We start from the raw sequence: 144,179 nt of genomic DNA, 5'->3' as shown, positions 1-144,179 counted from the left end.
TTGGAAAAGAAATACAAGACAGAAGACGCGGGCATCAAGAAGTTCGTAGTTGGCAAATTTCTGGACTTCAAAATGGTCGACGCCAAATCCGTAATAAGTCAGGTACAACAAATTCAAATTATAATTCATGACTTGTTGGCAGAAGGAATGGAAATCAATGAACCATTTCAAGTGGCGGCCATCATAGAGAAGTTGCCACCAGTGTGGAAAGACTTCAAGAACTACCTTAAGCACAAGCGCAAGGAGTTGAAACTTGAAGATCTGATTGTGAGGCTTCGGATTGAGGAAGACAGTCGTACTTCTGAAGCCAAGTCATACAAGAGAACAATGGAGGCCGAGGCCAAGGCCAACCTGACAGAGTCTAGCACCAGTCACAAGAGAAAGCGCCCTCAAAATGAGAAGCGAGGGCAGGCCAAGAAATTCAAAGGAACTTGCTAACAACTGTGGCAAGCCAAATCATATGGCCAAGGATTGTCGTCTTCCAAGGAAAGACAACAAAAATCAGAATCCAAGACAAGCCAATGTCATCGAAGAAAGGCATGTACCAATAGACCTATCAAGACTTGATCTATCCGTAGTTGTCTTTGAAACCAACTTGGTGGATAATCGAAGGGAATGGTGGGTAGATACCGGATCCACTAGCCACATATGTGCTGAAAAAGAAATGTTCTCATCCTACACTACTGTAAGTGATAGGAAATTGTTTATGTGAAACTCCACGACGTCTGAAGTCGTAGGAATTGGCAAAGTGGTGTTGAAGATGACTTCCGGCAAAGAGATGACATTGTTGAATGTGCTGCATGTGCCAGACATTCGAAAGAACTTGGTTTCTAGATCGTTGTTGAGTAAGGCGGGTTTTAAACTTGTATTTGAATCGGACAAGTTTGTCTTAACTAAGGCTGGTGTATTTGTAGGCAAAGGGTACCAAGATAGTGGTCTCTTTAAGTTGAATGTAATGAATGTTATCCGCCAAGAGGCGAATAATAAAGTGAATGATTCTGTTTACTTGGTTGAATGTTCTAATTTATGGCATGAAAGATTAGGACATGTTAACTTCAACACATTAAAAAGACTTGAAAATTTAAATGTAATACCTGCATTTAAAAGAAATCCACAAGAAAAGTGTGAGATTTGTGTTGAAGCAAAGATGGCCAAAGCTCCATTCCATTCTGTGACAAGAAGTACTAATCCACTTGATTTAATTCACACTGACGTATGTGATTTAAAGTTTGTGCAAACTCGAGGTGGGAATAAGTACTTCATAACATTCATTGATGATTGCACAAGGTTCTGTTACGTCTACTTATTGAAAAGTAAAGATGAAGCTAGAGAAGCTTTCAAAAATTATAAGAATGAGGTTGAGAATCAATTGAGTTCAAAGATCAAAATGATTCGAAGTGATAGAGGTGGAGAGTATGTCGCTCCATTTGAAGAATTGTGTACAAACTTTGGCATAATTCATCAAACAACAGCACCATACTCACCTCAATCAAATGGAGTTGCAGAACGTAAAAAATCGTACTCTTAAGGAGATGATGAATGCGTTGTTGATAAATTCGGGCTTACCTCAAAACTTGTGGGGGGAAGCAATACTATCTGCAAACCACATTCTTAATAAAATACCACACAAAGGGAAAGATAAAACTCCATATGAGTTATGGAAGGGTCGCAAACCATCTTATAAATACCTAAAAGTGTGGGGATGTTTGGCTAAAGTAGAGATACCAAAGCAAAAACAAGTTAAAATTGGACCCAAAACTGTTGACTGCATTTTTATTGGATATGCCTATAATAGTAGTGCATATAGATTTTTAGTGCATAAGTCAACGATTCCTGATATTAATGAAGGAACGATTATGGAATCAAGGAATGCTATATTCTTTGAAAACAACTTTCCTTGTAAGGAAGAAAAGAAGGTTCATCTAAACGGTCTTATGAATCTACTGTTGATTCTAAAGAAGTCAATGAAGAACCAAGACGTGGAAAGAGAGTAAGAATTGAAAAGTCCTTTGGTCCTGACTTTATGACTTACATGTTAGATGATGAACCAAGAACTATTCAAGAAGCTCTATCCAATCCTGAAGCTCCTTTTTGGAAAGAAGCTTTAAATGATGAAATAGAATCCATCATGCATAATCATATGTGGGAATTGACTGATCTCCCTCCGGGTTGTAAGCCTTTAGGATGCAAGTGGATCCTTAAAAGGAAATACAAAGAAGATGGATCTATAGACAAATATAAAGCCCGTTTGGTGGCTAAAGGGTTCAAACAAAAAGAAGGATATGACTTTTTTGACACATACTCTCCAGTCACTAGGATTACATCCATTCGTGTTCTCATAGCTATTGCTGCATTGCATAACCTAGAGATTCACCAAATGGATGTAAAGACAGCCTTCTTGAATGGAGAATTGGAAGAGGAAATATACATGGAACAACCCGAGGGGTTTGTCGTTCTCGGACAAGAAAAGAATGTGTGTAAACTTGTCAAGTCACTATACGGACTCAAACAAGCACCTAAACAATGGCATGAAAAATTTGACACTACAATGAAGTCAAATGGTTTCAAAATCAACGAATGTGATAAATGCGTTTATATTAAAGGTAGTGCAAGTGCTTATGTCATTGTATGCCTTTATGTAGACGACATGTTGATCATGGGAAGTAATCATGAGTTGATTATAAATGCAAAGGATATGTTGAAAAGGTCTTTTGATATGAAAGACTTGGGGTTGTGTGATATCATATTAGGGATTAAAATCTCTAGAATACCTGAAGGAATAGTTTTATCACAAACTCACTATGTTGAAAAGGTGCTTGAAAGATTCAGTACCTTAAACATTCGACCTGCTAGAACTCCTATAGATTTAGGTGTTCATTTGGCAAAGAATAGAGGAGAACCCATCTCACAACTGGAATATGCAAGGATAATTGGTAGTCTAATGTACTTGACTAACTGCACTCGTCCAGATCTTGCATATTCAGTGAATAAGTTAAGTAGGTTCACAAGTAATCCAAGTAAGGATCATTGAAAAGCCTTAACGAGAGTGCTTGGATATTTGAAATATACATTGAACTATGGTTTGATATATTCAAAATATCCTGCAGTTCTAGAAGGATACTGTGATGCCAATTGGATATCTGACACAAAATACTCCAAGTCCACTAGTGGGTATGTATTCACAATAGGTGGAGGAGCGGTGTCATGGAAATCGTCTAAGCAAACATGTATAGCTCGATCGACTATGGAATCCGAGTTCATAGCATTAGACAAAGCTGGAGAAGAAGCCGAATGGCTAAGAAACTTCCTAGAGGATATTCCTTGTTGAAATAAGCCAGCGCCTTCCATTAACATCCATTGTGATAGTCAATCAGCAATAGGAAGAGCACAAAGCAGTATGTACAATAGTAAGTCTCGTCACATTAGACGGAGACATAATACCATAAGACAATTGATCTCGAATGGGGTTATTTCTGTTGAATATGTGAAATCAAAGGAAAACCTAGCGGATCCGTTTACTAAAGGAATAAATAGAGATCAAATGTACAAATTGTTGAGAGGAATGGGCTTAAAACTCACAAAATAAAATATTTATAGCGGTAACCCAACCTTGTGAAGTGGAGATCCCATGACCTTGGTTCAATGGGACAACTAAGTTATAAATATTAGTTTGAGTACTTGGAATAAATTAAGGCTCATTCCTACGAAATCCAAGTAGAAAAGACCTGCAACATGTGGTGAGGTTAAGTTTTCTTTTAATGATTCCTATACCTATGAGGTAGAGTATGGCAGGATACTCTAGATAGGAGATCACCTATATAAGTGAGAAGTAATGGCCGCTTCAATGAAAAACACTTATGAATCTAAGATAAGGTCCAGGGCCGAAACGGACACAACGTGAGAACAAGAATATGTTAAAGTTATTATTGTGTAAATACTATTGACTTGGTTTACATGAACGGTTGACTAGTTCAAGACATCGTGTCACTACTCAACTAGTAAATCCTATAGTATATTACTAAGGAAGGTTCAAAGTCAAAAACTACCTATCCCAATGCAATAATAATTCATAAGAGCTTTCAAGTAAATCTGCATACATGCATTAAGTTCATTTATGTGGGGGATTGTTGGATAAATGAATAATGAAGAGGTGTTGAGTTGTAAAGGGAAGTGGGATGTCTCAAATGTGGCTTGTCCCACATTGAGAAAATCACCAAATGAAGTTTCCCTAATAAGCTCCAAGTTGAGACAAGGGTTTGGGCCCCAAGGGGTACCAGAAGTTTTTAGAAGGGGGAAGACACTAATAGGCTGTGTCTCGGTGAAATACACACGCGCGCGCTCGTCTCGTCTCGTCTCGGGTCGGTGCGGTGCGGTCTTTGACCAAAGTTAATCTTTTTAGACCAAATTTAATTGGAAATTAGACTTTAGCTCAACAAGAATGCACAACAGTGTGCATCGTGCATGCACTCGGGCAGAACTGGGCGCGCCGTGGCGCCACATCCCGCGCGGATGCGCGCATGTCACTGGAATTCGAGCATCTGGCCAGAGAATCTGCGCGGCCGCGCGCGCCCTACTGTGCGTATGCTGCACATTTACAGTGTGTCGCGCGCAGCGTGTTTCTGAGAATCATGCGCGACCCTTGGTTTCAAAGCACCTGTTCGTGGCTTCCTTTGAGTCAAACAATGTGTTCTTTGGCTAGAATGGTGGATCCTCAATGCACCCAGTCTGGAGAGACATGTCTCCTCAACACATCCAATGATCACCTATAAATGATCCATCCCACCATTGTCCAAGGCTGCTGAATTTTTGCATCTTCTCTTCTCATATTGTTGCACTATTTTCGAAAAATACTTGAGAGCTCTTGCATATAATTGTTTGCTGATTTCGAGATTTGAAGTGCTGCAAATTCTCGACGTGAAGTCGTTGTATCTTGGGGACGATTGCCTGCGAAGTATAGCACTATATACGGGCAATTTCGTCTTGCGGAGAAATGATCATCCTTGCCTCGACTTGATCTTTTTGCTGCTATCTGTTCGTGATTCAAGACCAGTTTCAGATTCGACGAGAAGAGGTAATAACATAAAGGTCCATGGCATACCCCTTTTGGGTCCTGTAATTACAGCCCTCATGATAGTCCATGAAGCTCTTACTCAGAGAACCCTCCATTCCTAGTAGTAGAGTACGTGTCTTCCTGTGTCCCGAACCCAAAACCTCTAGGAAAAGTACTTGGTTTAAAGAGACTGGTACCAATTGAGCTAGTTGTGATTGCAGAACCCAAAAAGAGTAGTCTTATGGGCCTTATAGGAAAAGATTGATAGGCTCGACCGGAAAGGCGGTGAAGGATGTTGAATCTTTGTTGCTCGATTCTTCGAAGGCGGGTCAACCTCAGGAATCCCGTGTAGATTGAAATTTGAAAGTTCAGTGATAATGTTAATGCTTTGATTGGTTTTGTAGACTCTGGTTATGCTGGCTGCATTGAAGTTAGAAAATCTTTTGACCGGGTAAATATTTGCAATGTATGGAACTGCTTAAGCTGGAAGGATATGCTTCAACCTGTTGTGGCTTTATCAACCACAAAAGCAGAATAGATTTTAACTATTGAGGTTGTCAAAGAGGCCATGTGGATGAAGGGCTTCATAAATGTAACGTTCAAAATCTGTTTACATAAATCACATGCATGAAAATTATTAAATTATTTTAATTAAATGATTTTGAATGTATGAATGATATATTTTAATGTCTATGTGATTAATGGTGTAGTTTTGCTTGATTTCATAATTAAAGATTTTCAGACGAATATCGTTTGTTGGCCGAGGACAGAGGACCGAAGATGATTAAGATGTTAAAGATTTAAAAGTTGAATTTTATTTTTAGCTAATAAATTATTTATTTTAAATGATTGAAGAATTTTAGTATATTTGGAGTCAAATTTAAATTAATTAGTTGAAGCAAAGAATTTATGTAATTATATGTGATTTTAGAAATAGGTGTTTTAAATATTATAATTTGAGGTATAATGATTTTATTAATTTTATGTGCCTAATTAATTATTTAAAAACTAGGGTTAATTTAGTCTATTAATTAATTATTTGGAAAGCCTTTTTTATCTTTTAAAACCCCAAACTAAGCATGCAAGCACGCACACACCTAAAACACCTTCCACACACACACAAGTTACGTACAGCGGCCTCACGTCTTGTTCTTCCTAAGGGGTTCTTTGATTTTTTTTTCTCCCTTGTTCTTTCTTGTTATTCTTTCCAGAAATGGACACTCGACTTCCTTGCATCCTAATGTATATTTCTAGTCGGTTTTGTCGAGAAAAACTCTGTTCGTCACCGACGCTTCACCACACCGGTATTCGTGTTTCGAGCGTTTTAAACGCAATAAAACATTTTAAATCTTCTTTTTGCACCATTCAAACTATATTATGCATGTTTAATGTTTTATTGCATGAATAACGTCTATGGTTTCGGTTTTATAAAGTTACAACGCATTATACATCGTATCGATGTTTTAATGAATGTTTTGGACGGTTATTGATGCAAAGGAATATTGCTGCCATAAGACACGCTTGAGGTGGATGTTTAGATGTTATATGCATGGTTTTAAAGGGTCTTAGTCGTTTGGAAGTCGAACCAAAAGGCTGGGAGTCATACCACAGTAGATGCATGCATGCGTGTTGTCTAGAGGCTACACAGATTCCGTTCTTTCGAGCTTCTTCTTCGGGTCATGATTCGGCCAATGTTTCGTGCTCGAGAAGGGCTAAATGGGGGCTTGGTATAGGGTTTGAGGAGTGCCTAAGGTAGCAGTTAAGGGCTGGAGTCGTGAGGGGCTACGTGAGGCGCAAGGGATTCTGAGCAAAGGCTTGGGGGCGCAGGTGCTTGTTTCGGGGCTTGGCAGCATCTTAGACTAGTGGGTAGAGACTTCCATCAGATAGTGAGAGGTTGGTGGTCTCGTTCCAGGGGCTAGTATGTGTTTTAGGAAGGTGTTAAGGGCTTGGTTGTGTATGGGTTTGAGTCGGGAAGAGTTAGAACTTAGAGCTAAGGATATATGCGTACGGGTCAAAACGAAGCTTGAGTGGAGTCCCTCGTCGTCGAGTCGTGGACTGTTGCAGCAAGTTTAGTCGCGTTATAGGCTGTAAATAAATTTATGGGATGCCTTAGAGAGGATTTGGCTAGAGGTCGAAAGTATAACATCGATGAATTTAAAGTTTATAGGTTTTTGGCAACGTTCCGAGAAAATTCAATAACCCGAAAATACATTTTTGAGTCGTATGTAAAGTTTATGAATTTATAACATATTTTCGATGTATGAAAGGTTTATGAGGAGAAAATGTTTTTAATTATGTTTAAAATGTCGAGGCATGCTTATTTTATGATTTTCGGGGAAATGGTATTTTATATAATGAATGAAAAAAAGATATTTTGAAGGATGTGATTTTAATGTGGCACAAATGATGTGTGAGGGATTTGTCGTAAAAGGGCAGTAAAATTACTTTATTTTATAGGTCACAGCCCAGTGACGAGAGTTGCTGATGCCCTGCTACCAGGTACCATGGTTTAGAGATTGATTAATCGAACATATGATAAAAGGATAAAAGATAGTAGATAGTGCTTTTAATTATCAAACTTCACCCAAAAAATGATTTTAGGATATAGCTAGAGAAAAATGATAGACGATGTTGAGGATTTTACATGATGCGTGAAATTGTCTATGTTGTGATTTTAAAGTCAAGTGCATTCTAGTAAAATTATTTTTTTTATAAGTGTTTGTGACTGTATATTTATTATTTGCTATCATGATTTGGACGTGATGATTTATTAGACTCATTAAGTTTGAATGGTTGCAGGTGAGGATAATGATGAGGTTGGAGGCTTCGGTTCTTGAACGGACTAGGCTGGAATATACACACACGACCTCTTGTTTTTAATTGTTTTAAAGGACTGAACGAAAGTTGATTTCTATTTGGAGGAGTTTTAAATCTTGTTTAATGGTTGTTTGAGTAAATTTTTTTTTTGAAGACTTTGAAATTTATTTGTATATGGTATCAAACTAACATTTTATTTAGAATTTTACCAAATTGAAGTTTTAATTAAATATTTTCGGTGAATAGCGGCTACATGAATAATAATTTTCGTGAATAGTAAAAAAATTCTAGTATAATTTAATTAAAGTAAAAGTTAGGGATGTTTCGGTTGATATCAGAGCAAGGATCTTGTAAGGGTTTGTGTCTGCTGTCGGTTCCGGGAGGCTCAAGAAGTCAAGCCCACGTCTGTGAGTTTTACTGCTTTAAATTTTACATGCTAAATTTAAATACTTTGATGATATAGAAATTAGGACGGTAGATGTCTTTTTAAAAATGTGAATGCATGTTGGTTACATGATTTGGACAGTGTGTACAGTTATGCCTCCAAGACGTGTTGTTCCCATGCATGGGGAAAAAGAGAGACGTGAGGAGATACCTCAATCACCCTAGATTCTGCTACTAGGGTATTAGAAGGGATGGCTGGTTATTGGAGCATCACACTAGTAATGCTAACATGGAACGACATGAGGATGTACATGTGCAGTTTAGGAGGATGGACCCTAAAGACTTTGTTGGTTCTACAAAATCCATTTATTGCTGAGGGATGAATCTGATCTTTAGTGGTAATCTTTCGATATAAGAATATGGATGACGCTGACAGGGTTCGATGTGCCATATATCTGCTGAAAGATGGTGCTTCCTTATGGTGGGAAAGAGGGGTTAATCTGAATACCCTGACTTGGGAATAGTTCAAGAGGATTTTATATCAGAAGTACTTCACCGTAGATGTCAGGTCGAGGCTGAAGAGGGAGTTTATGAGTCTCCGACATGGAGACTTTCATGTGGCTGAATTTGTCAAGAATTTTTATAGGGGAAGTCATTTTGTGCCCCTAATCACCAATGATGCTGTTGAAAAATTGAGACATTTCTTGGATGGTCTCAGGCCTACCATCCATCGTGACGTACTATTAGCATATCCAACTAATTATAATGATGTCGTCACTAGAGCCTACAGAGCATAACAATCCTTGAAAGACATTGAGTGGGAGATGCAGAGGAAGATGCCCCCTCCACAGCAACAACATCAATAGAATAAGAAGCCTTATGGAAGGCCCTAGACACGACAGGGACAATAGAAGCCTCAGGGGAAACCGCAACAGCAACCACAGAGAGCAGCAATCCCAAAGACTTAAAAAAAGCCACTATGCAAGGAATGTAATCGCCAACACTATGGGAACTGCATGTGGGGTACCTACAAGTGATTTAAATATAAAGGAGATGGGCAAAAATCTGGTGATTGCCCAAAGCTGAAACAACCTGTGACTGGTCGATCATACGTGATGCATGCTGAGCAGGCAGAGCCAGACACTACCTTTATCACAGGTGCCCCCAGCTATTTCAGCATTTTATGTCACTCTATTGCTTGAATTGCTAATTATGGATGCTAGAATTAATATGAGGTGTATTGGACTTGATGATTTAACATTGCATGTCTCGAATTTTGCACGATTTAGGAAAGACTTTTCGAAAAAAGCTTATGGTATGGATTATAGGAAATCGAGAGAACACTTTAAGGATTTAATTGCATAATTCGGAAATTTTAAGAAATAATGGGTGATAAATTTGAGATTTTTAGGCTTAATTGGAATAATCAGGGAACTATAGGGCATAAATTTCAAATTTAAGAGAATTGAGGGGTTGTACCGCAATTTTCAGAACTTATTGGGTTATTTTGTAAATTTTCAAAAATGAAGGCGGCTAGTTTTGTAATAATTCAAAATTTTGAGGGCTTAAATGATAGGAAATTTTCGTAAGGTTTGGCCTTAACTGGTTATGATTTGATTGTTCACACAGGCAGGATATTCATAGCTGGCGTAAGATCTACGCTTTTCTAGATTCTGGAACTACAGACTCGTTCATATCTGAATCTTTTGTGAAACGATTGAGAATCTTATCGGAGAACAAGGAATCAGGATTTATAGTTGCATTGCCTTTTGGCGAGCAGATGTTGTCTACCAGCATCGTGAAGGTTGTGAAGCTAAGATTGCAGAAGAATATTGTTCGATATCTTATTGTGTAGCTGATGCCTGAGTTCAATATTATTTTGGGGATGGACTGGTTAACACTGAATGAAGCTTTGATTAATTTTCGGTAGAGGTCGGTGTCTATCAGACCGCCTAATGAGAAATCATTTATCTTAGAGATAGTAAAGAATAGACAAATGCTGCACATCATTTCTTTTATTTGTGCAAGGATTCTTATGTGAAGAGGCTGCTAGGGTTTTCTTGCTAGTATCATTTATGTGCCTGATGCTGTAAGCCAGTCGATCGAAGATGTAGAGATTGTCAGGGACTTTCCGCACGTATTTCTTGATAATATTGGAATCCCACTGAGAGAAAGGTGGAATTCTCCATCGAGTTGTAGCCAGGTACAATGCCAATCTCTAAGGCACCATAGCGTTTAGCACCTGCAGAGATGAAAAAGCTGAAAGATCAGATTCAGGAGTTGCTAGATAAGGGATTTATTTGACTTGGTTTCTCCCCATGGGCGCACTAGTAATGTTTTTGAAGAAAAAAGGATGAGAGTAATAGAATCTGCATTAATTATTGATAGATGAATAGGGTGACAATGAAGAAAAATATCCCTTGCCAAGAATTGAAGATCTATTCGATCAGTTGTAAGGAGCTTCATTATTCTCGAAGATAGATCTCGGACCAAGGTACCATCAGTTGATGGTGAAAGAAGCAGATGTGCATAAGACAATTTTCAGGACTCGTTACAGATAATATGAATTCTAGTGATGTCCTTTGGATTGACGAATTCCCCAAAGATCTTCATGGATATCATGAATCGCGTATTTCAGTCGAATTTTGATCAGTTCATTATCATATTTATAGACGATATTTTGATCTATTCGAGGAGCAGAGAGAGGAGCATAGTCAACACCTGAAAATAGCATTACAGATACTACCAGATCAAAAATTGTATGCAAAGTTCAGCAAGTGCGAGTTCTTGTTGGAAATGGTGGCGTTCTTAGGCCATATTATCTATAGTGATGGAGTGGAGGTCAACCCAACTAAAGTCGAGGCAGTCAAGGAATGGTCAGTGCCTAGAAATGCAACCGAGATACGCAGTTTCTTAAGCTTAGCTGGCTATTATCACAAATTCATCAAGGGATTTTCTTCTATTGCAGTGCCCTTGACAACGCTGATAAAGAAGAATTCCAAGTTCATAAGGGGAGCTGATTGTCAGGAGATCATTTATCAGTTGAAGCAAGCTCTTACTACGTCACCAGTTTTAGCTATGCCATCAGGGCAAGGAGAGTATGTGTTGTATACAGATGATTCGAAGCTAGGTTTGGGCGCAGTCCTTATTCAGGCAGCATGATCGAGTTATTGCATATGCGTCAAGACAATTTAAAGTGCATGAGAAGAGTTACCTGACTAATGAACTTGAACTAGCAGCAGTTGTTTTTGCTCTGAAGATTTGGAGACATTACTTGTATGGCGAGAAGTGAAATTTTTTTACTGATCACAAGAGTCTTAAGTATTTCTTCATCCAGAAGGAGCTGAATATAAGACAAAGGAGATGGTTAGAGCTTGTGAAGGATTACGACTGTGATATTAGCTACCATCCCGGGAAAGCTGATGTAGTGACAAATTCTTTGAGCAGAAAAACAACAGTCATGGCCCAACTATCAGTACAGAAACCTCTTCAGAATGAGATTCGGAGGTTCAATCTTGAGATGTATACCAAGTACAAGGCCCCTAATATATTTTCTCTGACATTGCAATCTACCTTGAGAGATAGAATTCGAGCCGGGAAAACTACAGATGAGCAGTTATAGAAATGAAGGCAGAGTGATGAGTCTAAGGGCCGGATGTTATATTCAGCTGAGGATGGTATTTTTAGATCCAGAGACGGACTTTGGATTCCTAGTGTGGATTCTCTTAGAGTTGAAATCTTGACAGAAGCCCATAATACAACATATTCTATACATTCACTGAGTACAAAGATGTATAAGGACTTGCAGTTACTGTGTTGGTGACCAGGTATGAAACAAGACATCATAAGTTTTGTATCTGAATGCCTAACTTTTCAACAAATAAACGCAGAACATCAAAAGCCGACAGGGATGCTCAGACCACTTCCTATTCCTGAGTAGAACTGAGAAAATATTACTATAGATTTGTAGTGGTCATACCGAAAATAGTGAAGGGCTTTAATGCTATTTGGGTGATAGTGGACCATCTCACTAAATCAGCACATTTTATGCCAGTAAAAATGACTTTCTCCATGATGCAGTATGCAGAGTTGTATATTGATAGATAGTCATACTACATGGAATCCCAGTTTTAATAGTGTCTGACAGAGATACGAGATTTACTTCATCTTTCTGGAAGAGTCTGCATTCTGCTATGGGAATTAAGCTAATGTTCAGTACAACATTTCATCCTCATACATATGGTCAGTTACCCTAGATACATATTTTAGAGGATTTACTCCGAGCTTTTGTGATTATTTTCCAGGGAAGTTGGGAGCCAAAGCTACCTCGAGTGGAGTTCACATATAACAACAGTTTTCAGTCATCTGTAGGAATGTCTCCATATGAGGCACTATATGGAAGGAAATGTAGTTTCACTTATTCATTTGGATGAGGTAGGAGAGAGAGCTGCGATGGGACTAGAAATTGTTTAGCATGTAGCAAATTTAGTAGTCAGAATACGGGACAGGATGGAGACTGCATAGAGTCGACAGAAAAGTAATGCTGACAAAAGAAAAAAGGATCTCGAGTTTGTAGTTGGAGATCATGTGTTTGTGAAAATAGCACCTATGAAGGGTGTTATGAGGTTTGGCAAGAAAGGAAATCTTAGTCCGAGATTCATTGGGCCGTTCGAGATCTTAGAAGAGTGGAAGCATTAGCTTATAGATTAGCGTTGCCACCTAATCATATGCTAGAATTCACAATGTTTTCCACGTGTCTATGCTCCACAAGTACAAGTCAAATCCTTTACATGTGCTGAATTTAGAGTCACTGCAGGTTACACCGTACCTGTTTTATGAGGAGATGCCTACTCAAATCTGGAGCATACAGGAGAGGAGGCTGCAGAATAAGGTGATAAAGATGGTCAAAGTCAACTGACTGAATCACTAGGAGGAAGAAGCTACTTGGAGACCGAGAATGATATGAGAAGTCGCTATTCAGAGTTTTCGGTGAGTCAGAACTTCGAAGACAAAATTTTATTTAAGGGGGGAGAAGTTGTAATGTCCAAAAATCTGTTTATGTAAACTGCATTCATGAAAATTATTAAATTGCTAAATTATTTTGATTAAATGATTTTGAATGAATGAATAATATATTTTGAATGTATATATGATTAATTGTGTACTTTTGCTAAACATTTTGTTTATCGAGGATAAGCGAATTTCGGGGATGAAAATCAATTTAAGGGGAGTAGATTGTAACGTCCAGAAAATTTGATGGTCAACGTTAACCACATGCATGCAAGTTATTAAATTTCGTTGGTATTTTATTAAATTGTGTTAAAGCATTAAATGCATGTTTATTTCATTAATTTGTGTTTTAATCATGAGTTATTTAAAGTTCATGCATAATTATTGCATAATAGAATTTATTTCATGAAATTTTAAAGCTTCATTCATTAAAGATTTTTAAGTTGCATTTCGCGCCCGAACGATGAACGTAGACATGAAAATTATCAGAAAAATTATTTTTATTATGTGATTAATTTTTATTAATTAATATAAGATGTGTTTAAATGTGTTTTTCAAGAAATAGGCTTTTTTGGATATTTTTAAGCACCAGAGCATATTTTGCAGCGGTACGTAAATTTATCAAATCGGGGGACTTTTTGAGGGTTCGGCTAATATTTTCAAAAACTTTCCAACATGAAATGTTTTACGGGTGTGTGTTTGGATTTAATGGGCCTAATTTTAAGCTTATTGGGCTTAAATATATTTCTAAACTCTTAAATGACAATTTAGGGCCCATTATCTATTAATTAACTATTTAAAAAATACCCTAAACTAAACCTACACCTACCCTACCCATAGCAGTCGACACTCCTCTCCAACCACTCAATTCTCTCAGTTTTCCAGCATCCCTCAGTTCCTTTTCCTTTCGGTTTTCTCATCAGCAACCTCAAGGTGCTCGATTTTCATTTGTTCTTGCAAAGGAAATCCTCCCAGTGTCTCCCTCGTCTCGTTTTTGTTCATCAAATCATCAAGGCACGCACGTAATTTCGTTTTCTCTTCATACACACCATTAATATGCTGTTATTCAGGTGTTTTTCCGAAAATTTCATGATCTACCATGTGTTAACATTTTTAAACAAGTTTGACACGAGTATTGCATTCTCTCATGTATTGGTCACGTTTTTTTTTTCTGATATGATGTAAAGGTACTGTCGTTTTGGTGTGTACTAAGAGCTTCTCACGGTGTTAAGCTGGTGTCTTGGTGCTGGTGTCGAAGCTTAGTGGAGAGAAGAGGTTGCCGCGGGTTTTGTGGGATGTGCGTTGGAGTTGGAGAGCTCGGGAAGGAGCGTGTGGCTGGTGGCGTGGAGAACCCTTCCAGGCACTTGACTACACCCTGGTGGGTCTGAGTCGTGGTCCTGTGTGGTCGCACGCTGCTGGTAGGGCTTTAAGATGGGTTGGGACCTTTGAAATCATAGGGGTCGCGAGGTGCTTCGTTTGGAACCTAGCGAAGGGTTCTGTTTGTGCCTTGCATGAGGCTTCGTTCTTGGGGTGGTTCGGTTCAGAGGGGGTCCTAGGGTGGTCCAAGGGAGGTAGGTCAGCAGATGATCCCGTCGGTGGTTGTCTAGGGGCTATTTATGGGAGGGGTTGCACGTAGGGCCTTGGTAGGTGAACGGCAAGAAGAAAAAAATTTGTTCCAGCAACTTTCCGGGTATGGCCGAGGAGTCTAGGAGTCGCGTTTTGTTGGTTTTAAGGTCTTTTAGATGTTTATTAAGTGTGGTAGAAATTTAGGAAAAGATATTTAGCGCACCTCAAAAAAATAAAAAATATTTTCTTTTGCACGTCGAACATACTTACTTGGCGTTGAGGGATTCATTGGATCTCAGCTTGGGACCACTGCTGCACATACTAACATGAGTTCAAGCCCTTAAATTTCATAACTTAGACGTGTTAGTCATGCTCACACCCAAAGTGACAGATTTCCTTATGACATTCCAAATCTCTTGGGACTCGACCTCGTTTAATCATCGTACTAAAACATGACATCGAACCCCAAAACAATCCCTATATAAAGTGTGAACATTTCCCAAATATGGAAGACACGGACCCCGTGTACACATCCGGGTTTGAGTCCCTGTAGCCTCGGCGAACTCATCCTACGGAATTAATAGAGGCACATACCCTGTGTCAGGGTCTGGCTCCGGGTCCGTGTACCTACGAAAACTGTAAACCAACAAAAATCACTACACTTGTGGCTTAATCCTCCTAACTCGATCATGCGGACCATGAACCAACACCTCGAGACCCATCCTAGGATCCTATGTCAATGATTCAAACTCCCATGATGCCTCAAAACAACGATGAAAATCATACAACGCAATTCAAACCGTGAACACGACATTTTGACACCAAAATTTTTCCTGCGACTTCTAATACAACACAGTGCCTATCGACACGAAATGAAGCATCAAAAATCATCCCAACATCATACTCACAATACTTAAATGCAGCAGCGATCACTCAATGGTTCCCAACGAAACTTGCAACAAATAAACTTCAAGAACACGTCAAGAACACAATTTTAGAAAATTACAGTTTGAGCAATCTCATGAAAACAAGCATAACTCACTCGTTTCTTGTCAAAAAATTTCGAATTTACCGTCAAATCGAAGGTATCAAAACGAATGTTATATGATGAAGATTTTCCAAAAAGCGACCGAATTTTCTCAGAAATCAAAATTACAGCAGAATTTGGGTTTTCAGATCTAAAATCATTTCAAAATCGATCTAACCAATTTTTGCTCAAACTTTGCACAACACACATGAATTTTTACACATAATAAGCATGAGAACATGTACTATAATGAGATCGATGCATAAACGAAATAATATACATGCCTTGATCTTTAAAATTACCGAAATGACGATACCGAAGTGGGAAGGATGCGAGGGTTGATTCGGGACGAGCGTGGCACGATTTTCTTGAAGAAAAGTGACAAAAACTTTCTGGAAAATTACAGAGGAGGGGCGGCTGCTGAAATCTCCAAGAACCCTAGCCTCTTACCGAAAGAAATGAAGTGGAATGGAAATGAATTGTGGGTGTGTGTGCATAGGCGTGTATGTGTGTGTGTTACTAGTGTGTGTGCATGAGTTTGAAAGTAATTAAGGGAAAGAAAAATTGCTTAAATGATAATTAGCATGCTAATTAAAATACTAACCCACTATTAACTTTACTAAAATCTCATAATTTAAAATAAAATACACAAGTGATAAACTTTAAAAGTCTTAAAATCACTTAATAAATTAAATTGAGCTTCAAAAATGCTGAACAAAAACTTAATAAATCATTAAAATGCCCCAATCCTAACTTAAAATAAAATACTACATTTTAAAATAGCCAAAATCGTTGGCGGTCTCATTTCCTCGATCCCGCATCGAATAATCGCCCGAGACATGAAACTCAAGAAACATTTTAACGTGCATCACATAAACATAAATAATTAAAATAATGCAAAGAAATAAATCATGCCTGCTATAAATCATTTTAAACTTAAATAAATAATTTAGAAATGTAAATAAATGCATGTGTTTTACGTGTAATGATTTTGGGCTCTACATTAAGTCCTCACTCAGAGCTTTGTAGTTAGGATTGTGTCTTCACTGCAAGTCAAATATAATTCACTTATTGACCCTTGCCACGAGTTTTAGCAAAAATCAGCGCCCATCTGTGTGGACAGGGATGAGAATTCTTCGTGCCTTTTTGCATGAGAGGCAGGGTCATTCTGGATCAATCACTTTAACCATCCCCACCAGATTTGTGTTGAGAAATTTGTTTTCATCTTCACCCACTAATCACATTAAAGTGTAGAATTGCCTATCTATCAACGACACTTCTAATGTACATCACTTCAGGATATCGTATCTGCATTTCAAGCAATCCCCGGAGAGCTTCACCCATGTGCTAAATTCAATAGAAGAATATGTTTTCAAAGTTTAAAAATAGGTAACATACAAATATACACGAGTTGTAAATGCTTACAGAGATAGTGACAGGAAATTTCGGGTTGACCATGGGCCTGTAGAACGACTTGTCATAGTCGTCATAAAACCCTTTAATCCTACTTGACGAACGGACGAGCATCGATGCCCTAACTCGCGCCAGCGAGTTGTTAACCTTGGAAGTCGCGCTCTCTGCAAATGGCCTCACACTGTCATCTATAATTGCCCCAAATTGACGGTTCCCTACGTAAAATGATAAATTATAAAAAGTTTAATGCAAATAAGAATAGATAAGATGTGGTGTATTAACCTCTCGACATGGTCGCCTCACCACCTGACATCGCATCAGGAGTCACCTGAATATTAAAGCATAAAGTTTTTGGTTTATTATATTATACATAAATATATAATCAAAAAACTGCATTAACTCACGTTTGGTAGATTCCTCTATTATGGGTGGAAGGCTAGGCTCAAATACAGGTTGTGGGTGTGCTTAGCTACTACTGGGAAACAATTCCTTGGTCATATTATCATCCACATCTAACAACATACATCAAAAAAAATTAAAATCAGAATGAAAATTCTAATAAATCAATCTCTTGCGTAAACATAAATATAATTAATAAAATTAAATCACCAACGTCTGCCTAAAGTACGAATGATTTCCTCTTCTGCCCTCTGCTATATGTTATGCTATAATCTTTCTGCTCATGCACAGGCGTCGGAAACCTGATCTCAGCAAAACATGCCGCTGAGACCTGATCTCAGCAAAACCCGCTCTAATGTATTCGGCCAAACTCGATCTTAGCTCATTGAAACCCAATTTCATATCCCTGATACACGCTCTGGTCTCAATAAATCCTGCTCTCATCTCAAGATGTAATGATCTAATGGTATCCTCCAATGCAGTCAACCGCCTCTCGAAACTTACAGTTATAGCTGAAACGTCCACTACTCGTTTGGCTTAAAAAGTACAAAAATTTTTTTCCCTTGATACTCGGCCGAAACACATCTATATATTTATAAAATATTTTGCACCATTTTTCTTTTAAAATAAAACCACAAACTAACATTTGAAAAACAAAGGAATAATTTAAATCATAAAATCATCCAACATCTTAGCAAACCTAAAATAAGCAATATTTGAAAAGTTTAACCCATAATATCAACCTCTCACAAACCTTTCAAAGCATAAATAAAAGTCGTAAAAATATCTTTAACATAAATCATAAACGTAAATCATAAGTGCGGAAAAATAGAAACGCTTGTCATCGGGTCATGTGCACCGTCAGTCCAACAAAGTCAACCATACTCATCTGCATCAATCACACCTAGTGAGTCTAAAGACTCAATACATCATAATCTTGATAACAACATAATACGTATATATATCACGTACAAGAGTGAAAAATACTTGTACTTAAAATATCATTTTCATTATCATGCATAAACATTAAACATAAATATTTTCATATCAACATATTGATATTCATATTCATAAAAAACACATTCGTATTCATATTCATGTTCATTGAATTCAGATCGTTGATTGTGACTCATATTCTTATTGGGGCGATGGATCCATCTACATGAAACCATAATACTGGGCGGCGGAGACATCAGCGACACTCTCAACCGTCAACTGCGCCTTAGCCAACATATTAACATATCAACATATTTGTATCATCGTATCAGTCACAATCCCTTCACATCCTTCAACATTTCGTATTTCCATCACTTGATAAAAAGCATACAAAATAATACCGTTTTTCTTTAAACCAAACATGCAATATATCTTTTAAATGTCCATATTAAATCATAAAAATCCATAAACATTTAAAATAAACATATTAACATATAAAACAACAATCAGAGCACTGCCATGACATTTACTAATTTTCGGATGTAAAATTATCGTTTACCCCTAGACTGTAAACTTTCACGTTTTTGACTTTTTCTTAATTCCTTTGACTCTAACATGTCCCAAATAATTATTTAAGTTTAAATTAATTTTCCCATAATTTTATTTAGCTTAAATTCTAGACTTTTCAATTAATCCTTAATTATTAATTTTTAATGCATTTTAATCCCGAATTAATTCAAACTTTAATATAACATTCCCAAATTAGCAAATTAGTCTTTTTATATTATTTTATCCCTCGTGAACCATGACCTCCGTGAGCCATGTTTCGAATTATTTCCTAAGAAAAAAAACCCTAGTCCCTTGAACAAAGCCCTTCGAGCCATCTTGTTTTTTTCTCGAGCCAAGCTCAGACCACCCCAAGCCGAACCCTGACCAGCCCCTACAAGAACCCTTCTGGACACTTAGTACCAAAGGAATCTGACCCTAGCCCCAAAAACAAAGCACAACACAAGCACATGAAGTGGCCGAGAACTCCTTTAGTTCCTAGGACTCTGTGCGCGCCTAGGACCTAGCCAACCGAGCCAGCCCCTGGACCAACCCCTTGTGCACACTTTTAGGACCCTAGTGAGTCACCCTAGCCCAGTCCGAAGCCCTCTGGGCGAGCCACTTAACCCTGCGTGCTGCATGCGCTGCTCTCGGGTTGGCTAGGACTCTCTTTTTAACGCCCCAGATTCGACGACTGTCCTCACTGTACCAAGACGGGTCTTTCCAGCGTGCTTATGTCCTCACTCACACGCACCCTGGGAAACTTCCCAGAGTGTCACCCATCCCAAAATTACCCCAGTCAGGCACGCTTAACTTTGGAGTTCTTATGTGATGAGTTACCAAAAAGAAGATGCACCTTCGTCGTATGAGTAGTACATATCAAATCTTTTAAGCCCTCTTCAACTGTACAGTCCATTACATTGAACAGTATCGGAATCCATCTCCTTCAGGTGTAATATCGGTTCATTCATGTTCCCTCCGCCTAAAAGCCTGTCAGGAGCCGCTCATTGTCCGTGCAACCTCATGGCAACGGCGATCACCCCCCGCCCTCTTCGGCCCCGGTCCTCACATGAGTTGAGTTGTAGAACCCGTTAAACCAGACTACATATAAGCCATGCATAATTACTATTATTTAAATTAAAATGATCTTTTTATGCATGAGGATTTGTATTCATTCTTATAAAATTGGTTGAGTTATGATTATTTATTTTACGAAGTAGTTTAGTTATTGTCTTTTCAGTTAAATAAGCGAGGTCGGACTGGAGTCGGAGTATGGAGATAAAATTTAATAATAAGAAAATATTCCTAGACACAATTTAAGATAAAGAATAAATTATTTTAATGTAAAAGAATGTTTAAGGATTTATTTAATTAATTAGAGATAAGTAGTAAATAAGTTCCTTTATGCCCAATAATTTAATTAAAAGCCTAAATTAAAGTGTGTGACCAATTGAGATAAGTTAATCTAGGCTTATTTTATTTAAGAAATTGTAACTTAACATTTAGTAACTTATTTTAAAGAATTAGCCATGCATGGAAGATAATTACTATCCTAAATTAATTTATTATTTCATTAAAATACATAATAAGTGTTTAAAACTTTAAAGAGTTAAAAATTCAATATTTAAGCAATATTTCCCACCATTTTACTTCAAGAATTCGGCCATCACCTTGTAGGATTTAATTATGGATCGACAACTCACCATTTTGATATCATTCCTTAATCCTTTTCTTGATATGATTAATTCCTTCAATTTAATTCAACAAAAATTATGAATTTAACAATATTTCTACCATATTTATCTTGCAATTTTCGGCCATCACCTTTGTATAATTCAAAAAGTTTGACAACTCATTTTATTTGATTCTTTCCTTATCCATTCTTGGTAGATAATCCCCTCACATTTAATCCTCAACAATTAATAATTAAGCAATTTTTCTACCACATTTTTGAATGATAAAATCGGCCCTCACACTCCCTAAATCAAATCAAATCAAATCACACCTCATTCCTTATCTATCAAACACTAGGATAGAAAGATTGGTTGGCCATTTCAAATCTCCATTTATCTTGCAAACATTCCCTTCATTTCCCTAGCCATTTAACTCTCCATATTCTCGAAAATTTCAGAGTTCTTTAGCAAGAAAAATCAAGAGAAGCTCAAGAGAATTAAGAGAGAAAACAAGAAAAGTAAGAAAGAACTCCGTCTCCGCTGCGCCGTGTCGTCGTATCATTTTTTTGTTCTCTTTTCAAACGAATTTCAGGCATGTCTATATCCTTCTTTTCTCTTCAACCAAGTTATATAAATACTTTAAAACATTATATGTACATGATTCATAGAGCAAAAAACCGACTTTTGGACAGCAACTTTCGAAAATGGTGTGTATATTTTTTCGGTTTCCTCATATGCTTCACGTTTGGTATTGATATTTTGGTTTCAGGGTTTGGCTCGGTTCCACGCGTGCAAGGCTGCATCTAGACATGTACTAGGGCATGTTAGAGTCATTGTAGTCCATTGGTTCCAGCCCCTACACGCTGACGGAAGAGATTTGACAGCAACTCTCATAGTTGCAATTGTTGAGTCTCTATTTCTCTTCTTGTTTGTCTAAGGCGAGGGTTCGGATCTTGGTTGGCTTAGGACCTATAACCATGGTTTGAACACTTCCTTAGCATTTCTAAGACGTGACCAAGATGACCCTTCATGGCTTGGTTCATGGCCCCGTCGAATTTTTAAAACAAACAAGACAGCCCCTCGGTTTTCATTTTTCTTCGAGTTGTGTGAGTAGTTTTCGGTTTTGAGGTTGGTGTGGATCTTGGTTGGCTTTTTAGCCCTTAGCCATGGTTCACACAATGCCTCATGATGTCTAGATCATGCATGGTCTGTCACATGGCCAACTGGAATGATCCATGACTGCAAAACAAGCAACACCCCCACGCGTGCCATGTGTGTTCTCAGGTGAAGCTTGGGATCATCGTAGGTGTTGGCTTGTATTGTGTTTGGCCTACGAACATTAGCCATAGTTCAAACCATACCTTAGGATGTTGGTAAGAGGCTCTGGTCAGTGGTTCGAGCCCCAATGGCCGATAGTCTCGAAAACGAAGCACAGAAGCGCAACAGCTGCTGCTGTAATTTTTTTGACAGTTTCGAGTTCTTGGCTGGCTTTTAGCCTATGGCCTTGGACTGGACAATATATCATTGAGTTAGGAAGGTCATGTTTTTGGCCGTTTGTGATTCGGTTAAGTTTAGAGGTCGTACGAGAATTTACGGTGCGATGTGCCAAAGTGACCCTCGAAAGAGCGTTTCACGATTTTGGCCTCCATTCACCAAATTTCGAGTTTTACAATTCTTAGGAGCATTATTTCATCATGTTAGGCGTATTTTTACCATGGCTAAACGATGGTTCGATGTTAGTTCGGGTTGGTACGGAGTCATGGTTAGAAGTTAAGTTGTGGGTCTAGTTGGCCCCGTTTTTGGGTTCCATTACGAAGTTATTCTAGAGTTGAGTTATTTGCATGTTTCTCATGTTAGAATTAGGTCGCAGTGAGCCTAGGAACGATCCAACTGAATTGGTAAAATAACACAGGAATTTAATTATATTACGTGCATAAAAAAAGAAAAAAAGTTTATTTTTGAGATATATGCGATATGTCTTGTGGCCACCTCACGCTTATGGGATTGCAGCTTATGAGATTATTATTTCACCGGTGACTTACGACCGGTTCATGTTCATCTATGGGTACGGATATCCAGTCCAAGGGCTATGATGATCTCTACCGCCCTGTATACTGTGGTTTAGTCTGATCAGACGATTCATGTTATGTTATGGGCCACTCGCGTAGAACATTACCTCAACAGAAAAATTATGATATGCTATTTTATGACAGGGCTCTATCGAGCAAACATTTTACGTATGATTTTTAGTTATCCGCGTACTTATAATTATTCATCACACGATTTTCACGTTACACTTTACGATATGATATCTTTACACGACATGAAATTTTATGATATATTTACTTGTTATCTATTATATATGCATGCTGAGTCTTTAGACTCACTAGACTTGATTGTTGTAGGTACTGATGAGGTCGGGACCGAGGGCGGGGACCAGTGAGCCATCTTGGGTCGGCAGTAGTAGGAACCCGAGGACCTGATGTTTCAGTTTATTTATCATTTTATGCTCAAACTTATTTTGTTACGATGAGTTATTTTAAGTTGTTGTTTTGAAAAACAGTATTTACTTCCGCTGCTACTTTAAACATTTAAAATTTTTATCAGTTTATTTTATGAATGAGGCAAGTTATTTACTTTTAAAGAAAATTTTTAAATAATTCCGCAAATTTACAAATACGAAATACGGGCCTTTAAAGTTGGTATCAGAGCCTATGTTCTTGTAAAGGATTGTACTACTACTGATCTCGTGAAGGTCACGAAGTCATGTCTTCGGTCTGTAAGTTTACGTTTACGTATTTCGTTTAAAGCATGAAATATTTTAACAGCATGTTTTCATGAAATATTTTATGTCAAGATTATGATTATGCAGTATTTATTTAAATTTAAAGAAATAATGAAATTATGCATGTTGGTTATGTATGGGTTGTATATATGGAACAGTATGCCTCCTAGACGCATTCTTGAGCGCACGAGAGATGATGAGCCTCGCCAAGAGGACTGCGAGAACCAGAGGCAGGAGAGGAATGTAACTCCACCCCATCCACCGGACATGAACACACAGACGTTAGCTGGGATGACTCAATTCTTCGCACAGTTTGCGGGGAATAACGCTGTGGCAGCCAGGCCGAGGGGCTGAGGCGACCTATGAGCGATTCATGAAGATGAGACCTAAGGAGTTCTCAGGGACGACAGATCCTATGATTGCCGAGGGATGGATTAAGTCCCTCGAGGTTATTTTTGAATTCATGGAGCTCGGAGATGAAGATAGGGTTCGTTGTGCAACCTATCTGTTTGGAGGAGACGCCCGCTTATGATGGGAAGGTGCATTCGTAGCCTTGAACTTGGCTACTCTGAGCCGGACGAGCTTCACTGAGGTATTCTACTCTAAATATTTTACTTATGAGTTGCGTTCCAGGTTGACCAGGGAGTTCATGACCCTGAGGCAGGGAGATATGACTGTTACGGAGTTCATCCATAAGTTTGAGAGGGGTTGTCATTTCGTGCCCCTGATTGCAAGTGATGTTGGAGCCAAGTTGAGGCATTTTCTAGATGGTCTACGGTCGATCTTGCGCCATGATGTTAGGGTGGCAGGCCCTACTACTTATGACGTCGCTGTCTCTAGATCTCTAGCTGCAGAGCAAGACCAGAATGATATAGAGAGAGACCGCCAGGGCAAGCGACCAGTCCAAGTGCCACACTGCCCTCCTCCTCAGCAGCAGAATCAGAGTAAGAGGCCTTTTCACAGCCCACCCAGAAACAGAGGACAACAGCAGCAGGGACGTGCAGTCTCGAGGACTTTAGAGCATCCAGTCTGTCCTAGGTGCACACGTCGCCATGCTGGATCGTGTATGTATGGCTCAGGGAAGTGCTACAAGTGTGGTATTCCAGACCACTTGCTGAAGCAGTGCCCGCAGGGTAGTCTGCCTACCCAAGGCTGAGTTTTTGCTCTCCATGCAGCGGAGACGAACCCAGAGACCATGCTCATGACAGGTACCTTTAAGATGTAAGTTTGTATTTGGGAATTAATGTTCTGGGTTGAGATTTTGAACTTAGAATTGTGATAGGATTGCTTGCTCTAATCAATGTTATTTTCGGGAATTTAGTTTAGAAGAACTCTAGCCTTCGCATGTCTATTAATTTAGTTCTTGTAACTATTGGGTTCAGCTTAGTGTTCCAATCTTTCAGGGAGAATTTTTATAGCTGATTCACCTACGAAAGCCTTGATAGATTCAGGGGCTACTCATTCGTTCAGTTCAGAGACCTTTGCTAATTTTCTCAAGGTCAAGACCATTGGGCTAGATATAGCCTATTCAGTAGAACTGCCTTCTGGAGAGGAGCTGACAGCTACTAATGTGATCCGAGACATAGACCTCGAGCTTCATGGCAATCTTTTTTATGCGGATCTTATCGTGTTGCCGATGCCAGAGTTTGATATCATTCTGGGTATGGACTGGCTACTAAGGAACATATTTTTAATCGACTTTCAACGGAGATCCGTTCTAGTCCGACCGCCTGGGATGGAGCAGTTCTTATTCGAACCAAACAGGTACTTTCATTTACTGCGTTTGATATCTTGTTTCCAGGCTAGGAAGCTCATGCATAGAGGGTGTCGAGCGTTTTTGGCAACTTTTATATCCGTTCCCGAGGCACCCAGTCAGTCATCCTCCGATATCCCAATTGTTCGGTATTTTCTAGACATTTTTCCTGACGACGTCTCTGGTATGCCACCCGAGCGAGAGGTGGAGTTTTCTATTGAGCTTATGCCAGGTACGACTCCGATCTCCAAAGCGCCGTACCGATTAGCACCGAGAGAGATGACAGAACTTAAGAAGCAGATTTAGGAACTTATTGACAAGGAGTTCATTCGCCCGAGTTTTTCACCATGAGTCACGCCAGTCTTGTTTGTGAAGAAGAAGGATGGTACGATGAGGCTCTGTCTTGATTACCGGGAGTTGAACAGGTTACAGTGAAGAACAAATACCCACTTCCGCGGATTGAAGATTTATTTGATCAGTTACAGGAGCTTCAGTATTCTCGAAGATCGATATGCTTTCTGGCTTTCACCAGTTGAGGGTGAAAGACGCCGATGTTCTCAAGACTGATTTTAGGACTCGTTATGGCCACTTCGAGTTCCTTGTGATGCCATTCGATTTGACAAATGCGCCATCGATCTTCATGGATCTCATGAATCGCGTATTTCAGCCGTATCTTGATCAGTTTGTGATATTATTCATGAACGACATTCTCGTCTACTCAAAGAATCAAGAGGATTACAGCAGACATCTGACCGTAGTTTTGCAGACCTTGCTGAAGCATAAGCTATTCGCGAAGTTCAGTAAGTGCGAATTATGGTTAGAGAAGGTGGCGTTCTTAGGCCACATCGTTTCTAGCAGCAGTATTGAGGTAGACCCAGCGAAAGTTGCAGCAGTCAGAGATTGGGTTGTGCGGCAGAATGCATCAGAGATCCGTAGTATCCTTGGGCTAACAGGATACTATCGGAAGTTTATTCAGGGATTCTCCTCTATCGCAGTTCCACTCACGTCTTTGACAAAAAAAAATGTTAAATTTGTGTGGAGCGATGAGTGTCAGAAGAGCTTCGATACTTTGAAGCAAGACCTTTTATCAGCGCCAGTTTTGGCCATGCTGTTAGGGCCCGGAGACTTTGTTTTGTATACCGAAGCTTCGAAGCTCGGTTTAGGCGCAATTTTGATGCAGCATGGGAAGGTGATAACGTATGCTTCTCGGTAGTTGATGATCCATGAGAAGAATTACCCTACCCATGATCTAGAGTTGGTAGCCATAGTATTTGCTTTGAAGATTTGGATGCATTATTTGTACGGAGAGAAGTGCCAGATCTTTACCGACCATAAGAGCCTCAAGTACTTCTTTACGCAGAAAGAGCTGAATATGCGTCAAAGGCATTGGTTGGAGCTAGTGAAGGACTATGACTGTGACATTAGCTACCACCCTGGAAAAGTTAATGTAGTTGTGGATGCGTTGAGCAGGAAAGTCGCAGTGATGGCTCATCTCACAATTTCGAGGCCTCTTCAGTCTGAGATGCAGAGGTTTGATCTAGAGACTTATCCTCGAGGTAGAGTTCCCCATCTATCTACTTTGACGATTCAGTCTTCCATTCTAGACCATATTGGCAGTGGTCAGTCAGCAAATGAGAAGTTGGCAAAGTGGAAGCAGAGAGATGAGGCCAAGGACAGTATCTCGTGTAGAGTTAGCGACGGTATAGTGAGATATCGAGACAGAATGTGGGTTCCTAGCAGTGATTCTATTCGAGAAGATATTTTATCCGAGGCCCACATGTCACCGTACTCTATTCACCCTAGGAGTACGAAGATGTACAAAGATCTACAGTTGTTGTATTGGTGGCCAGGAATGAAGAAGGATATCAGACGTTTTGTATCCGTGTGGGGACCCGGACGCTAATCATCTTCTTACTCATTATTGGGATTTAATTATCAGTTCTGATAAACAGGGTCTAAAAATTTTTCTTTTTAAAATGTAACTGCGGAAGGTAATGGAATCTAAACAATATACATCTCTGTATAAAAACTACAGTTCAGTAGAAAAGTACAATACTGTACAACCTAAGGCTAAGGTTGAATTACTAAATTCAAGTAATAAACCAAGTCTGCTACAAGTCCGGAATCACCACGCTAACTCGTCTTCTCTCATCGTCATCTCGACCCTGATCCAGCCCCACCTGTTGTCATGCACACATACAAAACAAGACAACAGTCGGATAACTCCGGTGAGAATAAATCCCAGTATAAAACATGGTAAGCATGTATATAAACAAACTAATTCATAAAACATGCGATCATGTATAAACACAATATATTTCATAATCTATGAAATTAAGCATGCAACTCAAATCAGATAAACATGCATATAAACAATCTAAATCATAAAAACATGCTAGCACAACTGAAAGCAATAACGATGGGTCCCATGATCTAGGAGCCACATCCATATAATCATGAAGTCCTAATCAAATCATGTCTAGACTTGACTCGATCTATAACTCTAGGGATCCCGGGGTGAATAAGACGATCTATCACCTACCCGACCACTCGGGGTGATTGTACGTCTTATTCCTAGACTTCGTTCTGATCTGTATCCACATCTACAATAGTAGAGGTGATCTTCTCCTAAGCTGTGATATCACCGAATGTCTAGCAGTCTGGCTGATCTCCAAACTGTCCTATCTTAAATGCATGAATACAATCAGTAAACAAAGCATAATCATATAAAACATAAACAAGAATATAGTATGTGATTTATTGGGCAACTCAAGTGGTGATCTCAATTGAGTTGTTTCTTCCCGAATATCACATGAATTATACCTTTGTCGTCCCCGTCTGAGGAAGACGAAGTCTCGAAGTTCAGTCTGTCCATATCCGATCTGAAATGACAAAATAAAATACACTGTATCAATGTGTAGTTCAATTCACAATCTGTTCTGATCAATACTCAATTCAGTATACAATCTCATCAATGTCTGAACAAGATACAATCTGAGTCATATCAATAATATCCCAATCTAATCGACATCATATCTGAATCTGATCAATCTAAATCAACTGATGTTTAAACGGCATAACAACACAGTCTCGATACCCCGTCAGTCTAAACATCATAAATATAATATCAGACTTCATAATCAATAAAAATACTAGTCATAATCTCAATAACAATACAATTCTGATATGAAATCTCAGTCAAATCAACTCTGAAAAACATAACAATTACAGAAACAGTCTGTTCTTTAATCTGTCTTCAATTCTACATTGTCTACGGTAGTAGAAACACCATATCTGAATCACATGCAATTCTAGCAACATCGTATTCTCAAAACATCTCAAAACGTAACGAAACTTACGTCCTTGTGTAGCTCGTAGCTAGAGGAACTCAGAACTGAAGTCGGATCTGAATTCTGATACACGAATTCTTCGAAATCACGAATTCTAGGCTTGAAGACAAACTGAATGAACAGCAACTAAAAAAGCAGCAATAAAACTAATTAAGATAAATCAATTAAACCAAGTATATTGCGAAAGTGAGAAAACTTAGTCTCTGCCAATGGTTTTGTGAAGATATCAGCAGCTTGTTGTTCAGTTGATCTCTGATGAAGTGATCTCGAACATCAATGTGCTTGGTCCTTGAGTGAAGAACTAGATTATAAGTTATTGAAATCGTGCTCGTATTGTCACAAAATATGGGAGATTCTATAGAATCAACTCCATAATCTTTCAGTTGTTGCTGAATCCAGAGCAATTGGGCACAGCAGCTTCCAGCAGCAAGGTATTCTGTTTCAGTTGTGGAAGTAGCTATGGAATGTTTGCTTCTTGCTGAACCAAGAGAACAGTCTGTCTCCTAGAAACTGACATGATCCACGGGTGCTTTTATGATCTAGCTTACATCCTGCACAATCTGCATCTGAATATCCAACTAAATTGAAAGAAAAGTCTTTAGCGTACCATAATCCCACATTTTGAGTGCCTTTTAAATATTTTAAAATTCTTTTGGGAACAGTAAAATGCGATTGCTTAGGATTTGTTGAAATCTAGCACACATGCAAACAACAAACACAATATCAGGACGACTAGCAGTTAGGTACAATAATGAACCTATTAAACCTCTGTAGAGTGACGTCTCAACTGATATTCCCCTTTGATCATTGTCCAGTTTAACTGATGAACTCATGGGAGTGCTTTCAGTTGAACATGTTTCCATGCCAAATTTCTTGAGCAATTTCTTCGTGTATTTGGTCTGACTGATAAAGATACCAGTTTCCAATTGTTTCATTTTGAAACACACGAAAAATGTCAGTTCACCCATCATGCTCATCTCGAATTTGTCCTGCATTAACTTGGAAAACTTCTCACACAATTTGGGGTTAGTTGACCTAAATATAATATCATCAACATAAATTTGCACAAGTAAAATATGTTCCTTCTTAGAAAATTTGAACAAGGTCTTGTCAACTGATCCAACAGTAAAATCATGATCAGTTAAGAATTTTGAAAGTGTCTCATACCAAGCTCTTGGAGCTTTTTTAAGACCATATAAATCTTTGTTCAAATGATAGACATGATAAGGAAAAGAGTTATTGATAAAACATGGAAGTTGTTCAACATAAACTTCTTCTTGCAACTGACCATTCAAAAATCCAATTTTTACATCCATTTGATAGACCTTGAAATTCTTGAATGATGCATAGGAAAAGAAAAATTTGATTGCTTTCAGTCTTGCAACTGGTGCATATTTTTGAAAACTAAGTTTCGGCGTTTGACAAATTGCAAATCAATTGATTATGCAAATAACTGAACATGAAAAAACTGAACTACGCATTTGAATGTGCAGCTGACTATCACTAGTTGTATTCCTTACCAGCTATTGCCCACCAGCTGATCCCTCAGTTGTACACGTCATCAGTTGAGAACGACAACCGACAAATAGTACAACAGACTGCAACTAATAGTGGGACGCCGAATTTCAGAGTTTGCAGTGTACGATTGTCAGAGAAAATCGACGTGGAAATCAACGGATATAAAGGTTCAAATGTTATTTAATATTACCGTTGAGAGGGAAGCCTATAAATAGGTGAAGAGGGCAGCTGGGAAAACAACACGCGAACTACTATTCTATTCAAGCTTGCTGTGACTCTGCTAAAATCATCACCCTTATTTGAATATCAAAAGCTCATTCGTGTCAGATTTATCAGTACCAATCAAGTCTATTTTTACGAGCTTGCTAGCACTTTGAAATCTTTGTTATATTCCGTCACGTACTGTAAAGGTTATTGTGAACTAAGAGTTTCAGTTTGGCAGTGTTAATTCCAAACTGAAGCAGGTCAGTACAACGTGTATATTCGATCAAAGTCTTTTAGGGAAAATCCTATCTTCGTGATAGAAGGGGTGACATAGGAGTTATTTTATTCTCCGAACATCCAGAAACATATCGTGTGCTTTTTATTTCAGTTACTATCAGTTATTCTATCTTTCAGTCAGTTTACTTCTGCAACTGTTTATAAGTTAAATTGATTGTTATCAACTGACGAGATACCGAGTGTCAGTTTGTCCTTAAACTGAACCCATTATTCGAAAATAATTTATTATCAGTGAGTGTTTATTCAACCCCCCCTTCTAAACACTTATCACCTACTAACCCATCTTTCAAGTGGTATCAGAGCGATTGTATCTTATCTAATAATATTTCTACTCAAACTATTCATCATATCTTCATTCAACAAGATCCCAATGTTTTACAGAGAAGACTTCGATGATTGGAAAATCAGGATGCAGGCTCACTTAGCTGCACAAGACGATGATATGTGGTACGTCATCACTGACGGACCAATGAAGATTCTGAAAGCCAACACAGCAGTTGCAATCACCGATGGGGCACCTCATAGAATTGAAAAGCCCAGAGATGAGTGGACTGCTGAGGACAAAAGAAAAGCAAATTTGGATAATGTGGCAAAGGATATACTGTACAAAACGTTGGATAAAATAACTTTTAGCAAGATCAAAATGTGTAATACAGCCAAAGAAATTTGGGAAAAGCTGATCCAGCTTTGTGAAGGAAATGAACAAAACAAAGAGAATAAACTTTCTGTTGCTGTTCAGAAGTTTGATAATATCAAAATGAGAACTGGAGAATCGATGCATGAGTATGATGAAAGAGTCAGCTGTATCATCAACGAACTAAATGTACTTGGAAAAGTGTATACCAACAAAGAAGTTGCATTAAAAGTTATCAGAGGTCTTCCCAAGGAGTGGGACGTTAAGACAATGGCAATGAGGGAGTCCAAGGATCTAAACAAGGTTGAGCTTCATGACCTATTTGCTGATCTGAATGCCTATGAGTTTGAGCTGAAAACTCGAGAAGGACAACCCTCTACTCCAGCAGTCACAACTGCCTTAGCTGCTGTTAGAACAGAACCAACTGGTTCAGTCGAGAAGGTTGCTGATCAACTAAGCAATGATGCCATATCATTGTTCATCAAAAAATTCGGAAGATTTATGATGAAAAATCAATGGAACTTCCAAAAGCATTATCAGAGAAACAATTCTCAAGAGGAATCAAACGCTTGCTACAACTGTGGCAAACCCGATCACTTCATTGCTGACTGTCCCAAACCTAAGAAGGAAAGTCAAGGCTCGACTGAAAGAAAGAAGAAGTCATATGAGCACAAGAGGAGACCCAAAGATGATAAGAAATCTATCAGGAAGAAGCATGAGGTACTCTTAGCTGAAGAGAATAAATCAAAATGGGCAGAAACTGACAGCGAAGAGTTAGAGCCAGAAACCTCATGCAGTTCCAGTGATGGTGAAGAGGAAGTGAAGTGTCTAAAGGCTGGTGATACAGAAATGGAGTCAAGAAGTCAACATGTATTTGACTTTAGCTCAACTGATTTCACTAGAGAAGAACTCATTTCAACTCTTCATGACATGGTTAGTGAGTACCACAAGCTTGCCTTATTTTTTCAAAAGGCCAGAACAAAGCAAAATGATCTCATAGACAATAAAATTAAAACTGATGAATCAGTTGATGTGTTGAATCTAAAAGGGGAAATTGCTGAGCTCAATGATGAAAGAAGCAGGAATCAATCAATGATTCAGAAGTTAATGCTTGAAAATTCAAAGCAAACTGAGCTTATTTAGGCTTGGAACATATCATCTGATGCATTAACTGATATACAGAACTCATAGAAATCAGTTACTGATAAAACTGGTTTAGGGTTCATTAACCAAGATGAAATGCCTTCCAATGATACTCGACAAAAACTGAATATGGATAAAGGGAAATACATTCACTTTGTCAAATCAGTTGTGGTACAAGAACAAACTGAGCCAAGTAAACTGGTTGAAAACCCTACTGAAAGTACGAGCAAGGCTAAAAGATATGGTATTGGTTATATCTCAAAAGTTTTAACTGACTCACGTAGTCAGTCGTCAAAAAGATTCAGCATGAATTATTCAAATGGCTACTCCAATTACTATAACAACAAGCCAGTTCAGAAAAGATATTGGCTGAACAATCAGTTGAACAGAGCCAAATCACATGTTATCTCATCTGCACACTACACACCAAGCACACACAAATCGAGAAAGACCATCTGGAATACAGCAACTGGACAGTCTGTGAGACTGATCCAAGTCTTGATTCCTAAAAGACTAATCAATTTTGGACCCAAATAGAAAAGGGTACCAATATTATATTTTGTGCGTGATTTCAGGTAACAGGTACAAGCAAGGAATCAATCTGGTACTTGGATAGTGGATGCTCACGACACATGACAGGAGATGCAAATTTGTTATCTCAACGGATCAAGTACACTGGACCAAACATGTGGGGACCCTGGCTCTAATTCTTTTTTTTGGGATTAAAACAGATCATTAATATAAAAAGTGGGTCAAATTTTTGCTTTTACATTAACTCAAATGAAAGCTAACATTAGAAGTCTCTATGTTATTCAACACATAATATACAAATATGTCTGGTTCCAAACCAGATTCGACAACTAGTAATTAAATACAGTACATGCCAAAAGTACAACTACTAGTTCTTCTGCTATGCCCGAGATCACCACGCTATGTCCATCTCTCATCCTCTGCGTGACCCAGATCCTGTCCCACCTGTTGTTATGCACACATACAGACATAACAACAGCCGGAAAACCGGTGAGAATAAATCCCAGTATAAACATGTATACATACATACAATCAATTAAACATGAAACATGCTATCATGAATGACATCATATGCACATGCAATGAAATGCGAATCAAGCCATGTCTGGACTCGACTCGACTAGAACTCTACGGATCCCGGTGTGAATAAGACGTCACTACCTACCCTCCAATCGGGGTAATGAACGTCTCATTCCTAGACTTCGATCTGAGCTGTATCAACGGCGGCAATAAGAGTAATACATACTCTTATGCTGAGATACACCGAAACGTCTAGCTGTTTGACAATGCCTATCAAAGACTCTCCTATCTTAGATGCAATGAATATCAATATGTAAACAAAGTATAATCATATTCATATCTGAATATCACACTGATCATACATGCTTGAATACAATTCTGAAATCAAAGCATAAACATGTTAAAAGATTGAATATAATGCTATACACAATTCATAAACATGTTACAATATATCTAATAATACTAGTATGTGATTTTGGTTGGGAAACTCAAATAATATCTTATTTGAGTTACATCTCCCCAAACAAAACATGACTTATACCTTTCTTGTCGTCGAAGTCTCGAAGTTGATATCAAGTCTGTCAATCAAATCTGAAAGAGATACATTGATACACTTTCTATCAATCTCTATTCTCAATCAACACATATCCAATTAAATACTTGATTTCGGTATCATTTCAACTGTACAATCTCCATATTAAACAATCTACATCAATTCCCCTAATTTATAACTGATAATGGTATAAATCTGGTACCAACACCCAGTCAATTCAACTCTAAAATTCATAACAATTCTATACGGTGTCCGTTCTTAAATCCGTTTGTAATTATACGATGTCTAATATGTCAGAAACAACGTATATGAATCCTATCTGATTCTTTCAACATCATAATTTCAAGACATGCCAAAACATAGTAAAACTTACGTCCACGCGTAGCCTACAACGATAGGAACACGGTACCGAAGTCGGATTTCGAATCTGACGGACGGATTGAAAGATGCGAGCGTAAGGATTTCAAAAACCTCTCGGAGCTTTTTCCTTTCTGATTCTTATCAGATTTCTGAGGGAAAATCGTTTATATATTACCACTTGCATGCATCCGAAATGTGGCTTCCCTTGGCCAAATCTTGCTGGCGCTCGGGCGGTCGAAACTTACCGCCCGGGCGCGAGCTCGGCGCTCGGGCGGTAAAGATCTACCACCCGGGCGCGGAAGGTTCTGCCCACCATGCGAGATTCTGGCGCTCGGGCGGTCATAAATTACCGCCCGGACGCCACACCTTCTGCCCGAACGTACTCCCCTTGAGCATTGGCGCTCGGGCGGTCACTTTCTACCGCTCGGGCGCCACTAGTTCTGCCCGAAATTGGTGAAATTTATATTCTTTATCCAATCTGGTCTCGTAGTGGTCCGTTTACAGTTATATCTATTTAATTCACTAATCTCATAGCAAATTACGATAATCAAATCCTCGGGCATTACATTTCTCCCCCTCTTAGATAAGAGTTCGTCCTCGAACTCATACATCATTTTATCATTGAAAGCATCAAAGTAATGACATCAAAGCTAGATTAATACTTACATCATATAAATAACTCAGGGTGTTTCTGTCTCATGCTTGCCTCTGTCTCCCAAGTCGCTTCCTCAATGCCATGTCGACTCCACTGAACTTTCACAATTGGAATATTCTTCGTTCTGAGTTTCTTTTCTTTCCGATCAAGAATCTGTATCGGTTGCTCAACATAGCTCAAGGTCTGATCAAGCTCCGCTTCGTCAGGCTGAATGACATGAGAAACATCTGGCATATATTTTCGCAACATCGATACATGAAAGACGTCATGTATCCCAGATAGAGAAGGAGGAAGTGCAAGTCGATAAGCTCGATCGCCAATCTTTTCAAGAATCTCGTAAGGACCAATGTATCGAGGAGATAATTTCCCGCGTTTGCCAAAACGAACAACGCCTCTGAAAGGAGAAATCTTCAAAAACACTCTATCTCCCGCCTCAAATACTAACGGTCTACGTCTGATATTGGCGTACTTTGCTTGTCGATCTTGTGCTGTCTTCATCCTCTTCTGAATGAGTTTCACCTTCTCTGTCATGTCACAAATCATATCTGGCCCAAGTTCTGGTACTTCTGATACGTCATCCCAATATAACGGAGATCTGCACTTCTTGCCATACAAAGCTTCAAACGGTGCCATCTCGATACTCGTCTGATAGCTATTGTTGTAAGAGAATTCACAAAGAGGTAGGGAATCTTGCCAACCAATGCTAAAATCTAGCACGATGGCTCTCAACATATCCTCTAATGTTTGGATAGTCCGTTCTGACTGTCCGTCTGTCTGAGGATGGTAAGCAGTACTCAGGTGTAATGTCGTACCTAAGGCCTGCTATAAACTGTGCCAGAAGTGTGAAGTGAATCGTGGATCACGATCTGATACGATAGACTTCGGCACTCCATGTAATCTGACTACCTCTCGAATATAAATCTCCGCCATCTGATCCTGTCTATACGTCATTCTGTATGGGATGAAACATGCAGATTTGGTCAATCTGTCAATAATAACCCAAATCGCATCACAGCCCTTGGATGATCGAGGTAACTTCGTCACGAAATCCATGGAAATGTGGTCCCATTTCCATTCAGGAATGGCTAAGCTCTGAAGTAAACCTCCGGGCTTCTTCCTTTCGGCTTTTACCTGTTGTCAGTTCAAACACTTAGACACAAATTCGGCAATGTCTGACTTCATTTGTTTCCACCAGAACTGTGTCTTCAAGTCATTGTACATTTTCCTGCCACCCGGATGAATGCTGAACCGACTACAATGTGCCTCTGTCAAAATCTGCTGTCTCAAATCTGCAACATCTGGCACAACTAGACGGTTATTTACGTACAACACATGATCTCGTACCTGATATTCTGATACATGCCCTGATCTGACCATTTGGATTGATTTCTGCACATTCTGATCGGTTCTTTGTGCTTCCTTGATCCTCATAATCAAATTGGGCTCAACTTGGATCATAAAAAGTCGCAGTGGCTTACTATCTGTATCAAAATCTAATCCAGATGTACAGCAATTTTCAACTAACTTGTTAACACCTATCGTCGATAAGGACAAGGAACATACCTTACGACTCAAGGCATCTGCTGCTGCATTTGACTTCCCTGGATAATATTTGATTTCACAGTCAAAGTCTTTCAGAAGATCTAGCCATCTACGCTGCCTCATATTCAGTTCTGATTGAGAGAATAGGTACTTTAGACTCTTGTGATCGGAAAATATCTCAAATTTTTCGCCGTAGAGATAATGATGCCAAATTTTTAATGCAAATACGATAGCCGCCAATTCCAGATCATGAATGGGGTATCGGATCTCGTGTGGCTTCAATTGTCTCGAGGCGTATGCGATCACATGGCCTCGCTGCATAAGAACACATCCCAAACCTCTATGAGAAGCATCACAATATACAACGAAATCAGCCGTACCTGAAGGTATCGTCAGTACTGGAGCACTGGTCAGCCTTCTCTTCAACTCTAGAAAGCTAGACTCGCACTCCTCTGACCAAACAAATGGTGCATTCTTTTGCGTCAATTGAGTTATTGGCTTTGCAATACTGGAGAAATCTTTGATAAATCTTCTGTATTATCCGGCTAAGCCCATGAAACTGCGTATTTCTGGTACAGAAGTCGGTCTCGACCAACTGATCACCGCTTCCACTTTACTCGGATCAACAGAAATACCATCTCCAGATATGATATGCCCCAAGAATACAACTCGATTCAACCAAAACTCACACTTGGACAATTTAGCATACAGTCGCTCGTTTCTCAACGTCTGCAAAACAATTCTGAGATGCTCTGCTTGCTCATTTCTGTTCTTCGAATACACCAAAATATCATCGATGAAGACAATAACAAATTCATCCAAATACCTCTGAAACACTTGGTTCATCAAGCCCATAAATACCGCAGGAGCATTGGTTAAACCAAAAGGCATGACACTAAATTCGTAATGTCCATACCTGGTTCGAAATGCTGTCTTTGGTATGTCTATATCTCGAACTCTGAGCTGATGGTACCCAGAACGCAAATCAATCTTAGAATACACGGAGGATCCCTGCAACTGATCAAATAAATCATCAATCCTAGGCAAAGGATATTTATTCTTGATCGTTGCCTTGTTCAGTTGCCTGTAATCAATACATAAACGCATCGAACCATCTTTCTTTCGCACAAATAGAACCGGAGCGCCCCAAGGAGACACACTAGGTCTGATATATCCCTTGGCTAGAAGATCTTCTAATTGTGCTTTCAATTCTTTTAGTTCAATAGGTGCCATCCTATACGGAGCTCTCGAAATAGGAACGGTACCTGGTACAAGTTCAATGCTAAAATCTACCTCTCGAACCGGAGGTAATCCTGGGATTTCATCTGGAAAAATATCTGGAAATTCCCGTACTACTGGCAAATCTGCCAACGCTGGGCTCGACTTCTGCATATCTACAGCATAAATAAAGAAACCATCTGCTCCTTTTTGCAACAATCTGTTCATAGTAAGAGCCGAAATCAAGGGAATCCGAGATCTGGAACCCTTCCCGTAGAATTTCTACTCGTCTGTCATCTCGGGTCTGAATCTGACAATCTTATGGAAACAATCTACAGTGGCTCTGTACTTGGTTAGCATGTCAATACCGACTATACAATCAAAATCAGCTAGACCCAACACTATACAATCTAGGTCAATCTCATGCCCCTCAAACTGTAGAAGGCAATGTCTAACCGTAGTTACAGAAATCAACCCACTTCCCAACGGAGAAGTAATAGATACAACATCTAACAAAGACTCAACAGGCAATGAATGCAACAATGCAAATCGCTCTGAAATGAATGTATGCGATGCACCTGTATCTATCAAGATATAAGCAGGATAACCATAAAGAGAACAGTTACCTGCTATAACATCATCTGGGGCATCATGTGCTTGCTCTTCAGTCAAGGCAAACACCTGAGCCTGTTGTCTCTGAGGCTGACTCCCTGGCTGGCCGCCTCTGGCTCGAGGCTGGGTCTGTGCTGGTGGCGGCTGAAATGAGTGAACAGATGAAGCTTGCCTCTCAGGCTGAGTCACGGAGAGAGACGATCCTGCAGCCTGGAATCTCGATGCACCACTCCTCTGAGGACAGACCTTGGCATAATGCCCCTGTTGTTTGCATACGTTACACCTGCCCACTACACCTTGACATTGTTCTGTGGCATGCTTACCTCCACAAGTACTGCAATATCCACTTGCCACCTCTAGACTCTGGCCAAAGCCTCTCTGTCTGGACCCGCTGGAGCTTGAAGAACTGCTCCCTGCCCTCTTAAACTGTTTACCCTTTGCTTTCAACTGATCTTTGCGTCCGCTGCTGCTACCACCACTTTCGAATCGAGAAGGAGGTTGTACTGGAGGTAATGGCGGTCTTAGACTCGGAGCCACATACGGAACACTCCGTTGTCTCAGTAACCCTGCTTCAGCTCCTTTGGCCCGATTCAATGCATCCGAGAAGTTGTTGGGTCTCCCCGTATTTACCAACGTAAAGATATCTGGATTCAGGCCATTTATAAACTGATCCGCCATGGCCTCATCACTACCTGAAACGTGAGGTGCAAAGCGAAGCAAGGAAGAAAATTTAGCAACGTACTCCTCAATGTTCAATTGCCCTTGCCTTAGGTTTGCAAATTCAGCGCCTTTATCTTTACGGTAGGATACAGGAAAGAATCGCTGATAGAACTCCGTCTTGAATGCGTTCCATGTAACCTCGGTGCCACGCTGTTCTAGTGCTCTCCTTATATTCACCCACCAATACTTAGCCACATCTTGCAATTGATGGCCAATGAGTTTCACTCGCTTCTCATCACTATATTCCAGAGACTCGAATAACATCTCGATATCCTCCAATCAGCTTTCACATTCAATTGCATTTTCTGTACCCTTTAAAGTCGGTGGTCGGAATGACTGGAATCGCTTTAATAGAGTTTCCATGGGCGTAGCAGTGACATCAAACACAACCAACATGTAATAGGAAAGCAATAATCATGCTAGCACATCATAAGCAAGGAAGAAGACTCGATCTACCCCGCTCATTCTATCCTATCTCAGTCTAAAGGAACTCTCTGCTCTGATACCACCTGTTGTGGGGACCCGGGCTCTAATTCTTTTCTTTGGGATTAAAACGGATCATTAATATAAAAAGTGGGTCAAATTTTTGCTTTTACATTAACTCAAATGAAAGCTAACATTAGAAGTCTCTATGTTATTCAACACATAATATACAAATATGTCTGGTTCCAAACCATATTCGACAACTAGTAATTAAATACAGTACATGCCAAAAGTACAACTACTAGTTCTTCTGCTATGCCCGAGATCACCACGCTATGTCCATCTCTCATCCTCTGCGTGACCCAGATCCTGTCCCACCTGTTGTTATGCACACATACAGACATAACAACAGCCGGAAAACCGGTGAGAATAAATCCAGTATAAACATGTATACATACATACAATCAATTAAACATGAAACATGCTATCATGAATGACATCATATGCACATGCAATGAAATGCGAATCAAACCATGTCTGGACTCGACTCGACTAGAACTCTAGGGATCCCGGTGTGAATAAGACGTCACTACCTACCCTCCAATCGGGGTAATGAACGTCTCATTCCTAGACTTCGGTCTGAGCTGTATCAACGGCGGCAATAAGAGTAATACCTACTCTTATGCTGAGATACACCGAAACGTCTAGCTGTTTGACAATGCCTGTCAAAGACTCTCCTATCTTAGATGCAATGAATATCAATATGTAAACAAAGTATAATCATATTCATATCTGAATATCACACTGATCATACATGCTTGAATACAATTCTGAAATCAAAGCATAAACATGTTAAAAGATTGAATATAATGCTATACACAATTCATAAACAAGTTACAATATATCTAATAATACTAGTATGTGATTTTGGTTGGGAAACTCAAATAATATCTTATTTGAGTTACATCTCCCCAAACAAAACATGACTTATACCTTTCTTGTCGTCGAAGTCTCGAAGTTGATATCAAGTCTGTCAATCAAATCTGAAAGAGATACATTGATACATTTTCTATCAATCTCTATTCTCAATCAACACATATCCAATTAAATACTTGATTTCGGTATCATTTCAACTGTACAATCTCCATATTAAACAATCTACATCAATTCCCCTAATTTATAACTGATAATGGTATAAATCTGGTACCAACACCCAGTCAATTCAACTCTAAAATTCATAACAATTCTATACGGTGTCCGTTCTTAAATCCGTTTGTAATTATACGATGTCTAATATGTCAGAAACAACGTATATGAATCCTATCTGATTCCTTCAACATCATAATTTCAAGACATGCCAAAACATAGTTTACGTCCACGCGTAGCCTACAACGATAGGAACACGGTACCGAAGTCGGATTTCGAATCTGACGGACGGATTGAAAGATGCGAGCGTAAGGATTTCAAAAACCTCTCGGAGCTTTTTCCTTTCTGATTCTTATCAGATTTCTGAGGGAAAATCGTTTATATATTACCACTTGCATGCATCCGAAACGTGGCTTCCCTTGGCCAAATCTTGCTGGCGCTCGAGCGGTCGAAACTTACCGCCCGGGCGCGAGCTCGGCGCTCGGGCGGTAAAGATCTACCGCCCGGGCGCGGAAGGTTCTGCCCGCCATGCGAGATTCTGGCGCTCGGGCGGTCATAAATTACCGCCCGGGCGCCACACCTTCTGCCCAAACGTACTCCCCTTGAGCATTGGCGCTCGGGCGGTCACTTTCTACCGCTCGGGCGCCACTAGTTCTGCCCGAAATTGTTGAAATTTATATTCTTTATCCAATCTGGTCTCGTAGTGGTCCGTTTACAGTTATATCTATTTAATTCACTAATCTCATAGCAAATTACGATAATCAAATCCTCGGGCATTACAAAACATCAGTTTCGGAGATAATTTCAAAGGTAAAACTGTGGGTAAGGATAATCTTATCCATGGTAACTTTATCATTAATGATGTTTTATTAGTTGAGAATCTCAAGTATAATCTGATTAGCATTAGTCATTTATGCGATAATAGATTCTCAGTTCAGTTTGACAAACATTCTTGTTCAGTCAAAGATGCAACTGATGAGGTCATACTAACTGGCAAACGGTGTGGAAACACTTACAAAGTCAGTTGCAATGATCAACCTTATGCACCAGTATGTTTTATTGCTTCAAAATCTTCTAAAAACTGGTTATGGCATAAGAGATTAAACTACCTGAACTTTAAATCTATTGCATATCTGAGTAATCACGATCTTGTCACTGGTTTGCTCAAAATGGATTTTACCAAAGATAAAATTTGCTCAGCATGTCAGTTTGGTAAATAAGTTAAATATTCTTTTAAAAACATGGGTCGTAAATCTTCTTTCCGATGCTTAGAGCTGTTACATATGGATTTATTTGGTCCAATACCAGTCATGAGCTTAGGGGAAATGAAATACACCTTGGTGGTTGTAGATGATTTTTCAAGATTTACTTGGGTTATATTTATCAAATCCAAAGACCAAACTGCTGCACAACTGATCAAGCTTTTCAAAAGAATATTAAACGAGAAATCAGTTGGAATTGATAGAATCAGATCCGATCGAGGAACTGAATTCATCAATAAAATTCTTTCAAAGTTTTTAGAAAATGCTGGAATTAGACATGAGCTATCAGCAGCTAGAACGCCTCAGCAAAATGGTGTAGCTGAGAGGAGAAATTGGACCCTTAAAGAAGTTGCTAGAACAATGCTTGCTGATTCTAGTATTTCTCAAAGGTTTTGGGGAGAGGCAGTAAACACTGCGTGTTATACTTAGAACACATCGATGATTAATAAAAATCATTTGAAAACACTTTATGAGATCTGGCATGGACAAAAAAGTGTGGTTTTTTACTTCAAAATATTCGGCTACAGATGTTTTATTCTTGATAATGGATCAAATCATTTAAAAGCCTTTGATGCTAAATCTGCACAGGGAATATTTTTAGGATATTCGTCAGTTAGCAAAGCTTATAGAGTCTTTAACAAGAGCACATGTGGGGACCCGGGTGCTAACTCATCTTCTTCAATCATTGGGACTAATTGGATCAATTAAGTATACTAATTTGATAAAAAAAAGTACTTATAATATCAAAGCATTACTAACCAAAAATATATACAAGCATACAACAAATTCAGTTTCTTTATAATACAATATCAAAGGTAAATTCTACAGCACATGATCAACGTACAAATTTATTCCAATTACAAATCAGATAACTAGTGTTTGTTTCCCATTACTACAAGTTTAGGAATAAACCACCAGTTTAATATCTAAGTCTGGATCACCACGCTAATCATCACTCGTTCAAGCTCTTCTCGGTACTGATCATGTCCCATCTATTGACATGCACAGATACAAATACGACAACAGCCGGAAACTCCGGTGAGAATAAATCCCAGTATAAAACATGTATACATGCAATGCATAAAATCATATACAAAAGCATAAACCATGTATCAAAGAACATGAATCATAATTTATGACACATTAGTGAATACAGATAAAACTCTTTGACTCGACTCATATCTAAGTCTAGGGATCCCGGTGTGAATAAGACGTAACAAATCTCCCACCTACTCTGCCAATCAAGGTGGTGGTACGTCTTATTCCCAGACTTCGGTCCCCTCTGTATCGAATATCTACAATAGGAGTCGATCTCCTCCTATGTACATCCATACCACCAAACATCCAGTAACTTCGCATCTCTGCCAATGACTCATCTATATCAAGTGCATTTCTATAACTCAATAAACAAGGTATAAACATATCAAAGCATAAACAATCTAGTATGTGGTTTTGAGAAACTCAAATCAGATCTAATTCGAGTTCTTATTCCCAGTTCAACATTGGTTTATACCTTTCTTTGTTCGATTGGATTCTTTGTTCGTTCTTCTTCCGATGGTAAAGTCGGATTCTCGACGTAGAAGCTGTCAATACCAATCTGAAATGACAATTGATAGGCATGAAAAAACATACAACTCAATGTGCTTACGTGGTAGGCTTAATATTCGGTCTAGATTTATTTAGCGGCATAACTGTAATGCCCGAGAATTTAATTAACGTAATCTGAGATGATTTGTTGATTATGACTTGATGTAATTATAGCCGGGCCAGTTCGAGATCAAATTGGAAAAAAATTATGAGGGACACAAGATTTGGGCCGAATGTCATTCGCCCGGGCGGGAGTTTATGACCGCCCGAGCGAGAGGGTTTAATGGTAGAAAGCCGAGAGTCCTTCGCCCGGGCGGCACTTTTTGTCCGCCCGAGCGCGCATGTAGAATTGTGAGGGCCGAGAGTGCTTCGCCCTAGCGAGCAGGTTTTGACCGCCCTAGCGAGCAACGTGCTGCGTGAAGAAGTATGCCACTTGCCATGCATGCGAGATGGATATATATATGTGTGCAAAACTCGATGCTCCTCCATTCTTTCAGCCTGGAAGTCGAGAGTTTAGAGGAGAGATTTTATATTCTTGAGGGTATAATTCAATTTACGAGCAAACCGTATATCTGAATTGAAATCCGACTTCGGTACTGGGTTCCTATCAACGCAGGCTACGCAAGGACGTAAGTTTTATTACGTTTAGACAAGATTTGAATTTATGATGTTGTTAGAATTGAATATGATTCAGATATGGTGTTTATACTACCGTAGATATTGTAGAAGCGAAGTCAGATTTAGAAATAGACTGGTTATGGCATTGTTATGAATTTTAGAGTTGATTTGATTGAGATTGCTATCAGAATTATGCTGTTATTCATTTTAAAGTGTACAGATACTGAAGTTATAGATTGTACTGAGATTTATTAGGAATTCTGGTAGTGTAATCGTGATGTTAAGACTGACGGGGTTACAAGACTGTAGTGTTATGCCGTCTAAACATCAGTTGGTACAGATTGATCAGATTCAGTATTGGTTTCTGTTATCTCGTGATATTGTTGATGTGATCAGATTTTGTACTGAATTGGGTATTGATCAGAACAGATTGTGTTTTGAGCTACACATTGATACAGTGTATTTATTCTTGTCATTTCAGAGTGAAGATGGACAGATTGGACTTCGAGACTTCGTCTTCCTCAGACGGGGAAGATAAAGGTATAATTCATGTGATATTCGGGACGCATAACTCAAATTAGATTAATTTGAGTTTCCCAATAAAATCACATACTAGATTATTGTTTATATTGTTATCTGATTATGCTTTGATTATAGAATCTGTATTCAAGCAGGTAAGATAATTGTGATATTCAGTTATGAATATGATTATGCTTTGTTTACAGATTGTTATTCATTGCAGTTAAGATAGGAAAGTCTTTGACAGGCATTGTCAAATATCTAGACGTTTCGGTGTATCTCAGCATAGGAGTAGGTATTACTCTTATTGCCGCCGTTGATACAGCTCAGACCGAAGTCTAGGAATGAGACGTTCATTACCCCGATTGGAGGGTAGGTAGTGACGTCTTATTCACACCGGGATCCCTAGAGTTCTAGTCGAGTCAAGTCTAGACGTGATTTGATTAGGACTGCATGCTTATATGGATGTGGTTCCTAGATCATAGGACCCATCATTATTGCTTCCAATTGTGCTAGCATGTTTTTATGATTTAGATTGGTTATATGCATGGTTGGTTGATTTGAAGTGCATGCTTGTTGTGTGATTAGATTTCATAGCTTATGAAATCTAATGTTTCGATTTTATTCGTAACATCATGTTTCATGAATGATTTTATGTATATACATGTTTACCATGTTTTATACTGGGATTTATTCTCATCGGAGTTATCCGGCTGTTGTCTTGTTTTGTATGTGTGCATGACAACAGGTGGGATAGGATCGGGGTCAAGAAGACGACGAGAGAAGACGAGTTAGCGTGGTGATTCCGGACTTGGATATAGACTTGGTTTTATTACTTGAATTTAGTAGTTGAACCTTAGACTAGATTATTGTATTTTAATACTGAAATGTATTTTATACAGATATGTATATTATTAGATGCCATTACCTTCCGCGTTTATATTTTAAAAAAAGAAAAAATTTTAGACCCTGTTTATCAGAACTGATTATTTAAATCCCAACGATGATTAAGAAAATGATTAGCGTCCGGGTCCCCACAACAGGTGGTATCAGAGCCGATAGTTCCTTTAGCGATAGTTCCTTTAGCGATAGTTCCTTTATAGATAGATCTTTTAGATTGAGATAGTAAGAACTGATAGATCTTTTAGACTGACTCAGAGTAAGATAGAAGAGAATGAGCGGGGTAGATGAATTTTCTTTCCTTGCATGTCTGTGCTAGCATGAGATTGATTTTCATGTTGATTGACATTGTGTGCTAGCATGAGACTATGTGTTATTGCTTTAAGATACATGCTACCTGATTATATGATTTGAATTGGGATTATGTATTCTTGAATATGAATCGGATCGGATTCATGATCAGCAGTAAGATGATCATGATCAGCAAAAATTGGCACATATTTGTATTATTGGGTTACTAATGTGTGTGGTAATCAGATGTACCTCCCAGAAGGATTGTGGAAACAGGCCGTACTTCGTATGATCCGCCATACATACCAGAACCGCAGATAGATGTGTCAGCGACTCCGATGGAAACTAAGTTGGCAGAATTTCAGTTATTTGAGCCGCCGATTCTGAATGGTACAGAGACGGCTGAAACGTGTCAGCACTGGGTTGAGGACATAGAGATATTGTTTGATCTACTGGATTGTACAGATGACCAAAGAGTTAAATTTGTATTTCACCAATTACAAGAGGTTGCCAGAAGTTGGTGGATTACAATCAAAAGAGTATTAGCGTGATCACGTGGGAAGTCTTCAAGACTGAATTCTATCAAAGGTTTTTCTCCGCCTCGTACCGAGAAGACAAGAAAGCAGAATTTGAGAATTTAAGTCAAGGTCAATTGAATATTGATGATTATGCTGCTAAATTTTCTACTCTGTTGCGTTTTGCTCCTCATATGGCTAGGGATGATGAAGCTGTAGTGAATCAATTCATTAGAGGATTGAATTCGGAGATAGTTGCATTCATGAATCTATAGCGACCCTATCACTTTGCTGATGTTTTGAGTAAAGCAAAGAGAGCAGAAGAGAGTCTGATTCGGCAATTAGCAAGGTTGTGTGTGAAGCAACCCCAGACACCACAATTCCCTTCGAGATTCGAACGTGGCAGCACGAGTGGAAAGCAAGATTTGCTGAAAGCTCGGAAGAAACAGTTCAAGAAGTTAGGCAGTGGTTCCTCCAGTTCCAGTGGTTCCAGTCCGAGTTATACTGGAGTTTATTGCGCTAGGTGTGGAGGGAGACATCCCACCGAACAATGCCAGGGAGTGACTGGTAGATGCAATGTCTGCGGACAACATGGGCATTTTGCTAGAGTGTGTCCTCAGAAGGGTTCCCAAAGATTTTGGGGAGCAGGACCATCGGGTGGCAATGCGTGAGAAACAAACCCAGAAACTACCACAGGTACTATTCTTTATGATTATACTGCAGATGTATTGATATATACTAATGCATTCGCCATGAGTATCTGTGATTGAGTAGCATGATGATATGCTATATTTATGGGGTCTGTTTGTGCTGTAGTATTGATTTCCTTACTGTTTGGAAGAATATGTTGATATCAGAGATTTCTGTGACATGTTATATACTACAGTAGAATGAAACCGGGATTGGGCTAGATATGATGTACTGGTGTTATATGATTTCGATCTCAGTATGGATATGTACTGCTAAACAAGTACAGAAATATTGTAGCATGTGTTCTGGAAATAGTTGATAAATGAGGATTCTAGATCTAGAATTCCTTAGATCATTGTACTGTTCTTGACTCGATTAGTACAGAAAGGAATATATAGTATCCTTATGTATTCAGTAGATCCACTGAAATCGAGTCTAGCAGTAACACATGGGCTAGTAATCTAATAGTTGACTGGTGTTGGCCTAGATAGGATGTCAGATGTGTTTTATATCAGAATGAACAGGAAGAAGTGACAGATTAAAGTATGGGCTAAGGAATCCAGTTGATTGTGTATTTCTCTGGAAGACATTTTAGTTGGTTTCTAAATTGACAGATTATGTGTTCAGGGGTATTTTGAAGAATTATGCTTGTTATATCTATGATTCCGGGATATATCCATAGCATCTGATTGTTTATATTGAATATTTGAAGACTGGGTTAAATATTCCGAGAACTGTGATTATTGTATACAGCAATGGGTCAGGTATGGATCCGAATGCAGTTATTGATACAGGTTTATATTCAGACTATGTGGTATCAGGAATGTCAGAATTAGCAGAATGTCAGATATGTCAGAACTTCCTTATCTGATTTGGACAGATTATCTTATTCTGATTATCTTTTTCTTGTATTACTTTACATCTGCTGAGTATTGTTATGATTCTAAATCAGTATTTGAGACATCTTATATTGGTTGGGAGTATATTCTATTTGCAGATGAAATATAGCAGTTGATCTGGACAGTATGAAGATTGGTCAGCCAGCCAGAATCTATTATGTTATGAGTTTTCTTAAACTCACTAGATCAGCATAGGATATTTATATTCTGAGTTTGATTTGGTGTTATTGTAATTATTATTCAGTGTGTGATACTATGCAGTTCCAATTGTATCAGAGTTGTTTGTGGAAAATACAGTAGTCCCGAACAGTGATCCGAATTTTCAGACCTGTATTTTGTTGATCAGATCAATTTAACAGCTATATGAATTTGCATTTTATATGGGTTTGGTTATCGTGTGTTATCAGAATTGTTTACAGCTTTTGGTATTGATAGTCAGAGCCGAATACCAGGTAGGTATTTCTTCGTTCTTTTATGTTATTAACTGATCTTGTACAGCATTAGTTCGAATCTGAAGTCACAGGTAGTGTCAGAACTGCACTGGGGTGGATTCAGGTTTCATTCAGCTATTTCAGAATGTAAGATATTCGAACAGATAATGTGGCATAGATAGATGAGATCAGTTAGGACAGCAAATTATGTTGTAAGATTGGTAGAAATGGTACTGATATGTTTGAATTGAGAACAAAAGAAGCCAGAAAGATATGAATCAGAAGATGATTACCGATTTAGTATATTTCTGAATAAGAAAATGTGAGTATGGCTTTCGGGATAAAAGTACCGTCAATTCTACAGCTTATGATATGATATGATTATGATTGACAGAATATTCAATCTATATCTATCAGTTTGTACCAGATTACGTACAAACAGAACCAGATGACATAGATCAATGTCAAAGGAATTGTCAGATTTACTAGAATGCTGCATTAGATGATATCAGATTGTGATTTGGATGGAGCGGTACTTGTGACGGAAATATCATGAGTTCTCCCTCGCAGAGTTGTTACAGATGGACAGGTAGTCAGCGTGTAGTAACCAGATATTGGCGGATATGGGTAGAACTTTAGTACTAGATGTTAGTACTAGCTGTTATGAATGGTTGTCAGGGTATGACTTACGGTATGACCATAACTATCCAGCTAGATTAGAATGAATAGATGTAAGAAACCAATGTCGGATGATGACGATTGGTATTGGGAGCCGAAGATGGAATAGCAACTACAGGTGGTATTGCTTTGTTATAAATTGCAATTGGCGTATACAGGTGTTATATAGCCAGTAATATGGGATTGATTCGGCTAGTGAAATGAGTTTGGATGTTAAACTCTGTCATATATTTCTTCTGACAGATTTGGTTTGATGATTGGTGAGTTCGAGGACGAACTCAGATCTAAGAGGGGGAGAAATGTAATGCCCGAGAATTTAATTAACGTAATCTGAGATGATTTGTTGATTATGACTTGATGTAATTATAGCCGGGCCAGTTCGAGATCAAATTGGAAAAAAATTATGAGGGACACAAGATTTGGGCCGAATGTCATTCGCCCGGGCGGGAGTTTATGACCGCCCGAGCGAGAGGGTTTAATGGTAGAAAGCCAAGAGTCCTTCGCCCGGGCGGCACTTTTTGTCCGCCCGAGCGCGCATGTAGAATTGTGAGGGCCGAGAGTGCTTCGCCCTAGCGAGCAGGTTTTGACCGCCCTAGCGAGCAACGTGCTGCGTGAAGAAGTATGCCACTTGCCATGCATGCGAGATGGATATATATATGTGTGCAAAACTCGATGCTCCTCCATTCTTTCAGCCTGGAAGTCGAGAGTTTAGAGGAGAGATTTTATATTCTTGAGGGTATAATTCAATTTACGAGCAAACCGTATATCTGAATTGAAATCCGACTTCGGTACTGGGTTCCTATCAACGCAGGCTACGCAAGGACGTAAGTTTTATTACGTTTAGACAAGATTTGAATTTATGATGTTGTTAGAATTGAATATGATTCAGATATGGTGTTTATACTACCGTAGATATTGTAGAAGCGAAGTCAGATTTAGAAATAGACTGGTTATGGCATTGTTATGAATTTTAGAGTTGATTTGATTGAGATTGCTATCAGAATTATGCTGTTATTCATTTTAAAGTGTACAGATACTGAAGTTATAGATTGTACTGAGATTTATTAGGAATTCTGGTAGTGTAATCGTGATGTTAAGACTGACGGGGTTACAAGACTGTAGTGTTATGCCGTCTAAACATCAGTTGGTACAGATTGATCAGATTCAGTATTGGTTTCTGTTATCTCGTGATATTGTTGATGTGATCAGATTTTGTACTGAATTGGGTATTGATCAGAACAGATTGTGTTTTGAGCTACACATTGATACAGTGTATTTATTCTTGTCATTTCAGAGTGAAGATGGACAGATTGGACTTCGAGACTTCGTCTTCCTCAGACGGGGAAGATAAAGGTATAATTCATGTGATATTCGGGACGCATAACTCAAATTAGATTAATTTGAGTTTCCCAATAAAATCACATACTAGATTATTGTTTATATTGTTATCTGATTATGCTTTGATTATAGAATCTGTATTCAAGCAGGTAAGATAATTGTGATATTCAGTTATGAATATGATTATGCTTTGTTTACAGATTGTTATTCATTGCAGTTAAGATAGGAAAGTCTTTGACAGGCATTGTCAAATATCTAGACGTTTCGGTGTATCTCAGCATAGGAGTAGGTATTACTCTTATTGCCGCCGTTGATACAGCTCAGACCGAAGTCTAGGAATGAGACGTTCATTACCCCGATTGGAGGGTAGGTAGTGACGTCTTATTCACACCGGGATCCCTAGAGTTCTAGTCGAGTCAAGTCTAGACGTGATTTGATTAGGACTGCATGCTTATATGGATGTGGTTCCTAGATCATAGGACCCATCATTATTGCTTCCAATTGTGCTAGCATGTTTTTATGATTTAGATTGGTTATATGCATGGTTGGTTGATTTGAAGTGCATGCTTGTTGTGTGATTAGATTTCATAGCTTATGAAATCTAATGTTTCGATTTTATTCGTAACATCATGTTTCATGAATGATTTTATGTATATACATGTTTACCATGTTTTATACTGGGATTTATTCTCATCGGAGTTATCCGGCTGTTGTCTTGTTTTGTATGTGTGCATGACAACAGGTGGGATAGGATCGGGGTCAAGAAGACGACGAGAGAAGACGAGTTAGCGTGGTGATTCCGGACTTGGATATAGACTTGGTTTTATTACTTGAATTTAGTAGTTGAACCTTAGACTAGATTATTGTATTTTAATACTGAAATGTATTTTATACAGATATGTATATTATTAGATGCCATTACCTTCCGCGTTTATATTTTAAAAAAAGAAAAAATTTTAGACCCTGTTTATCAGAACTGATTATTTAAATCCCAACGATGATTAAGAAAATGATTAGCGTCCGGGTCCCCACAATAACAGCGTCATTTCAATATACCGACAACTCAATCATCAATAGATTCAATATCACAACTCATCATCATCAACCAATATCATATACAAGTCACAAAATCTGTATAATCCCACTCACATATATGCTGAAAATTCATAACAATTGTATATGATATATGTTCTTCAATCCAGTCTCGATTATACAATGTCTGCTATGTCAAGAACACCATATATCAATCATATCTGATTCTGGCAATATCATAATTTCAAATAACAATAGAAATCAATAAAACTTACATCCGTGTGAACCCGCTAACACGAGGATCACAGTACCAAAGTCGGATTGAAAATCAGATGGGCGGATTTTGAAAAAACCGATTTCTAGTCTTCGAAGGAACTCAATTCTTCTCTGGAGCCTCTCGGTTGTTTCTTCCTTGCCATTACTGAAGAATGAATGAATTATACTTATATCTTGCATGTCTAAGGACAAATGGCTCATCCTTTAAGCTGCACGTCTCGCGCATATGCGCGACCTCCTTCGGCGCATATGCGCGAGACACTATGTCTCGACGCATAACATCACCGCAGCTCGCGCATATGTGCGCCCCTCTTCCACGCATGTGCGCGACATCCTCTGGAATTACATCGTGGCTACTGGACTCCTCGCGCAGATGCGCGCCCCTCTCGGTGCACATGCGCCAACCTCTCTGGAATTGCATTTGGCTTCCCGCAGAGCTCGTGCATATGTGCGCACACCCTTCGCGCATATGCGCGAGGTCCTCTGCCCATCTCGCGCATGTGCGCGCATTATGTCACGCATGTTCGCGAGAGGTACTGTCCTCGCACATAATTCTTCTCATGCTATACAAAATAGTGTCTCGGTGGCCTTTCTTAATCATATCGATTCATCAATCAATAATCGCAGATTAATAGCAAAATAAATCTCGGGCATTACAGCACATTAAATGTTGAAGAGTCTATATATGTTGTTTTTGATGAAACTGTACTAACTGATAAGCCAACTGATCCAGTTGAGCTAGTTGATCGATTCACAGATATCAGTTTGGAGGATGATCATGAAGAAGAAAATCATATCAATCGAAACATCCTTCAAACACCTGAACCTGAAATTGTGGATCAATCAGTTGAACAGGATGTAGTCCCTGAAAATCAGTTGGAAGAGCAAAGAAATGATATTAAGTTACCAACTGAAACAGCTCCAACTGAAATTGAAAACATTCAGTTGCTTATTGAAGAAATTACTGATACAGAAGCAACGAACGCTGAACTCAGATGGAAGAAATCACATCCTCCAGAATTGGTGATAGGTAATCCATCTGACCCGGTAAGAACAAGGAATCAAATGATGAATCTATTTATTCATTCAGCTTTTGTATCGCAATTGAAACAGAAGAAAATTGATGAAGCTCTTTCTGATCCAAATTGGACAAATGCAATGCAAGAGGAGCTGAATCAGTTTACCCATAACAATGTCTGGAACCTAGTTCCAAGACAAATTTCAAAAACTATTATAGGTACAAAATGTGTGTAAAAGAATAAACTGAACGAAGATGGTTCAGTTGTGCGCAACAAGGCGAGACTGGTAGCCCAAGGATATAGGCAAGAAGAAAGAATTGATTACGATGAAACATATGCACCAATTGCAAGACTGGAAGCTATCAGAATATTCCTTGCCTATGCATCATTCAAAAACTTAAAAGTCTACCAGATGGATGTAAAAAGTGAATTCTTGAATGGCCAGTTGCAAGAGGAAGTCTACGTTGAACAACCTCCAGGTTTTGTCCATCATCATTTTCCTGATCATGTATACCATTTGAACAAAGCCTTATATGGTCTTAAACAAGCTCCAATAGCTTGGTATGAAACTCTGTTTGATAATTCCTAACTAATCGTGATTTTTCTGTTGGATCAGTTGATAAGACATTGTTCAAATTTTCTAAGAATGTTCACATTTTACTTGTTCAAATTTATGTTGATAACATCACATTTGGGTCAACTAACCCCAAATTATACGAGAAATTTGCTAAGTTGATGCTGGAGAAATTTGAAATGAGCATGATGGGTGAACTGACATTCTTTCTTGGACTACAAGTGAAGCAACTGGAGACAGGCACCTCTATTAGTCAAACCAAATACACGAAGGAGTTGCTGAAGAAATTTGGCATGGAATCGTGTCAGCTGCAAGTACTCCCATGAGCTCATCAGTAAAACTGGACACTGATCAAGGGGGGATATCAGTCGAGACGACAATTTACAGAGGTTTAATAGGTTCATTATTGTACCTAACTGCTAGTCGTCCTGATATTGTATTTGCTGTTTGTATTTGTTCTAGATTTCAGGCAAACCCTAAGCAATCACATTTTTAAACTGCCAAGCGTATTTTAAAATATCTTAAGGGCACACAAAATGTTGGGTTATGGTATTCTAAAGACTCAGCTTTCAGTTTAGTTGGATATTCATATGAAGATTATGCAGGATGTAAGCTCGATCTTAAAAGTACAAGTGGATCATGTCAGTTTCTAGGAGACAGACTGATCTCTTGGTTCAGCAAGAAGAAAACATCTATAGCAACTTCCACAATTGAAGCAGAATACCTTGCTGCTGGAAGCTTCTGTGCTCAACTGCTCTGGGTTCAGCAAAAACTGAGAGATTATGGATTTGACGCTAAAGAATCGCCCATATTTAGTGACAATACAAGCACTATTGTGATTACCTACAATCTAGTTATTCACTCGAAGACCAAGCATATAGATGTCAGGCATCAATTCATCAGAGATCATGCCTTGAAGAGGGACATACGACTGGAATATGTCTCAACTGAGCAGCAAGCAGCTGATATCTTCACCAAACCATTGGCCGAGACTAAGTTTTCTCACTTTTGCAATATACTTGGATTAATTGATTTATCCTAATCAGTTTTACTATTGATATATCAGTTGTTAATTATTTTGTGACATCTATCAGTTCTATTGTCATTTACTATTCATTCAGTTCGTTCTTTTATCCATTTGAATTTCAACTGATGTCCGTTAATCATTTGTCAGTTATTATGTCAATTATTATGTTCAGTTTATGAATTACTTCTCAACTGGTGAGATTAACTATTGTAGGAAAATAAAAGACAAAGATAAACCAAAATATCATTTCATTCAAATAAATTGGTGCGAATTACATCGTACAACTCTTCCTGAACAAAAGATCTCCACTTGTTCAACCAACGGTTTGAATCACCGTTGGAAGTCTTAAAGAAGCTATTGGAGTCAGCTATACGCTCTAGGATCCTCCTTTCCATGTAGAGCATCAGCTGGTAGACATTATCTTCGTCGAAGATGTCCACCGTGTTAGCAACGTGCAAGGGTTCCTGATATTTCTCCAGTTTTGCCATCAGTCTGGGAGTGGTAGCCTTCCCACACTCCTGGAGCAACCGGAGTCCTTTCAGCTGCTCCCAGTAGCGAAGGATTTTATGGAAGACTTCATCTTCCATCTCAACTTTTCGCTTTTCCAGAGCTGAGCTCATAAAGTCTTCAGCCATGTCTGTAGTCTTTGAGCTACCTGCACCTGCCATTCTAGCTGCTGAATATTATTTGCTAATATGCTTGCGACTAACTGAGCTACTCTTATTTATAGCCCAGGGTCAAGGAAGATGAAAGGACAAAGTCATTACGGAAGACGATTAACCTTCTAAGCATAAGATTTTATTTAATTCGTCTTGCTTAAATTCTCGTAATCTTTATATGCATTTATTAAAGGGGAATATTGGTTTAAAAGGTTAACTAAGAAGACAGCAGTTAGTAAATCTTCAACTGAAAAGACACTGTTTTACAACTGATCGTTCAGATGATTATTTCACTAATATTCTCACATAAGTTAACAAATTAACCATTTTTATTCCAAATTTAGTGACGTGACTGAATATCAAGCATTAAATGCTACCTTTCAACAAATGATAGGTTGAAACGTGGACCCTTTTTAATCCATGTATTTTCAAACGCTTTTACCACACGTACCCACGTCTTTTATTCAAAATTTCTTGGACTGACACGTGTCCAATAATTTGAACAGTTACGTACATTAGTACTTTACCCGCTTCATTTCAGTTATTCTTCCTTACGCTTACATAAAATTCTCAGAACAAAAGCAAATTCAAACTTTCTTTTTCGTAGGAAATTATTCAGTTCTAATGGCAAATCAAATTCCAGCTCACATGTCGAATGCTATGGCTATCAATTTTGGATCATTTCTATCAGTCGGAGAAGCCGATGTCAAAAATGTATTTCTGAAGCTCGAATCAGCTGGGCTAAGGACATTTTTGGGGCACTTTTTGCAGGAGATTTATCCAAAAGAACTTCTTGACTTCTACTCTAATGGGAATATCAATTCTGATGGAAGCATCATCTCTACTGTCAATGGTCAGTTGTTGACCATCTCTGAATATTCTTTTGGAGAATTGTTCTTGTTGCCTTCTGATGGGCTGGCACTCCTTGCTGAAGTCAAAGCATCTGATGTCGAAGAGATGCAAACTCTCCTGTCTGCTGATGGACGAAAAATCAAGGTTTCCGATCCAAGGAAGGAATTGAAGCATGAAGTTCAGTTGCTGACTGATATAGTAGCCAAGGGGTTATTGGCGAAGGCAGGATCATTTGCTGCCCTTACCTTTGAGAAATTTCAAGCCATCACTGTTATCATGGCTGGACGAAGACTTAATTGGAAGCACCTTATCTTCAATATCTTGAAGAATATGTTTCAATCCACCAAGCAGTCCAAAGGATTTGCAGTTCAGCGGAGTTATTTGATGAAAATCAAAGGGTTGGTGGCTGATGATTCAGAGAAATCATCAAAATTCAAAGTTTTCAATGCAAAAAATGTTCAGCAACCAAAGACCTAACTGGACATCTCTTCTGATCAGTTTGTTAAGATCAAGAAGGAGATTAGGACTCAACATGCTGCTCCCAAGTCAGTTTAAAAGGCCAAGACTCTGGCACAACTGAAGACTACCAAGAGAAAACTGATCGTCAGTGGATCAGATTCTGAGGAAACACCCTTTCAGTTGATTACAAAGAAGCAAAGGATTCAGAAGACAAAGCTAATGGCTAAGTTGGCATCTATCCCAGATGAGAGATTGAAGCCATCAGATGCTCAACAACCTATTCAGGCTATTCCTTTGAAAGCTATTCTACCTGATAAGAAGAAGGAATCAGCAAAAGATTCAGCTCATTTGATCCAAATCAAACGACCTACAATTCCTGCTTCTGCTCGTCCAAAAGGAATCATAATTCAGGAACGAGTGGACACTACTCACTCAGGACTGAATATACCAAATATTCTTTCTGATGAGAAAGGAAAAGGCAAGTTGATCGAAGAGCCCTGTCCATCAAATGCTATTCATACTCACATTGACCTCATATGGGAACATGTCAATGCATTTGCTGAGTTCAAACTGAAAGTTTATGATGCGTGGACGAGGTTCAGAACACACACTTTTGCCAAACAGTTGAAAAAGAAGTCAAAGCTGAATACATTCATCAAACTGGAGGCAACTGTTCTCAGAATGGTCAAGGCTGCTACAATAGTTCAGGAATTGGGGAGAAAGAACTATTACTTGATCAAATCAGAGGCAAGAAGTTGGGTCAACTGATTGAGAAGCTAAAAAGCAACTACATTCCCACAAGTCCAACTGCTTACAATGATCGAGCTGTGCTCACTCAGCTGGACAATGATCTTATTGCTCTGCAATCGCAGATAAAATTTTGGGACATGGATCAAGAACTAATCAATCATGAAGGCACTTCAAAAGATGAAGAAGATGAATCGCCATATCAGCATAAAGAGCCATCCCCGGTACATGCTGCGATTACAACTGAAGAGCCAGTCCAGGATGTGCCTCATTCTTCTGCTGCTGATCATCAAATATATTCAGAAGCTGACTTGACACTCGCAAATATTGATGAAATCATTCAGTCAGTAGTTCAAGAATCTCAAACAGATGAACCTATTTCTGAATCAGTTGATCACTCAACTGACCAAGTAGCTCAAGAGGCTCCTATCTTAATTGAAGAGCCGGCTCAGCATGTTGTCTCTGCTGAACCCGATGATCAAACTGATGTGCCAGCTCAGTCACCAGATCGAGAAATTGCTGACACTGTGGAGGCTCAGTCGCTCATTTTTGAAAATTTACCAACTGACGAGCCAGCACGAGTCTCAGCTGATTATCAAATAGTAGCACCAGTTCATGATCCTCCAGTTGAAAATCCCGCAGACTCTCATATTAAGCAAGATAATTCATTTGCTGCTCATGATCAGTCTTCACCTCCTCAAGTTCAAGAATAAGTCACTGAAACAGATGTTCCAGTACAAACTATTGCTGAAATGATCGTATCTGACAGTACCTTGCTGGACTTTGATCAAGTTTCAAAGGAACGGGAACCTGGAACGTCGGGATAGTCACCTCCTCATTCATCCACATATTTTGATTTCGTTCTTGAAGAAATTCAGGATCTTCAGAATAACAAGAATCAGATTATTACTGCCATCAACAAGATTCAGAATACTCAACTGGCTCACACTCTGAAGCTAGAACATTCTAAAGTATTCAACTCAGTGAAACTAAAGGCAATTCAAGCTGCTGTAACCTGTCTCTCTCTTATAGTGGATGAAATTCAAAAGAACAGAGGTTTATCTAAGAGTCTCACCGCAACTCAAGACTCTATTAGCAAACGAGTTGAAGGTCTGGAGACATCTGTATCAAGAAAAATAGACTTGCTGCAAACCACAATGCTTTCTGATGTCTGCAGCATGTCCACTACTATCAACATCCTGTCAATTGATGTTCAAAGATTATCTCTTAAAATGGATACGTTTGACAAAAAAGGGGAAGAGATTAAAGAGATTCTAGAACAACAAAAGAAGTCTTCTAGTTGAAGAGCAGTCAGTTTCGAGTAGCAGTTCTTCTTGTATTTTTGAAGAATATTTTTTTATCAGTTCAATTGATCAAATCCTTATGATATCTACAATGAGTTCAGTTGTTCAGTTATTATCTATTAGTTTTGTCAAACACCATAAATGGGGAAATTGTTGAAAACTAAGTTTCGGCGTTTGACAAATTTTTTTCCTTCTCATTTGGATCTTTCTCCAGTTCTTAAGGAATATATGTATGTTGGATTCTCTGCTTCAACAGGTTGACTAACAAGTTCCAATTATCTCTTGGGTTGGAGCTTCAAAATAAATGGGGAAGCAAAAATTTTGGATTTGGCTTCTTTCCCTTCGCTTCCAGCAACCACAAATAAACCAATAGGCCAAATTGTAGCATTCACCATGGTGGCAGCTGCCATTTTTATAGTGGCTTCAATCTTTATGGCTAATTTCTTAATGGTAAATATATTTTTTTCTTTTCTTCTTCGCAAATCATATTTAGTCTTTGCTCATTTTTCTCCTCCTGTGCTTGAATGCATTCCATTTGTTTCATTTTTCGTGTTTTTTGACTTTTTTAATTTCATCGTCCATGGAGGATTAAAGCCGAAGAAACAGCGATTCATTGGCCCCTTTCTCACCACATGGTAATTTCATCTTAAAATTTTGCACTTTGTTTACTTCACACAAATAATTATAAGCCCTCGCTTGATACCATGTGTTTGTATATTTCATTGCTACTGATGGACCCATTGAGAAAGAGACACGGTTTTGTACAGATGTTTGTCTTTGTTTTACTTCTTAAACACATCACTCGAAATTACTCATTTCAATATCTATCAGTGGCCCAATGTCAAATATCTAAACTTGTAATGTCCGAGATTTTTATTTGATAATTTGCAATTATTGAGTTATGATTTGCTGTAATTATGGACGGAAAGGATTGGACTGGGAACGAAGAGAAAATACATGAGATATGTGCGAGGAACAGTACCCCTCGCGCATATGCGCGGCACTGATGCTCACATATGCGCGAGATGGGCAGAAGACCTCGCGCATATGCGCCAGTATGTGTAGTGATATTATGCCATGTCAAGAGCACCTCGGGCATATACGCGGCGAGGGTGTGCGCATATGCGCGAGCTGCCGAGAAGTTTATTGCGGAGACCAGTAGGTCTCGCGCATATGCACCGAGGAGGGTCGCGCATATGCGCGAGATGTGCTGCGTGAAGATTTAGCCACTTGCCCTTGACATGCATGATATATATATATATATATATATATATATATATATATATATATATATATAAATATATATATATATATAAACTTTCCTCAATTTCCGGCACTAAGAAAGAAACGAGAAAGCTCTTGGAGAAACTTCAAGTTCTTGAATCTAGAAATTGATTTACGCAAATTCCGACTGTCCGATTTTCAATCCGACTTCGGTACTGTGTTCTTATTGACGAGAGATTCAACTGGACGTAAGTTTCTAATACTTTTGATATGAATTGAAATTATGGTATTGCCAAAATCGGATATGATTCATATATGGTGTTTCTGATATGTTAAACATCATATTATTGAAACCGGATTGAAGAACGGTTATCGTATGAAATTGTTATGATTTTCAGAATGGATTTGATTGAGATTCGATATCAGATTTGTACTGTTATTGATTATGAGATGTTGGGATTGATATTGTATTACTGGGTATATTGAGTTTGTGCCGTTATGCCGTTGAAACAAAATTTGATTGAGTTCTGATTATATCCAGTATTGATTGAGTGGTATATTGATATTATACTCCTTGATATTGTCATTGCCAGATTAAGTATTGACAAATTTGAATCAGAGACTTCGACAGAGCCAGATTGACAGAACGAAAGGTATAAATCAATGTTAACCAGGAGATCGACTTGAGTCAGATTGGACTCAAGTTTCCCAAAAATCAAATACTTGATTTATTGCATTGATGTTTACGATTCATAATATTGATATGCTTAGTCTATTGAGTTATAGCAAAACATGTACTGATTCATAGGCGGATATGCCTAGTCATTGGCGGATATGCCTAGTCATTGGTGGATATGCCAAGTCTTTGGCGGATATGCCAAGACACTGGATATTTGGTTTATATCGATGTTTGCTTAGGAGTAGATCGGCTCCTATCGCTGAGATTCGATATATGAGACAATGTACAGGAAACCGGGATCTCTAGATCAGAGATGAGTCGAGTCTGAGTTGACGAGTCACGAGTTTATTTACAGTCTTATATCAATTCATGTTTTCGGAATTGATACATGCTATTGATGACCGTTTATGCTTTTATATATGTTTTTATATGATTGTATGTATATTTGATTTATACTGGGATTATATTCTCACCAGAGTTATCCGATTGTTGTCTTGTTTGTATGTGTGCATGACAATAGGTGGGACAGGACCACGGTCAAGAAGAGGATGAGAGAAGACAAGTTAGCGTGGAGATCCGGAGCAGCAGTAGATTAGGATTCATCACTTGAGATATAGTTGTTGAACCCTAGTTTGGTTATATTATCATTGTACAAGACTTGTACTTTATGTTGATATTTATATCAGACAGATTCCATTACATTCCGTATTTTTTAAAAAAAATTAGTCCCTGTTTATCTTAATTGATTAACTTGTTCCAAAGATGATTAAGAAATGAATTAGTGTCCGGATCCCCACAAAACTACTGTAATTTCAAGGAATAAAATTCATATCAAAACCCTATATTTTTTGAGCTTCTCATACTGGAATCGAACTCTTTTTTATTAATTTTTTCTGTTTTACACTCCATCTATGTTTGAGAATCAATACAAGTTTCTGCAAATTATAATTTACTGAAAAAAAATTTTGGTTACGAACTAGGAAAACAACATTACAAGTAATCTACTTGCATATTTTACATCATATTTGGTTTCATAATTCTGCAAACATTGCTAAATTTATCAAGTTTTCATTGAATTCTTTCATATCATCATATGGTTTACAGTAAATGAAATTTTAGTTATTATTATAAAAAATAACAGGATCATTACTTCATGATTGTTGATTAGGTTTTATACTATTTTTTTATATGTTTAACGTTTATGAAATAAAAACTACCCTAATTGCTACCTAAACAATAGGAATCAAATATGTTTTACAATTCTTACTTTTTTTTTTTGCAAACTCTGCCACCCACTTCAACCAACCGGTTCTTACTAAAATCAATAAATCATTATGGAATTACTATTTATTTTTAAAATGTTCTTTAAGGTCTCATTTTATTATCCAAAAAATAAAAAGAAACAAAACATCACGCACCCAAACTTTAATTAACTTAATGGTGAAACCACGTAATTATTGTTTCGCGTACTTGAAAAATATATATAATAAAAACTACTCATTGATTTAGTCATTTGGTTTCATCTTGAGCCTTTCATGGTAATTATTATTTTTTTTTAAAATATTATTTAATGGAGAAATTATTTTATAAAAAAAACTGACGCACCCAAACTTTAATTAACTTAATGGTAAAACCACGTAATTACTCTTTTGTGTGCTTGAAAAATATATATAATAAAAAATTCTTATTGATTTGGTCATTTGGTTTCATCTTGAGCCTTTCATGGCAAAGTTGGGGTCTTCACAAGGATGACATGTTTATTTCTTTTGGGTTTCATGTCCTTTTAGGTATAGTTTGGTACACATGATAGGATAAACATGTGATATATAATATAAGGATAAGTTAAGGATAAATAAGGTGTAGGATATTATATTTAATGTTTGGTATGATTTTAATAAGAGTGATTAAATTTATATATTAGATTGTAATGACAAAATTAACCTTATCATAATAAATTTTATAATTTCAAAGTTGTTGCTAAAGTTCATATTTTTTATTTGTTTATGTGCCGATAGTACTTGCATGATTTATTTATTTTTACATAATTTTATATATTATATAATATGATAATTGAACCCTTGATTTTGTGAGTCAAGTCAAATATCAATTTTTAAGGATAATCGAATGATAATAATAATTTTATTGAGATTTATAAAAATTATTTATATAATTATCTCGAAATCATTTATATAATTATCATATTATATAATATATAAAAAATAAATAAAATATTTATTTGATTTTAATTTCTACCTACTAGCATATATTTATAAAAAATCATTTATAAATTGAGGGTAATTAAGTCATTTGTAGTGTATTTTATCATTTGATTAAAATTATCACACCTTCTATTAGGGATATTTTATCCTTCTAAAAAATTATTTATCAAAGGCCCGTGATATTATCATGAGCTTTTTAAAAAGGTACCAAACATGGGATAAGAAGGATTATTTATCAATCCCTCTCTTATCCCATGTACCAAACTATGCCTTAGATGATTACTTATATGTCCGAAAGTCCTTTATTTGCATGTTTCGAAGACCGTTCAATAATTATCGAGCTACTATTTTTGTACCTTTTTTTTCTACCTAATTTACCTTTTACATACTCTTCATTTTTTAAATTTTTAAGTCATTAATGTTCTCCTGCCTTTCAATTTACAACTATGTTACACATAGTTATATGAGATAATAAGGTATGGTCAGAACTCATATATTGATTGTTAATTATTTCGTTTGATTATTGTTTACTCAACTTCGCTCGCTATTTATGCTGGGTTGCATGAAATAGTAAATTATGGTCATTAAAGATGGCCAATAGTTGATTTTAATGGTTCATGCCTCTGATATGTCATACACTTCTTTGATAATCAAATTTCAATACGTGATATGTTTGTTATAGTTTGGAGCCCTTTTGACTACTGGAAACTTGGAATCTTCCGGGGTGGTAAGCTCTGTCAATTTACTCACATCCAATTAGCTGTATTTCACGACGCTCAAAACTTGAACCGAACTTGAAACACGGCTCAAACCAATCAAAGTTGACAAGGTTATGCATCTCTTTCTATGTTTTGTTATGATTTTTTTTCCAATTTTCTTTGTTCATTGTTTAACTATATCTAACTAATAATTGTCAAAACACATCTTTGATGAAAAAAAAAAAAATAAGTGGAAAATGTTTGTACATATGGTAGCTATTATTTTTTTCATCTCAGTTTTGCATGGATTCTTTGTAGAACTTCACATAGGCGTAGCTTCAAACATAAGACTATTTCTCAGTTTCTACATTTCAACCTCTTCATTTTCATGTTTTAGAATTCAAGAAGACTAACAAGTAAAAAATGAAAATCGACTAATATTTTAAAAAATGGAATAAAGTCACCCAAAATTCTTTCATTGAAGTATATTTTAAACAAGAAACTTTGATCGTGCTTGCAAAAAAAATTTCCATTTCCTTGACATGCATCATCTCTTCTATCTTCCATAAGAATTGATTAGCAAATTCAAAATATAACATTTTCACCAAGCTTCGATGAACAAACAATTCAATTTCTAATCAATTTATGATGCATTTAAACTATCTACCTATTTCTGTTTCTCGGTGCATTCAAACGTGAAGCAAAACTCGATACAATCTTCTAAAATTTTAACCCGAATATTAAACCATTTTTCATTATTCCGCATTGCATATGTCTTTCACATCTTTATTTCAGTATGTTAGTTTATGTTTTAGATTGAGTTTGATGGAATGATAATATATTTCTCTTGTAGATATCTAAATATTGAAAAATGAATGCCACAAGTTCGGGAGAAAATAGACCAGACAACAATGTCAATAACATGTTTTCTATACAGAATGACATTGCAAATCAATAACAAATGTCTCCACAGGTATGCTATTTTTTTTCTTTAAATACTTAAGGTAAACATTTTGGTACTATATTGTTGAAAATTATAAAAAAAAATATAAATATTTCTATTATAAGAATCAAGTTCATTCATGATCAATCAACATAATAATACAATTGCATTAAAATATATAATTTTTTATGTCTTTCATATTTATAAAATAACTATGATATATAGGTAAAATATAGGCTCAAATAGTTGACGACAATGACATGTACGTACATGCAAAAATAAACATTTAAGCTTTTGTGAAATGTATTCCACCATTATTTTCTTATTTTCATATTCTCATTAAATGTGGTCTATAATTCTATGTAGGACATGACAAATTCAAACTCTAGCTCTTACATCATCGAAAGGCGACAGATGCAAACGCATAACGAACATGAAAGAATACATTCTATGACCCAACAACGACGACAATATTACCTTGCTCGACGTCGATCAAATTACCAAATTAGAAGAATGAATTTTACTTCCTCAAATTCTACTTCACACCAGCATGGTATAATACGTAGTTCAAAGAAAATTTTACATGATCCATAAATCATACTTTTATTCTATGCCAGATGCACAACACACTTACAATATGCATATATTGTTCAACAGATCAACAAATAAATTAGAGGTTGGCCCAGCGTAACATATGACGATCAATGAATGAGGATGCAAGGAATATGGAATTGGCTCGCTGTCGTGGAAATTATTGAAGGAGACAAGATGAGATATCATCAATTCCAGATGAGTCTAATCTTGGTAATAATGATTTTATTGCAACAACTACAATGATTCAAGAATCAACACATAACATCGGTGAAAATCGTAAGTATATTCTACAATATTTGGAATTATATCCACAATGTAATGTTAAACATTACTTTCTTGGCAAAACAATCATATATTTAATTTGATCATTTCTACAAAACATCCTAAATAATTCTCATTCTGAAATATTATTATTGAGTTAAAGAAGGCTTCACATCTATTGTTTATGACAGTTGTTGATGTGGTTATAGTGCGACAAACATGTCGCTCAGAGCCGATATCTTTGCAGACTTTGACATCAAATTTCGAGCGTGGAAGTACTAGCACACGTCTATCATCGCCAAATTCTATTCATCAAGGTATTTTACTATATCCAAATAAATAGTCAATGCAATATATATGTATCGCACCTTTATGCATTATCAATGTATTTAAATAAAAATAAATAATTGAATCAATTTTTCTATTTGTGACACACAAGTGTATTTTTTTGTTAAAAAAACTTTTTATTGCTTCTGCCATCGATTTGCCATTCAATCTCCGTCAATTTTATGCACAAATATATAATAATTTAAAAGTTTTCAAAAGTTGATTTAAAATTAACTAGGAAACATCTTATATGAAATATATTTTAAGCATGAAAAAAAATAATTTGAACACATTGTACATTTTTTAATGTCTAATTTTCACAGTTTAGCGCAAAAATTTTAATTTATTTAAAATAATTATTCTCATTTTTCAAAAATTCATATAAAAATAAATTATTTTAAAATATGAAATATATGACCTTTTCATTAGCAATTATCTGCATTTCACAATTTCGATTAAGATATAGTACATGAAAAATGTATTTTGAAATTTTTGCAATACACAGTATACATCGTCTAAACATTTTGAAAATATGTTATTTTAAAAACAAATATTACAAATAGATTATAATAATAAAATTCCACTATATAAAATATTTGATCAATCTTCCAGGAACATTTTTTTTTAAAATTGTTTAATTTGAAGATTAATTTTAATTTCTTGCAGGAATTAACTTCAGTGAAAACAATGTCATTTCCAACATACAACGATATCCATGTCCACGTCGATATCGTAACCTAGCAAGAAATTTCGGTGAAAGTGAGATAAATTATCGGTGGCAATTGTCTAACCCAAGAATTTGTATGCATTGCCAAGCTTTATTGTTTCATGGTGAAACATCACAATTCTGCTGTAGAAATGGAAGTACAAATCTGGATCGCATACCTTCTCTTATTGAATTGCAAGAGTTGTATGATGTGAATAATGAGGAAGGCAGGCATTTTCGACAGTTCATAAGGGCATACAATTATGTTTTCTCTTTTTATATCGATGGGAGTCAACTTAGATGAGTCCTTAACTACCGGTAGGCATGGAATCTACACATTTCGTGCCCATGGATCAATATATCACTCGATTGGAAGTCTTCTACCAAATGAGAATTGTAGGCCAAGGTACATGCAGATGTGGATTGTAGACACAGAACATGATATAGATAATAGACTTCATGAAAATCCAGAACTAAGGCGAGAATTGCTGCTTAAGATACAAAACATTCTTGATCAACACAATCCATGTGTGCACGTGATTCGAAAAATTGAAAAATTTCAAGACATACCTAATTGTAGGCTCATCATCAGGCAAAAAAAACCTAATGAACATCAATATAGTTTACCAACCACATCTCAAGTTGCAGCTGTAATTGTTGACAACGAATTTCAAGAAATTTCGAGTAGTCGAGATATTACTATACAAGGAATCGGTGGAAATCTTATCAGCATTATTATGATCCTTTGCAATATCCACTTCTTCCGCCATATGGTACATATGGTAGGGACATAAATAGCCGAAATACCAATGGTACACGGTTAATGTAATGTCCAAGATTTTAGATCGTGTTAAATTACGATTATTAATTTTTAATCGAGACGATTACGAAAGGGCTAATCGAGACACGAATTAAAAGTTTGTAAGTGAAGTTGTTGGTGCGAGAGCCGAAAGTCTCGTGCATATGCGCGAAGAGTAGGCGCGCATATGCGCGAGTAGGGCAGAAACCCATGGTGCGGAACAGAACCATAGGCGCACCGACTTGGATTTGCGACCATGCGCGAGGGTGGCAGAGACATGGCAATTTTGAGCAAAGGCCTCGCGCATATGCGCCAAGATGTGTCGCGCATATGCGCGAGTCTCCGTGAAGCTACGCGCCGAGACAGAATGTCTCGCGCATATGCGCGGAAGGTGGTCGCGCATATGCGCGAGACGTGTGCTACAAAGATGGAGCCACTCGTCCATCTGCATGCAACGTATATATATATATTTATATATATATATACAAAATATATATATATATATACAAACGAAATTCTTCAGAAAAATGAAAGGAAGAAAAAGGCTCCGAGGAAGAAATTGAATCTGATTTAGAATTTGATTTACGATCAATCCGTCCATCTAAATTTTAATCCGAGTACGGCAGCGTGTTCCTAGCAACGACAGCTACAACAGGACGTAAGTTTTGTTACGTTTTGTTAAGATTTGAAATTATGCTATTTCCAGAATCAGATACGATTCCTATATAGTGTTCTTGACATAGTAGAAATCATAGAATCGAAGTCAGATTAAGAAACAGATTGATTATGGAATTGTTATTAATTTCAGAGTTAAATTGACTGAGATGTGATGTCAGATTTGTACGGTGGTTGATTATAAGTTAATAGAACTGGTATAGACTGATATGGTATTACCAATATCACAAGATTGTACTGTTGTATCGTCAAAATCTGATAAAATAGAGATGTCGTTATTTGATTAGAATATTGATACAGTATATTGATATTGTCATTGCCAGATTTGAACAGTGACAGACTTTGAATCAAGACTTCGATTGTATCAGAGCGACAACAAGAAAGGTATAAATAAATGTTGATTCGGGATTGCACAACTCGAGTTAGGTTGACTTGAGTTTCCCAAAATCACATACTTTATGTTATTCCATTGATATTTGCAGATTATCATATTGATATGTTCAGTCTATTGAATTATAGCAGAGCTAGAGTTTGAGTCTAGGGCAGATCAGCCTAGCTAGGGCAGAACCGCCGAGTCTTTATCAGAACCGCGAAGACTCTAGACTTACTGTGGGGACCTGGACGCTAATCATCTTCTTAATCATCTTTGGGGCTTAATTATCAGTTAAGATAAACAGGGTATAAAAATTTTTCTTTTAAAATGCGGAAGGTAATGGAATCAATCTATTATACAAACTAGTATCATAATACAAATCTTGTATAACATGCCTCTAATGTAAAATTAGGTTCAACTACTACATTCAAGTAATAAAACCTATCTACATCCAAGTCCGTGATCACAAATCTAATCTCGATTTCTCCTCATCTTCTGGACCCTGATCCTGCCCCACCTGTTGTCATGCACACATACAAAACAAGACAACAGCCGGATAACTCCGGTGAGAATAAATCCCAGTATAAGACATGGTAAGCATGTATATACACAAAGTAAATCATGAGACGTTCTATCATGAATAAAATTAAATATAATAGATTTCATAATCTATGAAATCAAATCAAAATAAGCATGCAGCTCCAATCAGGTAAACATGCAATTCAAATCACATCATATAAACATGCTATCATACTGAAAGCAATAAACGTGGGTTTCATAGTCTATGAAACCACATCTCTAAACACATGCAGTTCTAGTCAAATCATGTCTAGACTCGACTCAACTATAACTCTAGGGATCCCGGTGTGAATAAGACGTCAATGGCTGTCAGCTATCCTCCCAATCGGGGTGACTGTACGTCTTATTCCTAGACTTCGGTCTGAGCTGTATCGAGTAATCTACAATAGGAGGGTGTCTGCTCCTACGTAACGATACACCGAACGTCTAGAAGTCTGACTATCTGTCAAACTTTCCTATCTCAAATGCAATGTATAACAATCTGTAAACAAAGCATGCTCATTTCAAAAGATTTGAATATAAAGTCTATAAACAAATCATAATCATATCAGAAGATAAACAATAATCAAGTATGAGATTTTATTGGGAAACTCAAATGAAATCTGATTTGAGTTGTATCTTCCCAGATATCACATGAATTATACCTTTGTCGTCCCTGTCTGACGAAGACGAAGTCTGGTATTCAACTCTGTCCATATCAAATCTGAAATGACAATATCGAATACGCTGTGTCAGTGAATAACTCAATACACAATCTGTTCTGATCAGTACTCAACTCAGTACCTAATCTGATCAATATCTGAACTAGATACAATTCAATCCATGTCATCGATATCACAATACAATCTGAATCATATCTGAATCTAATTAATCTAAATCAATACTGAATCCGATTACTCTAAATCAACTGATGTTTCGACGGCATAATAATACAATCTCAATAACCCCGTCAATCTGAACATCACAAATATAATACTGGAACTCATAATCTGTGTCAACATAATTCATACTCTGAATATTAACACAATTCTGATATAGAATCTCAGTCAATATCTTTCAAAAATCATAACAATTACAGAAACAGTCTGTTCTTTAATCTGACTTCAATTCTATAAGGTCTACGGTAGCAGAAACACCATATCTGGTTCGTATTCAATTCTGACAATATCATAAATTCAAATCTTGTCTAAAAGTAACAACACTTACGTCCAATTGTAGCTGTCGTTGCTAGAAACACGATACCGAAGTCGGTTTCAAAATCAGACGAACGGATCGTTCACAATTTCCAAATCTTCCCTCGGTTTCCTTTTTCTTTTCCTTTCTCTTCCTTATTTCTGAAGGAAGGAATCGGTTGTATATATATATATATATATATATATATATATATATACATATATATATACATACATATATATATATATATACACATGTTGCGTGATACAAGGGCAAGTGGCGTTGTGCATGTTCTGCACGTTTCGCGCATATGCGCGCACAAAGTCGCGCATATGCGCCAGTTGCTCAAACCAGCGTTTTTGTCTTCTCGCGCATATGCGCCATCATTTCCGCGCATATGCGCCAACCTTCTGCCTCTACCGTGCATGTGCGCCATCTCCGTCGCGCATATGCGCCGATGCCTCTGGACGTTACGCGCATGTGCGCGCAGTGGAGTCGCGCATGTGCGCGCAAGCTTCTGTCCTCCTCGCGCATGTGTGCCGCTACATATCGCGCATGTGCGCGGGGCTCCTTTCTTGGCACATTGTCAACTCGTTTTACGAATCTCCCGGTCTAATCTGTTCCATCTATAATCATCTCGATTAATCAATAAATCATTCCAGATTAATCTCAGATTACGGTAATAAAATCTCGGGCATTACATTTCTCCCCCTCTTAGATCTGAGTTCGTCCTCGAACTCACAAATACTCAATTCAGATATATCAGAAGAAATGTATACAAAGTTCAAAGCAGAACTCATCTCACTGAATCTGTTCTGAAATCTCAATCTTGCAATACTGGCTATACAACATCTGTATAAACCAAACTAGAGCTCATAACAAATTAACATCATCAGCTGTTATCACTTCTGTCTATCCCATTCCCGGATATATTCAATCTTTGTCTTCAAATACCAATCGGCACCATCCGACGTTGGCATAATAATTCTGTCAAATCTGATCTATATTCATTCTTTTCTGCCTTCTCTGCAAAAGAATTCTATAGTATTTACCGTATACTGTCTTGTCTATAACTATCTCATTACCCATCTGATAAGCTGATAGTTATAATTATACAATAATTCACACACTGACAATATGTCATATCGTCTAGTGCCAACATCAAGCATTACAGTTCTCTGGATATTTTCCAATATCTGGATAATACACTCTGACTGTCTGTCAATCTGTCATTAATCTGCAAAATCACTTATGGTATGATCTACTATAATTGCAAACTTGATCAAAATCACAATCTGATATAGTCTACTTCTACATTCTAGTCACTCTGACTATGTTCTGACATCAATCTGTGTCATTTGGTTCTGTTTGTACATCATCTTGTACAAACTAATAGATATAGATTGAACAATCTGTCAATCATAATCATATTATATCACAATCTGGAAAATATTGGGATAATCTCATTACGAAATTCATCGAAATATACTCCCCATGTCGAATCAGAATTATACTAAGTCTGTAATAACTCTTCTGATTTCTCTCTTTCTGTCTTTTCTGTTAGCGATTCAGACATATCAGTACAATTTCTGCCAACATTTCTGTACAAATTCTGTTATAACTGATTTAATCTATCTATATCATACCTGTCTGTTCGAATCTCATACATTCTCAGTCAGCAAAATGAACACTGAATCCACTACGATGCATTTCTGACACTGTCTGTAATTTCAGATTCAAACTATTCGGTATAAACAAATCAGTTAATAATAAAATTTAAAGAAAAATACCTACCTGGTATTTGGCTCTGATTATAAATATCAATTCTGTTATACAACTCTGAAACCTTCTGATATCATAACACAATCAGTCTAATACAAAACACACAATCACATATCTGTTTCTCTAACCGATACTCTGCTCTGATTATCGAAATACTGTTCTGACCACTGTGATCACGTTTCTGAACGGCTGAAATTCTTGAATTCATTTCTGATACAAGCTGAACTGTATATACTCTCAACGGTTCATAAAATCTGTATCAATACTTATTCAGAATAACAATAATCTATACTAATCTAGTAAATATATAGGATTGTAAATTCTAACAATAATATCAATTCTGACAAATCAATCAGATCTTCATGCCATTCTGATCCACTGCTATATATATCATTTGCAAATACAATATGCTCCCCAACCAATACAATCTGTATAAAATACTGATCTAGAAGCAATCATTCTCAAGCAGTTCAAAACACAATCATATCAGATAATCTGTCAACTCATATAATATCAATCTCTGACAATTCTGACATTTCTGACTTTCTGATCTTTCTGATATCGGTATCTGATCAGTCACTGATCACAATATCAACTGTCTCAAAATCAATCAGTATACTAACATCAGATATCATTTATTCTGAATACAATCTGTTTCAACAAAATACATATCTGAACAATTTCTGTATACAAGAATCATAATTCTCAGAATATTTAATATGATCTTTCAATTCGGTATGTATTATTCTGTATATTCAATATCATTCTGTACTGAATCTAGCATACAATCAATGTCTGATCTCCATTCAATTTCTGAAATTTATCTTTCTGATATAACTCAATTCTGAAATCTTATCTAGGCAAACATCAGCCAACTTGTATAATACTGACCAATCTGTCAATACTAAACTCGATTTCAGTGGATCTACTGAATACATAAGGATGCAATCTGCTCCCTTCTGTAATAATCGAGGCATATACAATACAGATATCAAAGGAATTCCAAATCTAGAATCCTTATCGTGGTATCTCCACTGATCAGTCATCTCTGGTCTGACTCTTACCATTTCTGGAAAAATTCTACAATGTGTCTGTACTTGTTCAGCATATACATATCAATAATGCGTTCAAATCAAAAAAACACAAGTACATCATAATCTATCTCTATTTCATTCTCATCTTACTGCGGTAGATATACAGAAATCTCTGATATCAACATTTCCTCAACAAGGAAGAACATCAATACTACAGTACATATAAATCCAACAGATACAGCATATTTCCATGCAACTCAGTCAAAGGTATTCTTAACAAATGCATTAGTATATATCAATACATATGCAATAGATCATAAAGAATAGTACCTGTTGTGAGTTCTGGATTTGTGTTTTCAGTTGAACTCTGTTCCCTACAATATTCGGGAACGCTTCTGGGGACAGACTTTAGCAAAGTGTCCCGGATGTCCACAAATATTACATCTACCAGTCACTCCCTGGCATTGCTCGGTGAAATGTCTCCCTCCGCAACTCCTGCAATACACTCCAGTATAGCTCGGACTAGAACTACTGGAACTCGAGGAACCACTTCCTAACTTCTTGAATGGCTTCTTCCGAGCTTTCAGCAAATCTTGCTTCCCACTCGTACTGCCGTGATCATATCGAAGAGGGGATTGCTGTGCCTGAAGTGGCTTCACACACAACCTTGTCAATTGTCTAATCAAACTCGCCTCAGCTCTCTTTGCTCTACTCAGGATGTCAGCAAAATGGTAAGGTCGCTGCAAATTAATCAATGCAACTACCTCTGAATTCAATCCTCTGATGAACTGATTCACTACAGCTTCATCATTCCAAGCTAAATGAGGAACAAAACGCAATAAAGTAGAGAATTTTGCAGAATATTCATCAATATTCAATTGGCCTTGTCTCAAATTCTCAAATTCTGCTCTTTTGTACTCCCGGTATGAAACTGGGAAAAATATTTAATAGAATTCAGCTTTGAAGACTTCCCATGTGATCACAATACCACGTTGTGCTAATACTTCGTTAATTGTAATCCACCAACTTCTGGCAACCTCTCGTAACTGGTGGAATACAAGTTTAACTTTCTGTTCATCTGTACAATCAAGGAAATCAAACAATATTTCTATGTCATCCAACCAGTTCTGACAGTCTTCAGATGTCTCGATACCACTCAAAATCGGCGGCTGGAATAACTGTAATTCTACCAACTTTATTTCTATCTGAGTTTCTGATGCATCTATCTGTTCAGACGAAGTACTACTCCTTTCTGGAAATCTCCGAGGCGGTATATCTGAATTTCAAACAGATTAGTACACAATCTATACAATCTGACTCAGCCCTCCTATGATCATATACCTCTGATTCAGACTCGGTTCTGATCCAGGCTTAATAATTACATGCTGCAATCAACTCAGATAACAAACAACATGTAATAGAGAAAGCAATAAATCATGCTAGCACACACAATGTAGGTCAACATTGAAATAATTCTCATGCTAGCAATCACATGCAAGGAAAGAAAATTCAATCTACCCCGCTCATTCTCTTCTACCCCAATCTACATCAGTCTAAATAATCTATCTGTTCTAACTATCTCAATCTAAAGGATCTATCGCTCTGATACCACCTGTTGTGGGGACCCGGATGCTAATCATCTTCTTAATCATCTTTGGGGCTTAATTATCAGTTAAGATAAACAGGGTATAAAAATTTTTCTTTTAAAATGCGGAAGGTAATGGAATCAATCTATTATACAAACTAGTATCATAATACAAATCTTGTATAACATGCCTCTAATGTAAAATTATGTTCAACTACTACATTCAAGTAATAAAACCTATCTACATCCTAGTCCGTGATCACCACTCTAATCTCGATCTCTCCTCATCTTCTGGACCCTAATCCTGCCCCACCTGTTGTCATGCACACATACAAAACAAGACAACAGCCGGATAACTCCGGTGAGAATAAATCCCAGTATAAGACATGGTAAGCATGTATATACACAAAGTAATTCATGAGACGTTCTATCATGAATAAAATTAAATATAATAGATTTCATAATCTATGAAATCAAATCAAAATAAGCATGCAGCTCCAATCAGGTAAACATGCAATTCAAATCACATCATATAAACATGCTATCATACTGAAAGCAATAAACGTGGGTTTCATAGTCTATGAAACCACATCTCTAAACACATGCAGTTCTAGTCAAATCATGTCTAGACTCGACTCAACTATAACTCTAGGGATCCCGGTGTGAATAAGACGTCAATGGCTGTCACCTACCCTCCCAATCGGGGTGACTGTACGTATTATTCCTAGACTTCGGTCTGAGCTGTATCGAGTAATCTACAATAAGAGGGTGTCTGCTCCTACGTAACGATACACCGAACGTCTAGAAGTCTGACTATCTGTCAAACTTTCCTATCTCAAATGCAATGTATAACAATCTGTAAACAAAGCATGCTCATTTCAAAAGATTTGAATATAAAGTCTATAAACAAATCATAATCATATCAGAAGATAAACAATAATCAAGTATGTGATATTATTGGGAAACTCAAATGAAATCTGATTTTAGTTGTATCTTCCCAGATATCACATGAATTATACCTTTGTCATCCCTGTCTGACGAAGACAAAGCCTGGTATTCAACTCTGTCCATATCAAATCTGAAATGACAATATCGAATACGCTGTGTCAGTGAATAACTCAATACACAACCTGTTCTGATCAGTACTCAACTCAGTACCTAATCTGATCAATATCTGAACTAGATATAATTCAATCCATGTCATCGATATCACAATACAATCTGAATCATATCTGAATCTAATTAATCTAAATCAATACTGAATCCGATTACTCTAAATCAACTGATGTTTCGACGGCATAATAACACAATCTCAATAACCCGTCAATCTGAACATCACAAATATAATACTGGAACTCATAATCTGTGTCAACATAATTCATACTCTGAATATTAACACAATTCTGATATAGAATCTCAGTCAATATCTTTCAAAAATCATAACAATTACAGAAACAGTCTGTTCTTTAATCTGACTTCAATTCTATAAGGTCTACGGTAGCAGAAACACCATATCTGATTCGTATTCAATTCTGACAATATCATAAATTCAAATCTTGTCTAAACGTAACAACACTTACGTCCAATTGTAGCTGTCGTTGCTAGAAACACGATACCGAAGTCGGATTCAAAATCAGACGAACGGATCGTTCACAATTTCCAAATCTTCCCTCGGTTTCCTTTTTCTTTTCCTTTCTCTTCCTTATTTCTGAAGGAAGGAATCGGTTGTATATATATATATATATATATATATATATATATATATATATATATATATATATATATATATATATATACACATGTTGCATGATACAAGGGCAAGTGGCGTTGTGCATGTTCTGCACGTTTCGCGCATATGCGCGCACAAAGTCGCGCATATGCGCCAGTTGCTCAAACCAGCGTTTTTGTCTTCTCGCGCATATGCGCCATCATTTCCGCGCATATGCGCCAACCTTCTGCCTCTACCGCGCATGTGCGCCATCTCCGTCGCGCATATGCGCCGATGCCTCTGGACGTTACGCGCATGTGCGCAGTGGAGTCGTGCATGTGCGCGCAAGCTTCTGTCCTCCTCGCTCATGTGCGCCGCTACATATCGTGCATGTGCGCGGGGCTCCTTTCTTGGCACATTGTCAATTCGTTTCACGACTCTCCCGGTCTAATCTGTTCCATCTATAATCATCTCGATTAATCAATAAATCATTCCAGATTAATCTCAGATTACGGTAATAAAATCTCGGGCATTACATTTCTCCCCCTCTTAGATCTGAGTTCGTCCTCGAACTCACAAATACTCAATTCAGATATATCAGAAGAAATGTATACAAAGTTCAAAGCAGAAGTCATCTCATTGAATCTGTTCTGAAATCTCAATCTTGCAATACTGGCTATACAACATCTGTATAAACCAAACTAGAGCTCATAACAAATTAACATCATCAGCTGTTATCACTTCTGTCTATCCCATTCCCGGATATATTCAATCTTTGTCTTCATATACCAATCGGCACCATCAGACGTTGGCTTAATAATTCTGTCAAATCTGATCTATATTCATTCTTTTCTGCCTTCTCTGCAAAAGAATTCTATAGTATTTACCGTATACTGTCTTGTCTATAACTATCTCATTACCCATCTGATAAGCTGATATTTATAATTTTACAATAACTCACACACTGACAATATGTCATATCGTCTAGTGCTAACATCCAGCATTACAGTTCTCTGGATATTTTCCAATATCTGGATAATACACTCTGACTGTCTGTCAATCTGTAATTAATCTGCAAAATCACTTATGGTATGATCTGCTATAATTTCAAAATTGATCAAAATCACAATCTGATATAGTCTACTTCTACATTCTAGTCACTCTGACTATGTTTTGACATCAATCTGTGTCATTTGGTTCTGTTTGTACATCATCTTGTACAAACTAATAGATATAGGTTGAACAATCTGTCAATCATAATCATATTATATCACAATCTGGAAAATATTGGGATAATCTCATTACGAAATTCATCGAAATATACTCCCCATGTCGAATCATAATTATACTAAGTCTGTAATAACTCTTCTGATTTATCTCTTTCTGTCTTTTCTGTTAGCGATTCAGACATATCAGTACAATTTCTGCCAACATTTCTGTACAAATTCTGTTATAACTGATTTAATCTATCTATATCATACCTGTCTGTTCGAATCTCATACATTCTCAGTCAGCAAAATGAACACTGAATCCACTACGATGCATTTCTGACACTGTCTGTAATTTCAGATTCAAACTATTCGGTATAAACAAATCAGTTAATAATAAAATTTAAAGAAAAATACCTACCTGGTATTTGGCTCTGATTATAAATATCAATTCTGTTATACAACTCTGAAACCTTCTGATATCATAACACAATCAGTCTAATACAAAACACACAATCACATATCTGTTTCTCTAACCGATACTCTGCTCTGATTATCGAAATACTGTTCTGACCACTGTGATCACGTTTCTGAACGGCTGAAATTCTTGAATTCATTTCTGATACAAGCTGAACTGTATATACTCTCAACGGTTCATAAAATCTGTATCAATACTTATTCAGAATAACAATAATCTATACTAATCTAGTAAATATATAGGATTGTAAATTCTAACAATACTATCAATTCTGACAAATCAATCAGATCTTCATGCCATTCTGATCCACTGCTATATATATCATTTGCGAATACAATATGCTCCCCAACCAATACAATCTGTATAAAATACTGATCTAGAAGCAATCATTCTCAAGCAGTTCAAAACACAATCATATCAGATAATCTGTCAACTCATATAATATCAATCTCTGACAATTCTGACATTTCTGACTTTCTGATCTTTCTGATATCGGTATCTGATCAGTCACTGATCAAAAATCAACTGTCTCAAAATCAATCAGTATACTAACATCAGATATCATTTATTCTGAATACAATCTGTTTCAACAAAATACATATCTGAACAATTTCTGTATACAAGAATCATAATTCTCAGAATATTTAATATGATCTTTCAATTCGGTATGTATTATTCTGTATATTCAATATCATTCTGTACTGAATCTAGCATACAATCAATGTCTGATCTCCATTCAATTTCTGAAATTTATCTTTCTGATATAACTCAATTCTGAAATCTTATCTAGGCAAACATCAGCCAACTTGTATAATACTGACCAATCTGTCAATACTAAACTCGATTTCAGTGGATCTACTGAATACATAAGGATGCAATCTGCTCCCTTCTGTAATAATCGAGGCATATACAATACAGATATCAAAGGAATTCCAAATCTAGAATCCTTATCGTGGTATCTCCACTGATCAGTCATCTCTGGTCTGACTCTTACCATTTCTGGAAAAATTCTACAATGTGTCTGTACTTGTTCAGCATATACATATCAATAATGCGTTCAAATCAAAAAAACACAAGTACATCATAATCTATCTCTATTTCATTCTCATCTTACTGCGGTAGATATACAGAAATCTCTGATATCAACATTTCCTCAACAAGGAAGGACATCAATACTACAGTACATATAAATCCAACAGATACAGCATATTTCCATGCAACTCAGTCAAAGGTATTCTTAACAAATGCATTAGTATATATCAATACATATGCAATAGATCATAAAGAATAGTACCTGTTGTGAATTCTGGATTTGTGTTTTCAGTTGAACTCTGTTCCCTACAATATTCGGGAACGCTTCTGGGGACAGACTTTAGCAAAGTGTCCCGGATATCCACAAATATTACATCTACCAGTCACTCCCTGGCATTGCTCGGTGAAATGTCTCCCTCTGCAACTCCTGCAATACACTCCAGTATAGCTCGGACTAGAACTACTGGAACTCGAGGAACCACTTCCTAACTTCTTGAATGGCTTCTTCCGAGCTTTCAGCAAATCTTGCTTCCCACTCGTACTGTCGTGATCATATTGAAGAGGGGATTGCTGTGCCTGAAGTGGCTTCACACACAACCTTTTCAATTGTCTAATCAGACTCGCCTCAGCTCTCTTTGCTCTACTCAGGATGTCAGCAAAATGGTAAGGTCGCTGCAAATTCATCAATGCAACTACCTCTGAATTCAATCCTCTGATGAACTGATTCACTACAGCTTCATCATTCCAAGCTAAATGAGGAACAAAACGCAATAAAGTAGAGAATTTTGCAGAATATTCATCAATATTCAATTGGCCTTGTCTCAAATTCTCAAATTCTGCTCTTTTGTCCTCCCGGTATGAAACTGGGAAAAATCTTTGATAGAATTCAGCTTTGAAGACTTCCCATGTGATCACAATACCACGTTGTGCTAATACTCTGTTAATTGTAATCCACCAACTTCTGGCAACCTCTCGTAACTGGTGGAATACCAGTTTAACTTTCTGTCCATCTGTACAATCAAGGAAATCAAACAATATTTCTATGTCATCCAACCAGTTCTGACAGTCTTCAGATGTCTCGATACCACTCAAAATCGGCGGCTGGAATAACTGTAACTCTACCAACTTTATTTCTATCTGAGTTTCTGATGCATATATCTGTTCAGACGAAGTACTACCCCTTTCTGGAAATCTCCAAGGCGGTATATCTGAATTTCAAACAGATTAGTACACAATCTATACAATCTGTCTCAGCCCTCCTCTGATCATATACCACTGATTCAGACTCGGTTCTGATCCAGGCTTAATAATTACATGCTGCAATCAACTCAGATAACAAACAACATGTAATAGAGAAAGCAATAAATCATGCTAGCACACACAATGTAGGTCAACATTGAAATAATTCTCATGCTAGCAATCACATGCAAGGAAAGAAAATTCAATCTACCCCGCTCATTCTCTTCTACCTCAATCTATCTCAGTCTAAATAATCTATCAGTTCTAACTATCTCAATCTAAAGGATCTATCGCTCTGATACCACCTGTTGTGGTGATCCGGACGCTAATCATCTTCTTAATCATCTTTGGGGCTTAATTATCAGTTAAGATAAACAGGGTATAAAAATTTTTCTTTTAAAATGCGGAAGGTAATGGAATCAATCTATTATACAAACTAGTATCATAATACAAATCTTGTATAACATGCCTCTAATGTAAAATTAGGTTCAACTACTACATTCAAGTAATAAAACCTATCTACATCCAAGTCCGTGATCACCACTCTAATCTCGATCTCTCCTTATCTTCTGGACCCTGATCCTGCCCCACCTGTTGTCATGCACACATACAAAACAAGACAACAGCCGGATAACTCCGGTGAGAATAAATCCCAGTATAAGACATGGTAAGCATGTATATACACAAAGTAAATCATGAGACGTTCTATCATGAATAAAATTAAATATAATAGATTTCATAATCTATGAAATCAAATCAAAATAAGCATGCAGCTCCAATCAGGTAAACATGCAATTCAAATCACATCATATAAACATGCTATCATACTGAAAGCAATAAACGTGGGTTTCATAGTCTATGAAACCACATCTCTAAACACATGCAGTTCTAGTCAAATCATGTCTAGACTCGACTCAACTATAACTCTAGGGATCCCGGTGTGAATAAGACGTCAATGGCTGTCACCTACCCTCCCAATCGGGGTGACTGTACGTCTTATTCCTAGACTTCGGTCTGAGCTGTATCGAGTAATCTACAATAGGAGGGTGTCTGCTCCTACGTAACGATACACCGAACGTCTAGAAGTCTGACTATCTGTCAAACTTTCCTATCTCAAATGCAATATATAACAATCTGTAAACAAAGCATGCTCATTTCAAAAGATTTGAATATAAAGTCTATAAACAAATCATAATCATATCAGAAGATAAACAATAATCAAGTATGTGATTTTATTGGGAAACTCAAATGAAATCTGATTTGAGTTGTATCTTCCCAGATATCACATGAATTATACCTTTGTCGTCCCTGTCTGACGAAGACGAAGTCTGGTATTCAACTCTGTCCATATCAAATCTGAAATGACAATATCGAATACGCTGTCTCAGTGAATAACTCAATACACAACCTGTTCTGATCAGTACTCAACTCAGTACCTAATCTGATCAATATCTGAACTAGATACAATTCAATCCATGTCATCGATATCACAATACAATCTGAATCATATCTGAATCTAATTAATCTAAATCAATACTGAATCCGATTACTCTAAATCAACTGATGTTTCGACGGCATAATAATACAATCTCAATAACCCCGTCAATCTGAACATCACAAATATAATACTGGAACTCATAATCTGTGTCAACATAATTCATACTCTGAATATTAAAACAATTCTGATATAGAATCTCAGTCAATATCTTTCAAAAATCATTACAATTACAGAAACAGTCTGTTCTTTAATCTGACTTCAATTCTATAAGGTCTACGGTAGCAGAAACACCATATCTGATTCGTATTCAATTCTGACAATATCATAAATTCAAATCTTGTCTAAACGTAACAACACTTACGTCCAATTGTATCTGTCGTTGCTAGAAACACGATACCGAAGTCGGATTCAAAATCAGACGAACGGTTCGTTCACAATTTCCAAATCTTCCCTCGGTTTCCTTTTTCTTTTCCTTTCTCTTCCTTATTTCTGAAGGAAGGAATCGGTTGTATATATATATATATATATATATATATATATATATATATATATATATATATATATATATATATATATATATATATACACATGTTGCATGATACAAGGGCAAGTGGCGTTGTGCATGTTCTGCACGTTTCGCGCATATGCGCGCACAAAGTCGCGCATATTCGCCAGTTGCTCAAACCAGCGTTTTTGTCTTCTCGCGCATATGCGCCATCATTTCCGCGCATATGCGCCAACCTTCTGCCTCTACCGCGCATGTGCGCCATCTCCGTCGCGCATATGCGCCGATGCCTCTGGACGTTACTCGCATGTGCGCGCCAGCTTCTGTCCTCCTCGCGCATGTGCGCCCCTACATATCGCGCATGTGCGCGGGGCTCCTTTCTTGGCACATTGTCAATTCGTTTCACGACTCTCCCGGTCTAATCTGTTCCATCTATAATCATCTCGATTAATCAATAAATCATTCCAGATTAATCTCAGATTACGGTAATAAAATCTCGGGCATTACACTTACGGTGTATCGATGAGCTTAGATGTAGATCGACGTCTATTGTGACATTCGATACAGCATACCAAAGTCTAAATTAGATTGGGATCCCTAGGTTAGAAATAAGATAAGATAAGATAACAAGTCATTGACTTAAATACAGATTCGTATTGGTTCGTGTAGTCAGATTGAATACATGTTTTAATGATTGTTTATGCTTTTATATATGTTTTATATGATTGCATTGATACATTGTTTATACTGGGATATTTATATCTCACTGGAGTTATCCGGCTGTTGTCTTGTCTGTATGTGTGCATGGCAACAGGTGGGACAGGTTCAGGGTCACAGAGGTGAAGAACGATCGAGATTAGAGTGGTGATTCCGGACTTGCATATAGATAGGTTTTATTACTTGATTGCAGTGGTGAACCTACTTTTGAACTAGATTCATGTTATACAGGATTTGTATTATTATACTGGTTTGTATAATAGAATGATTCCATTACCTTCCGCATTTTAAAAAGAAATTTAGACCCTGTTTATTCTAATTGATTAAATTAGTCCCAATGACGATTAAGAAGATGATTAGCGTCCGGGTCCCCACAACAGGTGGTATCAGAGCGATAGATCCTTTAGATTAAGATAGAAGAGGCTAGTGAGCGGGGTAGATTGAGGTTTTATTTCTTGCTTTTGAATGCTAGCATGTCTTACTGCTTTAATACATGTTGCTTCTTTATCTGATTTGATATAGTAATATGTTTTATTAAGACTGGATCAGCACCGATTCTAGATCAGCAGTTAGATGATCAGATGATGATTGAAACAGAATTGTGGTAATTGTTACTAATCTAGTTGGTTATCAGATATGCCTCCGCGACGAGTACCAGAACAGAGAAGTACATCAAATATTCCAATGGATGTCACCCCGACTCCAATGGAAACATTACTGAAACGATTTCAGTCATTTCATCCGCCAACTTTGAAAGGAACAGAGAACGCTGTGGAGTGCGAGAGTTGGCTTGATGATATTGAAATGTTGTTCGAATCCTCGGAGTATACAGACGAGAGGAGACTAAAATTGATTGGACACCAGTTACACGATGTTGCAAAGGACTGGTGGATTACAAGAAATAGGGCATTGGAGCATAGATGTACGACTATTACCTGAGATATTTTTATAACTGAATTTTACCAACGATTCTTTCCAGTGTCATATCGAAAGGACAAGGGGGCGGAGTTTGCCAATCTAAGGCAAGGACAGATGAACATAGAAGAGTATGTGTCCAAGTTCTCCTCCTTGCTGAAATTTGCTCCACATGTGGCTGACAGCGAGGAAGCTACTTCCGACCAGTTCATCAATGGCCTGAACCCCGATATTTTCACATTGGTGAACACGGGGCGACCGAATAATTTTACTGATGCCCTGAACAGAGCTAAGGGAGCAGAAGCCGGTCTGATGAGACAGAAGGGGGCTTCATTTGTGCCTCCAGCACCGAGACTACATCAACCACCTTCCAGATTTGAGGGTGGCAGCAGCAGTGGAGGGAAGAAAGAATTTTTGAAAGCCAGGGGAAAGCAATTCAAGAAATCTGGCAGCAGTTCTTCCAGCTCCGATGGTTCCAGACAGAGCCAGAGTTACACTGGAGTTTATTGCAATACTTGTGGAGGAAGGCATGCAACTGAACAATGCCAAGGAGTGACTGGTAGTTGCAACATCTGTAAACAGCCGGGACACTTTGCTAAAGTGTGTCCACAGAGAGGTTCTCAGAGATCTCAGGGAGCCGAGTCATCGGGATCAGCAGCACAGACTGAGAGACGATCAGCTACTGTTCACACATTCCAGCCAGCGCCATCTCAGTCACAGCAGAGGCCATGAGGTAGCCAGACCATTAGCCAGCCTCCTAGACAGCAAGCCAGAGTATTCGCTTTGACGGAGGAGCAGGCTCAGGAAGCACCAGATGACGTTGTGGCAGGTAACTATTCTTTATGTGGTTACTCTGCTTACGTATTGATTGATACCGGTGCTTCATATACATTTATTTCCGAGCGATTTGCATTAAGTCATGCATTTCCTGTAGAGTCTTTAGCTACTGTAGTGTCTGTCTCTTCGCCTTTGGGGATAGGTTTGATATCCGTAAACTCTGTTAAGCATTGTGTACTACAATATGACGGGCATGAGATTGAATTAGATTGCATCGTACTTGGGTTGTCTGATTTTGACTGTATTATCGGTATTGATATGCTAACCAAGTACAGAGCTACCGTTGATTGTTTCCACAAGATAGTGAGATTCAGACCAGATATGGGTGAAGAGTGGAAATTTTACGGTAAAGGTTCTAGATCGAGAATTCCTTTAGTATCCGTATTATCTATGACTCGATTGTTACAGAAAGGAGCAGAGGGGTTCCTTGTATACTCAGTAGATTTACTGAAGTCGAGTCCATCATTGGCTGATTTGCAAGTGGTACGTGAGTTTGCTGACGTCTTCCCAGAAGAGATCCCGGGATTACCACCAGTCCGGGAAACAGACTTCAGCATTGAATTGATGCCAGGTACAGTGCCGATCTCTAGAGCTCCATACAGAATGGCACCAGTTGAATTGAAAGAATTGAAGGATCAGCTGGAAGATTTTCTGGCCAAGGGGTACATCAGACCGAGTGTTTCTCCTTGGGGTGCTCTAGTACTGTTTGTAAGAAAGAAAGACGGTTCGATGAGACTCTGCATCGACTATCGGCAACTAAACAAGGCAACGATAAAGAATAAATATCATTTGCCTCGTATTGATGATTTATTCGATTAGTTGCAGGGTTCTTCCGTATATTCTAAAATTGATTTAAGATCAGGATATCATCAGCTGAGAGTCAGAGATTATGATATCTCAAAGACAGCATTCAGAACCAGTATGGACACTATGAATTTATTGTCATGCCATTTGGTTTAACGAATGCTCCAGCTGTGTTTATGGGATTGATGAACCGTATATTCCAGAAATATCTCGATGATTTTGTGATTATTTTCATCGATGATATTTTGATTTATTCAAAGAATATGAGTGAGCATGCTGAGCATCTAAGAACTGTATTGCGAATTTTAAGGGCTGAGAAGTTATATGCTAAACTATCGAAATGTGAGTTTTGGTTAAGACAGGTAGTATTTCTGGGTCATATTATATCTGGAGATGGGATATCAGTGGATCCCAGTAAAGTGGAAGCCGTGATTTCTTGGCCAAGACCAACGTCCGTGCCCGAAATTCGCAGTTTTATGGGTTTAGCGGGATATTACCGTCGTTTTATTAAAGATTTCTCGAGTATAGCTAAACCAATTACTCAGCTTACGCAGAAGAATGCTCCATTTGTTTGGTCTGAAGAATGCGAGACCAGTTTTCTGGAGTTGAAGAAGAGGTTGACCAGTGCACCGATGTTGACTATTCCATCCGGTACTGGTGATTTTGTGGTTTATTGCGACGCTTCTCACAGAGGTTTGGGATGTGTGCTGATGCAGCGAGGGCATGTTATTGCTTATGCCTCAAGACAGCTTAAACCACATGAGACCCGTTATCCAATTCATGACCTTGAATTGGCAGCCATTGTCTTTGCATTAAAGATATGGCGACACTACCTTTACGGTGAAAAGTTTGAAATTTATTCTGATCATAAGAGTTTGAAATATCTGTTTTCACAATCTGAATGGGATATGAGACAGCGAAGATGGCTTGATTTGCTTAAAGACTATGATTGTGAAATCAAATACTATCCACGAAAGTCTAATGCAGCAGCTGATGCACTAAGTCGAAAGGTATGTTCTTTATCCTTGTCGACGATCGGTGTTTCAAATTTGATAGAAGACTGTTGTTTGTCTGGATTAGCATTTGAAACAGATTATAGACCGTTGAGACTTTATACGGTGAAAGTAGAACCTGAATTGATTATGAAGATTAAGGCAGCTCAGAAATTTGATCAGAATATACAGAGATCAGTATCGATGGTCAGAACAGGGCATCGATCGGAGTATCAGGTACGTGATGACGTCTTGTATGTGAATAATCATCTGGTTGTACCGAATGTTTCAGATCTGAGACGACAGATATTGTCAGAAGCACACAACAGTCGATTTAGTATACATCCTAGTGGCAGAAAGATGTATAACGATTTGAAAAGACAGTTCTGGTGGAAACAAATGAAGACTGACATTGCCGAATTTGTTTCCAAATGTCTAAATTGCCAGCAGGTGAAAGCAGAAAGAAAGAAACCAGGAGGTTTATTACAGAGTTTGTATATTCCTGAATGGAAATGGGATCACATTTCCATGGATTTTGTGACGCAGCAACCGCGTTCCTCCAGAGGTTGTGATGAAATTTGGGTCGTTATTGACAGATTGACCAAATCCGCATGTTTTATTCCGTACAAGATGACGTACAGATTTGACCAAATTGCAGAGATCTATGTCAAAGAAGTGGTCAGATTGCACGGAGTGCCGAAGTCAATTGTATCAGATCGTGATCCTCGATTTACTTCGCACTTCTTGCAGAGTTTGCAGCAGGCTCTCGGTACAAAATTACATCTGAGTACCGCATATCATCCACAGACCGACGGACAGTCAGAGCGGACTATCCAGACACTGGAAGATATGCTGAGAACAGTAGTGCTTGATTTTAGCGCTAATTGGCAAGATGCGTTGCCACTTTGTGAGTTTTCGTACAACCACAGCTATCAAATGAGTATTGAGATGGCACCATTCGAAGTGTTGTACAGAAAGAAATGTTGATCCTCTCTCTATTGGTATGATATCTCTGAAGTGTCTGAGATTGGACCTGATATGATCAGAGATATGACAGAAAACGTGAAGCTAATTCGAAAGAAAATGAAGGCAGCACAAGACAGACAGGCCAAATATGCCAATGTTTGACGTAGACCGTTGGTATTTGAGGTAGGAGACCGAGTATTTCTAAAGATTTCACCTTTCAGAGGAGTTGTCAGACTTGGCAAGAAAGGAAAACTGTCTCCACGATACATTGGGCCTTATGAGATTCTCGAGAAGATAAGAGATCGTGCCTATCGACTCGCTTTACCGCCTTCATTATCTGGGATACATGATGTCTTTCATGTATCGTTATTAAGGAAATACCTTCCTGATGCTTTACATGCAATTCAACCAGACGAGGCCGAACTGGATGAGACGTTGAGCTATTTTGAAAAACCGATTCAGATTATTGATCGTAAAGAAAAACAGCTCAGAACGAAGACTATTCCACTTGTAAAAGTTCAATGGACTCGTCATGGCACTGAAGAAGCCACCTGGGAAACTGAATCAGACATGAGACAAGAGTTCCCAGAGTTATTTAGATGATGCAAATTTCTTGTACAGTTTTGTATATATACTCCTTATTGATACGATTAATGGGTTGTGATTTCGAGGACGAAATCGTATCTTAGGGGGGAGAAATGTAATGCACAAGATTTTATATCGTGTTAAATTACAATTATTAATTTTTAATCGAGAAGATTACGAAAGGACTAATCGAGACATGAATTAAAAGTTTGTATGTGAAGTTGTTGGTGCGAGAGCCGAAGGTCTCGCGCATATGCGCGAAGAGTAGCCGCGCATGTGCGCGAGTAGGGCAGAAACCAATGGTGCGTAACAGAACCATAGGCGCACATGCGCGACTATATGCGCGCACATGCGCGAGAGGTCTAGAGAGGTTCGCGCACATGCGCGACTTGGATTCGCGCACATGCGCGAGGGTGGCAGAGACTTGGCAATTTTGAGCAAAGGCCTCGTGCATATGCGCCAAGATGTGTCCCCCATATGCGCGAGTCTCCGTGAAGCTACGCGCCGAGACAGAATGTCTCGCGCTTATGCGCGGAAGGTGGTCGCGCATATGCGCGAGACGTGTGCTAAAAAGATGGAGCCACTCGTCCATCTGCATGCAACGTATATATATATATATATATATATATATATATATATATATATATATATATATATATATATATATATATACAAACGAAATTCTTCAGAAAAATGAAAGGAAGAAAAAGGCTCCGAGGAAGAAATTGAATTTTGATTTAGAATTTGATTTACGATCAATCCGTCCATCCAAATTTGAATCTGAGTACAGCAGCTGTGGGGACCCGGACGCTCATCTTCTTAATCGTCATTGGACTAATTTAATCAATTAGAATAAACAGGGTCTAATTTTTTTTTTAAATGCGGAAGGTAATGGAATCAAACTCCTATACATATCAGTACAAAAGTATAAATCTGATACAATATACAATCATACACATCTCAGGTTCAACCACTAACTATCAAGTGTTTAAACCCTATCTCTAGTCCATGTCCGTAGTCTCCACTCTACTCAATCTTTCTTCACCTCTGTGACCCTGAACATGTCCCACCTGTTGCCATCACACATACAGACAAGACAACAGCCGGATAACTCCGGTGAGATATAAATATCCCAGTATAAACAATGTATACATGCAATCATATAAAACATATATAAAAGCATAAACAAACATCAAAACATGTATCTAATCTGACTACATGAATCAATGACTCGTGATCTGATCTTATCTTATCTCTAATCTAGGGATCCCGATCTAATTTAGACTTGGGTATGTTGTATCGAATGTCTACAATAGACGTCGATCTATATCTAAGCTCATCGATACACCGTAAGTCTAGAGTCTTCGCGGTTCTGACAAAGACTCAGCGGTTCTGCCCTAGCTAGGATGATCTGCCCTAGACTCAAACTCTGGCTCTGCTATCATTCAATAGACTAAACATATCAATCTGATAATTTGCAAATATCAATGCAATAAAATAAAGTATGTGATTTTGGGAAACTCAAGTAACCCTAACTCGAGTTGTGCAATCTCGAATCAACATTTATTTATACCTTTCTTGATGTCGTTCTAATACAATCGAAGTCTTGATTCAAAGTCTGTCACTGTTCAATCTGGCAATGGTAATATCAATATACTGTATCAATATTCTAATAAAATTACGATATCTCTGTTTTATCAAATTCTGACAGTACAACAGTACAATCTTGCGATACTGGTAATACCATATCAGTCTATACCAATTCCAATAATTTACAATCAACCACCGTACAAATCTGTCATCACATCTCAGTCAATTTAACTCTGAAATTCATAACAATTCCATAATCAATCTGTTTCTTAATCTGACTTCGATTCTATGATGTCTACTATGTCAAGAACACTATATATGAAGCGTATCTGATTCTGGACATAGCATAATTTCAAATCTTAACAAAACGTAACAAAACTTACGTCCTGTAGTAGCTGTTGTTGCTAGGAACACGATGTCAAAGTCGAATTCACAATCGGACGAGCGGATTGAAATATAAAGCGTAAGGATTTTCTGGAGAATTCCTCGTTCCTTTTCTTTGTTTTTCCCTGTTTCTGAAGGCAAGACGTTATATATATATATCCGATTGCATGTAGAGATACGTGGCTTATTTTTCTTGAACTTGGGTTGGCACCGCTCGAGCGCCGCATTCTCTGTCCCAGTTCTTTTGGATTACACATTGGCGCTCGGGCGGTCGTAAACTACTGCTCGAGCGCGCACCTTCTGCCCGAAACGTATCTTTAATGAACACTGCCGCTCGGGCGGTCAAAAACTGCCGCTCGAGCGCCAGACTCTCTGTCCACAAATTGTGTAATTCATATGCTTAGCCCAATTTGGTCTCGTAATGGCCCGACCATAATCACATTAGCTCAACTTCAATAATCTCAAGTTAATATAATCAAAATCACATATTAACAAAATCAAGATCTTGGCCCTTACAGCAGCGTGTTCCTAGCAACGACAGCTACAACAGGACGTAAGTTTTGTTACGTTTTGTTAAGATTTGAAATTATGCTATGTCCAGAATCAGATACGATTCATATATAGTGTTCTTGACATAGTAGACATCATAGAATCGAAGTCATATTAAGAAACAGATTGATTATGGAATTGTTATGAATTTCAGAGTTAAATTGACTGAGATGTGATGTCAGATTTGTACGATGGTTGATTATAAGTTAATAGAACTGGTATAGACTGATATGGTATTACCAGTATCGCAAGATTGTACTGTTGTATCGTCAAAATCTGATAAAACAGAGATGTCGTGATTTGATTAGAATATTGATACAGTATATTGATATTGTCATTGCCAGATTGAACAGTGACAGACTTTGAATCAAGACTTCGATTGTATCAGAGCGACAGCAAGAAAGGTATAAATAAATGTTGATTCGGGATTGCACAACTCGAGTTAGGTCGACTTGAGTTTCCCAAAATCATATACTTTATGTTATTGCATTGATATTTGTAGATTATCAGATTGATATGTTCAGTCTATTGAATTATAGCAGAGCTAGAGTTTGAGTCTAGGGCAGATCAGCCTAGCTAGGGCAGAACCGCCGAGTCTTTATCAAAACCGCGAAGACTCTAGACTTACAGTGTATCGATGAGCTTAGATGTAGATCGACGTCTATTGTAGACATTCGATACAGCATACCAAAGTCTAAATTAGATTGGGATCCCTAGGTTAGAAATAAGATAAGATAAGATATGATAACAAGTCATTGACTTAAATACAGATTCGTATTGTTTCATGTAGTCAGATTGAATACATGTTTTAATGATTGTTTATGCTTTTATATATGTTTTATATGATTGCATTGATACATTGTTTATACTGGGATATTTATATCTCACCGGAGTTATCCGGCTGTTGTCTTGTCTGTATGTGTGTATGGCAACAGGTGGGACAGGTTCAGGGTCACAGAGGTGAAGAACGATCGAAATTAGAGTGGTGATTTCGGACTTGGACATAGATAGGTTTTATTACTTGATTGTAGTGGTGAAACTACTTTTGAACTAGATGCATGTTATACAGGATTTGTATTATTATACTGATTTGTATAATAGAATGATTCCATTACCTTCCGCATTTGAAAAAAAAATTTAGACCCTGTTTATTCTAATTGATTAAATTAGTCCCAATGACGATTAAGAAGATGATTAGCGTCCGGGTCCCCATAGTTAACATGCTTAAATTACTATGCATATATGCTACAGGTTCGTGAAAAAAACTTTATACTATATGCTTTATATTTTTTAATAAAAACAATTTAGGAACTAAAATTTACACTTATACTCATATAATTTCAATTATCTTCTTATTCAGATACGAGAAAATTCTCCATCTTTGCTACATAGAAGAGGCCGCCTACTTCAACAATACGTAGTTGACAATTACGTAAAGATTGAAACACAAAGACTACGATGGATACGCTCAAATCAACGTGATATACGTTCTGAACTTTACCAAGGATTGCAAGATTGTGTACATGGAGATGAAATAATGCAGGTATGAAAACTTAATTATTAGAATATTATTTTTCACAACATATATTACAACTCACATATTATACATATCTACCAATGCATTACAGGAAATGTTGGTACCAGAATCTTTTTGCCATCATCTTTCGGTAGAAGTCCACGTGATATGTACCAACGGTATCAAGATGCCATGACTTTGGTACAAATGTATGGAAAACCAGATATAATGCTTACAATGACATGCAATCCGAATTGGAATGAAATAAAATATCAACTACTTCCTGGGCAATCATCTCAAGACCGACCAGATTTGATTACAAGGATATTAGATCAAAATTTGAAGAGTTTAAGAAAGACATTGTGGATAGGGGGGGTTTTGGGTAAGTTCCGCATGTAAGAAGAACTTTCCAAAACCATTTGTGGAATACACATCTCGAGGAAATGATTCATACCCTTGTATCGAAGACGTGAAATGGCCAGGTATCAATTACCAACAATGACGACGTCTTCATTGATAATGGTTGGGTCGTCCATACAATCCGTGGCTTTTATTAAAATATGATTTTCATATACAAGTACATCCATAAAGGTCCTGATCGGGTCGCACTAGATTTACGAAATGGGCAAAATTGTGATGAAATCCAACAGTACGTGGATGGAAGGTGGATTTGTGCGCCTAAAGCATTGTGGCGAATTTTCTCATTTGAGTTCAGTAGGATGTATCATTCAGTCATTAGGCTACAACTACATACACCAAACCAACATTTGGTTTATTTTGACCCCCAAAAACATGTAAGTGATATAATAGCAGATGATGAGAACTCGAAGACTATGCTTACAGAATTTTTCAAAATAAATTGTGATCCTGACTTGACTAGAAAGTATTTATATCGAGAATTTACACAATATTACACATGGATAAAATCCGGAAAAAAATGGATTCGTCAAAGAAGCAACAATAAAGTGGTTGGGATAGTATATGTTGTGTCGCCATCTGAAGGTGAGAGGTTTTATCTCCGTATCCTTTTAAACCATGTCAGGAGCCCAACATCTTTTGAAGATCTGATGATTTGAATGGGGTAACATATTCAACATTTAAGGCGTTTGCTCAAATGAGAGGACTTCTTCAATAGGATGATTATGTAAAACAATGTCTGCAAGAAGCACGCTCTTTTAAAATGTCATCTTCATTTAGAAGGTTATTTGTATCCATACTGGTAGTCAACCAACAACAGTTCGAGAACTCTGGGATGAGTTCCATCCTTGCATGTATGAAGATTATGGTAGAGAAATTTCATCAAGCAACTTAATCATCAATAAGATATTGCTTGAGATACGAAGGTTGTTCCATCGATACAAAAATAAACTTGATGATTTTGATTTGCCATTAATAAGAGCTGAGTTTTAGAAGACACAACGCTACCAAAAATAATTGAGGATGAGCTTTCTTATCAGATATCTGATGATGATTTGAGATCCATTGAACGTTTGAATGCTCGGCAGAGGATTGTGTTTGACAGCATCATAGAAAGTATTATGAATAACCAGTCAAAACTTTTCTTCATTGATGGTCCATGAGGTACTGGTATGACTTATTTATACCGCTCAATGTTGGCACATTTGAGAAAAATGGGTAAAATTATAATTGCAGTAGCAACATCTGGAATAGCTGCGACATTGTTGCAAGGTGGAAGAACTGCACATTCACGTTTTCAATCCACTTAGACCAACCACATCAACATTGTGCCAAATAGCAAAACAGACAGAACTTGCAGATCTAATAAGACGTGCATCAGCTATAGTATGGGACGAGGCTCCAATGGCAAATCGCTATGCTTTTGAATCCGTCAGTAAGAGTTTCCAAGATATTATGGAAAATCAAATAGTGTTTGGAGGGAAGACAATGGTTTTTGGTGGCGATTTTCGACAAATGTTACCGGTTGTTAAATGAGGATCAAAGGCAGAACAAATTGCTACAAGTATTTCAAGGTCATCGTTCTGGCATTGCGTAAAGATAATACAACTTAAACAAAATATGAGATCTGCTCAAGATATTGAGTTCTCACAATTCTCTTGCGCATAGGTGATGGATTGTAACATACTGTGAATGCTGATTCATAAAATTACCAGAATCAATTATCATACCATGGGAAGGAGAACAATCAATTCAGATGTTGATTGATTCTGTTTTTCCTAATATGATAAATCATGTTAACGATGAACACTATATGGTTGATAGAGCCATCATCACACCAAAGAATGTTGATGTCGACAATATTAATCAAATGCTCATTCTCAAGTTTCCTGGAGAGAAAAAAGAGTATACTTCTTGGGATAGTGTGGAAGACGATAATCACAACCTTTTTCAAGAAGAATTTTTGAATTCCCTTAGTCCAAGTGGTTTGCCACCACATAAGATCATATTGAAAGTAGGAAGTCCTATCATGTTCTTGAGAAATGTTGCGCCCGAACTTGGCCAATGCAATGGAACAAGATTAATATGAAATTTTATAGATGTTGATATCATAACAGGTCCTCACAAGGGTACTAGATACTTTCTACATAGAATGCCCTTGAAAGTGAAGATAATTCTGGATTACCATTTGAGTTGACCCGTCGACAGTTTCCCATAAGGCTTAGTTTTGCACTGACAATAAACAAAGCACAAGGTCTAACAATCTCAAATGTTGACATATTTTTGCGTAACCATGTGTTCAACCATGATCAGCTATATGTAGCACTTTCAAGAGGAGTCTCACAAAATTCTACAAAAAATTTGGTAAAATATGGAAATTTAGAGCGTAAATCTGGTGTATTCACAAGAAACGTGGTTTTCAAAGACGTATTGCTACCTAATAGAGAATAATTAAGTGTGAGTAAGTCCATTCTCTTTATTCTAATTTTTTTTAAATACACATTATGTACAAGTAGTTAAAATAATCATTAAATACATGCTACATGTTTCAACGTTAGAATTTGGGGGATGCTAATAAATTCCATTATCTCTGTTCAACCACATTCAGCTATATGTGGACACCATGTATTAGGTCCATGTTTTTATCTTGCCCATAATTATCTATTTCCCATCCTCTATCCTATCACGTCTCCCGAATAACCATTTTTTGCATTGCTAATATAATTTCTATAGTTATTGAATCAAATTTAAACAGTACTTGGGTAGTGTCTATTGGATAAACATATTATTTATTTTTTTTTATTGTTGGTTAATTTGAATTTTTTTGCTGATTATGAATTGACTTTGTGTTCTTTTCTCAGAAGCTGAAGGATACTGGCTGCAAACAAAGTATTTGTATAAATGACATACTCAATTCAATAGATCAGATTTACTTCCCCCCATCTTCATCTGGTTTTTTTTAACAATGAAATAGTTTATGATCTGCTATTTATTATGTCGCTTTATTATTGGTCATATTAAATTCGTCCGTTTTTTTTATCTTGCAGATGAGATAATATCTTTTACTATTTATTCAAACTAGGCATCTTAGAATAAATACACGGTGTCTTGGTCTGTTTTTTGAAGTACCTAAATTACCCTCACTCCATCTCTCCACGTTTTACACGCTCCAACGATTCTTTAGAAACTATAACTCCATTCCTTTATTTCAATTTTCAGATCTAGGTTAAATCTCCTTTCCGAACTTCTATCACACAACGCATTCTCTTTGAAGTTTAATCTCCTCTCCCAAATTTTTATCACACGATGGTAAGAACCTTATTTTTATTTTTTCTTAATTTTTTTTAGCAATTAGGATGGAGATTTTTTGTTGTCTAACTAGAATAATTTATTTTTCTGCAGTTTGTTGAATGATGTTTGTGTCATTTTCCCTAATGCTTGTGTTGTTTTCTCGATAGTTTATCTGTATATGTTCCCATTTTTTTTTGGTCCAAGATTGTTTTTGCCGTTTTCTTTAAGATGATTCCGTTTTCTTTTCCTTCACCAGAAATCCCGGATCATAAAGTACTAAAAATATCTTTTCCTAAATTTGAAATCTGAGTATTTTGATGAATTTGAGCTTATTCTCTTTCGGTATTTGCGATTTTTCAATCGTGAAGGTAAATACGCATTCAATTTGTAAGGCCTGAGATTATATCACTTTAATCCGAGATTATTTAAATTACGAATTTTGGAATGATGAATTAGATTCCACGGTTTTTGTAATTAATTAGGATTGAAATTGAATTAAAAGATTGAGCGGGGGCCGATTTGCAAATAGTGAAAAGTTGAGGGACTAAAGTACAAATATGGAAATTTGAGGGGACACTTGTCACGCATGCATTTGAGATATATATATTAGGTAAAGTGTCAATTGAATTCAGAATTTCAGCAACGAAGATCGAGAATTCCTCCAGAGAATCTTTAAACTTTCTTTTCTTTAGAAATTTTATTGTACGAGAACCGGTTATCAGAATTTAAATCTGGAAACAGTTTTGTGATCCTCTCATCGACAGTTACAACTGGACGTAGGTTTAACTACGTTTTGACATGTTTTGAAATTATGATGTTGTTGGAATTGAATACACGTCATATATGATGTTCTTGACATGTTAGACATCGTAGAATCGAAGTCAGATTGAAAAACGGACTGATTATGGAATTGTGATGATTTTCTGGAATTAATTGATTGAGATATGATATCAGATTTGATCAGTATTGAATATTAGTTGAGGGAATTAGTATCTGGTAATGTTGTATTGACCGGGAGATCGGGATTGTGCGATTATACCGTTGATTTTGAATTATCGATCAGATTGGTATCGATTTGAACGGTATATTGATATGTTATCATTGACACTGCCATTGCCAGATTGAGGGATTGACAGAGTTTGAATTCCAGATCGACACTGCAAAGGAAAGGTATAAGTCAATGTGGTATTGGGAGATCGAATTGAGTCGGTTTAGACTTAAGTTTCCCTAAATCACATACTTTATTTATTGCATTGATATTTGCATGTATTTGATTGATATACTTGTTCTCTTAATATATAGATAGCAGGTATCAGATTACTTGTTCTCTTGATATATAGACAGCAGGTATTAGTCGAGTAATCTTGTAACAGAAGTGCCTGATAGTGACGGGATCGCCACGGGCACATTGCACGATGTTACAGGATAGTGTATTGGCGATAGAGCCAAAGTCTGTCACCGGAGGATTGGCTATCGATGTGGATAGAATTGGGTTCTTCTATTAATGTTGATCGATGTTGTATCGGTGTGGATAGAATTGGAGCTTCTTCTATTACTGGTGATCGATATTATATCGGTGTGGATAGAATGAGAGTTCCTTCTATTACTGGTGATCGATACCATATCGGTGTGGATAGAATCAGACTTTTTTCTATTACTTGTGATCGATACCATATCGATGTGGATAGAATCGGTATTTCTTCTATTACTGTTGATCGATATGGAATGTCAACTTCTGGAAACCGGGATCCCTAGACTAGGATTGAGTCTAGTCTAAATCGTGTAGCTACAAGTATTGTCAACAGTTTGATATTAGTTATGTTTCAGATTTTGATACATATTGCTGTTACCTGTTGCATGCTTTATATTTGTTTATATGATTGCATGTTTCGTTGATTTATACTGGGATTATATTCTCACCGGAGTTATCCGGCTGTTGTCTTGTCTGTATGTGTACATGACAACAGGTGGGATAGGTTCACGGTTGAGGAGATGAAGAGAGATCGTGATTAGAGTGGCGGCTCCGGACTTGGATTAGAGATAGGGTTGGACACTTGATATTAGCGGTTAAAACTTAGTTGAATATATGTATGTGATACAGGATTTGTACTTTTATATATATACTGAGATGTGTATATATGTTTTTATGTCATTACGTTCCGCAATCCTTAAAAAAAATTAGACCCTGTTTTATAATTGATTAATTAGTCCCAATGATGATTAAGAACTTGATTAGCGTCCGGGTCCCCACAACATGTGGTATCAGAGCGATAGATCCTTGAGATAGAGATAGGAGCTAGTGAGCGGGGTAGATTGAGGTTTTCTTTCCTGCTTTCGATTGCTAGCATGATTTATTGTTTTAATACATGTTTGCCTGAATATCTGACTTGATATGGTATTGTGTATTATATGGAATGGATCAGCTGTAAGATGATCCGAGGAAGATTGAAACTGATATGTGGTAGTTGGAAGTACTAACCTCTTCGATTATCAGATATGCCTCCGAGAAGAGTACCTGAACAGGGTAGTAATTCAAATACTCCTATGGATGTGACAGCTACTCCTATGGAGAAATTGTTGAAAAGATTTCAGTCATTCCATCCACCGACTTTGAAGGGTACGGAGAATTCCGTGGAATGTGAGAGCTGGTTGGATGATATTGAAATGATGTTCGAATCTTTGGAGTATACTGATGAGAATAGGGTGAAACTGATCGGACGCCAGTTGCATGACGTTGCCAAAAACTGGTGGATCACGACGAAACGAGCATTGGAACAACGAGGTACGGCCATTACCTGGAATGTGTTTAGAACTGAATTTTATCAACGGTTCTTTCCAGTTTCATATAGAAAGGACAAAGGAGCCGAGTTCGCCAACTTTAGACAGGGCCAACTAAATATCGAGGAATAAGTGGCCAAGTTCTCTACTCTGCTCCGATTTGCTCCTCATGTGGTTGAACATGATGAGGCCGTTGCAGACCAGTTTATAAATGGCCTAAATCCTGAAATCCTTTACCTTGGTGAATACCGGGAGGCCAAATAATTTCACTGATGCCTTGAATAGAGCCAAGGGAGCCGAAGCCGGTCTGATGAGACAGAGAGAGGCTTCGTTTGTGCCTTCCGTACCGAGATCACAGATGCCTCCATCAGCTCCTCGATTTGAGAGCGGCAGTGGTAGTGGGAAGAAAGACTTCCTGAAAGCTAAGGGGAAGAATTTCAAGAAAGCTGGAAGTAGCTCATCCAGTTCGAGTGGCTCTAGACAGACTGGTCAGGGCCAGAGTTATACAGGATCATACTGTAGTACTTGTGGAGGGAAGCATTCCACTGAGCAGTGCCGAGGAGTGTTCGGCAACTGCCGCATTTGTAAACAGCAAGGACACTTTGCCCGAGTATGTCCACAGCGAGGTGCTCAGGGATCCCAGGCCGCTGAGTCATCTGGATCAGTGGCTCACACAGGAAAACGATCTTTTGCCGTTCATTCCTTTCAGCCAGCATCGTCTACTCAGTCACAGCAGAGGCCAGGAGGGAGCCAGACAGCGAGCCAGCCTCGTAGACAGCAGGCCCGACTATTTGCTTTAACTGAGGGGCAGGCACAGGATGCACCTGATGATGTCGTGGCAGATAACTGTTTTATTTCTGGTTATCCTGCATATGTATTGATTGATACCGGTGCATCACATACTTGTATTTCTGAGAGGTTTGCATTGAGTCATGCATTACCTATTGAGTCATTGTCTGCAGTAGTGTCTGTTTCTTCGCCTTTAGGGACAGGTTTGGTGTCAGTGAAATCTGTTAAATCTAGTATACTGCAGTATAATGGGCATGAGATTGAGTTGGACTGTATTGTGCTTGGGATATCTGATTTTGATTGTATTATCGGTATCGATACGTTGACCAAGTACAGGGCTACAGTCGATTGTTTCCACAAAATTGTTCGATTCAGACCTGAGATGGCTGAGGAGTGGAAATTTTATGGTAAGGGTTCTCGTGCCAGAATTCCTGTGATATCTGCTATGAATATGACTCAATTGTTGCAGAAAGGAGAGGATGGATTTCTGGTTTACTCAGTTGATTTACTGAAATCGAGTCCATCATTGGCGGATTTGCCAGTGGTGTGTGAGTTTGCTGATGTCTTTCCAGATGAGATTCCTGGATTGCCTCCGATACGAGAGATCGATTTCAGTATTGAATTGATGCCAGGAACAGTTCCGATTTCGAGAGCTCCATACCGAATGGCACCGATCGAGTTGAAAGAATTGAAAGATCAGCTAGAGGATTTATTGGCCAAGGGATATATCAGACCGAGTGTTTCTCCTTGGGGCGCTCCAGTACTGTTCGTAAGAAAGAAAGACGGTTCCATGAGACTTTGTATCGACTGCCGGCAACTGAACAAGGCAACGGTAAAGAATAAATATCCATTGCCTCGTATTGATGATTTATTTGATCAGTTGCAGGCTTTTTCGGTGTATTCCAAGATCGATCTGAGATCTGGATACCATCAATTGAGAGTCAGGGAGTCTGATATCTCAAAAACTGCATTTAGAACCAGGTATGGACACTATGAGTTTATTGTCATGCCTTTTGGGTTAACGAATGCACCGGCGGTATTTATGGGATTGATGAACCGCGTCTTTCAGAAATATTTGGATGATTTTGTTATCATATTCATTGATGATATATTGATTTATTCAAAGAATATGATCGAGCATGCTGATCATCTGAGGACTGTTTTGAGAATTTTGAGTGCGGAGAAACTATATGCTAAACTGTCGAAATGCGAGTTCTGGTTGAAACAGGTAGTATTTCTGGGTCATATTATATCCGGAGACGGGATATCAGTTGATCTCAGTAAGGTTGAGGCAGTGATTTCGTGACCGAGACCGACATCTGTACCAGAGATACGCAGTTTTATGGGTTTGGCAGGATATTATCGCCGATTCATTAGAGATTTCTCGAGTATTGCCAAACCGATTACACAGTTGACTCAGAAAAATGCTCCGTTTGTTTGCTCGTAGGAATGTGAGACCAGTTTTCTCGAATTGAAGAAGAGATTAAGCAGTGCGCCTGTGTTGACGATTCCTTCAGGTACTGGTGACTTTGTTGTTTATTGTGATGCATCTCACTGAGGATTGGGCTGTGTGTTGATGCAGCGAGGACATGTTATCTCTTATGCCTCGAGACAACTGAAGCCCCATGAATCTCGTTACCCAATTCATGATCTGGAATTGGCAGCCATAGTCTTTGCTTTGAAGATATGGCGACATTACCTCTACGGTGAGAAATTCGAAATCTATTCCGATCATCAGAGCTTGAAGTATTTGTTTTCACAATCTGAATTGAATATGAGATAACGAAGATGGCTTGATTTACTGAAAGACTTTGATAGTGAAATCAAATATTATCCAGGGAAGTCCAATGCAGCAGCTGATGCACTAAGTCGAAAGATATGTTCTTTATCCTTATCGACGATAGGTGTCTCGAATTTGATAGAAGACTGCTGTTTGTTTGGATTTGCTTTTGAGACAGATTGTCAGCCTCTGAGATTATATGCAATTCGAGCTGAACCAGAATTGATATTGAGAATCAAAGAGGCACAAAAAGTTGATCAGAACGTAAAGAATTCGATTGCAATGGTCAGAGCTGAACATCAATCGGAATATCATGTTCGAAATGGAATTTTGTATGCGAATAATCGTATCGTTGTACCGAATGTATCAAAGTTAAGACAACGAATACTGGCTGAAGCGCACAACAGTAGTTTTAGCATTCATCCTGGTGGCAGGAAAATGTATAATGATTTAAAGACACATTATTGGTGGAAGCAAATGAAATCTGATGTGACTGAATTTGTATCCAAGTGTCTGAATTGCCAACAGGTGAAAGCTGAGAGGAAGAAACCTGGAGGACTGCTACAGAGTTTATCTATTCCTGAATGGAAATGGGATCACATTTCCATGGATTTTTTGACACAGTTACCGAGATCCTCCAAAGGTTGTGATGCGATTTGGGTCGTGATTGATTGATTGATCAAATCGGCATGCTTTATTCCATACAAAATGACCTACAGATATGATCAGATGGCCGATATATATGTCCGAGAAGTGGTTAGATTGCACGGAGTGCCGAAGTCGATTGTTTCAGATCGTGATCCTCGATTCACTTCGCACTTCTGGAAGAGTTTACAGCAGGCTCTAGGTATGAAATTACATCTGAGTACCGCATATCATCCACAGACCGATGGACAGTCAGAGCGGAATATCCAAACACTAGAGGATATGCTGAGAGATGTAGTGCTGGATTTTAGCACTAATTAGCAAGATGCATTGCCTCTTTGCGAGTTTTCGTACAACAATAGCTACCAAACGAGTATTGAGATGGCACCATTTGAAGTGTTGTACGGAAAGAAATGTCGATCCCCTCTATATTGGGATGATATCTCTGAAGTTCCTGAGACTGGACCTGATATGATCAGAGATATGACAGAAAAAGTGAAATTGATTCAAAAGAAATTGAAGGCAGCCCAGGACAAACAAGCCAAATATGCCAACCTTCGGCGACGACCGTTGGTATTTGAGGCAGGAGACCGAGTGTTCCTGAAGATTTTTCCTTTCAGGGGTGTTCTCCGATTTGGGAAGAAAGGGAAGTTGTCTCCATGATACGTCGGTCCTTATGAGATTCTTGAAAAGATAGGAGATCGTGCCTATCGACTAGCATTGCCGCCTTCATTATCGGGAATACATGATGTCTTTCATGTATCGATGCTGCGGAAGTATCTCCCTGATGATTCACATGTTGTTCAACCAGACGATGCCGAACTTGATGAATCTCTGAGTTATGTCGAAAAACCGATATGGATTATCGATCGTAAGGAAAAACAACTCAGAACGAAGATGATTCCGTTGGTGAAAGTACAATGGACTCGTCGTGGCGTTGAAGAAGCTACTTGGGAAACTGAATCAGATATGAGACAAGAATTCCCAACATTATTTACTGATGTAAATTTTTGCTCAATTTTATTACATACCTTCTTATTGATATGATGGATTGCCTTTGATTTCGAGGACGAAATCATGTCTCAGAGGGGGAGAATTGTAAGGCCTGAGATTATATCACTTTAATCCGAGATTATTTAAATTACAAATTTTGGAATGATGAATTAGATTCCACGGTTTTTGTAATTAATTAGGATTGAAATTGAATTAAAAGATTGAGCGGGGGACGATTTGCAAATAGTGAAAAGTTGAGGGACTAAAGTGTAAATATGGAAATTTGAGGGGACACTTGTCACAAATGCATTTGAGATATATATATTACGTAAAGTGTCAATTGAATTCGGAATTTCAGCAACGAAGATCGAGAATTCCTCCAGAGAATCTTTAAACTTTCTTTTCTTTAGAAATTTTATTGTACGAGAACCGGTTATCAGAATTTAAATCCGGAAACAGTTTTGTGATCCTCTCATCGACAGTTACAACTGGACGTAGGTTTACTACGTTTTGACATGTTTTGAAATTATGATGTTGTTGGAATTGAATACACGTCATATATGATGTTCCTGACATGTTAGATATCGTAGAATCGAAGTCAGATTGAAAAATGGACTGATTATGGAATTGTGATGATTTTCTGAAATTAATTGATTGAGATATGATATCAGATTTGATCAGTATTGAATATTAGTTGAGGGAATTAGTATCTGGTAATGTTGTATTGACCGGGAGATCGGGATTGTGCGATTATACCGTTGATTTTGAATTATCGATCAGATTGGTATCGATTTGAACGGTATATTGATATGTTATCATTGACAGTGCCATTGCCAGATTGACGGATTGACAGAGTGTGAATTCCAGATCGACACTGCAAATGAAAGGTATAAGTCAATGTGGTATTGGGAGATCGAATTGAGTCGATTTAGACTTAAGTTTCCCTAAATCACATACTTTATTTATTGCATTGATATTTGCATGTATTTGATTGATATACTTGTTCTCTTAATATATAGATAGCAGGTATCAGATTACTTGTTCTCTTGATATATAGACAGCAGGTATTAATCGAGTAATCTTGTAACAGAAGTGCCTGATAGTGACGGGATCGCCACGGGCACATTGCACGATGTTACAGGATAGTGTATTGGCGATAGAGCCAAAGTCTGTCACCAGAGGATTGGCTATCGATGTGGATAGAATTGGGTTCTTCTATTAATGTTGATCGATGTTGTATCGGTGTGGATAGAATTAGAGCTTCTTCTATTACTGGTGATCGATATTATATCGGTGTGGATAGAATGAGAGTTCCTTCTATTACTGGTGATCGATACCATATCGGTGTGGATAGAATCAGACATTTTTCTATTACTTGTGATCGATACCATATCGATGTGGATAGAATCGGTATTTCTTCTATTACTGTTGATCGATATGGAATGTCAACTTCTGGAAACCGGGATCCCTAGACTAGGATTGAGTCTAGTCTAAATCGTGTAGCTACAAGTATTGTCGATAGTTTGATATTAGTTATGTTTCAGATTTTGATACATATTGTTGTTACCTGTTACATGCTTTATATTTGTTTATATGATTGCATGTTTCGTTGATTTATACTGGGATTATATTCTCACCGGAGTTATCCGGCTGTTGTCTTGTCTGTATGTGTACATGACAACAGGTGCGACAGGTTCAGAGTTGAGGAGATGAAGAAGGATCGTGATTAGAGTGGCGGCTCCAGACTTGGATTAGAGATAGGGTTGGACACTTGATACTAGCGGTTAAATCTTAGTTGAATATATGTATGTGATACAGGATTTGTACTTTTATATATATACTGAGATGTATATATATGTTTTTATGTCACTACATTCCGCAATCCTTAAAAAAAAAAATTTAGACCCTGTTATATAATTGATTAATTAGTTCCAATGATGATTAAGAACTTGATTAGTGTCCGGGTCCCGACACAATTGCTGTGGGCAGTGGGGAGATTAATACTTTTAAAATGATATTAATTGATGATTTATTTTGTTTGTAGAAATAAAGTGTTCAATAAACTGTACACATTTTTTAATATCTAATTAAAATTATTATTTTTTGTTATTTTGTTACAAGAACACCTTTGTAGAAATAAAGTGTTCAATAAATTGTACACATTTTTTTAATATCTAATTAAAATTATTATATTTTATTATTTTTTTACAAGAACAACGATTATTTTGGTTGATTCGAATTTAACAAAAAATATGGGTTGAATTTGTAAATTTATTTAATGTAGTAATTGGATTCCCTCTAAATGGAACCGGGTTTACATTATTTGTGATTTACAAATATCTCTTCCAAATTGGATTTTAGGTGGATCTATGATATATATTTTGATTTTTTTTAAGGATGTGACATATTCACATAACCTAGGGCACGAGTATGAACTAAAATGTCATGGACTTAAAATTACTAAAATGACTTACATCAATCAAATAATCTTTTTCATCTGTTTTGGGAATTACATTGAAAGATAAAATTATTGCAATTTTCATTGCACTAAGTAGTTGTCAATAGTCGATTATGCCAGAGTCTTTCTTGATGTTCCTCTTCAATGGGCCCAAGACTAGATAACATGCCTAAACCTTAAACGTGTGCCAGCAGTCCTGGTCTGTTACTTGCTTTATGATGAACTTTAGATTGATTTGTTTTTCTCGTTAAATTGGTATTAGATATTGTGAATCATTATTTTTTGTGCTCAATTTACAATTTAAGGATGGCTGTGAGAAAGTTCGAGCATTATGTAACTGGTTTCGTTGTGTTTTCAACACTAAATTGTGTTAAATCTTTGGTGCAACATGAGGCGGAATGACAAGAAACTACAATTGGAATCAAATACATTATTTGCTCAAATTTTTATCATAATTTTTTAAAAATATTACGTCGATGTGGTATCATGAACAAATTAGTTATTCAGTGTTATTTGGGTCTTCCCTTCTCCGTTTTGTCACCCAACCCTGAAATTGGATGTTAATTTTTGGATAGAAAACGTGAAGTTCCTCAGATCTGAAAAATTAGCTTATGGACACGTGAAAATATTAAAATACAGGGCAATATTGATTCTTCTGCCCCAAGTTGATGATTGTGATCTCTTTGTTCTCATTGTATTGTCATTTTCCTATTGCCTCATGAGATAACTTTGGTGTGCAGGTGAAAGTGGAAGATATTGATGCTTATGCCCCAAAGGAGTTGCTAATTGGCACAAATGGTTCTCAAGTGGGTTTTTGCTGACATTATGCTTGGGTTATTTCCTATGCTTCATTCTATATTGTGAGACCAGTGTTTGATTTATTGATATTGATTTATCTTTGGGGTATTCAATCAATTTCGTCTAATAATATAATTTTTTTTTCACTTTGAGAATGACATATGGCCTTCTACATTCACACATTAGAAATTGGATGTTAATTTTTGGATAGAAAACATGAAGTTCCTCGAATCTGAAAAACTAGCTTATGGACACGTGAAAATATTAAAATACAGGGCAATATTGATTTTTCTGCCCCAAGTTGATGATTGTGATCTCTTTGTTCTCATCCTATTGTCATTTCCCTATTGCCTCATGAGATAACTTTGGTGTGCAGGTGAAAGTGGAAGATATCGATGCTTATGCCCTAAAGGAGTTGCTAATTGGCACAAATGGTTCTCAAGTGGGTTACTGCTGACATTATGCTTGGGTTATTTCCTATGCTTCATTCTATATTGTGAGACCCGTGTTTGATTTATTGATATTGATTTATCTCTGAGGTAGTCAATCGATTTCGTCAAATAATGTAAAGTTTTTTTTTTCCATTTTGAGAATGAGATATGGCCTTCTACATTCACACATTATAATTCTTAATCCTTTAGTGACTTCGCCACAATTTTGATTTGGATTCGTAACTCAATGTTCTTTGATGCCTAAGTGTTTTGGTGTGATGATGACAAAGTGTCATGAATGTATAATATATCAGTTATATAAATTTCATTATACCTGGTGGCTAGTTTTAAAGTAAGTCCCAATACACTCCCTTTTCACTCAATTAACGACGTCGGGTACCTATACGTGTGCACAATTCAGATCTGCGCATCTTTCTCCCGATCTGGTTCGCTTTCCTGGATTTGATTTTTACTGTTTTTCGTTGATGGGTTTTGGAATTGTCGATCACCGATTCGAGATTTTTTGTCCCAGGTTCTTGAATTCCGACTAAATTATGGATTCGTCTTCCGGGACACTGCCAGAGTTTGATTATTTGTTTAAGCTGCTGTTGATTGGTGATTCTGGGGTCGGGAAAAGCAGTCTTTTGCTTAGCTTTACTTATGATACTTTCGAAGATCTCTCTCCTACAATAGGTAGGTTTATTAGTTTTCCTCATGTACTCTGTAGTTGCGTATCTTTGTTTATTCGTTTGTTCTTAGATTACTTTTGGAGTCGAATTTTTCAGTTTTTGGGTCCAGGAAGTGTGCATTTTGTGACTGATCAAAAAACTTTTTTTCTCTTTTTCTTTCTTAAGTTTAAGTTGTTGGATTGTATGTGTTTCCAAATAGTCGCGCTATATTACACTTATCATATCATCAGAACATAAGATGTCATATTATGGCAGCATAGCTTTAGTTGACTGAAGTTTTATGGTAAGTTTCCCTGCTGAAGTGTTGTTGGTTTAATTTTTTTTTTTTTTTAACAATTTTAAGTTTTCAGAAGTATTTAGTCTTAAATAACTATTAATCGACAGCGAAAAAAGGATTGTTCTCTGGCATTTTATTTTTGTCTAAAATCGCCATTAAGGAAAGTGATTACAAACAGTATGGTAGGTTGGCTTTGTGTTCCAGTTTTTGATAGAAAATTTTTGTGTTTGCATATTACGTCTAATATGTCGAGGTTATTTACCCATCCTCTCCACTCTTTGATGGCTAATTTGGATTAGGGAACATTGAATTTATAATGGATTCAATCTAGTGGAGAAGCTTTGTCGTTTAATAGTTCTCATGAACTGATTTTTGTTTCAACTGTCTCATCTTTTTTAATTAGTCACAAGCTTTGTAATTGAATTAATTAATGTGCAGGTTGCATTTATAACAGTTATCTGGATGAGAATATCCTTCCATTTTTATTCTTAAGAATTTGGGGTGTGAGATATTGCCAATAATTATTCTTATAATAATTATTGTTTCTTCAATGAACTGCTATTCAGGTAGTGTATTTGTCATTTTTTTTATTTGCTGTGTTGATTGACTATAGGAGTGGATTTCAAGGTGAAGCATGTTACAGTTGGAGAGAAAAAATTGAAGCTTGCAATTTGGGACACTGGTAAGATTTGTCATGGCTTGCTGTATCATCTTTTGAAGATTGGCTAAAGAAGTTTCCGTTTTCAATTTCCTCTCTCAAGAGGATTTCAGAATTATTTTGAAATTTGTGTATGAAAACTGTATAGTGGTAATGTTGGTATTTAACTTTTTTGCATCAATGGACACTGAATAGAAGCTTGTTTTGGACAGTCAATTGACCATGTGGTTATAATGAACTTATTTCGTCAGGATTTTTGTTTGCAGCTTTATGAATGCTTTAGACATGTATTATATGCCGCTTTTCTTGAGTCGTTCTCGTTCAACATGTAAATGATTTGCATATTCATATATTTCTCATTTTGCAGCTGGACAGGAAAGATTTAGAACTTTGACCAGTTCATATTACAGAGGAGCACAAGGAGTAATCATGGGTACACTCTCTTATATATTTTTAATACCTTTTCTTGAATGTTCATTTTGTAAGGAAATACCCAAAAAACTAAGATAGTGAGAATGAGGTCAGAAATTATTGTTGCTTGTTATTTGATGCTTCAATTGTAGCTATATGTGATCGCCCTTATGAATGTCTCTTGGTTGGATGACTCTGTGTCATGGAACAACATAACAGAAAGAGTATCATAGTTGTCCGCTTGTCATGCATTTATAGTCTAAATTAAGATGTAATATGTGTACATTATAGAATGTTGATACCTTATGATATACACGCTCATGCATACTCATTACAAAGAATTGTAAACCCAGAAACCTTTGGCAATTATGTAAACAAGAACTTGTCGGCCTCCTTGCATACATATTAACACTTTATGATCTAAATACTTTTCTTTGATATACAGTTTTTTTGATGAACCTGATTGTGCCTTGTTAATCAAAGAGAGAATAGATGATGATTTATCTTTCAATTGTAGTTATGACAACATTAACCGATTGACTTGAATTTGATGCGCTGAAAAATGCTTCAATTTCTTTTTTTCTTTGACCCATAAAATGCTTAAAAAATCATCTCCAGTTGAACCTTCTCCCCACTTGATTTCTGTGAACCGTGAACTATATTATGTGTTAGTAAGAATGATTCTGTCAGCTTACCTATTTCCAAGCCCTTATTCTTCTGCCTCTGAAATAGATGTTTTAAAATATGTTTTCACCTTTTGTTATGGAAAAAAACGGATTACGATTGGAAACTGGTTCTTCACCTAGAATTTATTTTATTTTTTATATATTTAAACAAGCAGTATGCATGATTATTATTTTCTTAGTGGAATAGCATTTATGATCTTGGCCTTGAGCATTCTAACTTGACTTGTGGGTCATGTGCTTTTTTTATTAACTAATTATTTTGGCATGGGAGTGCAGGTACCCCACATTGCCTCCACTGTCCCTTGATTCCATGCCGCAGCCATATTGATTTAAATAGTTTCTTTTAATCTCTTCGATTTCTTTGATGTGTTCAAGAAATTAACGAGTTATTTTGTTACAGTATATGATGTAACGAGGCGAGAAACCTTTACTAATTTGTCTGATATTTGGGCGAAAGAATTTAATCTCTACTCCACAAATCAAGATTGCATTAAAATGCTAGTTGGAAACATAGTTGATAAGGTATCTTCTCATGTTCTAGAAAATCTGTTTTATTTATGTTTTAGAATTTTTGTTGTTGTGATGTTTCTCTCTGAAGCTTGCAAGATTACTTGACTGTGAGCGTACCCCCACTCATCTTCGTAAAAATAGATCGAAGGTGTTACTTTATTGTCATTCTGTATAAATACATTACACTTGCCATCTCTTCTGTAGGACAGTGAAAGGGTTGTTAGCAAAAAAGAAGGAATTGACTTTGGAAGGGAGTATGGATGCCTCTTCATTGAGTGCAGTGCCAAAACTCGAGTCAACGTGGAGCAATGTTTTGACGAACTTGTTTTGAAGGTTAGTGTATGATAGGATCGATTATGGGGGTAATCGTTGAACTAAAATAGCTCGGTTCTTCAAATATTGAACACCGATGAATTAAATCGAGTTTGGTGTTCAAACCAAGCGGAAAATACTCGAAATAATCCTTCGTAGAAACCGAATAAATAATTTGTAAACCATTTAAAATATATGCACGTTGAATGAGTTAAAATATTCAGTTGAAGCATTGTATCAAACACTTGGTGTACAATATTTTGGTATTTGAAAAACACATAAAATGCTTCAACAATGCATCTTTAAAACTATGAAATGATAAGTAAATGCAATAAAGAAATAGACACGAATTTGTTTATGGATGTTCGGAGATTTCAAACACTCCTACGTCACCCCTTCTTCCCCTTGGGAAGGATCCACTAGAAGACTTTGATTTATACAACTCATTGTACAAAACCATTCAGCTAGGACTTATCCACTGTCTAAAACTGAACTCCTAGCACTCAAGATTGTAGGCAGCACCTCACAATCAGCATATTGTTTAATGTCTCATATGCAAAGACTACAAACACAATGTTTTACGTCTTTGTGTAAAGACTCACTCAACTAAACTTTTCAGCTCAAACTCTGTGTATATGTGTGAGTGATTGTGTGTGAGGAATTTATCAGTTACAGTGTACATCTCAAATGTTTCCTCACACAAGGGCTTGTGCTCTCAACTAGCTGATATATTCATGCTAAGTGCCCATGCTTTGAATCCACTTCAAAAGCTCTTGTTTGATCTTCAATATGTTGTATTTATAAGCCCCAACAATGATATATACGTTAGATACAAGAATATGACCGTTGGGAATGTTTCTAGTACTGTTTCAGGAAGTGCAACGGTCAAATTCGTCTTGCTGGAAAATTTCCCGACTGGTCAACTCTGGTCAACTCAACTGGTCAATCAGTTCAACTGGTTCAGTTGGTCTGGTTCAGTTCAACTGGTTCAGTTGGACTGGTTCAACTGGTCTGGTTCAGTTCAACTGGTTCATTTCAGCTGGTCTGGTTCAACTGGTCTGGTTCAGTTCAGCTGGTCTGGTTCAACTGGTCTTCAGCTGGTCTGGTTCAGTTCAACTGGTTCAGTTGGTTGGTCAACTGGTCAGCAGCTGGTTCAGTTTCAGCTGGTGTGCTGAAATCAGTGCTGAAATCAGTCTAGCTGATTTCAGTTTGTGCAGAACCAGTAGCTTCATCGTCATTTATCAGCATTGTAAGCTTCGATTCAGACTTTGACTTATAAGAATGATTTGTAGATCTTTGTCTTATCTTTCCAACGCATACTGAATCGCTTCGTTTCGATAACCGAGCTGAGAGATATGACCAAAATACCGCAGCTGCTCAAACCCAACTGATTGCTGTTTTCGTGCAGTCAGTTCGTCACTTCAGCGATCAGTTAGCCCTTGATAACATTCGATTTTGCCCAACTGACGTGAAATATGACTTGTTCCAAATTGAGTTTTCTGATCAGTCCAGTTGGCGGATTGTCGTTTGGATCATCCAGCTGAGAGATATCATCAAAATACAGAAGCTTGCCAGAAATTCAGTTTGTGCAGAATTCAGTTTCAGCTTGCTTCTTGTGTTTGCAACTTCACACTTGAGTAAATATGTTAGAAACACAATAACAAGTTTTGTTAACATCAAAATCAAGATTACGAACATGAAATGTTCCAACAATCTCCCCTTTTTTGATGATCACAAAACTTGGATAAACAATCAACTCAACTAACATATTTCTCCCCCTTTTTGTGTGAATCAAAAAGTCATATTTAAAAAAAAAAATTTAAACAAAATTTTCTCCCCCTCAATAAATAATCTACTCATTAAAATTATAATGAGTTCTCCCCCTATATTTTTGAAATTTTGAAAAATTTAAAAGAAGAGGGGTAACTAACCAATTTTCTCCATGGCTCATTTTCTGCTGCAGCACATATGCTCTGTCTTCCACGAATAAACTGTATTTTCTCGTGCATAATTAGGCTGCAAATTTTATACCGCTGTAAACCTCTATGAGTCTAGTTTGCAACGCAAAAAGCGGTTCGTCATTTGGACACTCGAGCAAGGAGATATGCCATTTTTCCCACGGTCGCTGCAAGCTGCGCGAAAATTCAGTTTTGCATATATATGTGTAAAAAAAAATCTAAAATTTTGAATTTTAAACATCAAAATCAGTTTCAATGTTCTTTCAAGAACAACCAGCTCTGATACCAATTGATAGGATAGATTATGGGGGTAATCGTTGAGCTAAAATAGCTCGGTTCTTGAAATATTGAACACCGATGAATTAAATCGAGTTTGGTGTTCAAACCAAGCGGAAAATACTCGAAATAATCCTTCGTAGAAACCGAATAAATAATTTGTAAACCATTTAAAATATATGCACGTTGAATGAGTTAAAATATTCAGTTGAAGCATTGTATCAAACACTTGGTGTACAATATTTTGGTATTTGAATGAACACATAAAATGCTTCAACAATGCATCTTTAAAACTATGAAATGATAAGTAAATGCAATAAAAAAATAGACACGAATTTGTTTATGGATGTTCGGAGATTTCAAACACTCCTACGTCACCCCTTCTTCCCCTTGGGAAGGATCCACTAGAAGACTTTGATTTATACAACTCATTGTACAAACCCATTCAGCTAGGACTTACCCACTGTCTAAAACTGAACTCCTAGCACTCAAGATTGTAGGCAGCACCTCACAATCAGCATATTGTTTAATGTCTCATATGCAAAGACTACAAACACAATGTTTTACGTCTTTGTGTAAAGACTCACTCAACTAAACTTTTCAGCTCAAACTCTCTGTATATGTGTGAGTGATTGTGTGTGAGGAATTTATCAGTTACAGTGTACATCTCAAATGTTTCCTCACACAAGGGCTTGTGCTCTCAACTAGCTGATATATTCATGCTAAGTGCCCATGCTTTGAATCCACTTCAAAAGCTCTTGTTTGATCTTCAATATGTTGTATTTATAAGCCCCAACAATGATATATACGTTAGATACAAGAATATGACCGTTGGGAATGTTTCTGTACTGTTTCAGGAAGTGCAACGGTCAAATTCGTCTTGCTGGAAAATTTCCCGACTGGTCAACTCTGGTCAACTCAACTGGTCAATCAGTTCAACTGGTTCAGTTGGTCTGGTTCAGTTCAACTGGTTCAGTTGGACTGGTTCAACTGGTCTGGTTCAGTTCAACTGGTTCATTTCAGCTGGTCTGGTTCAACTGGTCTGGTTCAGTTCAGCTGGTCTGGTTCAACTGGTCTTCAGCTGGTCTGGTTCAGTTCAACTGGTTCAGTTGGTTGGTCAACTGGTCAGCAGCTGGTTCAGTTTCAGCTGGTGTGCTGAAATCAGTCTAGCTGATTTCAGTTTGTGCAGAACCAGTAGCTTCATCGTCATTTATCAGCATCGTAAGCTTCGATTCAGACTTTGACTTATAAGAATGATTTGTAGATCTTTGTCTTATCTTTCCAACGCATACTGAATCGCTTCGTTTCGATAACCGAGCTGAGAGATATGACCAAAATACCGCAGCTGCTCAAACCCAACTGATTGCTGTTTTCGTGCAGTCAGTTCGTCACTTCAGCGATCAGTTAGCCCTTGATAACATTCGATTTTGTTCAACTGACGTGAAATATGACTTGTTCCAAATTGAGTTTTCTGATCAGTCCAGTTGGCGGATTGTCGTTTGGATCATCCAGCTGAGAGATATCATCAAAATACAGAAGCTTGCCAGAAATTCAGTTTGTGCAGAATTCAGTTTCAGCTTGCTTCTTGTGTTTGCAACTTCACACTTGAGTAAATATGTTAGAAACACAATAACAAGTTTTGTTAACATCAAAATCAAGATACGAACATGAAATGTTCCAAAGGTTAGTGTATTTGCATTCATGGCTAGCAAATACGGAGCCAGTCATTAATTATCATGGAGTTGGGTCACACAATTACAAGATATGCAACTGCGCGTTATGATGCTGGTACTCTGGACAATTTATTTAACACTTATTTATTTGAAAGTTTTCTGCTAGGGTGATGTCTACTGTTGTGAGATTCCTATGTGGTATTAATTGAATTAGCCGTTCAGCTGCTTTGTGATAACACAAATCTCTGCACATCTGTGCTACGAACTAACCTTAATTTCGCCCATGCCTGTTAATTTGTTTAAATATATATTAGGCATTCTAGCAGCGAATGTCACATCTTTCCTTTTGAGATTATCTCTCCACAGATATTGGAGACACCGAGTCTATTGGCAGAAGGCTCAGCTGTCGTGAAAAGAAACATCTTTAAACAGAAACCTCCAGAATCCAATGCATCCACCAGCAGTTGCTGCTGAATCTGCTGTGCCTGTCTTCGTTATAGTTCAGATACTTTGTTTCACTTTGTCACATCCCAGTTGTTGGTCTGATGAATCTTTGGCTCAACTGCTTGCTGTTTGTCTAACCCGACATGTTTCACATCAATTTCATTTAGTTCTTTCATATATTGCACAGCATAGTCAAAAGAATCGTTCTCGGTTACGATCCATCCTATCGGGTTTGTGCATCTTCTTTCAGATTCTGCAATCTTGTTTACGTTGCATGTGGAGTGATTGAACTTGTGCAGACACGAAATGTTCAACAATGAGTGATGCATTTGACTGGAGGGCATGGGATCATCATGGTATTGATAGACTTGATAATCCTTTTGTATTTTTTATATTTATGTATTGTATATGTGAAGAATGATACGTGTATATTTATATAATCTAAGTTTCTTTTAGTTACATGTATGTCAAATTTAATCAATTGCAATTCAAACAGATATAAATATTATAGACATTGTGTATCTGAATTGATTATACAATTTTTTTTGATATTTTTAAACTATAAAAATTTATTATATCACTATTAAAACAGCTTGTGTTTTATAAAATTTTTAAAAATAAAATAGGAAAATTTGGAAAATAAGCTTGGCCAAATTATGTTTTCTTTAATTCTATTTGAGTGTTTCGACCATAGGAAAAAATTGTTAAATGGACTAAATTTATTTTACTAACTATTTCATCCTAGATTACTAATAATTTAGGAAAAGTTAACTAGAAAAAGATGAAAGGATATATTTGTGATTGACTAAATAGTACAAACCAAGAGATCAAAATTCCAGTGTCTTTATTTTACGAGGCTTTTGTTTAATTAGAAAAAAATATTTGATTAGGACAAATATAGTTGTAATTGTGTGTTAACATATTACTTTTTTTAAATCCTTTTTAATTTATCTCAATAACTCAATATTTTTATAATTTTTTTCTTTTTTATCTATTCATTTATCTTAATAATTCAATAGTTTTATGTTTTTTTTATCTATTATTTTCCTATGATGTTGAACCATCTTTTCATCTTCTTCATTATGGAATTTGTAATTTTTTTATATCAATAATTTGTAATCATTTTTCCAATGGTATCTATTCATCTTCATTTTAGATCTTCTTTTGTTGTTCTATTATCATCTCATGTGTTGGATCATGACATTTTTTTTTGAATATTTTCACTTTTGAAAATCTACAATGGTTTATCATTTACTTAATTAATAATAGATAATAATTTTTTTTATGAATTTCAATATTTTCTTCCAATTTCGGAAAAAAATCTGATATATCATTTTCCCGTTTCATACTTATAATAGAGTCATTTCTTTCATTTGGCCAATTTTAGACAATTGCTGCAACTCATAACGGTCCCAATTTGTAGTAGTTTTGGTTACGGTTTGAATTAGATTTATATTTTTTGTAATTTAAAGGGAAAAATAGCAACACATTATCTGAGACAATAAACTAAATGCAAAAACTTGTGTGAGATGGTCTCACGGGTCGTATTTGTGAGACAGGATCTCTTATTTGGGCCACCTATAAAAAATTATTACTTTTTAGGCAAAAACTTGTGTGAGACGGTCTCACGGGTCGTATTTGTGAGACAGATCTCTTATTTGGGTCACCCATACAAAAGTATTACTTTTTATACTAATAGTATTATTTTTTATTGTAAATATGGATAGGGTTGACCCGTCTCACGGATCCGTGAGACGGTCTCACATGAGACTCACTCTACTTTTTATGCTAAGAGTATTACTTTTTATTGTGAATATGGGTAGGGTTAACTCGTATCAGGGATTATGATTCGTGAGACGGTCTCACATGAGACTCATTATAAACTAAAAATGCTTGGACAGAGTCCGATTCTGGTATCTAATAATGATGTTTGTTCAATGAGTACCACTCATTTTCAAATTTACTTTACTTGAATTTTTTTAAAAATATGGATCGCTTTCTCCCATTAACACACCTTATTTTCTCGAAAATTAATGAAAAGCTGAATATATTTCTCAACATATTTTGGTTGTATCCATCATAATTCACAATAATTTCATCCAATGTCTTTTTTATATATTATTACATACTATTTTTAAATTGAAAACTCTGCTCTCCATTCTTACAAAAGATGTTTTGTTTCATAATTTTGTTAGAGTAGGTGTACGTCGAGTCAAGTGTTGACCGATGGTTCATGTTTAAACTCTATGTATAAACAATCTTTATTTTAATAATATTTGAAATTATTAATTTGACATATCTTTATTTGTATAGACATACTAAATCCATAGATAAAGTCCTTGAATATACAAATAGTAGAAAAATATGATATGCTCATATGATGAGTATCATGAAACTCATATTTGGAATACTGTGTCTTCGAAAAAGTTCTTAGTCGATTCGGCCGCCATTAAGAAGGTTAAAGAGCGCTCGAGTTTGAGACTAGTATCTGCGATGTGAGTACCATGTTTCATTAGTAGGGGATATTGTGATGTCTGAGCATACAGATATGTGCTCCTTGTAGAGTGTACTGAAAAACTCTCTATAAAGGACTTTCCAAGTGGTTCTCATTTATCGAATGGAAACGTCCTAGTTTATGGTTGTACACCATTAATGCTTATGACCCGGGACAATATTGAGACTCTATATGCTAGCATTGTACTCTGACTTGTTTACCGACTCATATGGGGTTATCATGTCACAAGGTTGGGTGTCTTGTCGAAACATATAGGAGTCGAGGCATTGTAGTCGGGGATTCACTGCTTACCTTTGGGTATGGATATCTTATGTGTTATCATGTGTATGTAGTTTGAAATCTATTATCAGAGTGTTAGTGGTAATTAAGAAAGGGTTTTCTTAGATTACACCATCGATGCAACTACGACATTACACATAATATCGATTCTTTGACAGCTTTTGATATGCCAATAATTGTCGAATCAGTTGGGATATATGAGATGAAGCGACCGTACTGTACGCTAACCATAATGGATTGGTTCTTACATGAACTTGTTAGAGTAGATGTACTGCAAGCCAACGGTTGGCTAGGCAATTTATTGACTCAAGTAAAATAAACAATCTTTATTTTAATATAATTTGATTTTTTATGGTCTTGTTATACTTTATCTGTATACCCATGCAAACAGCATAGATAAAGTCCTTGATTATGCTTTAATACATATGAATCGTAATTCGATGTTGAAACTCATTTGTAAACACTGCATATTCTAAATTCGTTCCTAGTCGTTTCAGCTGCCTAAAACAGGGATAAAGGCCGCTTGAGCTCGAGACTAGCATATGTGATGTTGTGTACTGCGTTTCTTGGTAAGGACATGGAGATGTCCAAATATGCAGATGGGTAGTCATATGATGATTATACCGAACAACCCTCCCTCGGACTTTCCAAGTGGTTATCATTCATCGAGAGGATAAGTCTGTGGTTATGATTGTACACCATTAGTCCTTACGACCCGGGACAACACTGAGGCTCCATATGCTAGGGTTGTGCTTTGACTCGTTTACCGGCTCCAGGAGAGTCATCAGGTGGCGAGGTTGGGTACAGTTGCGACACATATAGGAGCCAGTGCATTGTAGTCGGGGATTCACCGCTCACCTACGTGTGTGGATATCCTGTGTGATCAGATGAAATAATAGTGCATGGAATCTCTGGCAAGAGTATGAGATGTACGTTAGAGAAGGAGTTCTCAAATAGTACACGCGATACCACTATTATAGTTATCACATAGTTATCGAATTATTATGCAACCTTCGATGAACCAATAGTTGCAGATTCGATCGGGATATATGAGATAAAGGGACCGTACTGTACGTTAATCATAATCGACTGGTTTTTGCAGGCACTATCAGTGATACCTAGGGGATAATGGGGCGATTATACTAGACGCTCTTACCATGATCCGATGGGTGCAATCAGAAATGAGTTCTGACATTCTTAATCAAGTTGTTGATGAAAAGAATGGGGCTAACTAGGGTAAGCTCGAATAAGAATAAATATTATTATGAATCAAAAAGAGTTGTGAACCCACGGATTGCTGTATCCCTGAACCATTGAAGGTCACACAAGCACTGGATCGTTTGTTCCCGTTGAGAGAATAAATTCAAGGAGTTGAATTTATATTATGATATAGTAGTAAATTCAAGGAGTTGAATTTATGATAATAAAATTTTGAGAAAATAAATTCAAGGAGTTGAATTTATGAGATTGTAAATTCAAGAAGTTGAATTTATAAAATTTCGAGAGAATAAATTCAAGGAGTTGAATTTATAAAATTTGATAATTTAATTATTTAAACTCAAAAATCGGGTTTATTAAATATAAAATTTTGGAGGTGATAAATTCAAGGAGTTGAATTTATAATTTAAATATTAAATTCAAATGTTGAATTTATAATGTATTTAATTTATTAAGCTCAAAGGTTGAGTTTATCAAATATTAAATTAAATATAGTGGAAAATATGTTTAATGGGCTTGTATGAGTACAAGTCCAACATATTAAATATTTAAAGTTTTAATGAACTTTGATTAAATTAATTAAACTAGTTGGACTAGCCCAATTAATTAAATCAAACTCATTAATGTTAATTATGTAATTAGGCTATGACTTAATTATAAATAGTGTATGCAAGTCAAAACCCTAGCCTACACAAGTCACAATTTTCGAAAAAGGCTCTCCTCCTCTCCTAAATATTTTCGGCCACCTGGAAGAAATTCAAGGGTTGAGCCGTCTCTCAAATAATTTTCTCCTACGTTAAATATCTTCCAATATTTCTAGTGCAGTTTGAAAGAGGATCAAACAATCTAGTCGTGGACCTGATTAGAAGAAAAAGAAAGGAGTCTCTTGAAGAAAGATCGTAGGGATTCATCAAGAGCTAGATCCGTCATACCGAATCAGTTGGTGGCAAGTGATTTAATCACCAAAGGTATGACGATTCTAACATCCTATGTATGTTTTGTTAAAATCATACGAGCGCCCAAACAAATCATATTTTGATTGTCAAAATAAATAAAAAAATTTAAAACTTCCGTTGCGTTTGGGCGTGTAGAAAACCAAGATCCAACAGCACTATCATTTGAATACCTAGGGAATCATGTAAGTGATCGAGCAAAACTTGCACTGTGGAATCCTCAATAAAAATATGATTTTGTATGCTCAAAATTTAATCGCAAGTGCACGATATCAAATAATAGTATAATGTACGTAAGTACGAGTATCGTTCTACTGGAGACTGTATTTGACAATTATTATTTTCAGTTATTAAATCTTTAGCAACGAAAATTGATTGTGTTTTATTTCTACTCTAATCAAATAAACATGCAAATAAAATTATTCAAATCAAGTAATGAAATATAATGTATAAAATGGTTGAGTAAAATTCAATAAGAAATGAATTTGTTGGGAATATCGGTTCACCTACCCCTCATTAATTTATTAATTCGTTCGATATTGATTTTATGCTTCCGACAGGATTTCTTATTCAATTGAACACACTCTCTCGAGCTATACCAAACTAATTCTACTCAATGAAGTAATTAAATGTCTTTAATTATTTATCAAGAGTGAATTGCATGTCGATTTATGAAATCCCCTAGTTTTCGACCCTCAGGACTATGACTATCGGCGCGTACCCAATTTCATATGTCTATGTAAATTGTAGATCCACGGATTATACTACTCGTTCTTATCACAAGTTATTCTCTCGAACTCACTCGCAATATAAAAACGTTGTTAAAGTTAGCTACGTTCTAACAACACGATAAAACAGTAGTATAATCAAGAATAACACAACAATCAAAATACAAATTAATTCAAATCAACGTTCGGGGTAGGATCCCCTTAAATCCCAACAAATAATAAAGTTAGCTACTCGAATTCATGATAGAAATAAACAAAAACAATGTTTGAATGATAAAAACTAGATTAGAAATACTAGAATTGACGAAAAACACGAAGGGCGATGCCCGGAAATCTTCAATCCAAGCACAAAATTCTCTCCAAAGCTTGCGGCAGCTCTCCAAGAAGTCTGAATGTCCTCCAAAAACGTCCTTCTCCCCTTTCCATATCATCCTCTCCTCCAAAATAAGGTAGGGAATCGGACAAGAAATCTTCCCAAAAATAAGTGGCGCTCGGGTGGTATAATATTACCGCTCGAGCGCCACACTCTCTGTAGAGCACTTGGGGAATGCGGCTTCTCGTGCTCGGGCGGTAGAGAATTACCGCTCGAGCGCCACATTATCTGTAACTTTTCTCTTCTTGGATCACTTCTCGTGCCCGAGCGGTATAAAACTACCGCCCGAGTGGCAACCTCTCTAGGCTTCAGCTCTTTTCCTGATTTCTCTCGCGCCCGGGCGGTACAATTTCACCGCCCGAGCGCCGCCTCTTCTGCACATTATCTTCTTAGCTTGGCACTTGGCTGCGATTTTAGTTTTCCGGCCATTTTTCCTGAAAATTCGTCACGCACAAGTGAGAAATGATCAAATGCATATGCTTACTCTAAAATGAACAAAATGTAAATGAATGTACGCATGCACAATGCAAACACACACAACTAATACAATAGAACATGTAAAAATCACATCTATCAACCCCCTCATACTAAACTTTTGCTTGCACTCAAGCAAAATATGTTACAGACTACAATTAAAACATGAAACAAACACAAAAGGGGGAGTATTAAAGTAACTAAACTGATGGTGAAGTAGCAACTGGCATATCCTGCCTCAGCGGGTTTGTGAACCACATCCACTTAGTCAAATCACAACATACATTACTACCCCTTTCAGAACATCACAACACAATTGTATTTTTCCAAAAGGTGTGATCATGTGTGCAGTTGATTTTTCTAGCTTGTGTTTCAGACAGTTTTATTCGTAAATCATGCGGGTTGCCGAATCAACCAATCAACGCAAGTTTCTCTTTTCTGAGTCATGTTTCTATTTGGGACCAACCAGTAAACACATACAGTGGTAGAGTTTCATAGTTGAACAACAAAATGTAGGGAGTCAATAGCCAAGGTGCTCAAGTGGTTTAGAAAGATGGGGAGTACGTAGATCATTTTCACTATGCACTTGTCAGAAATTTTCTCTGACATTCCTCAACGCCTTACATCTCCATCTTTTTAGCCTTGGGATAGGATTTCATCCTTTTTTGGCTCCCCCTCACCTTACATCCCCTTTATTCATTCATTTTTTTTTGTGCATAGGTTTCTCATGCGTAAACCCTAGGCTTTGAATATCGGGTATTTTATTTATCTAGCCTAGGGATGGATTTTTGGGTCCCGTGCACGATTGGGATGAAGGATATTTGAGGAATACGTTTGATTTTCTACTTGAGTTTATGCTACTGGTTAGTCACTTATTTCAACAGGTATTCATTCAAGTTCCACTCGCATCTCATGTTTCTCCAGTTCCCCTCACAGATTATTTTGAACTTAACAATCATCAACACCACTATTAAAATCCGCTATGTGTGCGTAAACAAAATTCAATACCTCGGGGGATTAATAACTAGTGATAAAACTAAGCAACATGCAGTTCGTTTAGCCCAAAATCATCACTGACTACCAATTTACTAATTTCACCATCAACTGACACTCATGCAAGACAAAGACGAAAGATAACAAATACGAAAGACGACCCCCTCATACTGAAGGTGTGCAATTTCCCCATTGCACAAAAGACGAAGAACACAAGTGCAAACATGAATGCAAACACAGCAGCAAATGCAAAATAAATGACCGAACGAACAATAATCCGAAAACAAAAATAATGCAGTAGACAAAAGAAAAGAAAATAAAAGAAAGGGGAAACAGTAAACTCCCCTGATCAAAGCTCATCCTCATCGTGTTCCGGTGGTGGCACTCTGGTGGTATCCCCTTGCGGAAGGTAGTCATACTGAAACTGGTAGGGAGGAACAAACGACGGAAGTGGTGGTATGGCCCCTGGATCTACGCCCCCGTGGAGGAGCATAGTGCACATCATGGAGTCCAGGTGGGCAAGATGAGTCGAGACATTGGCATTGACCTGTTCCTGATGAGCCATGAAGGCAAGGCTCTAGTACATTTTGTCATTATGGGTGCGCCTGCGGGGCTGTGGGCGACGGGGGACGGCGGCTCTTGAGCCACATGCCTCCTCCTCCTGAGTGGGGAAGTTGACGTGTCGTTTTGCCATCTTCCGCTTTAAGTCATCTACACAAATAGCCTTCATCGGCTGCAACCACTCCTCATCCTCACGGAAGACAACTCCCGCCCTCGCACACAATTCAGAGATGATGGTGGGGAAAAAGAGACCGACATGACTATTGTGGGAACTCAACCTGATCTGAGAATTTATCAGCTTGCCTACATTTATGTTGTATCCAGCAGTCAAAGCATATAGGAGCACCGCCCGCTCTTTTTGCACCTCGCTCTTATGCGAAACCGGCATCATCCGTCGGGCCACAAATAGATAACAAAGAGCAATTTCCGCTTTCAAATACTTCTCGTTGAAACAGCTCGGCGGTCAGCCCAACGGTTTCCACATTGCGCCCAGGTGGCACAGCTCTGCGAGGATTGTATCATAATTAGGTTTGGCGCCCAATGCCTTGAATTGAGAGTCATCCACTTGCGCTGTTTCTAATAGTGCATTGAGCGTAACAGAGTCACACGGAACTAGTCGACTCCTAACAAAGACTCTACCATCTTTCCCTTTCGCCGCATTCGCATAGAATTCTCTAACAACTGAAACTACCGCCGCCTTGGTTTGAGTCCCAAATTGTTCCCATCCACTCCGGCCCAAATCCAAAAGAGGCCCTAGATATCTGTCCTCAAATTGTCTACGAAATCCCCTCTCGGCTATAGGGTTTCTGTGAATCTTAGCATGATCGTATCTAGCCCTAGCCGCCTCACTCACAAACCGATGTCTATCAAAGGATGAAGATGAAGAGGAGGAACCGGGATTACCTCGTTGTTTCTTGGGAGCCATGGTAGTGGTGACGGAGATGGTGGGTGACCGGAGAGGGTTGTGGGGTGAAGAAGCCGCTTGATTCTTAAGGAGGAGTGCGCCCACGGTGCTGGAGTCCGGATCTGTGGAGGATTTTGCTGCAAGAAAACGAAAAGGGGCGAGAGGATGTGTTAGGGATTTGAGGGAATTTCAGAATGGGGAAAGGGGATTCGCATTTTTATCTGGAGGTAGAAAATTACCGCTCGAGCGCCGACCTCTCTGGAATTTTTATCCCGAGGTAAGCGTTCGCGCTCGGGCAGTATAGAATTACCGCTCGAGCGCAAAGCTTTCTGCCAAAAATTTAACATTTTTTTTAAGAATTTATTGAAAGTTAATATTAAAACAAAAAGAACGACTAAATCAACAACAACAAAAATAATAAAATCGAATTAAATGCAAGATAAAGGAGAGGGGGTAGTTCTCAATTTATAGTCGAGAGCTTGACTGTCGGTCAGTCTCAGTTCGGATTGTCTTGGAAACAGGTGATTCCAAGTTGTGGCTCAACTGTTCCACCCATGTAGTGCTTCAAGCGCTGGGCATTGACCGTAAATGTCCCATCCTTTCCATCTTTCAATTCTACAGCTCCTGATGGGTAAACTTTCGAAATCACGAATGGACCAGACCATCGCGACTTCAATTTTCCGGGAAACAGTCGTAACCGGGAGTTGTAGAGCCAGACACTTTCGCCTTCTTGGAATTCCCTTTTGATGATTCGCCTGTCATGAGCCCTCTTTGAAATGTCTTGCCCTTTTTATTGCTTTAAAAGTACTAATTTTTTTTTTAAACACTCCATTTTCGGCCATATACATAAACCTCATGAAAATATTTTTATAAAATATTTTTCCCTTTAAAATAAAATCTCAACCAACTAGCATTTTAAAAATCAAGTGCATTAATCATAAAATGAAATCGTCAACTGCTTTACCAACCTTAAAAAAACAATAAGTTTGAAAAGTATAGCCCATACTAAACCTCTCAAAAACCTTCCAAAAAGCATAAATAAATAGTCTTAAAAATCTTTAACATAAATCATAAGTCAGAAATCATAATGCGGAAAAAGTAGAAGCACTGGTCCTCGGGTTGTGTGCGCCATCAGTCCAGTCAAATCATCCATCAAGACCTCCCTCAACCTCACCTACATCCATCACACCTAGTGAGTCTAAAGACTCAACACACCATAATCTTTATAACAAATAATACGTAATATAGTCGACATATAACAGTGAAAAATACTTGTACTTAAAATATCGTTTTCGTGAAGATGCAAAAACTTCAAACATGACCATTTTCATGATGCATAAACTTAAGCATAAACATTTTCATGACATGCATTTCATAAACCTTAACCTTTTTCCTTTTTTTCCTCAACATGACATACATAAAACATTTAACATGATCATGAACATTTTCCTTTTCCTTTTCTTTTTCCTTTGTTGAATTCAGATCGTTAATTGTGACTTTCCTCAAACCTCAAAAGTCGATAGATCCATCTACATGTAACCACAGTACTAGGCGGCGGGGGACACCAGCAACACTCTCACCGATTAACTGGGCCCTGGCCTATCATGATTGAATAGAAATACGATCGTCGGGGCTCCATCTGGGGCCTTCTCCCATAAATGGGCTCCCTCTGGGGCATTCTCCCCTCACGATATTACCATTCTTACCTCAAACCTCATATCCTCATAACCTCATATTCGTAATAATGGAAACACGATCGTCGGGCTCCCACTGGGACCATCACCCTCACGACATCGCCATCATTAACGAATTAGTCACAATCACTTAACTTCCTTCAATATTTTTAATTTACATCACTTTAGAAAAATCATGAATAACATTTACATTTTTCATTCTTGAAACCAAGCATGCAACATGTATTTTAAATGTCTTCCTTCAATCATAAAATCAAATAGACATTTAAAAATCATAATTTAATCATGAACATTTTGTAAACAATTAAAAATAATCATAATATCATAAAAACAGCATTTAGGGCACTGCTATGACGTTTACTAATTTCTAAGTGTAAAAAGACCGTTTTACCCCTAGACGTAAAATTTTATGTTTTCGACTTTGCTTGATTTCATGACTCTAACATGTCCCAAATAATCATTTAAGCCTACATGAATTTTGTCATAATTTTATTTGGCTTAAAACTTAGACTTTTTCAATTATCTTTACTTAATTGTTTTAACGGTGTTTTAATCCCGAAAAATCCCAAACTTTAATATAAAATCCTAAATTATAAATTTAGTCTTTTTATATTATTTTAGCTCTTATGGACCACGACTAGACCCCCGTGCGCCGTTTTCCAATTTTTCGTTATTTAAAATCCCTATTTGACACCTAACTTCGACTTGAGCCAACTTTTGATTTTCACGAGTTACCCCCGAACCAAGTCGAGCCAAAACTTGCCCAACGTCCTAAACTAACCCCCTGGACCCTGAGACCACTAAGAAACCTATCTAAACTACAAAAGTGTGCAGCCCCTATAATGCCTTAAGCTTGGCCGAGAAATTCACCTAGGAAGGACTCTACGTTATGGCGCTTGTGGCTCCAGCCAACGCCCCACCCTTGAACCCAACCCATGTGCACTTGCTTAGGACCCTAGAGACTCCTTCTAACTCGACATGACCTTATGAACCAGCCCCATAGCCTGAACCGAAGCCCAACACCAGCAACAGGCTTGGCCGAGGACTCCCAACAAGCATGGACTCTACGATTTTGTGCCTAGGTCACTGGCCACCGACCCAGCCCTAGAACCAGCCTTTGGTACACCAACCAAGGACCCCAGTGAGACACCCTATCCCAGCCCGAAGCCCCTCAGGCCGAGCCCCTCTCCCTTACGAGGCTGCTGTCACAACGTGACAGCATGAAACTTGCACTAGCTTGTTTCCTTTATTTAACAGCATGTTTGTGCGTGTGTCTGACATTAAGACATGTATAAACCTTACTTAACCATACCTAGACATCATAGCAGCCCCTTAGTATCATAAAAACATGCTTTTGAAACTTTAAATCATGACTTTCACCCATGGTTATGCAATATTGCGAAAATAACATATGAACTTCCAGCTTTTCATGCACACATAATTTAAACAATATTATGATATGATGGATGAGAAAAGAAGATTAAGGCGTACCTTTGCGTATAATACGCTCGAATAGTCGTTGACGACGAATAACGGAGGGACGACTATAGCTTCTTCTTGCTTGCCTTTCGAAAATCTCCTTCCAAGTGATGTGTGTGTTGCCGTGAGGTGGTGGGGTTTGGGAGATTATTTTCAGAAAATAAAAACTAGGGTAGCCGATTGATTTGTTTCTAGAATAGGGTTTTGTGATTTAATTAACACATTAAATACTAATTTGATCACTAACTAGACCTTAGGCCTCATAAGCCATTAAATTAGGCCCATTAGTCTATTTATGATTTAAATAAAATAATAACAAAGTTCTTCTTTTATTAAATGTGTGAATTTATTAGCCGGGTTGCCAAAAAGCTTGAATTTTAGTTGAAAAACCAAAACCGATAAAGTTTATGTCCCGGCGTAAAAATTCACCTCAAAACCCTTTATTTTCAAAAATAATAAAAAATATCACCCATATTTTAAATAATTAAAAACAACTATTTAAAAAAAAAATTTTCTATTTTTCAGCCCTCGGTCTCCATTCCTCGACTGCAACTCGAATATTCTTAAAAATTACATTTTAATGCAACAAGGAAGAAAAATATATTTTAAACATGCAAATATGTAAAACATAATTAACTTATGCAATTAAAACAATTAATTAAAATACAAAATAATTTAATAATTGCATGCATGTGGTTTACGTGGATCTTAAAATTGCCGTGGCGTTACACTCTGTCTTTTCTTTGTATGACAGTGCTAGATCATAGGCCAGATTTCGGAACTCTTCCAACTGATCTAATTGAAGTAAACGTTGCTCACCTGCATCAGTAAAATTAAAGTTCAGTGCTTTTGTGGCCCAGTATGCTCGATGCTCTAACTCTACAGGTAAATGACATTCTTTACCAAACAACAACCTATACGGTGTAGTGCCTATAGGTGTTTTAAAAGCAGTCCTATAAGCCCAAAGAGCATCATCTAACCTCATGGACCAGTCCTTCCGACTAACACCTACCACTTTCTTTAAAATTCGCTTGATCTCTCGGTTAGATACTTCCACTTGACCACTCGTTTGGGGGTGATATGAGGTAGAGATCTTATGTGTGACACCGTATTTGCTCAAGAGTTTTTCAAATAAGTTGTTGCAAAAATTGGTGACACCATCACTAATGATTGCTCTCGGTGTTCCAAATATGTTAAAAATATTTTTCTTCAAAAATTTCAAAACCACCTGGGCATCATTAGAGGCATATGCTTCTGCCTCTACCCACTTAGACACATAGTCAACCGCCACCAAAATATACTTTTTTCGTGAATGAGCTGAGAAACGGTCCCATGACGTCTATCCCCACACATCAAAAACCTCACACTAAATGATGTTATTCCATGGCTTTTCATGATGGTTAGAGATGTTACCTGTCCGCTGGCATTTATCACATGCTAGCACATAATAGCGAGCATCTTTAAAGAGGGTTGGCCAATAAAAGCCGCATTCAAGTACCTCAGATGCCGTCCTTGTTGGTCCAAAGTGACGACCTACCTCACGGTCATGGCAATGATTGAGGATTTGCCCAAACTCCTCCTCTGCAACACACCTTCTTATCATAGAATCTGCACAAATCTTAAACAAAAACGGTTCCTCCCAAAAATAATATTTCACGTCAGAGAAGAATTTCTTTCGTTGGTGAAATGATAGATTTGGTGGTGGTGTGCCTGTGACAAGAAAGTTAGCGAAATTTTCATACCACGGACAATGTTTCATCTCAAACAATTGCTCGTCAGGAAACCAATCATTAATAGCTTGATCTACACAGTCATTACTAACTAGCTCCAGTCTAGACAAATGATGCGCCACCACATTCTCAACACCTTTCTTATCTTTTATTTCCAAATCAAATTCTTGCAACAATAAGATCCACCGCAGTAGGCGTGGCTTTTCATCTTTTTTAGCAAGTAAATATTTCAGTGCCGAGTGATCTGTGTAAATAATGACTTTGGACAAAACAAGATATGCATGAAATTTGTCAAGCGCAAATACTACTGCAAGTAATTCTTTTCAGTTGTCGCATAATTCAAATGAACCTCATCTAAGGTCTTACTTGCGTAATAAATTGTATGAAATGCCTTGTTTTGCCGTTGTCCAAGCACAGCTCCCACCGCGGTATCACTGGCATCGCACATGACTTCGAAGGGTAGATCCCAATCTGGTGCCACCAAGACAGGAGCCGTCACCAAGCGCTCCTTCAACTTCTCGTATGCCTGTAAACAGTCAGAATTAAAATCAAAGGGCACAATCTTTCATAAGTAAGGAAGATAGAGGTTTGGCGATTTTAGAAAAATCTTTGATAAAACGCCGATAAAAACCGGCGTGGCCTAGAAAACTTCTAACTCCATTTACTGAGGCTGGCGGTGGTAGGTTCTTTATGACCTCTATTTATCTTTGTCTACCTCAATCCCTTGTTCCAAAACCTTGTGCCCCGACACAATTCCCTCTTGTACCATGAAGTGGCACTTCTCCCAATTAAGCACCAGGTTCGTCTCCTCGCACCTCTTCAACACGGTTCTCAGATTCTGCAAACATTCATCAAACGTTGCACCAAAGATAGAAAATTCATCCATAAATATTTAAGAAAGGTTTCAATCATATCATGGAATATGGCAGTCATGCAACGTTGAAACGTAGCAGGGGCATTACACAGACCAAAAGGCATACGGCGGAAAGCAAAAGTTCCATAAGGACAAGTGAAAGTTGTTTTCTCTTGATCCTCAGGTGCAATAGTGATTTGATTATACCCCGAATACCCATCTAGAAAACAGGCAAACTCATGCCCCGCTAGTCTTTCCAACATCTGAATCAATAAAGGGTAGAGGAAAGTGGTCCTTACGGGTGGCATCATTTAATTTCCTATAGTCAATACACACGCCATCCGTAACTGTCCTAGTGGGTATTAATTCATTTTTTTCATTTGTGATCACAGTAATTCCACCTTTTTTCGGCACACACTGAACATGGCTTACCCATGCACTATCAGATATAGGATAGATAATACCTGCATCAAGGAGTTTGATAGTCTCCGCTTTTACTACCTCTTGCATCTTTGGATTTAATCTTCTCTGAGGTTGTACAAGAGTTGAGTACTCGTCTTCCATCAAGATCTTGTGCATGCAGACTGAGGGGTTGATACCTTTTATGTCCGCCACCTTCCACGCAAAAGCACTCTTGTGCGCTTTCAACACTTCCAACAGTTTGTCCTCCATCACATCTGTCAAAGCAGCAGAAATAATGACAGGTAAAGTGTTATTCTCACCTAAGTATACGTACTTTAGGTGTGGAGGCAATGGTTTGAGCTCAAGCGTCGGGGGCTCCTCCAAGCTTAACTTCTGAGGGATCAAGTCTCTTCGATCTCCCAAGTCTTCTAATCTCATCCTTATTGGCCTCTTCCATGGTTGGTTGGCATTGAGGGATGCCACTATTTCGGCTCTCTCTTCGACCAGTTCATCTTGTCTCAGTTCAATAGTGAGAGTGGCTTCCAAAAGATCTCCAATAGCACCCTGCAAATAGTTGGACACAAGAGCATCAAAAGCATCAATCCTATAACAATTATCAGAGTGCAATGTGTGCTTAAGTGCATTAAAAACATCAAAAGTGATCTCTTCCTCGCCCACTCTCAATCTCAAGTTCCCTTCTTGAGCATCAATCAGGGATTTGCCAGTCGCAAGGAATGGTCTCCCAAGAATCAACGCGTCTCTATGTCTTCCTCCATGTCAAGTAGCACAAAATCCGGAAGGAAAATAAATTTGTCCACTTTCACTAGCACATCCTCAATCACTCAGCGCGGTACTTGACATATTTGTCAGCTAGTTGTAAAGACATCCGCGTTGGCTTAGGTTCTCCCAATCCAAGTTTCCTAAACACAGAAAGAGGCATCAGGTTAATACTTGTACCAAGATCACATAACTCTTTATGAAAAACATCTCCAATCATGCAAGGAATAGAAAAACTCCCTGGATTCTTAAGTTTCGGTGGGATCTTGTTTTGCACCAAAGCAGAGCAATTTTCAGTAAGATTCACCGTCATGTGGTCCTCCAACTTCCTCTTATTTGCCAATATATCTTTCAAAAATTTAGCATAACTAGGTATTTGCATCAAAGCATCAGCAAAAGGAATATTGATATGCAATTTTTTGAATACCTCAAGAAACTTACCGAATTGTGAATCTAGTTTTACTTTTTTCAGTGCTGCAGGAAAAGGTGGAGGAATAACAATTTTAGGTTGTGCAGTGGGTGCTGGTGTAGAGTTAGAGGACTTACCTTTGGATGTTTTAGAATGCTCATCCAATTTTTGAGTCTTCTCTTTTTCTCTTGACTCTAAAACTTTCCCACTCTTCAACTCAATGGCCTTCACTTGCTCTTTTGGATTTGTCTCTATGTTACTTGGCAAGGTGCCCGGCTCTCTACTTGCTATCATCTTGGCCAACTGTCCAATTTGATTCTCGAGCCCTTTTATCGATGCATCTTGGTTTTGAAATCTAGTTTCAGTGGATGAAATAAACTTAGACATCATTTGCTCCAGGTTGGACTTCTCTTCTCTAGGAGGATCAGATCTATACATCGGTTGTTTCCCATATGATTGTCCTCCTTGCGGTCGGTTCTGACTGTTTTGACCGCCCCATGAGAAGTTGGGATGTTGCCTCCATCCAGGATTGTATGTGTTTGAGTACGGATCATTCCTCGGACGGTTGTGGACTCCCACTTGGTTCACTGGTACCTCATTTTGCAGATAAAATGGATTGTCATCTTGACAGTCCTTCACAAAATGTTCACCTCCACACTTTTCACAGAATATATCTTGAAGACGCATATCTGTGCCACCCATGTTCAAGCCATCTATTTTCCTGTTCAAAACATCAAGTTGTGCAGTAATAGCAGAAAGATCAGTTACCTGGTGAACTCCTGCACTTCTCCGCTGATTGTTTCTTTCAGATTGAGGATGATAGCTGCTAGTAGCCATCTCCTCTAGCAGCCCATATCCATCTTCAGCAGTCTTCCTCAATAGGTTTCCACATGCAGCATCTATCATAGTACGATTAGGAGTAAGTAAACCATAATAAAATGTTTGAACAACTAACCCAAGTGGCAACTCGTGATGTGGGCATCTACGCAAGAGATATTTGGAGCGCTCCCTTGCCTCATACAACGACTCTTGCTCGAATTGAGCAAAGGTGGTGATATTTGCCCGAAGCTTCATGGTCTTAGATGGAGGAAAGTATTTAATTAAAAACGCTTTCTCCATGTCCTCCAATGTCATGATTGAACCTACAGGCAAATAATTCAACCATACTTTAGCTTTATCACGTAAAGAGAAAGGAAATAAACACAACCTAACAACGTCATCAGAAACTCCATTAAATTTAAAAATGTCGCAAATTTCAAGAAAATATGCGATGTGCGTGTTTGGGTCATCTACTGCAGATCCTCCAAACTGGACTATGTTCTGAATCATCTGAATTATAGCTGGTTTGATTTCGAAGTGGTTTGTCCGCACAATAGGCCTCACAATGCTAGGGTGTGCACCATCCAAATAAGGCTGTGCATACTCTAGTATTCGTATGCGGCGTGGCATCTCAACATGTCTATCATCACGATGTTCCTCCTCACGATCGTTCTCGTGCCTCTCCATCAGTTCTTTCAGTCTCTGCTGCTGTCTTCTCCTGCGGAAAGTTCTTTCAATTTTAGGGTCGAACTGCTCAAGCTCCACGTCAAGTGACTTTGGCATGCACTGGACGAGATATCTGTAAAGAAATCGAAGGTGTCAAACAAAGTAAAATAGATAATACTAAAGAAAATAACTAAAAATAAAATTGTGAATTAACAGTCCCCGGCAACGGCGGCAAAAACTTGATCGAGCAAAACTTGCATTGTGGAATCCTCAATAAAAATATGATTTTGTATGCTCAAAATTTAATCGCAAGTGCACGATGTCAAGTAATAGTATAATGTACGTAAATACGAGTATCGTTCCACTGGAGACTGTATTTCACAATTATTATTTTCAGTTATTAAATCTTTAGCAACGAAAATTGATTGATTGTTTTATTACTACTCTAATCAAATAAACATGCAAATAAAATTATTCAAAATCAAGTAATGAAATATAATGTCTAAAATGATTGAGTAAAATTCAATAAGAAATGAATTTGTTGGGAATATCGGTTCACCTACCCCTCATTAATTTATTAATTCGTTCGATATTGATTTTATGCTTCCTACAGGATTTCCTATTCAATTGAACACACTCTCTCGAGCTATGCCAAACTAATTCTACTCAATGAAGTAATTAAATGTCTTTAATTATTTATCAAGAGTGAATTGTATGTCGATTTATGAAATCCCCTAGTTTTTGACCCTCAGGATTATGACTATCGGCGCGTACCCAATTTCATATGTCTATGTAAATTGTAGATCCACGGATTATACTACTCGTTCCTATCACAATGTATTCTCTCGAACTCACTCGCAATATAAAAACGTTATTAAAGTTAGCTACGCTCTAACAACACGATAAAACAATAGTATTGTGACACCCTAAAAACAAAGGTGCATAAATGCATTTTTATTAGTATAAATTTTATTATTTTCACTTTTAAAATTTTATCACATTATTTTTTCGGTACAAATTTTATTTGTCCAAAGTATCTAGAAATACATTAAAATACATCACAATACACATAAAAATTCATCAAGCACTATGAGGTACCCATTCCAAAATCAAATACCCAAAATATAATAAAATATAATAAAATAATATAATTAAACTCAACATATATGTTAAGTAATTAATTACAAATATTATTAAGTTCAATATAAGATAATTGGGTTCAATAATTAGATACACGAATATAATAATATTAAGTTTGGATAAACATGAGATTTTTTCTATTTAATAAATAAAAAAATAAATAAAAATAAAAAAATAATAATAAAGATAAACATGAGTCTCGGCTATATATATATTGAATTCCATCTTCACAAATCCTCGAAACCACATATACAGCCGAGAGAGAAAAGAAAGAGAAAGGAAGAAGGAAGAGGAAAGGAAAAGAGAAGAAGGAAGAAAGGAAGAGGGAAGGAGAAGAAAAATCCATACTTCTTTCCGAAAAATCCCAATAAATCACCAACTATTCACCTCATATCATAAAACAATATAGCGCTAGAGGTGACGTAAGAGGATCGACCGAAAACAAGGAAATCCAACAAAGATATTCCGCAAATCGGCAACGGTATACCGTATTCAAGCTAGGTACTTTTCGCTTATTTTTCTTATAGTTACACACCAAACTAGAGGCCGACTTTAATAACAAAGTTGTACCTCTTGTTGCATAGATAAAGTAAATATCGTCCGTCGTCCCAAAATATTGCCAGAACTGACATTTCCGGAATGCCGGAGTACCTCAGTTAGCCATACAACGATATTTAATTCTGGTATTGATCGGCTAGGAATTTGACAAAAATTTCAACTAAAGAATTCACGATATTCAAAAGTTACACATACCGGAAAAAAACGGGCCGCGCGTGGCCGCCGGACGGCCAGCCACGCGCCGGCAATGTCAGCGCGTGTACTACACGCGCCGCCGGAACGGTGAATTTCCGGTGGCCGATCATTGCTGGTAATATTTCCGACTTTTTGGCCAACTTTCGTAATGTTTGGATATACCTTCTAATTAGTATGAATTTTTGAAACTTAAGTAAAATTAACCGGGTTAAATTTTGAACAAAAAATAATCTGGAAATGATCAGCTAGTTACTTAAAAACCTCTAACATATAAATATCATTCATGATATATTTTAGGACTTGCTCCAGGAACTCGGAGTATTAATCAAGCCTAAATTTTAAGTTATCAGGTGAGGAAATTACTATTCATTCTTCTATTAAAGCCTTTGGCATTTGGCCTGGAAATTTCAATAGCATTTATTTAATGTTCAAATACCATCCACTGTTCATTTCAATTACTGATATATTTTCTTGCATATTTATGAATGGATTGATATATCATGAATGAATGAATGAATGGAGTCATGGACAACGGATTTCGGTCCGGAAATTGAGTCCACTGGACAACGTGGCTTCGGCCCGGAAAATGAGTCCAATGAACAACGGGTCAAAAGTCCCGGGTATATGGTTCATCTGAACAACGCGCACCGAATATTTCGGTCCGGAGAATGGTTCACCCGACTCGCAAAAAGTGCTTGATTAGAGCCACCAATGTTAATTTATGAATTTTCATTTATCTATTATTTCATTGCATATCATTCATAATATCTAAATTTTTATTCCTATTATTTCATGTATAATTATGATGAAGTGTTATTTAAAAGCCATATACTGATTTAAACTCACTAAGTCCTCAAAGACTTAACCCTCTGTTTCTTTTCGTCTATTGTAATTTCCAGACACAGGAACCCCCGAATTGGAACAACAGGAAAATAACTGAAGCTGAAATAAGAGCATTTGAAAGTTGAGATGATCTGTTTATAAATGAATGTTAAACTACCACTGTAACATAATTGTACATATGAATGTTAGACTTCCGCTGTAAAATAATTGTACATATTTGAAATAAGAATGTAAATATTTGTAGATAATCTTTAAATTATTGTAGAAAATATTCAAATTTTTATGTACAATATCTTTCTAATAATAATAATGCTAAAAATAAAAATAGAAATTCAATAAAGAAAGATTGAAAGTAAATGTGGCACCTAGTAAGGGAATAATTATGAATTCCTAAACCGGGCGCTACAGAGGTGGTATCAGAGCCTAAGTTTCTTAGAGCCTAGGTTTCTTAGATCCTAGAGATAGGAGTCTAAGGTTTATTATAATGTCATACGTTAATCTTTATGTTGTCTTCATAATTGAAATGTTTTCCTTTCAGGATGACGGAGTCTAGTGGGACATCAAAGAAAAAACAAACTATAATCATCAAACAAATGGAGGAAGAAATAGAAAAATTAAGCAAAGAAAACTCAGACTTGAAATGTTTAGTGAATATGTATCGGGAGCATTTTGAAACCTTTGGAACAACTGAAACTTTTCATGGGTTTATCGAAGAACGAATGAGGGCTGATAATCTAGCATATCAGGGCGAATTAGGTCATATACTTTATGAAAGAGACCACACTCTTATATACTTGCTAGACATGCACGAATTTTATGACCGAGGTTTGATTAGTTTCTTAAAAGGAGTATCACACCCTTCGATCCACATTGACCACTCAATCATGCATGGGCGTGAACTGGTTTATCCATCTATCCACGGGATGGAACCTGGTGTTATCGGTCCATCTTACACAAGTCAGACCACAGCCCCTCCCATCACTAGCACGTTTGAAACCGGAGGTAGTAGTATTGGAGCCCCTTTTGTAGAATATTCTGGAATCATGAACCCATCAATAGATCAAGACCCCTTTATGATAAAAGATAATCTGCTGCAGTCACCAGAAGTTGAATTTCTTCCTGACCCTATGTGGGAAAACTTTGTGTTTGGAGTAGATGAATTTCTTCCAATGACTATCCTACCGGAAAGTGAAAATGAAAATGAGCTTATTTATGAACCGGACCTAGTTGAACCACATACATCACGGCTGAATACGGATGAAAATGTTATCATAGGAACCACGGGAACAAATGAAGGATCAAGCCACACCACTTTTATAGATCTCTCCGACGAAGAATGAAGACAATGACTTTTGGACAATAGTATATAACTAGTAATAATAATCATCATCTTTTGTAGGCATGATGATTATCATGGTCATCAATTTTTGTAGGCATGATGACCCAGTTTGCTTGTTTTTTGCTTGGGTATTGTAAATATTTGAAACATGTCTTGTTTATAAATAAAACTGACTGTTTACCCTCTGACATAACCATGTACATTCATTGCAAGATATGTTCATATTTTATATTCATATGTTTAGAATGACGTCTTCACAAAATAGTACTCAAGCCAGAATCGGACAAGACATCCCTCCTCAAGATGACCACAACTCGGCAACTGGTGGAAATTCCAGAAACGCTCAACACAATCCCCCCGAAGAACAAAACATGCAAAATATGTTTGAAATAATGCATCAATTTGTGCAGTTTTGTCAGCAAAATCAACCACGACCTCATGATCAAGCTCAAGAACATCACCTTGAGACAAATGATAGAGCTCTTGAGAGATTTTTGAGATTCAAACCGCCAAAGTTTGAAGGAAAGCCAGATGCTTGTCAAGAAGAATCTTGGCTAAGCAAAATCAACAAAATATTCTCTATTATCAAATATCCTGAAGAACAAAAGGTGAATTTTTCCACTTACTTATTTGAAGAAGCAGCTCATAACTGGTGGCGTACAGTGGAACATAGGTGGACAAAGAATCACACCCCAAAAACGTGGGAAAATTTTCTGCAAGAGTTCGAAGGTAAATATATAACTCAAGTTATATTAAATACCCGAGAACGTGAATTTATGGATTTAGTCCAAGGTGACATGACCGTAGCTCAATATGAGGCAGAATTCCACCGTCTTATACATTATGCACCACATTACATGGAAGATGAGGTAAGAAAAAGGAAAAAATTTGTCCAAGGATTAAAGCTCGATATTCGTTGGGCAACACTGTCCATAGAAGTTACCAGTTATGTTTCTGCTGTTAATCAAGCCATACGAGTGGAAGAAGACATCAAGACACTTCTTAAAAAAGAGGAAGAAGAAAAGAAAATCGGGAAGCCCAACCTTTTTGAGGATAACCAGAAAATAAAATTTGAAAAGAGAACACAACCAGTCAAGCAAGGAGAAGCTGTTAAAGGAAAAGTTCCAAGAAACAACAATAAAAAGTGTTGATATTGTGGATTACCAAATCATGAAGAAGAAAAATGCTGGAGAAAAGGTGGGAAATGTCTTATTTGCGGAAGTGAGCAACACCGTATTCAAGATTGTCCAAAAAGAACGCAAAAGACTCAACCCACAACAAAGCCAAAGATACCTGCTCGAGCCTATGCCCTCTTAGGAAACCAAGAGGAGGAAGTTGACCCCACTGCAGTCGTAGAAGGTACTGTTACCATATTATCCAGTTCCGCAAAAACTTTATTTGATCCAGGAGCTCCTCATTCTTTTATCTCAAAAGTTTTTGTACGTAAATTACCACTGTTATTTGAGCAGCTACCCTATAGCTTTGAAATTTGCTCACCTTTAAGGACAACAATAATTACTGACATCATTTACAGAAACTGTCCCTTAAACTTCCAAGAAAAAGAATATCTAGCAGATTTGATTGAATTACCAATCAAGAACTATGATATTATTCTTGGAATGGACTGGTTATTTAGACACCAAGCCCAGCTCAATTGCTACACAAAACAAGTTTATCTTCAAACTTCTCATCCAATCATTTCCAAAGCTAACCATACCATGGGAATAGTATCAACCGTAGAAGCTAGAGCTATACTAAAAGACAACGGACAAGGATTTCTAGCTTATTTGATAAATAAGCCAAAAGATCAACTCAAGATCTCAGAAATCTCTGTTGTACAAGAATTTCCAGAGGTTTTTCCTGAAGAAATCAATACTTTACCTCCTCAGAGAGACGTAGAGTTTTCCATTGATCTAATACCTGGAGCACAACCCAGATCTAAAACTCCTTACAGAATGTCACCTTCAGAGTTAAAAGAATTAAAACTTCAATTACAAGAGCTCATGGACAAGAAGTACGTCCGGCCTAGTACATCTCCATGGGGTGCTCCTGTATTTTTTGTCAAAAAGAAAGATGGAACTCTAAGGATGTGCATTGATTATCGAGAACTTAACAACGTTACCATCAAAAACAAATATCCTCTTCCCCATATCGAAGAATTGTTTGATGTTTTATAAGGATCTCAAGTATATTCAAAACTTGATTTGCGGAAAGGATATTACCAATTGAGGATTAATGAGGATGACATATCCAAAACGGCTTTTAATACTCGTTATGGACACTACGAGTTTGTGGTAATGCCATTCGGATTAACCAACGCTCCTACAGCTTTCATGGATATGATGCATCGAATATTTCAACCATTCTTGGACAAATTCGTTGTCATATTCATAGATAACATTTTGATATTTTCAAGAAGTTATGAGGAACATGCTCAACATCTACGATTGATTCTCAAAACTTGGAAAGAGCATCAATTGTATGCCAAATTCAGTAAGTGTGAATTTTGGCTAGAAAAAGTGTCATTTCTTGGTCACTTTATCTCTAAGAAAGGACTGGAAGTAGATCCTGCAAAAATAGAAGCCATATCTCGTTGGAAACAACCAATCAACATCACAAAAATCAGAAGTTTTCTCGGCTTAGCAGGATACTACCGAAGATTCATTAAAGATTTTGCGAAAATTGCTGTTCCCCTGACACAGCTAACTCGCAAAGACAACCCTTTCTTATGGAATGATGAGTGTGAGAAAAGTTTTTGCAAATTAAAAGAAATGCTTACCAGTGCACCTGTATTAGCTTTACCAGAAGGAACAGAAGGATTTGTGGTTTACACAGATGCCTCAAAAGAAGGCTTTGGATGTGTACTGATGCAAAACGATAAAGTTATTGCATATGCATCTAGAAAATTAAAGAATCACGAGTTAAATTATCCTACTCATGATCTGGAATTAGGAGCAATAGTGTTTGCATTAGCAAAATGGAGACACTATTTGTACGGTTCCAAATTTGATATTTATACAGACCACAAAAGCCTGAAGTATTTATTTACTCAAAAAGAGCTGAACATGAGGCAAAGAAGATGGATTGAATTTTTGGAAGATTACGATTGTTCCATTCTTTATCAATCAGGTAAAGCTAATGTAGTGGCTGATGCTTTAAGTAGAAAGATTAGCATGGCTTGTTTGGGAATGAAAGAAGAAAGATAATGGGTGCATATCCATTCTCGTGGTCACTTGGCTGGATTGAGAATCGAACCTGAATTTCATACCAGAATTAAGCAAAATCAAGAATTAGACCAAGTAATTTCAAAACTCCGTACTGATACCAATTTCGTCCCCAATTCCCAAGGAATACTATGCTATCATGACCGTATTTGTGTACCTATCTCAATGAAAAAGGAAATAATGGAAAAATCACATCAGTCTCGGATCAGCATTCTTCCAGGAGGATCTAAGATGTACCAAGAGATTAAAAAACACTTCTGGTGGAAAGGAATGAAACGAGATATTTCAGATTTCATTTCACAATGCCTATCTTGTCAAATGATAAAGGCTGAACATCAAAGACCAGCAGGTCTTTTGCAACCACTTCCTATACCAGAATGGAAATGGGATCAAATAACTATGGACTTTGTGACCGGATTACCCCAGCTTTCAGGAGGTTTTAATAGCATATGGGTAATCGTTGATCGCTTGACCAAGTCAGCACATTTCATACCCATAAGTCACAAATATGGGGTTGAAAAACTGGCTGAACTCTAGCAGAAGGAAATCATACGGTTACATGGTATTCCCACTACCATAGTATCTGATAGAGATCCGAAGTTTACGTCAAGATTATGGAAAAAACTTCAGGAATGCCTTGGTACCAAATTAAATTTTAGCACAGCAGCACATCCGCAAACCGATGGTCAGTCTGAACGAACCATTCAAATATTGGAAGACATGCTTCGCGCATGTGTGCTGGATTTTGGAGTAAACTGGGTAAAACATTTGCCTCTAGTTGAATTTTCATATAACAATAGTTATCAATTCTCAATAAAAATGGCCCCATATGAAGCATTATATGGAAGAAAATGTCGCTCTCCTCTTAACTGGGATATGGATGAATGGAGAGGCACAAAGAATGGACAAGAACGAGCAATCAGGCCTGACATTATACAAGAAGCTATCAACAAAATACAACTTATCAGGCAACGAATACAAACAGCTCAAAGTCGACAGAAGAGTTATGCAGATAAGAGGCGGAAAGATTTGAAATTTGAAGTCGGAGATTACGTATTACTAAAAGTATCACCAAGAAAAGGAATCAAGCGTACTGGAAAGAAGGGAAAGTTGTATCCTCGATTTGTAGGACCCTTTGAAGTGATAGAACGAATAGGCACTGTGGCTTATCGTCTATCTCTACCTGGAAATATCTCTGGTATACATAACGTATTCCACGTATCACAATTAAGGAAATGTAAAGTAGACTCAGCCCAATTGATTGACCACCAACAGATAGATCTGGAAGAAAATCTAACATATGAAGAACAACCTGTGAAGATTTTGGACCAAAGAATAAAGGAACTTCGTGGTCGACCAATTCAGTTGGTAAAAGTCTTATGGAAAAACCACAACATTGAAGAAGCAACGTGAGAAACAGAGAAAGATATGAGATGTCAATATCCTCATTTATTCCAATAACTCTTAAATCTGGGGACCAGATTTATAAAAGGAGGGGATATTGTGACACCCTAAAAACAAAGGTGCATAAATGCATTTTTATTAGTATAAATTTTATTATTTTCACTTTTAAAATTTTATCACATTATTTTTTCGGTACAAATTTTATTTGTCCAAAGTATCTAGAAATACATTAAAATACATCACAATACACTTAAAAATTCATCAAGCACTATGAGGTACCCATTCCAAAATCAAATACCCAAAATATAATAAAATATAATAAAATAATATAATTAAACTCAACATATATGTTAAGTAATTAATTACAAAAATTATTAAGTTCAATATAAGATAATTAGGTTCAATAATTAGATACACGAATATAATAATATTAAGTTTGGATAAACATGAGATTTTTTCTATTTAATAAATAAAAAAATAAATAAAAATAAAAAAATAATAATAAAGATAAACATGAGTCTCGGCTATATATATTGAATTCCATCTTCACAAATCCTCAAAACCACATATACAGCCGAGAGAGAAAAGAAAGAGAAAGGAAGAAGGAAGAGGAAAGGAAAAGAGAAGAAGGAAGAAAGGAAGAGGGAAGGAGAAGAAAAATCCATACTTCTTTCCGAAAAATCCCAATAAATCACCAACTATTCACCTCATATCATAAAACAATATAGCGCTAGAGATGACGTAAGAGGATCGACCGAAAACAAGGAAATCCAACAAAGATATTCCGCAAATCGGCAACGGTATACCGTATTCAAGCTAGGTACTTTTCGCTTATTTTTCTTATAGTTACACACCAAACTAGAGGCCGACTTTAATAACAAAGTTGTATCTCTTGTTGCATAGATAAAGTAAATATCGTCCGTCGTCCCAAAATATTGCCAGAACTGACATTTCCGGAATGCCGGAGTACCTCAGTTAGCCATACAACGATATTTAATTCTGGTATTGATCGGCTAGGAATTTGACAAAAATTTCAACTAAAGAATTCACGATATTCAAAAGTTACACATACCGGAAAAAAACGGGCCGCGCGTGGCCGCCGGACGGCCAGCCACGCGCCGGAAATGTCAGCGCGTGTACTACACGCGCCGCCGGAACGGTGAATTTCCGGTGGCCGATCATTGCTGGTGATATTTCCGACTTTTTGGCCAACTTTCGTAATGTTTGGATATACCTTCTAATTAGTATGAATTTTTGAAACTTAAGTAAAATCAACCGGGTTAAATTTTGAACAAAAAATAATCTGGAAATGATCAGCTAGTTACTTAAAAACCTCTAACATATAAATATCATTCATGATATATTTTAGGACTTGCTCCAGGAACTCGGAGTATTAATCAAGCCTAAATTGTAAGTTATCAGGTGAGGAAATTACTATTCATTCTTCTATTAAAGCCTTTGGCATTTGGCCTGGAAATTTCAATAGCATTTATTTAATGTTCAAATACCATCCACTGTTCATTTCAATTACTGATATATTTTCTTGCATATTTATGAATGGATTGATATATCATGAATGAATGAATGAATGGAGTCATGGACAACGGATTTCGGTCCGGAAATTGAGTCCACTGGACAACGTGGCTTCGGCCCGGAAAATGAGTCCAATGAACAACAGGTCAAAAGTCCCGGGTATATGGTTCATCTGAACAACGCGCACCGAATATTTCGGTCCGGAGAATGGTTCACCCGACTCGCAAAAAGTGCTCGATTAGAGCCACCAATGTTAATTTATGAATTTTCATTTATCTATTATTTCATTGCATATCATTCATAATATCTAAATTTTTATTCCTATTATTTCATGTATAATTATGATGAAGTGTTATTTAAAAGCCATATACTGATTTAAACTCACTAAGTCCTCAAAGACTTAACCCTCTGTTTCTTTTCGTCTATTGTAATTTCCAGACACAGGAACCCCCGAATTGGAACAACAGGAAAATAACTGAAGCTGAAATAAGAGCATTTGAAAGTTGAGATGATCTGTTTATAAATGAATGTTAAACTACCGCTGTAACATAATTGTACATATGAATGTTAGACTTCCGCTGTAAAATAATTGTACATATTTGAAATAAGAATGTAAATATTTGTAGATAATCTTTAAATTATTGTAGAAAATATTCAAATTTTTATCTACAATATCTTTCTAATAATAATAATGCTAAAAATAAAAATAGAAATTCAATAAAAAAGATTGAAAGTAAATGTGGCACCTAGTAAGGGAATAATTATGAATTCCTAAACCGGGCGCCACAAGTATAATCAAGAATAATGCAACAATCGAAATATAAATTAATTCAAATCAACGTTCGGGGTAGGATCCCCTTAAATCCCAACAAATAATAAAGTTAGCTACTCGAATTCATGTTAGAAATAAACAAAACAATGTTTGAATGATAAAAACTAGATTAGAAATACAAGAATTGACGAAAAACACGAAGGGAGATGCCCGGAAATCTTCAAATCTTCAATCCAAGCACAAAATTCTCTCCAAAGCTTGCGACGGCTCTCCAAGAAGTCTGAATGTTCTCCAAAAACGTCCTCCTCCCCTTTCCATATCATCCTCTCCTCCAAAATAAGGTAGGGAATCGGACAAGAAATCTTCCCAAAAATAAGTGTCGCTCGGGCGGTAGAATATTACCGCTCGAGCGCCACACTCTCTGTAGAGCACTTGGGGAATGTGGCTTCTCGCACTCGAGCGGTAGAGAATTACTGCTCGAGCGCCACATCTTCTGTAACTTTTCCTTCTTGGATCACTTCTCGCGCCCGAGCGGTATAAAACTACAGCCCGAGCGCCGACCTCTCTGGGCTTCATCTCTTTGCCTGATTTCTCTCACGCCCGGGCGGTACAATTTCACCGCCCGAGCGCCGCCTCTTCTGCATATTATCTTCTTAGCTTGGCACTTGGCTGCGATTTTAGTTTTCCGGCCATTTTTCCTGCAAATTCGTCACGCACAAGTGAGAAATGATCAAATGCATATGCTTACTCTAAAACGAACAAAATGTCAACGAAATTTACGCATGCACAATGCAAACACACACAACTAATGCAATAAAACACGTAAAAATCATGATGTGACCTTTCAAAATTAATGATGAGACCTTTCAAAATTAAAAACCCTCATTTTCAATAAGATTCAAAATTAATGTCAACCCCGAAAAGGAGATTTATATAGGTGTTTATAATTTCCATGTCTTCCATCGACAATGGATGGATGATGAACGCTACCCATGATCAGTGCTTGACTCATATTATCGAGGGAGCCCTGGATATCTGAATGATGTGACATCCATTGACATGGTGATGTGAATTTCGTGGAACTCCCATGATTTCGGCTCATATTATTGAGGGAACTCATGACGACCATCCATTAAGTTTCAACATCGATGGGTAAGGTTTGACACGTAAAGATGAACGACGTCATATTATTGGGTCCTAATCAAACGTGAGACAAAAGTTTATGTAAAAGGTTGCAAGGAGATTCAATTGGAAACTAATTTTTAGGAATTATGATTGGCTGATTTTATTCGAGATCATAATTTGCTGGTTGGACCTTACGTACCTACCGAGAAAAGGAGTTTTTTGTTTTTATTAGAGAGTAGTGAAAATGTCAAAACAGTGGGAGTGAAAATTTATGAAGTAAAATTCCATACTTTATATCTTACTAAATATT

The 144,179-nt window shown here is 37.4% G+C and overlaps 1 protein-coding gene and 2 long non-coding RNA genes across 9 annotated transcripts; all 3 read left to right on the top strand.

The window, feature by feature from the left end:
- Positions 1 to 58,648: 58,648 nt before the first annotated feature.
- LOC140837270 (uncharacterized) lies at positions 58,649 to 105,719 on the top strand. Of its 4 annotated transcripts, none has more exons than XR_012119259.1 (7): positions 58,649 to 59,096; positions 63,266 to 63,412; positions 64,135 to 64,254; positions 64,591 to 64,777; positions 64,882 to 65,028; positions 65,271 to 65,396; positions 66,073 to 66,645. It is a non-coding gene; the product is annotated as an uncharacterized lncRNA (long non-coding RNA). The 4 variants fall into 4 exon arrangements; XR_012119258.1 differs by having other exon boundaries at positions 64,882 to 65,094; XR_012119261.1 differs by lacking the exon at positions 64,591 to 64,777 and having other exon boundaries at positions 64,882 to 65,094.
- Positions 105,720 to 105,960: 241 nt separating this feature from the next.
- On the top strand, positions 105,961 to 114,358 carry LOC140837269 (ras-related protein RABC1-like). 4 transcript variants are annotated; one of them, XM_073203378.1, is made up of 7 exons: positions 105,961 to 106,026; positions 106,548 to 106,708; positions 107,595 to 107,663; positions 108,007 to 108,072; positions 109,137 to 109,258; positions 109,451 to 109,579; positions 113,832 to 114,358. In XM_073203378.1, the coding sequence occupies exons 2-7, from the start codon at positions 106,570 to 106,572 to the stop codon at positions 113,937 to 113,939; spliced, it is 633 nt and encodes a 210-aa protein (XP_073059479.1). In that variant the 5' UTR covers positions 105,961 to 106,026; positions 106,548 to 106,569; the 3' UTR covers positions 113,940 to 114,358. The 4 variants fall into 4 exon arrangements, with proteins under 4 accessions (XP_073059479.1, XP_073059480.1, XP_073059478.1 ...); XM_073203379.1 differs by having other exon boundaries at positions 105,983 to 106,053; XM_073203377.1 differs by lacking the exon at positions 105,961 to 106,026 and adding an exon at positions 106,326 to 106,461.
- Positions 114,359 to 141,132: 26,774 nt separating this feature from the next.
- Positions 141,133 to 142,539, top strand: LOC140836164 (uncharacterized). The gene is made up of 3 exons (XR_012118989.1): positions 141,133 to 141,259; positions 141,809 to 141,861; positions 142,411 to 142,539. It is a non-coding gene; the product is annotated as an uncharacterized lncRNA (long non-coding RNA).
- The last annotated feature ends 1,640 nt before the right edge of the window (positions 142,540 to 144,179 follow it).

The sequence above is a fragment of the Primulina eburnea genome, chromosome 7 (assembly GCF_022965805.1).
Source record: "Primulina eburnea isolate SZY01 chromosome 7, ASM2296580v1, whole genome shotgun sequence".
Taxonomy (NCBI): domain Eukaryota; kingdom Viridiplantae; phylum Streptophyta; class Magnoliopsida; order Lamiales; family Gesneriaceae; genus Primulina; species Primulina eburnea.
This window is presented reverse-complemented; position numbering and strand designations above follow the sequence as displayed.

Bases quoted from the DNA above. Each gene is read 5' to 3' on its own strand.
- LOC140837269 (XM_073203378.1), top strand. From the start codon at position 106,570: ATGGATTCGTCTTCCGGGACACTGCCAGAGTTTGATTATTTGTTTAAG. The intron at 106,709-107,594 runs GTAGGTTTATTA...GATTGACTATAG, and splicing joins AGATCTCTCTCCTACAATAG to GAGTGGATTTCAAGGTGAAG. The intron at 108,073-109,136 runs GTACACTCTCTT...ATTTTGTTACAG, and splicing joins AGCACAAGGAGTAATCATGG to TATATGATGTAACGAGGCGA.